We start from the raw sequence: 144,179 nt of genomic DNA on the forward strand, positions 1-144,179 counted from the left end.
CCCCAGCATGCTGCCATGCCTGGCATTTTTATGTGGGTGCTGGAGATGAACGTAGATTTCTCCCACTTAAAAGTCTCTGTTCATCTCTATGGATCTAACCACTGCCGTCACTTTAAGAGTTGTGGAAGAGCCAGAAAGAAAACAAACATATATTCAGTTCTACCTGGTGCTTCTTGCTTTGACTATCCCTATTCCTAAACAGTGCCAAGCTTCCCCTACCCCTCCTACCAAAAACAAAAGGCAGACAGGGGAAGTGTTCAACAACTTACCTACATCCTGTAATGAATCTGTATTAAAACGTCTGCCTTGCCAGGCAAGATAGAGTACAAAGAGCCACATACACTGAGTAGCAAAAGTATAGAGCTGAATTCAACACGAAGACTGCCCACTCTGCAAAGATACATCATGGTTGTTCTTCCCATGGAGGCCATTTTATATTGAGAGCCTAGAGTCTGGTGACGCAGGAGGCAAAGGAGAGTTAAAATGCATAGTCACACCAGATAGTGATGTCTCTTTCACAAACGTGGGGTGAAATGACCAGGTAACCAAAACACTAGCCAATCAGGTGAGGAAAGTCAGATGTCTGGCCCCTGGGACACCCAAGCAGTCAGCTAATTGGCTCCATTTTTCACTTTCAATTGATTGATTCTGTATCATACAGACCTGGCCAGCTTCGATCTGGGCTTACACAGTGACAACTAATAAGGTGACCTAGGTCTACAACGCAAGCAGGTGATGGCCACGGCAGAGGACGGAGCAGGCAAGCTTAACCAACTCCAGGGGAGAGAGAAGCCCAGGCTGAAAGGCACAACATAAAAAGAGAAAGCTGGGAGTGTTGGGAGCTGGCTCTACTGCCATCCCTAGGCGTGAAACTGTAAATTAAAGAACGGGCTGCCGTCTGCTGCTCTGAGCCAGAGCAGATACATCTCACAGATACACTTTAATTGGGGGTTTCACTCTCACTGAAGCAGACTCCACCTCAGCAGATGCTCCCCACCCCCACACTCCACTCCTGCCCACACACACTTGTGGTTTGTTTTGCACATTGGAAAGCCCGTGCAAAAATACCTGCAGCCTGGTCTCCCAGAAACAGGATGGAATCTCCCAGTTTTCAAATGGTAACAGATGTAGTTTCAGCTCTAATACACATTAGACTCTTGCTCTCTCTCAAAAAAAAAAGAAAGAAAGAAAAAGAAAAAAAATCACCACCACCCCAGCTACAATAAATGTCACAGAATAACTAAAACCCTTCCCTTCAACAATGATCCGGAGCTGGAGTATTTTTAATGTCTGTTTATTTGGTTGTTTCTGTTTGCCTGGTTTGAGAAGTGAATAAATGACTCTCTCGTTCCCAGCTTTCCAGCTCTATATATCGACAGCTTCCATCTTCATCCTATTTTTCACTCTCTTGTTTATAATGAACGGTGTCATAATCGTGTTTCTCGTGAAAACGAAAGAAATCAGAACATCTCGTGATTCCAGGAAAGGAGGTTCTTAGTAGACATGCCTGCCTGCTATTGATGTTGTAAAAAGGTTCCTTTTACATGGTATTAGATGTTGAGAGCACATCATATTGATCTAGAAATAAAAAGCTTGATTTTTTTTTAGTACAGCCAACCCTTACCTTCATAAGCACTTTATAACACTAAGAAGAGGGTTTTGTTTTTAATTGAGGTAAACAAATTATACCTGAAGAACGTTGCTATTTTTAGGGAATGAAGGATTTGTGAGCTTTTTGGCAGCAATTCAGGTAAACTCATGAATAAGTCTCACTCTTTCAAATTTGGCCCAGGCCTCTCTCCGTGTCAGCTCTGCCTGAAACTGGGATAGGATGGTAAACTATTGCCTTTCTTTTCCTCTTGTTCTTCCTAGGAGCAGTTGGGAGCAGTTTTCATTTGCCCATGCTCAAACGCTGAAAGGACAAAGTGGAGATCCGCGAGGCCTAATGCACAGGCTGTATAGTCTCCTTCCCCAAAAATGGGGTGGCTGAGCTGGAAAAGGCAAGGCTTTGGTAACTCACTGCTTTCCAGGATCTCCCACTGGACAAGCACAGCTTGGGTGGTGACTGCCCCTTCCCCTAATGATACATGCCTTTCTTTGTTTCTGTAATTTATCTTAAAGTTCATACCATTGGAGGAGGAAATCAATACTTCAAATCATCCACGTTCCCCGCCATCCAGTTCCTCTGCGTTCAGGGTAGCTTGTTCCCCAGTCCCATCCCGTGAGCTAATCAGCCTCCACAACAGCCCCAGCTGCTTTATCAGAAATTCTTTACATTTTCTTAGCAACTTGAGTGGTCCTTTCTAGAAGAAAGATGTCTTCTGGGAAGATGCTTTTCTTAATCGAGTTAAACTAACTTTACCCAGAAAGACGCCAATAGTTTGCCTCTATAACGACCCCTCTACAAGGTTCTCCTCTTTCCGTCACCTGTCCCCTAGGAACCTGCGCCGCACCCCCTCCCTGCCTGCCGCCCACCTCCTCGGGTTTCCAAGGAGTTCGCAGGTGATTGCCTATCTTGCGAAATAGGGGCCCGGGCCTCTGCTTTGCTACGCTCTCCGACTCATTTCCTATCTCCTTAAAGATGCTGCGAAGCCTCCCGTAGCTCTAGAGCGGTGTAGCTGCGTGCCTGGCGACACCCACCGGGTCTCCCTTCTCTCTTCCTCCCGAGGAATTAGCAAGCAGCTGAGTTTCTGCTCCCTGCGGTGCTGGTCTGAGCCACTGGCCCGGAAACTTAGCCTAAAGCATTCAGGTCCAGGAATGGGAGGCGCGGCGCTGCCGAGGAATCCCCCACAGTCCCCAGAGCTGGTGGCAGGTGTGTGCTTCATGCCTTAGGTCCGCGCCTCGGTCCTTAAAGGCGAGCTGGGGTTGGTTTGTTTCTGACTCATCGACAGGCACACGCGCGTCACACACACACACCACCACCACCACCACCACCGCCACCACCACCACACCACACCACACACCAGGCGCACGCACTGAGGCTCCTGGAGACTGGAGTTTGCCAAACCCGAGGGGTCCGTGGCTCTCGGCAACCCCGAGCTGTCTCGGGCAGGCGTAGAGAGAGCACCCGGAGCATGCCTTGCGGGGCGGGGTAGCTAAGAGAAAAGCCTCTGGGAGCTCGCAACCTGCAGCCAGGGCGCCCCCTTGATCCTATCCGTGTCTCTCCAGGGTCCCCAACTCCATCGCCAGCGCGACCACCTCGGCAGCTTCTCCAAGTTTCGGCTCACAGTCGGGCCTGCCTTCTCCCGCCGCCCTGCGCTCTGCGACCGGCCGGCTGATCTGGGGGCGGCCCGGCGCCCCATCGCGGCGACGGCCGGCGGGCTGGCGGGAGCTCCGGGCCCGCTCCGGAGCGATGAGGCGGCGGGAGCCTTTTGGATCTCCCGAGCGGTTTATGTATTATTCACTCGCGCGGCTGCGGTGGGATCCGGAGAGCCCACTCCGAGAAGGCGAGGTCGTCCCCTGGCCACTACTACTTTGGCTATTTGTGTCTGGGAGACATGGGGGGCGGGGGGAGGTGGCGGTGATGAAGGGGAGCAGTGGAGCACATTTTTCGGTTGTTTGGCTCCAGGGCTTTGGGTTTGGGTTTTATTTATTTATTTGTTTGTTTGTTTATTTATTTATTTTAATTTTTTTTTTTCCTATCCGCGAGCTCGCCGGAGCGCGCTGAGATCTGGAACCCGGAGGGAGCGCGCCAGCGCGGGCAAGCGCGGCGAGCAGCCCCGAAAGCGGCCAGAGACGCCGCAGCAGCCTGGAGAGCCGTGCCGGACCGAGCAGTCCCCTTTGGCACCCTCAGGCTCGCGGGCCCGCGCCCTCGGGTGCGCGCTTCACAGGGCCCAGGAACTCCCGGAGCCCTGGCCGGCCCACCGAGTTGGTGCCGCCTTCATCGCTGCTCTTCCACCTAGCTTCTGGCCCCAACTTTCCCAAGCAGTACACACGCGCGCGTGCGCGCGCACACATGCACACACATACACACACACACACACACACACACACACACACACACACACACACTCCTCCTCCTCCTCTCCCTGGACCCCAGCTCTACTTCCCCGTGTAGTTTGAAGATGACAGATGCCTGTAGACTTTCACCAAACAAGCAGTGGGGGCAGCAGACTACAACAGTTATTTAATTAAAAGGCATTTTTTTTTCTTCCTCTAATTCTCGCTCTGGCTCCCGGAATAGCTTTGGCACTCCCTCCCAGACCCTAAACACATGCCTGTCTCTCTCCAGGTAATCAGTGGCCGGCGGACACCAGTCTCCTTCCACGCCCCCACGTCCCTCATCCACCTCCAGCTTCCAGGGGCCCCCCAGTCACACCGATCCACACACCTACAGGCCGGCAGCAGGGAGCGTGCAGGACACGATGCAGCCGGACTGCATTGCACAGTCATCAAAGTTAAGTGTGTGTTTGTGGGGTGCTCGTGCGCGCCCGGGGTGGTGCGGGGTCGGAAGGAGTAGAGCCTCCACTCTGCTTACCACCACCACCCCCCATCCCCGCGGGTCAGGGGACGCATCTACTTGGGATTGCAGCCATTTTAGGGAAAGAGGTGGCTCCGGGCCCGGAGGGAGTGGAGGGAGAGACAACACGTCGCGGGGGGTCTTACAGCTAGGCAGCCCCAGGGCTCAACTGAGGGCGGGCGGGCGGCGGGCGCACAGGGGCGCGGCGCCCGCGGCGACTTGGTGAAGGTTGCGCTCGAGTTCCCTGCTTTTGCCTGGAGTTGTTCGGGGTAACGCGCCAGCTCCTGCCTCTTTCTCGGGTTCCCGCTGGGCTGGGAGGTTTGGGGGCAGATAGGTGTCCATGGCAGAATGGGCACCGGAGGGACGCGACAGCCCCTGGAGCTGGCGCTATGTGTGGGGGGTATAGAGAAGGAAGAACACCTCTGTCGCCGGTTGGCGCTGACCCAGACAGTGCGACCCACTTGGCCCCCCATCCTCCCCACCCCCTCCCGAGCCTCTGTCTACCCGCCTGGTGCCAAGTGAGCGAGCAGCGGGGGGTACGGGGAGATGCCGCCCGGCACTGAGCCACCCCTTACCTGGTTGGAAGGGGTTTCCCAGGAGGAGCCGTAGTTGTAAAAGAAGGAGGAGAGGAAGGTGTCTTCCGACAGCCCGCAGCCCGCCATGCTCTGGATGCAAATAAAACGAGGAAAGAAAAAAAAAGGGACACACACACACAAAAGCAACCAAAAATGTTTCCAAATCAAATGAAATCAATAAGGCAGCTGAAATTCTCTCACAAATAAAGAAAAGGAGGGGGGAAGGGAATGGCCGAGGGGACGGGAACTCTCGGCGTTGCTCCCTCTCCGGCTGAGCAGGGATGCTCGGGCTGCCACCGTCGCCGCCGCTGCTGCCGCCTTCTCAAGACGGTACCTAGAGAGGTTCGTCCTGACTCCGGCAGCCGCCGCCGCCGCCGCCGCCGCTACCGCCGCCGCCGCCTGTGCCGGCTGCGTGTATGCGCGCGTGTGTGTGCGTGTGCGTGTGTGCGGTGTGTGCGCGCAGAGCGAGAGACCGCAGGGGAGGCGAGAGGGCGAGAGAATGAGCGAGCCGAGATGCAGGGCGCAGAGGCAGAGCGGGCGGGCGGGCGTGTGCGCGCGCGAGGCTGGGTGCGTGCGTGCGTGTGTGAGTGTGTGAGTGTGTGTGTGTGTGTGTGTGTGTGTGTGTGTGTGTGTGTGTGTGTGTGTGTGTGTGTGTATGTGTGTGCGCGCGCTCGCGTGTGCGCGCGCGCCTGGGTGTGCGTCTGTTTGGGGAGCTCACCGGAGAGCCGGGGCCATCACGTGGGCTCCCCGACTCCGCCGGCTGCCGGGGACAGCCTGTACTACAGCCCAGGCCACTAAATCAGCCCGCGCCACCAGACCTTTGCAGCCCCTGCCACCCGCAGGACCTCCAGGTCCTCTCCTCCCGGCTGGGTGCGTCCCGGGACGGCAGGGGGCGCAGGTGCTGCCGCGGGCAGGTGGGTGGATGAGGAGGGGGCCGCCCCAAGCCAGGCCAGGGGAGAGGATGCCTGGGAGATACACAGCACCCGCTTACAACTCGAGCCTTCTTCCCACTCCGCTGAAAGATCTTTTGCATTTTAATTCCTAAAATTGCCTTTCCATGCAGGGACCCTTCTTCTAGCCACAAAAATATTGTGTTCACACAGTTGCTACGTCTCGATTTTCTTCCTGTCCGGTGCCACTAGACCTCCTCAACCCCGGCACACAGACAGACAGACAGACAGACACACACACACACACACACACACACACACACACACACACACACACACGCACGCACGCTGGTGGCTGCCTTCTCAACCATTCCAAATGCAAACCCACTTATTTCGCCGGTTGCTGTAGTAGGCGAAGTCAATGCTACATCAAACTAGGCTAGGCTGAGAGGGCTGCAAAGTGGATTTAGGAGACGATACTGCCCCAGCAGGAAGAAAGGCTCTGGTCTGGTGTTGTGTTTATTTAACAGTTCAGAACAAAAAAAAGGTTGTGTAGCTTCTGCACTAAGAGTTAGGCCCCTCGAGCCACAATTCTTTAAAGAAAGATATCCTCTTCAGTCCATTCTATGGAATAAAAATGTAAATAGATATCATTTCCTCCCCTCCCCTAGCCAAGGTATTTCAAGACCAAACCTTTGTGTCTCAATAATTGAGCAGCTGAACGTTTTTTTCCCACTGCAAGATATCCTTTCCTTACTTCTCCTGTCTTTTTATAGAGATATTTATAGAAAGTAAAATTCCAATAAAAAACAGGCATATCTGTGTTTTTCCGAGGACTTGATTCCTCCCAGGGAAACTTGCAAACCACCTCTTAGCAGTTTATATTGTTTTCTTTCTGAATCTCCTCTTTCTGAAGCCAATTTTGTTTTTCCCAGAGTTCGCACTTCCGCTTCTAAATTCCCCACGTGAGGTCCAACTCCTCTGTGGAATAAACATTTCCACAGCAACCCAGTGATGTCACAAACCTTGGGCTCATGATTGCAGAAGGGAAATAAAGCAAGAAGAGAGGATCTCTCCAGAAAGACAACTCCCTTTTTTCTTACAACAGAATGGCTCTCTAGTTTCTGGGTTTATATACTACATTTCTGGCTTAATGTCTGTTTTCTTTCCTTCTCTTCCTCCTCTTTCTTCTTCTTTTGAGATTGACTTATTATGAGATTGACTTTCTATGTCTAATGACCTTTTTTTTAAAAAAAAATAGGTCAACATTCTGTCTTCTATGAAGAAATGACATTTCAAATCACTGGTCCCTAGATATACTGACCATTTAGATTTTTTAATAAGGAGGAAAAGGATTCTTTTTAAAAAAACAAACAAATTAAAAGGATGCTGGAAAGAACATTAAGGTATGAAATTTAATGTAGTAACTTCAGAACCAAGTAATGCTAACTGACTGAGCTTCAAAAACGCAATCATATTTTTTTTTAATTACTAGACCCACAGGAATTCTATTCAGTTATCCATGATTGAGTTCAACCATGTTGACTAGAGGGCTTTCTCCTCTGCTGGTCTTTCTCTTGTTTCCTGGGTATCCTGGCTGAGATAAAGAAGAGACTCTTCATCCTGCTCCCATTTCAATCTCTATGATGAGGTACCACCCTACACACATTAAATCAAAGAGACTAGAGAATACAGTCGGGCACAAAGCCTGGAGTTAATATTGGGCCCTACTTCTTGTTCCCCTTCCAGGCCAGCAGGAGCTAGCTACTTCAGTCTCTGTTACCAGATCTCCTACTTCTTGTTGAATGGATGGATGTATTCATTGAAAAAAAAAACTTTGGAAGGATTTATCTCCATTCACAGATGGAGAAATGAGCTCAGAGATGTCTTGGGTCATGCAACTAGGACATGAGAAGAATTAGATGAAGACTTGTCATTTACCTGTCTCCCCAACTCAGGTACAGCTGAGTGCATCACTGCACTGGCTATTCCACACTCACAAATGGAGACTGTAATCCCAACCTTCCCATTGCCCCCAGTTAATGACAAGTGGACATTTGTCCTGGGCCCTGTTAGACAGCTATTGGGGGGGGGTGCTTGGTTTTGGCTTTATGATGCAGGATCTTACTCTGTATCCCCAAGAGGACCTGGAACTCCCTATATAGACCAGGCAACTCGCGGCAATCCTCCTGCCTCAGGCCCAGGTGCTGGAATTACACATGTGTGCACCATACCTGGATTTAATTTTGTTTTATAAATGAATAAAATGAATCTCAGTGGGAAACTTTTGCCTCCTGCTCCTACCTATACAACTGAGTCTTGAAAAAAGACTTCAGCTCCATACTTCTCTTTCTCTGAAAGCTGGTCTCTCCCATTGCTAAACACATAGGGAAACACATGCATGGACCCACCAAACAGGCCCAGGGCCTGCAGAGGCATCCAGAGAGGAGCAGGGAGGCACAAGTGACAAGAACTTCCTTGGTACACACAGGAGAACATCTGAACACATGAAGTCTGGTCTTTAGCCACCAACCTTTGGCTCCCCTCAAATCTCTAGCACTGGACTTTTTAATAGGGACACCTGAAAGAAGGCCACCAGAGTCAGTTTCTGCTAAACTGTCTCCATTCTCCATCCCACTTGGCCCTCTCCTGGGGCAGCCCTACCACCCCGAAAGAATTCCTCCTTCATCAGTAGGTTTGCTCGACTGGCATGAGCACAGTAATGTGGAGGTTTGGTTGCTAGTTCTCAGCAACATAAAAACAAACCATCTCCCCCCACCTCCAGCCCCCAGGGGCCAGAACAGATGGAGCCAGGCCCCTTGGGAAGCCCTGGGAGCAGCAAGCTCATTGAGAAACGATAGCTCCAGTCACCTTGCCAGCTCCTCACTGTGCAGGAGAGAGATGTCTGAAGATGGAAATCCACTACAGCAAGCTTCTGATTTCCAGACCCGTGGTGGCTAGTTCTCCCAAGCCAAACCACAGTCTTCTTCAACGTGCATTCCCTTATCATACTGCCAAGTCATGACTTGTCACACTGAAAAAAAAAAAATGCATGATGCGTTGACTTTCTGTGGTCCTGCTAATGAGCCATCCACCTTTATTCACAAACGCTTTCTCCCTATGACGTAAGTTTAGCGATAATCTCACGTTGGAAATTGGTTTTAGTCCAGATGATGTCTGGGTGGTTTCCTTGTTTATGAGTTGCATTAGTACTCGCATACCACTAGGGTGTCATTTAGTGACTGGCTGCTGTACTCTGCAGATGTAAGAGGCCAAATTCTTATGGATATAGATATATAAAAAAAAGATAATTTTTGGCTAAAACTGCAGGTGGGAAGCAGATGCAGTACACAGAGGAAGTGGGTTCCACTCAGTCTCCCCCTCTTTATCTCTTTATTAAAATCAACTCTGCTGGCTTTTCTTCTTCTTCTTCTTCTTCTTCTTCTTCTTCTTCTTCTTCTTCTTCTTCTTCCTCTTCTTCCTCCTCCTCCTCCTCCTCCTCCTCCTCCTCCTCCTTCTCCTCCTCCTCCTCCTCCTCCTCCTCTTCCTTCTCCTCCTCCTCCCCCTCCTCCCTCCTTCTCCTTCTTCTTTAAAGCAACCAGAATTATGGCTATAAGTGGCACAGCTGGGTCTGAACCGAAGAGTTCTAGCTTGCCATGGCAACTCCTGAAAAAATGAAAGCCAATATTTTATCCCTGTCTCCAAGAAGTTTAGAGTGTCAACCAAAGTCTGGACTACTGTTTGCTTTTTTTGGGGGGGGGGGGGGCGTTATATTGCCAATTTTTGTTTTCTAATGGTTTTGGGTACTGCAATCTTCTCATCAAAATTGCAATTACCCTGGGGAAAGATTCAAACTAAGACATAGTAAGGTATGGAAAGGTGACAGGACAGAAGAATGGGTGTAACAAAGGAGAACGATAATCTTTGTGGGGACACAGGACAAAGGAAGCAGCACTTAACACAGAGAGAAAGCAAGGCAGAAATAAACCCAAATCACCTTGACAGTAATCATAGCATTTATTAATCATAGCATTTATTAAATGCTTGTAGTATGTGCTATGGCAAATAGATACCAAATAAACTACCCAGCTTGCCCAGTTACAAAGTTGGTAGGAATTGAAGCCAGATTTTTTTACTCACTTTGGAGTACAGTCCCCACAGCAAGGCTGTGGTGTTTGGGGTAGAAAGGTTGGAGGATCAGGATTAGTCAAAACCATCACCATTGAGGACTGTACAGGAAGAGGAAGAGAGGCTAGAAGAAATACAATGTCACAGGTTCCCTGTCTCTCATCACCACAGGTAGCCTGTCCACCTTGGACCTCCAGAATCACAAACCAAAATAAGTCTTTTCTTTAAAACATACCCATTGTGTTGTTAGCCACAGAAAACCACACTGGTATAGTATACCAGGCATCCTGGGCTTCCTAAGAGAAAAACGGAGCTGCCGCTGATTGTTTGGGGAAGTGATCCAGGGAAATTGGTGGAGAAATAGAGAAACTACATTATACCTTCAGGCCAGGAGGCTTCAGTCCCATTTGGACCCACTAGGGGCAGTGTGCTACACGTTTCAATGGTATCCTACTCCAAGGGTGAGGTGGCTGGGGTACTGATGCCCAGTTCCCTGGTGGAAAGCTACTGCCAGGTGTTGTTGCCTCACTGGCACATCCTCCCTGTGGCCAGGCGGGTGGTGGGGTGTGGCAGCAGAGAGAAGGTCCTCTGTCCATCAACTGCAGGTGGTAGTTTTGGGGGCAGTGTACCTGGCATGTTAAGGGCTGTGAGGATGTGGCTAGGGTAGCAACAACATCTGGCCCAAGCATTGAGTTATGTTCTTCTATAAGCCTGATGAAGTGGGAATAGTCACATCTCCAGTTTTCCCAGGAGGATACAATAGAACAGTGTGGAATGGATCTGCTGGTTCTACTCAGCTGGCACTGGGTCCCTGCTTTTCTGGAATCACTTCACTTCAGTTTCCATCATCAGCCCTAGTTACCACCCTTCATGGTATGCTAGGAACCCAATCCAACTCCACAAACCTCTGCCTTAGATTTTTGCAGAGGCCATTGGGAAAGGATGCTCTTTCTGCCAAGAGAGCAGAGGGAGCCTGTAGCTCCTCTAGGCTTTATCACTTCCTTTCATGAGAACAAATATCTGCCAGAGTTTAGGGCAACTGGATCTAGCCCAACCCAAGTCTGGACACTCCTCTGGATTTTCCAGGTGCATAAGTCAAAAAACAAAAAACAAAACAAAAAAAAACTTTTCTAAGCCACTTTAAGCCCAATTCAAAGAATTAAGCAACACAGCCAATATTACATATGTAGAGAGTGTGGTGCAGTATTCAAACTCACATAATCTAACTGTTGACCAGAATCGATGTTCTTAGCCACCAAGTCTATGGTGGCAATTTGCATACAAGACAGCTCAGAGTCACCCCACACTTCTCATGGCCTGTCCCTCACTTAGAGCCTCTTCCCTTTCAAAAATAATTACTTCTTAGCTTTATCTGAACTGTTTCAAATCAGATCATCAGACTTGTAGTTGAGTCTTAATCCTCCAGAGGAGGGCTAGTGTATGGGTTAACACAGAGAACCAAGTAAGACCTTTGGTTCTTGTCAAGGGATATTTATGGACAGTTTGTGTATTAGTCAGAACCCTTGGCTGCAAGTAACAAAAAAAACCACCAATGCTAGAGTAATAAATATGTAAGTAAATAAATAAACAAATAGTCTCAGGGGACCTTTATTGGCTCACCTAACTGAAGAAGTTAAGGACAGTGCTGTTCCCAGATGAGACTGGTCTATACAAATTTCAACTCAGGTTGACAAAACAATTTCTTGAGTTTTTTTTTTCTTTCCTTTGACAGACAAGTACCAACAATGCCTGGTTCATCTCCTCTTCCCTGTTAGTTCTTCCCGGGAGAACCTCTCTCCTCCCTCCCTCCCTCCCTACTCATTCAGGCATAAATCCTGACGTTTCAAGTGTCTTTCACTGGTATACACCTATACAGTCTCAGATTGTGGCTCTATAAATGGGCTCACAAAATCAAGTGACTGGGCCTGGAGAAGAAGTGGGATTCCCCAGAGGAAAACTAAGACAACATGTTCATCTCACTCCATAAGAAAGATGAGTAGATACTAAACAGGCAAAAATGGCAGCAACCAGAGCTACAGAGAGAACTTATGGGGGCCAGCAAGATGGCTCAGCCGATAGATGTTTGTGACCAAGCTCAATGATGTCAGTTGAATCCTGAGAACACACATTAAAAACCCAGGCATGGTGACATTCCCCTGTAATCTAAGCACTAGGGAGATAAAGATAAGAGGACCCCTGGGGCTTATTGGTCAACCAGCCTAGACAAATTAGTGAATTTCAGGCCAATGAGAGACCTTGTCTCAAAAACAAGATAGACAGCTCATAAGGAATGACACTAGAGGCTGCCTATACACACACACACACACACACACACACACACACACACACACACACTTGAATGCATGCATGCACATCTACACACATGTGTGCCCTTACACACAAATGGCAGCTAGCCACAGGACATCCATTATTCATCTACACAGTGGTTGAGATTACCACAAACACATGACCCCTTTCCTGTCTTTAAGAAGCTCAGCCTGCGTTTAGAGAAGAGTATCACTGCATGTGCAAACAAAAGAATTGTGTAATAATAAAGAATGAAGTTACAACTTGGGTATAAATTGCAGGTTCTTATTATCAGGCAACAGATTCACTTTGAATACATTAAACAGAAAATCTTTGAAGAAGCTGTGCAGTTTCTGAAAGGACCAGAGAAATGGATGATGCAAACGGAAACAAGGCTGTGAGAGATGAAAACTGTGTGACAGAATCGGACATTGGCACCGCTGTCATCCTCGGCCCTGGAAGGGAGGGAAGGCTGACCATTTTGTCTGCCAAAGAGATCTTTCTGAACTTAGCAGCCTATGTCTTATGCCTGTGCATCTAAAGATAGTAGATTTTCTTGGGAGTACCTTGATGCTGTAGTTGGCTTTGACTCTCCACTGGGAAAGGAGTCTCAGTTGAAGGACTGCCTAGATCTGGCTAACCTGTGTCTGTGTCTGTGTCTGTGTCTGTGTGTGTGTGTGTGTGTGTGTGTGTGTGTGTGTGTGTCTGTGTCTGTCTGTGTGTGTCTGTGTCTCCCTGTGTCTGTGTCTGTGTGTGTGTGTGTGTGTGTGTGTGTGTGTGTGTGTATGTGTGTAGGTGTGTGTATGACTGTGTCTGTCTGTGTCTCCCTGTGTCTGTGTCTGTGTGTGTGTCTGTGTCTGTCTGTGTGTGTCTGTGTCTCCCTGTGTCTGTGTCTGTCTGTGCGTGTGTGTGTGTGTGTGTGTATGTGTGTAGGTGTGTGTATGACTGTGTCTGTCTGTGTCTCCCTGTGTCTGTGTCTGTGTGTGTGTGTCTGTGTGTGTGTCTGTGTGTGTGTCTGTCTGTGTGTGTGTGTGTGTGTGTGTGTGTGTGTGTGTGTGTGTCTGTGGGGAGTTGTCTTGATGTAGGAAGGTCTTGCTGCCTGGGCAGCTAGTCTTGAGCTATTTAAGCATGAGCCTATGAGCCAGCCAGCTAGCAACCAGCATCCTACATGGCTCCTGCTGTACCTTAGCTGTGAGTGAATTCCCTCAGTGGTGGTCATGCTGGTTGGACTGATGGGCTGTCCCACCTTCAGGTGCTTGCCTTGCCTTCCTTCAGAGATGAGCTGTGATTTGAAAGTGTAAGATGAACTAAACCCTTTCCTCCTCTAAGTTGCTTTTGATAGTGGTTATTTGTCACAGCAACAGAATGTAACTAAAACACTTGGTCACATGACCTAATCTGCAAAGGCATCTGGGAAGTAGAAATTTAGCTTTCTGGCCTCTGTGTGCCTTGGAGTTAATTGGGAGAGCACTGAAGTGGAGAGGAATAAGTTAATTCGCAGTATTTATTGTAGAGCCAACTGCTGGCATCCACTGATGAGAAGATGGTGACTGGGTCTAACATCCAATCCTCTGTCACACTCATAGCCTGACTTCATGCCAACATTTGCTGTGTGAGAGGTCCTAGATGACAGAAGCAAGGAATGGCCATAGAAGCCACCATGAGCCAAACCCAGAAGTCCTGGAGGCCACATGAAGAGAGCTGACAGCAGAAGAGGGGGGATATGGGAAGTCAACATCTATATCCAATATCTATATCCTAACTAACCAGCCCATAGAGCAGGCCCCCTTTCCCTCCCACCCTGGACCAACAGTAGAAGCCTAGCAAGTCTTCTCCATGCATGCTTGTCCTCTACCACACATTCCTCGTCTTGCAAAGAGACCGTCTTTCCTGGGCAGACATGGAGTCACAGCTTCCCTTTCAAAACGTCCATTGATCTTTGGACCAAAATTTTTATCTTGAAAAATGACACCAGTTCCCTCAGTTTAGCTGCCCGTCCCCTACCTCAGGCCTGATGTGTTTTCCCATAATCCTACACAGCTCCCTAAAGAAATGCAAGGCTCCTAGGGTAAGATTCCTACCACTTGCCCATCCAATCTCAAGGACTTTTTCCCGTGTCTCCCAAGCCCCAGGTGGCCTGAGGACGGCCAGCACATTGAAATTCTCAGTGACGATGTTCTCCCTCGGGTATGACTCCATGCTTGTATTTGCTCTGTCTGAACACCCTTCCGACACTATCCTGACAGCCTGGCGAACCCCTTCGCACGCTCTAGCTCTGAAGCCATCTTCACGGGGACAGGCCCTTTACTGGCCCCAGAGGCTATCCCTTGTGTGTCGCTTCTCCCCATTTATACCATCTCCTGGAAGCTGAGCTCCACACCTTGGGTTTCTACATTTAGCTCAGGACCTGCTCAATACGAGTTGACTGGAAAAGACTGTATAAACCTTTAAAAGAACAAGGAGGAAAAAAGCAATCCCCTACACAGAGAGCAGCAATAAAGAAAATGTGTTCTACTACCACCTTGGGACCTCAATTAATGTGCTTTTCTCCTCGTGAGTCCTTGCTTCAAACAAACAGAATCTGACAGGCTGAATTAAATCATTTATCTTTCTAGTTCTCCGCGTTGGCTCTAACATTCGTGTAAAAGCCCTGATATTTCATAAGAAAGTGGCAAAAACAAGAGCTCAGGCCTGGGACCTTGACTTTTTATCTGGTTGTGTGGTCTATAAATACAGATAATATGGGAGGCAGCACTTGTTTCCAGTGCCAGTTACCCAGGCAGAATTAAACACCAGGTTACCATGGATGATGATGGGGCTGTGTGCGTGTGCGTGTGTGTGTGTGTGCAAACGCAGGCAGGAAGAGGCCAGAGGTCAACCTGCAGTGTCGGCCCTCAGGTCAGGGCCACCTTTTTGAAGACAGAGTCGCTCAGTGTTCTGGAATTCACCAAGTAGGCCAGGCTGGCTGTCCGGCGAGCTCAGGAGCCTCCTGTCTCTGCTTCGACACTAGAATTACAAGTGTGTGCCACCATGCCCAGATTTTCTTTACATAGGATCTGGGAATTGAATTCAGGTCCTTGTGCTTACAAGGCAAGCACTTGACCAACTATCCAGTCCCCGTATATGAGCTTTTGGTCTCTCATAAATATGCAAATGGAGTGAGTAAGTGAGTGAGTGTGTGTGGGTGTGTGTGTGTGTGTGTGTGTCTATGTACATCTGTGTATGTTCATCTGTGTGTGTATATGTATGTGTCTATATATGGGCATCACTCTGTGTGTGTGTGTGTGTGTGTGTGTGTGTGTGTGTGTGTATATACATGTGTACACTAAACATGCTATCCAAGTCTACTTTTCGTCTGTGTATTACAACTCCAACAAGCCCTAGCAACAAAGAAAACAACGAGAAACATGGCAAACTTCTGCCAACTGTTCTGTACCACTTCCTTCTTGCACATTTTAATGCTTCTCATGCGCAGTGACCTATGCGTTTCCAGGCGGGAGCCACCAAGGAAACAGACCATTTGCACTCAGCCCTGTATAGTTTAATACTAGATGAAGCTTTCTCCAATTTTGCTTTCTGAGGCAAACAAGGTTTGTTTGCATTCCATCACTGTGTATGAATAACCACAGCAGGAGGATTTACCTTTGCTCTCTGACACTAGACCCTTAAATCAGGGCCCCCTGAACTGCCCTGGAACAGATCACAGAGGCTTCTGGTTTAGAAGCCTACAGTATTTACTTTTCCTTAAACAACAAATATCCTATTTACTGCACACTATTTGGAAAGGGATAATGGGGATATAGCCACTCCACAGATAATCCCATTCAGGTCTATGGATTCAAACATCTTTTTTTTTTTTTTTTCAATCAAACCTTTGTCTGGAAGCTGCAGATCAGTTCCTAGAGTGACTGGTCCAGCTGTTGTTACAACTCACCTTTGGTGAGATCTGGAGATTGAGACCTCAGAGAGATGATGTCAGGATCACTCAGGGAGGAGGCGGGCAATGGCGAAATCCTAGGATGAGATAGGGACTTGGCACTGAGGAGACAGTGAGGAAGGTACCACAGGGCCGTGGCAGGGACCAGGGCTTCCCAAGCTCCACTGGGCGCACAAGCCACCAGGGATCTCTGGGAGACAGATAGTGGCATGGCTGGGGCAGTACAAGGCTGCATTTTCCAAAAAGCTCCTGGTGTTGCTTAGCCTGCCTCAGCCTGAAGCTCACAATCCCAGAGAAAAAGTTAGAGCCTTCGGGCTCTGAATCACACAGGAGAGGCTGGGAGTCACTGTCACGGAAGCTGTTACCTAATGCTCCTCCTGATCTGGAGACTTCATTGTGTGGTGGTGGCGGTACCTGTGATACAGGTCTTGTCCGGAGGATTAAATTGAGTTGTGTCTGTGGGGGGTTTAGTGTTGCATCTGACACATCACAAAAGCACTTGGTGAGTGTGACTTCATGGAACATGGTTCTGATGTCTCTCATACTAATGAACATCCATCGTGACAGGATGGGGACCAGAGCATCCTCCCAACTCCGTGGAAATGGTAGCTTGCTCAGTTCACTATTTTAATGTTTCCAATATTTAGACTATGCTTGGTATTTTTTTCTCATGACACAAAGTAATCCACATTTATGAAAAATAAAGGCAGCGCAGTAGTTAGAGGAGTAGAGACAGAAGAGACAAGGTCTAGCATGGCAGTGCACATTCAGGAAGCAGAAACAGAAGCATCACAAGGTCAAGGCCAGCCTGTGTTATCAGGTAAGACCTTGTCTCAAAAGGAAAAGAAAGAGAAAAAGAGAACAGAAAAGAAAAAGCAAGCAAAACAGAATTGTTTTTGTTTTTATTTCTGTTACATTTATATTTATTTTCTGTGAGTGTGTATGTGTAGGCAAATGCATGCCACAGCTCATTTGTGGAGGTCAGAGGATAACTTGCAAAAGTGGATTCTTTCTACCATGTGGGCTCTGGGGTTGGTGGCAATCACGTTTACCAGCTGAGCCATCTTGCCGAACCAGATAAAACCACTTCTACATGGAGGAGAAGCACCATTTTGGTATATATATTTCCAATCCATACATATACGTCTACTGTATGCAGTATTTTGTAATCTTTTATTGTCTCTGGATACATCCCAACAATAGTAGCAATAGCAATCACCACAATAGGAGCTCATCTTACCAGGCTTTCACAAAGTGCCAATACCCCTTAACAGTCAACAGAATGCCTCTTGGACATAAATTCATCCTTACCTTACAAATGAGAAAAGTGATACATAGAAACTAACACATGGAGGTGTCTCAGGCTGGAGAGCACACAGCTTGGCAGTGCCACTTTCCTTTAACTCCGTGTTCTATGTCCTTTCTTTTTTGGTTTTTAGTTTTGTCACATTTATATTTGTGAGTGTGTACGTGTGGGCACACACATGCCACAGCTCACATCCATCCTCATACACTGCCTTATAGACTGACCTTCGTGCCACTTGCAGTAGTGTAAACATCATTCATACTATTCCATACACTTGTGCATTCTGCAGGGTACACAGTATTCTTGCCTGTTATTTTGTAAGTGAGAAAAGCATAGCTTAACTGTGCAAGTCACTGGCAGACATTAAGAGGGGAATGATCACCGCCTGTCTAGAAGCTCAGGTGCTGTCACTCAAGAATGCTTGCTTTCAAAGAGACACCATGCACCTACTATGCACAGGATACCTGTTGGTCTCAGTGGAGCCTGGAAGACAAATACAGTTCTCCTGTTGTGGAACTTGGGGCTCAATGGATTGAGAGACACATAAAGTAAGTAAGGACAGCCACAAACAAGGTGTTTGAGACACGGATACAAGCTAGAGAAGTCCTTGGGGCATGATGGATGTTAACAGTGACATCTCAAAAGACTATTGGGGTGGGGGATTAGATTCCAAGGGCTATGCAAATGTCAGGAAGAAAGTGAGCACACAGTGATCTAGAGTCACGTTTATTGAAATCTCCACATAAAGCAAGCACTTCACATAGCAGCTCAGGGATTGGTGATCAGAAATGCTTGCCTAACACAGTCTTAGAAAGACAAGGCAGAGAGCAAGCAGCCAGGATGTGGAGTCAGGGGCTGGTGAGGTGATCCCGACTCCATGCTGGCAGCCTTTATCAGGATCAGCTACCTCCTCTGCGCGATGGGCTGTGACACCTGCCAGCAGGACATGAAATAAGCACACAAGGCACCCAGCCCACAGAGGACCATGAATGTGTCTGCTCCTGTTGCCATGACCACCATGTGCTAGGGTTGACACATGTTTAAGTGTGTCCCCCAGTGGTTCCTGTAACGGAGGTTTGGCCTTGAGGTGGCAGCATAAGAAGTGATGGGGTGTTCGGGAAAGATCAATGAAAAGTGGTTAGGTGATTGCAGGCATGCCCTCTGAAGGGACTGATGGAGCTCTCGTGAGACCTGGGTTAGTTGAACGAGTGAACGTGAGCCTGAATGTAACTCAGCGGTAGAGCCTTTGTCTAGCCTCCGTGCACACGCCCACAGGCCTTCAAATATTTTTTTTTTAAATAAAATAGGTTGACTTTTGACTCTCTCTGGCACCTTGTCACGTGATCATTTACTCCCACTCATGTTCCCACCATTGAGGACATCACCACAAAGTTCTAACCCAAGCAGAGCAGAAGCCAGCAAAAACCCTTCACAACTGTGAGTTCCACATCCCTCTTTTCTTCATGAAATTTCCAGCCTTGGATATTTTATTACAGAAATAGAAAACTGTCCACTATGCTTGTGTGCAATTGTGCTGTCATTTGGGGGGGGGGTCAAATCTTGGACACTAAGACATCAGACATAATCAGTAATAGAATAAAATGATTACTGAGACCTCACAAAATACACAATGGTATCTTATCATATTTAAGATCCATTATTTGCTAAGCTTCCTCCACTGAGGCAGGTTGGAAAAATTCAAGTTAAGTTCCTTCGGTTTGCCATTTACTCGGTTTCCTGTGATGAACTGGACCTAGAACCTATGCAGGCCTACCTTTGACCATCTCAGTTCTCTGGCGGTGCCACAGTTGAGGAGGGGGCCTTTGGGGAAATTTTCCAGCTCTTTCACCCTTGTTTGTGGCAATCAATAACATGGACAATGGCTCAGAGCCCATGGCAGGCACTGAGCTAAGCTCTTGTTTCCACAGTGGATGGTGGACCCTTCACCTCCACCATTCCTTCTCGTTTTCCAGACATGGAAGTCCTCTGGGAGGTCACACTGCATGTAAGCAGCTGGCTCTGGGCTGGGTCCTTTCTGTCACTCAGGCACTATCATCACACTGGCACATCAGCCTTTGTGCTACAGTAAGTAGCTACCCTCTCCACTTCCCCCTGGTGAACTCTGACCTTGTCTTCAGATCTGCTTGGGTCACTTCCTCAGTGAAATGCCCAAGCGATGGATCAGCCTCAGACTCTGCCTCTTCCTCCTTCACCTTGCTGGTCATAATTACACTTGTAGAGTTGTTCCACTGGATCCACATGGCCAGTAGGGTTCACAGCATGGGCCCACATGCCAGATGCTGGGTTTGGGAGCAAACCCCACCCCACTTCAGGCGCATGGGTTTGGGAGCAAATGGCACCTCTCTTCACCTGAGTGACTTGGAACTAAGTATTTAGCGCCTTCCCATCTCAGTTTCCTGGTCTAGAAAATGGTAATTATTGTCATGAATGTATCACAGGATGGCTGTAATGATGAAATACTCACGTGACTGAAGGGCTGGGGCAAGTGTCCCACTGATGGCACTTGATATGTGTGCGTGAGAACCAGGCTTTCTCCCCAAACTGTGTGAAAGCCTGCATGTGGGCAGGCCTATACTCACTCAGCAAAGGAGGCAATACACAAACATGTGAATATTGGTGAAGTAACAGCATGGTCATTCTTATTCAGTAAGCAAGACTGAGTCACTGGTCCAAGGTTACCAGCTAGTTCAGAGGCTGAGACTGAGGCCCCTAAGCATGCTCACTCAGTTCTGCATGAAAGGCCTTGGGATCATTCTCACATGCAAAGTGGGAGAAGCTAGCTAGAAGCTACAGCAGTGTAGAGGTGCTGTCCTGGAGACCGTGAGTGCCTGCTTGCCATGTTGAAGCCTTGGTCCTAGCCTAATCCCCATTTTTATGTCCATGGAACCTTTGGGGGAGGATGGGATCATAGAAGGTGTTCCAGTTATTGGGACATGCACTTTCAATAGATTGTAGGAGTCTCATACGATGTCAATTTTGTCAGGTTGGTGGAATTCAGAATTGCCATGGAAACGTACCTCTGAGTGTGTCTATGAGGGTATTTCCAGGAAAGTTTTGAGCTGGTGCCCAGTTACTTTCCTTTTGCTGTGAAGAGACAATACGACCAAAGGGTTCATGGTTCCAGAGGATTAGAATCCCTGATTATCATGGATGGGAGCATGGCAGCAGGCAGGCAGGGTTGGTGCTGGAGCAGTGACTGAGAGCTTATATCTGATCCACAAGAACCAGGCAGAAAGAAAGCTAATGGAATGCTGTGGACTTTTTAAAGTTCAAAGCCCATCCCCAGTGACACACCCCCTCCAACAAGGCCAAACCTCCTAATCCCTTCCAAACAGTCCTACCCACTGGGGACCAAGCATTTAAATATATGAGCCTACAGGGACCATTCTCACTCACACTACTACAGTTGGAAAGACCCATTCTGAACTCCGAATGTAGGTAGCTAAGGTTCCAGACTGAACAAAAGAGAGAAAGGAAGTCAAGCACAGCATTCAGTCCTGCTTCCTGACTGTGGGTCCAATGTGACCAGCCACCTCTCATCCCTACCCCATGCCTTTCCTACTGTGATAGATACATCTCCTCTAACTAACTGTAAGCTACAGTGAGCCTTTCTTTCCTACACTGCTTGTTGTCAGATATTTGAACATAACTAGAAAAGTAATGAATACCCTGGGTCTCTCATTTCTTTCTCTTCCTAGCCATAATGTGAGCAGTTTCACTCCACATACATGAAATGCTGTCATTAGTCCAAAGCAAAACCAAGAGCCAAAATAACCCTATCCTCTTCATAAGTTGGTCATCTCAGGTATTAGCAACATCAATGGACGTCTCAGTGGGGAAAAGTGATGGCTGCCAAGCCCAAAGACCTCAGTCTGAGTTCGAGCCCCACATGGTCAGATACCAAAGACAGAATCAATTCCTGCAGATTGGAGGGACCTGCTCCAAAGTGGGTGGTACACACATGCACACTACACACACCACTGCCTCCTGTATTTTTAGATGTCCCTTCCAGTTTGGCTGCTCTGAGCAACTGCCAACAGCTAGGAACAGAGGTAGCCATCAAGGGGCTGTAGGAAAGTTCAAAGAAGAGTGTTGGTAGGCCAAGTCTCCTTGCCTGGTCTGCCCTCGTGGGCAACAATGAGGACTGGGACCTCCCATGGACCAAATGTCACCGTGTTTGGAACTTGCTCCAGCCCTTCCCGAGGGGCATCCCATCCTACCCTGGGCCCATGACTTCCTGTGAATGTTCTACTGGGGTGTTCCGTGTGTCTTCAGAGGAGAATTCATCTAGCCAGACCGTCTCCAGTCCGCTCCCTCTACCACGTCGGGCCAAACCGACCTGATATATTTTTTTCCTCTTGAATTTAAGAGCCTTGCAGACACAAGGATCCTTTTAGCTTTTAACATATTTAATAATTTATTATTTATCTGATATTTTTGTAAATGTATTCCTCAGATCATGCCTTTGCTTCTGCAGTTTCCAATTTGCACCTATCTGACATCGTTTATCTTACGGTCCCTTGATGCTCTGAAGGGTGGGCTTCCTCTTAACACTTCCTTAGAGTCCTAATGAACTTCTGTGCTTCAGTTACTCGGGGAGATGGCGCGCACACACACACACCCTTTTGCATTTTTCTGCTCACAGGCATACAAATCATACGTGCCACTAATACAGTGTTGATTTCTCCCTAGGTTGCTTTTTTAAAAGATGTTTGCCCTTCAGCCTGCTATTAACCAGTTTCTTCCTACTTTGAAAAACTCACTTTTTTAAATTTCATCATACAGTATTTCCTGCGGGATTTTCCCGTTTATTAAGAAGTCAAAACCAATTTTGGAGCAATCATATATACCAAATAGTCTCATGAATCTTTTGTATTCTCCACAGCTCCGGCACCTAGGTGGGCACCCTGCAGGAACATCAGAAATACTCATTGGCTAATCCGTGTGGCCAACAGGTAGCTTCCTGCGAGGCAGACTGGACTGCTGCCTAAGCACGGGAGTGTAAAATCAGGCTGTTCGGGTTTCAGCACCGGCATCCTCTCGTGTTAGCTGTCCGACCTTAAGCAACTGATTCAAATGCTCTGGGCTTTCACTTGTGGTGTAAAATGAGAATCCTTTCTACCATCTTGGGGTGAGGAGTATCTGAAGCACATAAACCTGCTAAGCAAGCTCATCATCAAAAGTAACCTTTGTTCTGGTGATGTAGCTCGGTTGTAGAGCACTTTGGCGTGTGCAAGGCTCTGGGTTCAAAACCCAGCATGATAAATAATAAGTAACCTGCATTCTTTGAGTAGTCTTTGGGAGGAATGTAGATATTAGATATGTCCCTGACATACAAAAGCAAAATGATTCTTAAAATACTCGTGTTCCCTCACAACTAAGAACTGCACATGGTGAAGGTAATACAATCTTGGTTCTGGTTGTCCACACAGGCATTCGGGTGTACGGAAATGATCCACCCATCCATCCCAATGCCATCATGTCACTTTTGTGTGACCTTAAGGTCACTATCTGTAAAATGGGGGTGGAGCCCATAATCCCTGTCCTCAAATCTGTCACCTTCGTTGAAATAATTTCTTGCCTTCTTAGTCTAAGACAACAGTCTACACACCTGTTGGGAACAGCATCAAGTCACATGTTGTCTCGGGGGACGCCTGAGCTCAGGTGGCAGCAGAAGTGCCCACTAGGGGGCGCATGCGCTCTCTCGTCAGGCCCCGTGCTGGGGAGAAAGGGCGATCTGGGAACCTTTGGGGCTCATCTGTGTGTACCACTACAGGCAGTCCCTCCACTGCCCAGCTCAAGGCTGAATTTTCTACATATTAAACCTAAGAAATCTGAGGCTAGCAGGATTAGTTAACTCACCCAAGATCTCAGACCTAAGAGGAGCCTTGGTGATGGAAAGTGGGCTTCTCTTGCTCTCCCAGGTGGTCTCTAGGACCCAGGGAAGGACAGCCAGGGCTTTTGCCTGCAAGAAGGGAAGAGGTGCAGGCACCCCAAACAGGCACGGGTGTGGGGCTGTTACTCAGGTACCTCTGAGAACATGGGTGTTAGTAGGTGCTCTGTGTGTGAGAAGGGTCTCGGGTCTTAGACGTTAGTGAGGTGTGGCAGTGGTAACCTCTCTAAAACACCAAGCGTACAGTCCTAAGAAGGCCCTGCAAAAAGTGGGTGTGCACGACTGTGCTGAAGCTGCCCAAGCATAGGCCCGGTCTGCTGGGTACCCTGATAAGACACACTATGTAGCCCAAGGTGGCCTCAAAGTCGAAGTGATCCTCCTGCCTCTACCACCCAAGTGCTTGCTAAGATTACACGTGTGACACCACACCAGATTAAAATGGTTGTTTTATGCTGCCGTATTTGAGGTGATTTATTAAACAGCGAAGAAAGCTCACATAACTGTGCTGTTACTATGTGGAAAACACCAAAGTGATGTAAATGGTCAGTCAGTTTGAGAACCTATGGCTTGGCAAAGTAAGAAATACGCTGCACATAAGGCTGTGGGGGGCACTGTGCATTTGAATGAAAGCTTGGCGTCACTGTCTACAGGACAGAAGAAGGACCCAACCAAGGTGCTTCTGGGAAGCCGGGTTTGTAAAACAAAATCGGACCCAGAATCATCAAAGTGTTTAAGGCAAGAAGACTCATGTCAGTCCTCAGGGGGCTGCTGAAGTGACCCTAGAAAACAAACATATCACGGCAAGGTGTACCCTATCACAGGCACACAAGCTAAGTTGTATGAGTTTTTGATCCTGGATATGTGCTCAGAGCCATATCTCAGCATGGTCGGCAAGGTTTTATTACGCATGCATGGAACAGTGTAGAATGTGCAGTGCACACTCCACAGCTGCTCCAGAAGTCTCATCTTCTGGATGGCAGAGGCCTTCAGACAAGCAGGAGTCATAGCTGCAGCAGCTGCAGGGCATGACCTTCAGGAGACCCTCCGGCAGCACAGGAGCCTCCATCAGCATAGAAGCCTGCAGATGACACAGCTCACCTCAGCATGACAGGAGAGGCAACCTACATCCTGGGTTCAAGAAGGCTTAGCTCCCTCAATCCCCTTCTCTCAGGAGGTGGGGTCTGACTCCCCGTTGGAATCCCTGCTGGCCGCAGTGGCTAGCATGACTTAGAAAAGGCAATAGTGGTGTCTGTCTCCAGGGGCTCTCCGAGGCTGGCTCATGAGAAGCGCTGTAGTGATTTCTTTCCATCTCCGGGAACCCAGCCTGTGAGAAAGGCCACGACAGCAGGGGCTGAGCTGTAGTGGGGACCATCATGCTAACCATCTCCCTCAGTCTTCTTGGAAGTAGCCTGCCAACACAGCAAGCCACCCAGCCACGCCTCACCTCTCTAACCCAGCCCCAGTGCTACATTCCACTCATCTTTTCTGGTTTTTGTTTTACTTAGTTTGGGGGTTTAAGACAGTGTCTCTATGTAGCCTGGAACTCACTACGTAGCCCAAGGTGGCCTCAAACTCGAAGTGATCCTCCTACCTCTACCACCCAAGTGCTAAGGTTGTAGGTGTGTGACACCCCACCAGGTTAAGGCGGTTGTTGTGTTACACTGCCATATTTGAGGTGATTTTATTAAACAGCGGAGAGCTCAGCATTTAACTGTGTTGTCACTATGTGGAAGACACCAAAGTACATCCTTTGTGTCTGTCCTCTTCCCCCAATCCCAGTTTTGAGGTACGGTCTCTCATATCGTAGGCTGGTTTCAAACTTACTGAAAAGTCAAGGGTGTTCTTGAAATCCTGATTCTCTTGTTTTGTCCACATCCTGAGTGCAGCACCATGCCTGGTTTTCAAACTCTGACGTCTCCATAATCTCTAGTGGCACATTCATTGAGAACGAGGACTCAGATCACCAGTGGCCACACTGGAAACGTAATCAAGGGGGCCTAGAGAGATGGCTCAGCGGTTTAGAGGGCTTGCTACCCTTAGAGAGGACCCCAGTTCAGTTCCCAGCACCCACATAGACAATCACTGCTTCTAACTCTAGCTCCAGGGGATCTGACTCCCTCTTCGGGCCTCTGTGGGCACTGCATGTACATGGTGCACAGACATAATACATGCAAAAAACACTCATATATATGAAATTAAAATAACTCATAAAACATGTTTAAAGCCACACAAGAAAGTGGTTAAGAAAGTCTAAGTCCTGTGGAATAACCAGGTTCTTGTTTGTGAATTATCAATTTTTTGAGTGAGGATCATGTTTGCTATTTTCATAAAAATTATGGTGATTAAATGAGATAATGTATGTACCTAACAGTGGCTAACACACCTTTAGCCCTGAAAAGTGGTAGCCACAGAGAGGAAGAGAAGGATGTTGAAAGAAGAAAGTTGGAAGGGAAGAGGAAGAGGGCACAGGAGAAATCAGATGGGTAGGAATGCAGGTAAAGGATGCATTGAAATGTCTGGTCCTCAGAGTTCCAGAGGCTTATTTGAGGAGGAACTGAAGACATCCAAGTCTACTCAGCCTTCTAGCATTGAATGCCATGTGTTGGCAGAGGCTAAGGTAACGAGGTTTCCAGATGGAGGTGGATAGTAGGCTTGGACCTGCTGGGCAGCATGAAGTAGGGTGTCAGTGCCTGAGGGAAGCCAGTAACAAATGAGCATGTGAGGACATTCAGGGAGGGATGCTTCAGAATCCAGCATCCTGGCCCAGAGAATGCTCACAAGAGGGCTGAAGGAGAGCAGGAAGGACTGACATCAGGCCTCACATACAGGCCAAGGAGGCCTCCTAGCTGGCACAGATGTTCTCTTGAGGAAGAAAACTCCGGGGACAGAAGGCCATGGGAGCATGTCTATAGTGCTGTGGCGGGTTTCAATGTCTTCAGTGTGAAGGGTTCATGCTCATCGTTACTGCTAATGTGCCCAGTACTCTGTGAGGCATTCCATGTCCTTCACTGTTTACCGTAGCCTCACCTGGTGCATCCTATTATCCCATTTCATGGGTGGGAAAGCAGAACTGAGCCAAGAGAGTGGACAAAATCATACAGCTCCAAGATGGAGCAGTGACCTGAATCCCACTTCGCTCAACACACTACAATGCCAAACCCATTTCCTGGACTGTTTGAAGTGAGTGGAGGGCAAAGGGTTCCAGAACTCAGATCTGAGCTCAGCAAGAACACTTCCCTTGCTGGGGGCTGGGGGGAATTCAAGCAGGGGTGGTTGCCAGGGAAGCTATCCAGCAGGCACGTCAGGACATTTCAATGATCCCCTAGTGTCTGATACTAAAGAACACCATTCCCACACCCATGAGCTCAGTTCCTATTTATGTGATTCTCCTCTCCAGGTGAAAGGCACCTTCCTAGCCTCTCTTGCAGCTAGACACAGGCATGTGACCAAGGCTACAACAATTAGGAAACAGCAGACACTGATCCTGGAGAAACGGAGTTTGTTTTGTCAGAATCTGGGGGTATCTGAGGGTGGCAGTGCCACACAGACAACTTCCTGGCAGAGTTCTGTCAAATCAGTGCTGGGGACTATATCTCTGGTGAAATCAAAATTTGAACAAAAAAGCAAACTCACAGCTCAGAGGCTGTATGGCACTGGTGGCATTTTCACACTTTCAAATGTGCTTCCTGGACATGGAGTCCCATTTCCCCAGAGTCTTAGGCACAGAAGTTTCCAGCACACATTTGATAAATTCCTCCTCCCCACACCCACTAGATTGGAGTCCATTTCCACTATGCACCTCCCAAAATGCTGATCCAAACAAAGGCTCCCAGAGGAAACTTCAATATCACATGGAGTCAAACACTGTATACCCATGCAATGCTGGGTCCTAAGCTTAGAGAATGTCAATTAGTTATAAAGGGGGTGTCCAAAATGACCTGGATACACTGGAAAGCAAGAAGGCAATCAGCCTCTGTATGTGAGTGTGTGTGCATGGAAGGGTTAGAAAGCCCAGTTACTGAAATCTACGGTGTGGACCAAGGGGCTGGAAAGCCAGGGAGAAGCTGGACTTGAACACATTCTTCCAGCAGAATGAATTCTCTTTTTTAGGAAAGCCTTCAGCTGAGAATCAGCTTTCATCAGTCCTCTGAAGTGAACATCAAATCTAGATACCCAGTACATGCCTCCACATGTTGGAATACCTATCCAGATCCTGTGGTCTAGCCAAATTCAAACATAAAACTAACCCTTGTAAGAGTCTACCCTGCCATGCAACCTGGGAAAAGAGAGCCTAGCAACAAATGCAGAGGTGAAAATCCCTGGGGAAACAGATACACCCAACTTCTCTCAAGAGAATTCGAGAGTGACACTAGAGTTTCAGGAAAACCATGCACAAGGGCCAAGGTCTCTTTCTGCTGTGCAATATCTATTTTAAGAGGCTTTTGGGCAATTTGAAGCTGTTTGAGAGAAATGTGAGAAGTCCTTCACGGACCCAGAATGGAGCCAAGGCAACTAAAGGGCAACACAGTAAAGCTGGCCACTTAGCCATCGTCCCACCACCCATATCTGAAAACGATGCAGATGCCTTCTTCATAGACCTTGTAGAAAGCTGCGATACCTGGGCTAGGAGCCTGGAATTTTCTAAACCACAATTCTCAATCCAGTTTGAGATGAGAAGTAAGTTTGCAATGAGTCAGGCCCAACCATTGGGTACCTCATGCCACACAAAGCACTCAGTAGTCCTTGAAACTTGGGTTCTGTTTCCTAGGTCTACTTGGACATGACCCTGCACCGTGGGTAGCCTGAGGAAAAATGTACTTCTGTTGTGGACTGCTGTCATAAAGCTTGGGAGCCACTGGAATGGGCATAACCCTTCTCACTCAGACTCTACCATTTACTGAAGTCATTGTATCCCTGATGAGTGAGGTCACAGCAATTCTCAACATGTGGGTCATGATCTCTTTGGGGATTGAACAACACAGAATTAGGAAGGTTGGGGACCACTGAGCTGGGAGCTAGTAAAAGCTAGCCAAGTGGTATGGAATTACATAGCAGTTTCCTCTGCCCAATGCGATGGGGAGTAGGGAATGTCTCTCTTTCTGGGATAGTTTGAAGCATGAGTATGAGTTGGGATATGAGCATCAGGAGTTGACGATTTGAAAGCTCACACTCAGCTGAGGGAACAGCACATGCAAAGGACAAACACAAGAGCACACAACCCCATCTCGGAGACACAGCTAGCTGGGGCAGTGCTGTTTTCATCGTTCTTACTTATTTTACTAACTCGGAGGAAGAAGTCAAGGAAATGGAACTTACCCTAGACGTGGAAAAACTGAGCTCAACAGGTTCATGTAAGGAATTAGCTCAGTATCCTCAGGATACCAATCCAGAAAAAAAAAGAGGTGGAAGAGAAGGACTGATGGGAAGTGATGAACTTGGAGCTTCTACCAGAAAAGGCAGCCATTGGGGCTGTGTGTGGTGTGCTCAGTACCAAGCAGGCAGCAGTTAAGGAAACCTCAGTGGTGACCTCCTGAGGGGGCCAAGGCCAGTGGCTCACACAATTTTGTGTAAAATGTTGGTGCAATGAATGAATTTTATCGGTCCCCTCTTCTGGAAATTACCACCTTTCCTCCTACCTACAAACACAATGAGCTAGTTTGATGCTTCAGTGTCTGTGAATTCTACCACATGCAACTGGTTCTATGAGTATCTATTACTCAAGTTCAAGGCCACCTCATCCCCAGAGTGGCCAGCCTCAGAACTGGTTTCACACATTGGGTGAATGAGTTAATGTTTCTCCCATTGTTTTCGAGACAGGGTCCAAAGTAGCCCAGGCTTCAAGTCCCAACTCACACCCCTGCAGTGCCTAGGTGCCTCCAGCTCCTCACTTCGGGAGGTGACAGGAATCTAGTCCAGGGCTCTCGACTAGGCTGGCACTCTAGCAACTAGGCTATACCCCAGCATCTTAGCTAGTGGCTCCCAGGGGGAAAATATTTTGAGACCCAGCCCCACTGTACAGTGCTGACCTGGAACTCACTATACAATAGACCAGGCTGGCCCCAAACTCGGAGATGCATCTGCTGGTATTAAAGATGTGCACCACCATGCTCAGCTATTACTGAACATTCAGGCATTGTTTCCCAACACCTTAAAAGCTATCTTCTACCATGAAGAAAGAAGCTACATTCCCCATCTCTATACCTCGGTGAATGAATTACTCGTAAGGGGGTGCACTTCATGCTTAAAAATGACCTTCTTCCATAGTCTTTGTGGGGCGAGAACAACTTGCCAGGCACTGGACATGATAAACAATCAACTGGGCCTACCTTCATGGAACCTATGTCTAGAACTGTATCTCCCACATGTTGCTTTCTCTAACACTATGAGAGGCACAGGCACATCCATCCACAGTAACCATGGTAAGGAGATCTCTTCCCAACTCTGTATGCTCATCTCCTGCTGGAACAGATATGCCACCTCTTACATTGTCATTTCCTGTCCTCTAGTGAAGTAAGCCATGTCCCTGGCTTACAAGAGAAACACGCCAGTTGATTCAGGGTCCTTCCCCTACCTCTTCACACATAATGTGGTAGTTTTCTCAACTAAGCAGCTTCTTTATTACCCATGAACCATTTGATGATGCCCACAGCTGGTGACATGCTGGAAGCTTCACTTGAGTATGCCCCCAAATGGCCACCTAGGGAGTTAATGTCTGCTCAGGAAAGCCGTCAAAGCTGGTTTACTTCGTCCTACAACAGACACCTGAACCCTATGAGGTGGATGCGAATTCCAGTTCTGGAAACACATAGAACAAGACAGAAGACGCCCATCGCCAGGAAGCATTATTCCATTTCTTTGCTTTCACACTCGCATTACATATTATGAAACCTATTTAAAAATAAACGTGAAAAGAAGTTCACATTCCTATAAAAACTGAGTGGAACGTTCTGCATGACTGGAGAGATGTAAGTTGCTTAAAAGCACATGCTGTAGGCTTTGGCATGGGCCAGAAAAACATAAAGTGTTGGAGGTTAGAGTAAGATTCTCAGATGAGTTCTGCAAATGTTTGCATTCCTCTTACAGACCTCAGTTGCTGTAGGGTGCAGCTTCTACAAGACAGAGCACTTCAATCAGCACACCTGGTTGACAAAGAGGAACTTAGACCAGCACAGAGTCTGGGCTGCGCATTTTCAGGAGGCCCTTACTTTCAGGATCAGGTAGACACAAGGGCAGCCACCGAGCCAGCGCATCCTTCCAGTCTGTTGTAACGAGTACCTGCTTGTTTCCCCCAGCCCCAGCCCTGCCCACCACCTTCAGATATGCATACGCTTTAAGGTAAAGTATGGATGGAACAGAACACTATGAATGATTCGTCACTTCATTAACCAACTAGCCACTTCCAGTCTTGTTGCAAAGAGCTTCTACAACATGCAAAGTATTTCTCGGGTTGACTATAGTAAAAGCAAATGTTTACTGAGTGGGTCCAGTGGGCGACAATGTTGTGAGTGCACTACTAACTGTAGGCGCTGTGGCCTGAATGTAGCCTCCCACAAAATTCTCCTGTTGATGGTATCAGAAGGCAGGAAGCCTGGAGATGAACTAAGTCATGAGCTAGGTGGAGCTCTCACATACTTAAGAGATCAGAGTACTGGTTATCCCGTCTATCACTTAAGTCACATGTCTCCACAAGATGCCATCTGTGAACTAGAGAAGAGCCCCTACCAGAGTCTACCAGTGCCTTGATCTTGGGCATCCTTCCTACCTCTGGAACCATGGGAAATATGCTGCTGTTTATAGACTATCCAATCTATGGTATGTTATTAGATCTGGTGGATACTGTAGCTTCTCTTCCCAGTGTACAAGTGAGCAAATAGGCATTTTAAGACACCTGGAAGCCAGTCAGAGGGCTTTACTAATTGGGGCTCCAGCCTGTTGGGGATACTGGGTAACTCAGCTGAAGGAGCCCTTGTCCCAAATCCCCCCCAACTGGCACAAGGCTGTTCTAGGGGCCATTAACTTCAGGCAACTCTGATTGTCTAGGAAAAGCCTAGGGCAGAGATTGCATTACCAGGTCTAAAAGGTCATAAGGTCACCTGTCAGCCTTTGCACTGAGCCCAGAGCGCCAGGACTCTAAAGAGAAAGGAAGAGATGTTCAGGAGTTACCGAGTTAGCCTTGAGACTGGTTTTGGTGCACACTGGCAAGGCTCCCACTGAGCTCTAGCTTCTCTGCTAAGCTTAGGTGCTGAATTAGGACCCAACCTTTCCAGGCACCGTGGCTTCGGAAGCCCAGGTGGGCCTAAAGGGAACCACTGCTCCCCTTTGGTCTTGGCCTAGCACAGCAGCTTAAATCCCTGTAATTGTGGTTTTAAAAACCCGATGACGCTGGTCTAGGCACTCATATTTGTCATATACTGTGTCAAATGAACTTGGATGTCTTGCTGGCAATCTGCAGTGTTGGAAGAATTCTACAACTGAAGCAGTGTCCTCGTTTAAGTGGAAGATTTTAGGAAAAAATATCCAAACTATACTGTGAAAACACAGGTGAAGTGGAAACATCACTTAGGAAGCCCTTCAGTGAGAGGATACTTACAAACAAGCATCTTCCTTCCTTTTCTATTTCAACAATGACTTAATGGGGCCCCACTCTGTGCGAGGGAAAGGTGAGTTGTGCTAAGCCCCTGCTCTCACATGGAAATAAAAATATAAGCTTTGCAGGCTGGCAAGATGGCTCAGCAGGTAAAGGCACTTGCCGCCTAGCCTGGTGACCTGAATTCAATCCCTACACCCCACATGATGGAAGGAAAGAAACCACTACCATAGGTTATCCTCTGACTGCAACATGCACACTTAGGTGCATGCACACACACAAAATAAACATTAAGAAGTCAAATATAAAGAAGGATACTCTTGTAGTAACATCAGGTTATCGTGAGTGATAACACAAAATATATAGATAATCCTGTGGTGGGGCATGATTTGAAGCGAACCTCTGAGCAGGTGCATTCCATGCTTGAGGAAGTGAGCAAGGCTAGGAAGGAAGCCACCTGGGCGTGTGAAGGAGGCACTTCAGGAAGAGGAACTAGAAGGGACTGCCACAGTGACCAACAGCTTCTAGGAAAGTGTGGTCTCCTATTGCTGTTTGGACAAACCGCCACAAGCTTACTGATGTAAAAAGCACAACTTAGCCGGGCGGTGGTGGCGCACGCCTTTAATCCCAGCACTCGGGAGGCAGAGCCAGGCGGATCTCTGTGAGTTCGAGGCCAGCCTGGACTACCAAGTGAGTTCCAGGAAAGGCGCAAAGCTACACAGAGAAACCCTGTCTCGAAAAACAAAACAAAACAAAACAAAACAAAAAAAACAAAAGCACAACTTATTACGGGAGGTCCTTACGGGCTGTTGGCGGATCTGCATTCCTTCATGAAGGAAGCTTCAGGAGATGAAGTTTCCTGGTCCTCTCTGGCTTTTAGGCTACAGGCATCCCTCCCTTCCTCATCACTCTAACCTCTGCGAATGTATCATATCCATCACTGTGACTCTTCTACTCCCTCTACCAAGAACCCTTGTGGTTACTTTGGGTCCAGGTAAGCATTTTGGATAATTCATCACATTTTAAGATCCTTAACCACACCTGCAAAGTCCCTTTTGGAATGGATGGTAACAGACTCAAACATTCAGGGATTAGGGTGTTGACAGCTTAGGCTATCCATTATTCAGCCAACCATGTGCGTACACTGCCAACCTCCAACCAGTCAAAATGCTAGGACCTGTCTTCACATCCTGTTCTGGGATATTTGTACACTGTGTGAAAATGTATTGCTGTGATTGGTGTAACAAATGGCTGAATGGCCAATAGCTAGGCAACAGGTATAGGTGGGACTTCTGGGCAGATAGAGGACATAGAAAGAGATAATGTAGATGCCCAGGAGATGCCAACGAGACATAGAGGGAATCAGACATACAAAATGAAAGAAAGGCAAAAAGCTGTGAAGCAAAAAAATAGATTAATAGATTAATATAAACAGGTTAATTTAAGTTATTAGAGCTAGTGGGATAAGCCTCAAGAAGGCCTAGTTTTCATAATTAATAAAAGTCTCCATGTTGTTGAGAGCTGGCTGGCAGGATAGAAAAAGACTTGTTACAACACCCTGCTGGTCTGGTTAGGGAGACCAGAGAAGGGCTTGTTTAGTAGATGACTAGCAGGTGAAACAGTGGGGAGGGTAGTCAGGAAAGCAGAGAGAGAGAGACAGAGAGCAAAGGGAGAAGGAGAGGAGGGAGAGAGTGAGCGTGTACAAGGCGGCCACACAGGTGACACTCTCACAGGTGGGAAAAACTATAGGTTTACTCAGAGAGAAGCCCAGAGGAAAGGGACAAATGGACACCATAAGCAAACCATTCCTCCTATCTGGATGTGGAACTACTGATGGTGTTTTGGGTTAACGGCCTACCTGCTGCTTTAAAAAGCATCACCATAAAGCAAAGCTGCAAAGGGAATCTTCATGTCAGGACATGTGGTCTCAAAGTGGCTTTTAAAACATTCCTGTGTCAACTAAAAAGCTACAAGGCAAGAGGTGCAACAAAGGGGGCAGAATGTTAACAGTTGGTACAGGGGGATGGAAGCATGGGACTTCACTACATAATACCTGTCCTTCCGTTCGGGTATGAAATGAAAATCTGAACCTTCTGGAGACAAGTCAGCTGAGGCTTATGGGAGGAGCGTGGCTTTTCCACTAGAAAAGTAGAGTCCTCTGTTCACATGAGGACCTGTGCACACTCACTAGCAGAGGGATGGAAATGCAAAGAGCAAGCTGTCAACTTGGGGACAGGGAGAAAAGATCGACTGCAGGCAACAACAGAGGTGGCAATGTGCACGGAGGACCACAGGGAAGGCTAGCACTGCGGTTGCTTGAGCAAGCCACTCTGCTCTCACGGGGCCAGGTGCCCACAGCAGCATCATGTCGAACAGGAGGCAGCTGAAGATGATGATTTGTGTGTGCCTGGGAGAGGCCGTGGAGGTGGAAGCTGTAGCTTCGACCAGCATGGGGTGGTGTGAAGCAACAGATGAGACATACCCACTGCAATAATTGGAGCATGGAGTTGAGAGGGGAGAAGTAAAATCTGAACTCAAACTACAGCTCCACAAAACAAAATATCCACTGGGAATGGCACAGAGAGACAAGAAGGTTCCTGTAAAGCACAGGATAGTTATCTGCGAGCAGAGATCAACAAACTACCCCTCTCACTCAGGTCAAATCCAGCCTTAGCCTGATTCAGTCTCACTGTACACAGCCATGCTCGTTCCTTCCGTACTGTCAGGAGAACTTCATTTGGGAAGATGATGTCATTTACTAAAGAGTGTATGTCTGATTCCCACACGCTTCGGTACCTGGGTTTCAAAGGAACTAAAGGAGCTAGGGGACGGCTCAGCAGCTAAGAGCACTTATCGCCAAGCCCGACTACCCAGTTTCTATGCTGGGTACCCACACGGTGGAGAGAACTGACTCCTACAACTCCAGTTGCTGATTTCCACATGCACCCATCCACCCCCACAGAAACAGCAGAAACTTTAAGCTGAGTCTTCAATACTGACGAGCCTGAACATTCCTGTCTTCCCTGCTGGGAAACAAGGTAAGACCCACATCAGAGGTAACACACCTCCAAGTGTCGTGGGAAGTGGACACTGTTCCCATGGCCAGAGGCTACTCTTGGGGTAACACAGTAGGAAGGTACCCTCCCACAACCCAGATGTGCTCAGTCCATACTTGCCAGGCTAAGACAGACACCAGAAGGCAAGCTGCAGACCAAACATGCTGCGGCAAACCTGGAAAGGCCACAGAACACCAGTAGATATGGAACTGGGTTTCTCATGAAGGGATCTGTGGTACAGACCTAGCTTTGTAGCTACTGTCTGTTAGCTCTCAGGACAGGGAGCAGGCTGAGTGTAGTGTCACCTCAGATGGGTGGGAAGCTAATAATGTCCTATAAGGCTTGACAGTAGCTACCGTCATTGAGGTGCCAACTTTCACCAAACACATGCTTGATATTTCAGATATAAATGCTTCTAAGTCAGAACACAAGCCTTGCACATGAACACTATTATTACTACCCCATCTATGACTAATATTAAGGTATCCCTTGGGTCATACAACTGGGCAACAACCAATCAGTATATTCATCCTTACCATAAAGGGTGGGTGACATCATCATAGACCAGATATGCAAAAGGACCTTGGAAGGAATGTGCAAACAGACTCTCAGATGTGAACTGACTTCAGCTGGGCATGCAGAGTCATGGCCTGTGGTCAATGCTGCTGTCTGATGCCCATCTTCCCAAGACTGGAGACTGGCACTCTGACTCCAGTAGAGTGGAGAAACCCGCTTAGCAGGGAAATGAGGACTGGAAGCAGCTGGAGCCTGGGCTGTGCAGGCTCTCGGGCAACTCCATGCTAGTTCACACTCCCGCCAAGGAGGCCCAGATCTTTCCTATTAGCTAATGAGAAGCCCTGATGTCACTTGGAAGGTGAAATTTAAAGAGGGGCTATTTTGGAAAGACTAGGAAATCTGGATTAGAGAAAAAGAAAGATCCCAGTGTGGACATGAGAACCCAGGCAAGCCATCCAGATCAAACCTCCTCATTGCTGGGCCTGCGTCACTCAGAGACATCGGCCCAGGATATAGATAAGGGGCAGACTGCTTTCCTAGCATGTTCAAAGCCCCACGTTTGATCCCCAAGCACTGCACTAAAAACAAAGAAAAGGAGAGAGAACAAGAGCAAGCCAGCAAAATTAGAGGCATTCTTTGCTGCTCTATAGTATGAGTGTCTCACTCATTTAGAACAAGCCACAGAAATTCACCAACACTTGATGGGGCTAGGAGCTATGCTGCTCAGTATTTTCTTGCTTAATACAAGCATGAGGGAGCTACATACGCACTCAACAAAGTACAAATCTAAAAGATGTCCAGTGATCTCCCCAGTGAAGCCATAATTTGAATCCAAACCCAAAACTTCACACCACGGTTCTCAACTGTGTGTTCTTTTTGGCACACCAAGCTTTGGCCACAAACTTCTGAGAGTGAGAACCAGTTTGAACCACACTGTGAAGTAGTTCCCAAAACACTAGCAAATCTTTAACTTCCCACTCATACACAGAAATTCATCAAGGTAAATAGAGCTAAATAATAAATGGAGGGTTCATAATACATAATAAATGATATTCCATAACAGTTTGGAATGCTGCTCTCGGCATTGGAGGCATCACGATACCTGACCTGATAGTAACAAAAACAGCCTCGTACTGACATGAAAACAGGTCTATGGGATAGGCCCAGAAGCAGAACCAACAAAGCTATGTATGGCCATCTGACTCCTGACAAAGACAACAAAAGTACAAGCAGAAAAATATCAGCCTCGTCAACAATGGAGCTGGCAAAATCAGCTATCCACCTGCCAAAGAACGAAATTAGAAAGTTATCTTTCACCCTGTATGAAAACCACAGCACTTCAGAAGCAGAGACAGGTGGATCTCTTGAGTTCAAGGCCAGCCTGGTCTACATACTAAGTTCCAGAATAGTTCCTGGGCTATGGAGAGATCCGGTCTCAAAAAATGAAACAAAAAACTCACAATGGACAGCTCTGCCCTCACCATACACCTCTTCGACTGTCTATCTGGTAAGACCTGTGTGAACAATGCAGCCCTCAGGGCCTGCCAAATTACAAGATAATAACAAACAGCTCTCAGGTCTCCATGGTTCCCACCAGCTCAGTCCATGTGATGCTCACCTCCATCTTGGGTCGGCTCTCCAGTGCCTTGTTCTGCAACACTGCCATAGTGGCGGGAGGGGTGAGGGGGCGGGGCAACATTAATAAACAGCACGTGGATTGTCATTTTAAGCTTCCCTCTAGGTAAGTCTCAGGTCAGTCTGCTGCTTAGTCGGAACTAGTTTTTTAAACCAGAAATACCTGGAGAAGAGCAAAGCCTACCACGAGGAAAACTTACACATTTGTCACAAATAATCTTCACAGAAATTAATTCATAACTGAATTAGGTGTCAGTAAACATGGGTGGATTCAACCAGAAAACCCAATGGAATAGTTCTGAGCAACTCTGCCCACTATTTGAATACCCCAGCCCAAGGCAGGAGACTGCCGAAGCAGGCTCTTTTTAAGCCTGGCCCTCCTAGGTTCCTCCATGGACCTGTTATTTTTGATGGGTTTCTTTTATATGCACACACCTGAACAAAAGCCAAGCACGTCATTTCTCGGCTCAAAAATTGTTTTTTGAGGGTTGGGGATTTAGCTCAGTGGTAGAGCGCTTGCCTAGCAAGCGCAAGAAAGACCCTGGGTTTGGTCCTCAGCTCCGGAAAAAAAAAGAAAAAAAAATTGTTCTTTGAATAGCTGGAGGAAAATGGGGTCATTCTTCGACGGGCAGTGGTGGTGCATGCCTTTAATCCCAGCACTCGGGAAGCAGAGCCAGGCGGAACTCTGTGAGTTCGAGGCCAGTCTGGTCTACAAAGCGAGATCTAGGACAGGCACCAAAACTACACAGAGAAACCCTGTCTCAGGAAAAAAAAATCGAGTGTGCATCTCTACCACCTCTCTCAGGGAGCCAAGTCTGGATGAGATGTGTCTTCTGTAACAAATGGGAGAGAACGTGCCTGGCAGCTATCTGTGCCCTGGGCTGCCGAGGCCAGCTCAGCTGCAGCCGAGCACACCACACCACTCCCAAGCAGGCCCCTGGCCCCGTGCTTCAGCCACTTCTTCAACGGAGACTGAAACAGGAGGCTGAGAATTTGTTTTCAGTTTTCTGATCTGAAAGCCTGACCACTGAGTGTCAGTCACCAGAGGAAAGAAAATAAAGAGGAGGTTATCACCCCACTTAATTATGCCCACAGAACTCATGTGAGATTTGCCAAAGGACTGAAAATCAATCTGCCCAAGTACGTCAGTTATGTCAGGAAAAGCTTACAAAACTTTCACTCATCTGAACACATCATATTTATCTGTCCTAATCTGTACAAATAATTCATTAGACAGCAGAGTGCTGGGACCTCAATCCTGTCTCTTGATTTAAAGATGAAGTGGGAATGGCCAGTGACTGTCACCAACTTAGAAGACAACCTGAAAGGCTGCTGACACCAGAACACCTAGAGCTGCACAGTGGACCTTACTGGTGACTGAAATTTCCAGGTAAGGCCGTGACCTGGTGTGCTCTGACATCTGCCAACAGACTGACAGACAGGAGGAAGGGGAGAAGGCATGTAAGTGTGGTGCAAGGGGAACAGGCTTAAAACACTGACATCCATCTGTGCTGGTGAGGATCAACCATGGGACATAGCATGATGTAGAGATTAAGTTGACTGCACTGTGAACCCTCCAGTGCTCCTAAGACCTGTGAGTACTTACATCACAGGCTGGTAACGTACCTTCAGCGTTTCTTGTCTTAGCCGGGCTAGAGTGAACAGCAAGTGGTAAGTACTTAAATATAGCACCCATAGCACATTAAGTGTTCATATAGAAGGGGTACCACCAAACTAGAAACTTATTTCCCAGGGATCAAACTCTCCCTTAAAATAATCACTATATGGTTATGTTATTGACTACAAATTAAAGACAAATAAGCAAAATTTCGTCTCTAGTTGTAAAGAACCAAGATGTTACAGCTTATCAGAAGCTAATCACATACTTAGAAAGTAACAATCTACACTTACCAACTGTCACCACAATTAAATCATTAAAATGGAGGAAAGAATATTCTTTTTAAAGCACCATGCTTTACATCTCTTTTACCTTCATGCCACTTGTACAGTTCAAAAGTAACTTTCTTTTGAGACTGGGTCTCTCTGAAGGTCAGGCTCATCTAACTCACAGAGACACTCAGGCCTCTGCTGAGATTAGACTTGCACAACCACACCTAGCTCAAAACTAATTTTGGGGGCTGAAGAGATGGCTCATCAGCAACAAGCACTTGTTGGTCTTGTAGAGGATCTATGTTCGATTCTCAGCACCCACATAGTGGTTCCCTGTATCTACAGTTCCAGGGGATACAATGCCCTATTCCGGCCTTTGCAGGTACCAAGCATGCACATGATGCACGTGAGAGCAAAATACACAAAGATAAAGAATCTAAAATTTAAAAAAAAAAACAAACTTGGATAACCTGGGGAGTCAAGTAGGATTGAAAACTAAAAGGCACCAGGAATGTGCTCTGTACAGATGTACAGAGAGCCTGCCTCCTTTGGAATGAAGAGGTAAATACTTTGAATGACCTTGAACACAACGTTTATCTCTAGGACTTGTCTTTTAAGAAGTCAACAACTCTTGAGCTCTACAATTCTAAGACAGTTATTCTAATCGCAGGAGTTCCCCATTCACGTGACCCTCCCAGTCCACGAAAAGAAAACACAGTCTCATTTTCAAAGTCAGGGAGCCCGGTCTTGTGCCCCATGACTGCAGAAGTTAAAACCTCCTTTGTGCCCCATGACTGCAGAAGTTAAAACCTTTTTCAAACAGCAGAAAGGTTGACTCAGAGGTTAAAACTCAACATCGATGAAACCAAAATTGATTTTTAACCTAGTAGAAAATCTGAGTTGACAAACCATGCAAAAATTAGCCCAAATGGCTGCAGCCTTTCTCTGAGTACCTCAGAAAATGCTTAGCAAGTTGAGTGTTTATTGTTTATGCCACAAGAAGCAATGAGGCTGGAAGCATGAATATCATATGCTTAGAAGATGAACCCTCAGTCACTAGGGCAAGTCTTTAAGAAGCAACAAAGAACCGCCAAACTCATGATATGAATTGCCTGACTGTTGTAATAGGGTTAGAGGAGTCACATCAGAGGAAACTACCAACTGTACTTTCATGTCTCCAACTTGTATAGTCACTGGATTGCCCGACGATTCTAAGTTTAAATTCCCCAGAAATGGATACAGTGAGACATTTTCCAAGCAACTTTTGATGTAAAGTGGAACTTATGGGGAAAATCACTTAAGGAACCAAATCTTAAATAAAAATACTCGAACTGTAGCATTCACCCATCTGACTGTGGCTCCCAAGGGCTTGCTTATCTGAAGAGAACCCAGGCAATTAAACTGCCTTCACTCAAATGATGTCAGAAAGCAACTACCCTACTTACCACCCACTGCTAAGTTATGACACCATTTCACAGCCTGTCATCCGATTTCCTTTAACCCCCACCAAAATGCCTAGACTTTCCTTAATACTTAGGGCTTATCACAAATGCTTTGGTCTATCAACTGTAAAAAATCAGGGTGGCAATGCTGTAAGCCAGAAACTAGATAATTACTTGGACGAAAAAAGAACAGGGGTGGTGAAATGACATTTTACTTTTACTTTTCAATTTTTCTAATGAACAGCTTAAAAGTTAACCACAAAAAAGCAATCGAACAGACCTAAGAGCTCTACAGGAAATCCAATGGCTAGGAGCAGCTTTCAGAGCACTACGAGTGGTCAGAAATACGTCAGTAACATGAGCATAAGGCTGACACTACTCACAACTACTAAGTACATAAATCTGGCCCAAACCAAAACACACTGTACCCCCTCCCTACAGAAAAGCTGGTTTGCTGTGGGATAATGCTTTTGTACACTGGTTTAATAAAACACTGATTGGCCAGTAGCCAGGCAGGAAGTATAAGCAGGGCGAGAAGATGAGAATTCTGGGAAGAGGAAGGGCTGAGTCAGGAGTCGCCAGCCAGACACAGAGGAGGCAGGATGACAAGGCAGAACTGAGAAAAGGTACCAAGCCACATGGCTAAACATAGATAAGAATTATGAGTTAATTTAAATGTAAGAGCTAGTCAGTAATAAGCTTGAGCTAATGGCCGAACAGTTATAAATAATATTAAGCCTCTGAATGATTATTTTATAAGTGGCTGCAGGTCCACACAGGCCAGGCAGGACCTGAGAAATATTCTGACTACAAATGGCACCCAACGTGGCTGGACAGAAAAGGGAAGTGCTATGGGATGTCTTTCTGTATGTTGTGAATATGTGTTGCTTTGAATGATTGCTAAATAAAGCTGTTTGGCCAATGCTGAAGCAGAATAAGGCAAGGTAGTACATTCCAACTGGACAGAAAGGAAGAGAAAAGGAGAGGCAGAGGAGCTGCCAGCTGCCGCCAGGAGATGTTACAGAACCCGTAAAGCATGCCCATGTGGCAACTTACAGATTAATAGAAGTGGGTAAGTTACAGGAGTTAGCTAGCAAGACACCTGAGCCATTAAGCCATATTGTTTGTAAGTAATATAAGACTCTGCGTGTTTACTTGTCCCAGTGGCAGTGGGACTAAGCAGGACACAGGAAACCTCCAACTACATTTGGTGCTCACCTCACTGTTGGGCATTGATCCATATAAACCTAAGAAAGCTTTTTTTTTTTTTAAAAAAAAAAAAAAAAGGGATTCTAAAACGGAGCTAAAAACAGTTTCCTAAAAGTGTCACTCAGGCAAGCTGTGAGCTACACTATGGCAGGTTCGCAACATGCAGCCTTGAGCTACAGCATGGCAGATTCCCACCAAGTTACACAGAGGCATCTCCAAGCCGTGCAGTACACTGAGTGGAAGATTTTGCTTCTGCTAGTATAGGGAAGTATATTCTGCTTCCCTAGGGAAGGGAAAAAAAAAAAAAAAGGTTTCTGGGCTACATGCTGCTTTGATGGAGGCACAGCCCACTGCTTACAAGAGTTGGTGGTACACATGGCTCCCAGAGCTGCTGAAGTGGGCGGAGTCAGCAGTCAAGGCTTCCGCTTCAGTACTAGCCACTGCAGTTTGAAGCAACAGATTAACAATAAGGCAGACTCAGATGGAATAAGACTTTAAATAGTTTACAATGTGCGTAAAAATGTATGTAGGCTTGGAAGAGAGAAGTAAATGAATATAGTCAGTTATATGGTTTTTAAAAAGTCTTTAAAGAGAAAGTAAAAGTAATATAAAAATTAAGCCACGTAAAGATGAATATTACACAGAGAATCTGGATTGTGTGGTCTTTGTGATTTTTAACTGCAGAAAAACAAATGTTTTAAAGGCTACTCAGTTAAACCAATATGTATATTTTAAAGGTATCTGGACTTTAAAATCTATGTCTAAGGACACATTGCTTTGGAAGAGGTTCTGCTTTTGTTTCCACAGAAGATGAGAACCTATGGATTACTTCCAAGCTAAGATGGTTTGATCAAGGAAGACTGTCTGAGAGGTCTCCAGATGTTCCAACATCCAGATCAGCTTCAAGGCAACTGGCTCAGACAATGCAGCCGCACAAGACTACTCTAGTCAGGATTTGACCATAATTCTTAATTTTCGCAGGATCCCCATAGGATTGCCAGTGGCCCCATCTAGCAGTAAGCAGTATGAGAAGCTACACTCAGATTCCCAACATATTGTTTATAAATGTTTATTTTAATTTAAAGGAGGTTGATTACAAATGCAATCTCTTCCTAAAGAAGAAAAGGGGATATTATAGATATGATAGGATAAAGAGCAACAACTTGCTTAAAATGTTTTTACATTGCTATGGATTTTAGTTTATTGATACAAATTTAATTTTGTTATACTGTATATTTATTTCTACTCTTGTTTAAGGTAGTATGTTTATGTCACTCATTTAAATTGTAATGTATAATTAAGAAATAGATTAATAATTAGTCATCTATGATAATCAAACTTATAGTCATTTTAGTTAAGTTTTCTAGGTGTATATATAGGTATATTTCAATTAGGTAGGTAATCTTCAAACACTTCAAAGACCTACAGAATATGGCATTTAAAATGGTATAAAAAGACTTTTCTGGACAATGAGACATGTCTGCTCCTGGCAGCAACAATTACTTCAAGGAGAATGATGGGCACTGAATAAACTCAGTTTGCTTTCTTTGTGGCAAAAGTTAGCCACTGGGCAAAAGTGCCCTTGTGTCAACTGACAATATGTTGTATAAACTGGACATGCAGGACCCATAGGGAGGTGACCACTGAACTTTGCAAGGCAAGATGGTCCTTCAGGCTCCTGCTTCACAGAAGAAACTGTCAGATATTCTACAGGACACAGAGAGAAGCGACTGAGAGACTCTAGGCCTATAGGCTGAAGATGGATGCCCCCCAACGTTACAGAGGAACTTTGGGTGACTGTCTAGGCAGCCAGCTATCTCTGTCATTCTAGATTTTTGGAAGTTGCTTACAATGTTCTTCCTGTTTACTTAGGTAATCTATCCTTCTGGGGTCTTTGATGGAGTTGAAGACTAGATATAATTTTCCTTGGTTATGATAAAAGATAAATTAGATATGAAACTTTAGACTCAAATATAGGATAGAATATTTTCTTTAATTTTGCCAAATATGAATGGACTATTGTAATTGTAACTCCTGCTTGATAACTGTTCTATTATATATAACTTTACTACGTTAAAAGTGAAAACCTTTCTTTCTGATTAGACAGAAAAGGGAAATGCTGAGTTTTTTTTCTAACAGGAAGTGCAGTAGGCTAAATACCTCACTTCTGTCACATGGGTTATGTATTTAATCCTTTTGCCTTTTGGAACTAGGGACTGGAATGGGGGTAGGGAATACTACAAAATAAAAGTGCTGTATCTCAGGCCAGGCAGTGGTGGCACACACCTTTAATCCCAGCACTCAGGAGGCAGAGCCAGGCAAATCTCGAGTTCAAGGCCAGCCTGCTCTACAGAGCAAGCTCTAGGACAGGCAGGCACCAAAACAACACAGAGAAACCGTCTTGATAAAAACAAAAAATAAAACAAGCAAACAAACAAAAAAACAAACAAAAAATTGCTGTATCTCAGAAGGCTCATATCTTCTGTATGTGCAGGGAACTAAACTAAACACTGACAAGGAAGGTTAGAACAGTAGTTATAGTCCCTTACCCTGCAAACCTAACAGTGCACCCTGAATTTCCTTTTGTAGACAAACACTTGGGCCATTTACTTGTAGACAGTCAGACTCAGTGGAACAAAATCTATGGCAAGCATTATCATAAACACTATACAGGAGTCAATAAAAATAATGTGGCTTCTCCATGTGGCTGATGGTTCTCACATCCATTGAAAGCCTCCAGTCACAAGGTGATGATACACCTACATGTGAATGCTCTTCAGAAGATTCAACTAAGAATCCTAAGAGTTGGAGATTACTGTAACCTCTGACATACCACAGAAAATGTTTCCAAGTCTAAGCAGCTTCACTCACACTCCACAACTACTACTTATTTAGTTTTATCTGCAATGAAGGATGGGAAACTGTCAGGGTGCCTCCCTTCCCCGCCTATTGGTCAGTCAGATACTCCCAGTAACCAATCCTTCCCCTCTGTAAATGTGGAAATGGATGAGAAAGTCACAAGCCCATCATCATCTCGCTGCCAAAAGAGCATAGGGCTAATTTAAATCTAGCTCAGTCTATTTGGGATACTCTAGCTCTTCAGATTACCTCATTCTACCTCAGTGCTCGGACAGTCCAATTTCTAGCTTAGTGGATGTAGAAGACTGAGTTCCATCCCTACAAAAGGAAAAGAGAACCAGCCATAAAAAGAAGTCATTTTAATAGATCTATGGGGGGGCCATGGGGAAAAGCAGTAAATCAGAACAAATAACACATGTATAAAAAAATGGTGCAATGAGGATCTGTCAGATGGCTATGGGTACAAGCTCTTACAGCAGAGTTAACAACCTAAACCTGATCTCTAAGACCCATACAGTAGAGCTGTGACATGGAAATGGATGCACACACACAATAATTTTTTAAAAGCCAAAATGAAGCCAGGCAGTGGTGGCGCACGCCTTTGATCCCAGCACTCCAGAGGCAGAGGCAGGAATCTCTGAGTTGGAGGCCAGCCAGGGCTGTTAAACACACAAAGAAACCCTGTCTTGGGAGGGGGGAAAAGCCAAAATGAAACTTATTTCTGTATGTGTTCATCTAAAACATTAATTTAAAAGTTAAAAAAAAAAGTAAAACCATTTGCTGGAAAAATTACAGCATGCTGGGTTTGGTGTTATACCAGGGACATACTTAAAATATGGCTCTCACAGGCTAGCTGAGGAAAACTGCTCTGAATTTCAAATCGCCATGTCCAGAGATGGAAAAGATAATGAATGTATCACCAGAATGGCTCCAGTCTCAACACAAGGCAGTTTGGTGTGAACAAGCAGAAGGTAAGTTTACCATGCAAGGTTTCTAACCAACAAAAACTTGGGATTAAGCATGCTCAGATGTACACAGCACGGCTCCACTAGCACCATCAAGAGAGAGGCTTCACTCAAACTACTAGAATAAGGAAGGCAACCACCGGCTTTACACAACCCACCTTGGGACTGGAGATGACTTACCAGTTAGAGCACTGGCTGCTCTTCCAGAGGACCTGGGTTCAGTTCCCAGCACAAAAGTGGTAGCTCACAACCATCCCTACCTAATTCTTCAGAGCACCAGGCCCACACATAGTGCACATGTCCAAACACTCATACCCATAAAAATTTTTAAAACTCACAACAAAAACCCTACTTCATTCAACCTTTGCAGTGAAGGACCCAGACCTGCTCTTTCATGCTCACTTCTTGTGACTAGTATGCCAAGGTGGAAAACAAGCAGACTGGGGAGATGGGCAAGGGGGGGAAGACCTATTATCCCAGTAGCAGAAAGAACTGCCATGTTGGGGACCAACTGAGGGCGGTTACAAAGCCAAGCCTATAAAACTGCCCCAACACTAGATCCACCTGGTCCATCGGGGCTAGGGCAAAGCTTGGGCATCTTTCAGAACTATAGTGAGTACCACAACCGAGAAGCCAGCAGCCTGGTACTCTACCCGGGTCAACAGCACCAAGCTGTGCAGAGCAGGCATGGCTGAGCACTGATGGTCTTAGTTCCACTTCTTCCAAAATCAGGAAAAAAGTCATCTGCCCTGGGGCTACGTGAGACACTCAGTTCTGACCTGAAATCTGAGTCCTGGAAGCACTCATTACTACTTGGTTGCTTTCTTTACTCCCCTGTGCTATTTTCTCTACAATCCGCAATCTGATCTGCTAGGTAAAACCTGCTGCTCAAGTACAAACTGTCCTGAACTCTTTACCAAAACACACCTATGGGGCATCACAGCTGTGGGAAGACAGCTGTGGGAAGTTTGGGTTTCAAAGACTTCCCCATTCTCCATCAAACTTTGACCCCTGCACTGGAGACACTGCTCAAGCAGCCAGCTCTTTGTACACTAAGAACATACAATTCCTCTAGAAAGGCCCTGCAAGGAACAAGTGACCCACTTAAGTCTTCGTGCACACCTTCAAAGTCAGCTCCTTGTGAGTGTAAAAAAGTAAAGGAGAAAACGAATTGTCAACTGATCTCAAATAGTTTCACTAGGATATAATTAAGCCTAGGAACTAAGTTACATAAAACACCAAAATATACTTTTAAGAATTTTATTTTGTCTAAATAATCTTCAGTGGTTTTTTTTTTTTACAGATTATACATTGAAAAAAAATACTAAAAGTAACCGCATTCTCACTATTCTCACTATTAAGAATCAGAGGTTATGAATCAGAGGTTTAAAAAAAACAAAACAAAAAACTAACTCATTCTCTAAAAGTAATTGCACAAAAATGAATGTGTCTCTCTCTTTGAGAATGTGTTTTGTTTTGTTTTTAAGGCCCTGGTCAACTGTCACCTGGATGAAATATCAGGTTCCGTGTTAAGGCCCCAACAGTGATATCCAAAGACCTAAGGTATTTTCTGGTTCCTTGCCTTGTCAAGAGTTGTGCAATTTAAACTGATATGCAGCTAATATTAAACATTAAACTACCATTCACTGGGGGTCTGTCATCCCCTAATGTAGCAATATCTTAATTCACAATGCTCTTCTTTTCAGATTTGGGTAAATCAAAATTTTTCCTTTAAAATATCCAATTATTTCTACAGGTAGCAAATCCATGAGCCAGTATCATCAATACTAACCTGAATGGCCCCAATCAAGCATCACAGGACCACAAGGGATATGGAAAATAAATGTACTATACAAGCCACATAAATCTGAGCACAATGAATGTATTATTAAACTCGCCAAATTCATCTAACCCGAGGTGGCCTTCCAATTCTTTTCAGGTCCCAGGCTACACAGCTCATTCACATTGATACACACCATCTTCCCTGACAAGACAAAAGAGGCCACTATAGTCAGAGTTCTCAACTTCCCTTCTATAGTCGCCATGGCCTAAGAAAGGTGTGTGGCTATTCAAGCCTATCAGGTTGGGCCTCAGTTCTACTACTCTCAAGTCTGACTTCAAGAGTGCTTTCCAAAGAATCAGTAAAGGTTTTTCCCCAGAAATAAGTGCTCACATTCTTGGTCTCAAGCTCATGTAGCTCTTTTAAAGCCTACTAGGAGCCAGAGATCAATCAATAGTTAAGAACCCATACTGTTCTTACAGAGGACATGAGTTTGGTTCCCAGCACCCTCTTTGGATAGTTCAAAACTGACTATAAAGCCAGCCCAAGAGGATCTTGATCTCTTTCTCTCTCTCTCTCTCTCTCTCTCTCACACACACACACACACACACACACACACACAATTAGAGCTTGTAGGTTTTAAGAAACCTCTAACCTTACAAACCCAACAGGTCAGATAATTGATGACAGTATGTAAGGAATGCTAACAAACTGAAAAATGAGAAATCCTGTTACTGTACAGGGTCAGGCACAAGTCCCAACTTACATGCTGGACTTCACAGAGATCAGATCATGAACCTGTACATGTTTAGAAAAATATGAGCTCGCTCTCGGATATTAAAGTGACTATTTGGCTAAAAATACCTCATGAGGGCCATACATACACACTAGCAGTCTACATCTGACCCCACTGGTTACATTCCTATTGCCTCTCCCTCAAACCTAAATTAGCTGGCTAGCTACAAATCAAATATTCAAGTCCAAAGCCCTTCTAATTCACAGCCTTTACCATAGTCGTCTGCTCTGCGATGGGCACTTGCTGAAATGTTTTACTTTTGTTTTCACCTACACAAATTTAAGAAAAATGGATAATTATCAAATTTGACAAACCTGTAGCAAAACAGTGTAACATTTGAAAATAGCAGTTTTCTAAGTTACATTTGACTTACTGTATAATGGTACAAGCACAAGTTTAACTCAAGAGAACTGAAAACTATGTCCATATAAAGACCCATAAATACATAATATTATTAGAAAGTCAAATATAGACTCAACTCTAACTAGCAAATATATAAATATGGTATGTAACAAAGTAATGAACAGTAACATTGACATATACATTTGAGTCTTAAAAAGAAAGATATAAAACAGTATATAATTCCATTTATGATCCCATTAAAAGGCAAAACTAAAAACAGAAAAATACAATAGTTGATGAGAACAATGGGAACTCAGACAGTAATTTGGAGGGGCCATGAAAAATTGTGTATTATACTTACTACTGTGTATTTGCCTAACTTTATCAAACTACATAAGGCACAGTTTCCTACATGTAAATTATACTTCAATAAAGCAAAACTTTAAAAACTCTGTTAGCCAGAAAGCTACTAATCACCTAGGAATGTAAAACATTAAAAATTCAAGAAGGGAGACCTTCTGAAGAGGCAGCTGACCCCAATGGTTCATACTTAATATTTAACTTACTCCACTGCTTACTGGCTTCACTCTCCTGTGACTTTAATACTTAAAATTATGCATACAGTGTTCTGACTGCATATATATATGTATGTATGTGTGTGTGTGTGTGTGTGTGTATATATATATATATATATATATATCTGCATGCCAGAAGAGGGCACCAGATTTCATTATAGATAGTTGTGAGCCATCATGTGGTTGCTGGGAATTGAACTGAGGTCTGAGTCAGGACCTCTAGAAGTGCTCTTAACCTCTGAGCCATCTCTCCAGCCCAGCTGTCTGATCTTAACTGATCCTGTCTTGGGTATCCGTTTCTTACCACGTTCCTTGCACCTGAGATGGTCCTGGACAATACCAGTTTACTTTTAGAGTCAGCTTCCCACAACGCCTCCTGGAGCTAGCAATGGTTTAGAGCACTTACAAAAGGAATTACACTAGTCAGTAAAGTACCTGCCAATCAAGCATAAAGACCCGAGTTTAGATTCTCAAAATCACTTCAAAACAGAGCACTGTGGCACTCATCTGGAACCCTAGCCACGTAAGGTAGACAAAGAAGATGGACCAACAACGCACGCACCAAGAATTACATAAATGTGTTCTTCCTAAAGTTCTAAGTTCTTAATCGAGTTCAATCTACTCTATTCTAGGTCTGGTATATAACTTAGTGGTGGAGCAGGCCCTAAATTCAGTCCACAATATTCCACCCCCACCCCACAACTACAATCTGTTAATTATGAATGAGTCTACAACAATTTTAAGGAGAGAAAAAAACAAACATAGTAATTTAAAAACAAAAGTGTAGGACACCTACCTAACACCCAGCACACCATAAGCACCTAAGCACACCATATCAAGTAACAATGAGAAGACTGGCAAGGAATACTTTTGTTAGGCTGAGTTCAACTGCCCTGAGACAAAACTCAAGTTTCCATAACCTACAATTATGTTTGTCTTACTGGGGATAAGGCTAAATACTTACTCTTGTGTAATTGCTTCCTATGGAGCATTTTACTCATGGGTCTTAAAAGCCAAGTTTTATGGGGACCAGCAACAAAAAATATCTGAGAAAGTAATTTCCTTTCCAATTCCTCTAATACGTGTTACATGCAAAACATAACCAACAACTACCTACCAGGCTTGCTTATTTTTACATTTATAATTCATATGGATCAAATTTCATTGCATACTGGTGGGATGGCTTATCAGGCAGACACTTACCAACAAACCTAACAATCTGAGATCAGTCCCTAAACCCACATGGCAGGAGGACCAGGATAAGAGAAAAAAAATATATATATAAACAACGAGCTCATAAGCCAGAATCAAAGAGGAGTCTAATCAGCTTCTCTAAGAAGAGTATGAGTCAGTCTGAGAATCCTAGGGTTGTTAGGTACATCTGAGTACTTTTCATAGCCTCCTAGTAGGTTCTGCTAAAAATGCTGGAGGTTAAGAGTGTCTAACACTCTGGTTCTGTTTTTCTTAAGACACAGTAAAAGAAGAAAGAAATGACTGTCGAGTAGTTCTTTGCAGATAACTCAATTTCTCTTACTGTTGAGGCCAATGAGTCAGCTTTGTCTTCCCCTCATCAATCTGATGTGGTTTCCTAAATATCCTGAACTGCTGGGCACTATTTAATAAGAGGCACACTAAAAAGTATCAAATCACCTGAAACTGACACACATTCTTTCATATTTAAAAAACTGAGGAGGCAAAGGCAAGAGAATCACTGTGATTTCTGAGGCCAACCTGGTCTACACAATGAGTTCGAGGCCAGCCAAGACTTCATTTCATGGTGAGACCCTGTCTCAAAACAACACAAAAAGAGAAAGGCATCCAATTTTAATAATAATAGCAATAATAATAGTCTGCAAGTAGAAAAATTTATTGGAGTACCTTTGACTGGCCACATCAAGCATCTCATTTTGGTTTCAAAAGGATTTTAGTTTGTCTACCGCCTGTTAATAGGAAGGTTAAAATTTTTATTTTAACACACTATACAAATTACACTATAAAAAGCTTCCAACATTCAATATTTAGTGAACTAATGGTGATCCACAATACTGTTCCCTCCTATACAATACAAATAAACATGTGCTATGGGCTGGAATGCTTAAACTGTTCATCTGAGTACAATAAGATCTGACAAAAATGCATTTAACAAGGTAATAAATTATCAGCCTTATGAAATGAACTTTAAGAAGAATGAGGAGAAAGCCATTCTTCCATTATTCTGTCTCTGGGGATCCAATTTCAAAAACTATTACACACTTTATCCCATTAGATCCCATACTGATTATCCTAACAAAGCGCTACATTATGCTCTTTAAAACCTGGCTTTAATGACTACTGTACCTAAGGAGCACTCCTTTCGAAAAATGCTAAATACGTAATAACTGTATGATTACAATGAGAAAAGAAAAATCGCAACCCTTGGGGAAAGCAGCTGCTATACTTAGAGACTAGAATAAAAGATACCAAAGGACTTGGGCCAAGATTAGTATAAATAGACTTTATTGAAGTCAGTGCCTCTGTACGGAGACAGAAGATTGTGTCTACATAAGCACAAGTTGTAACATTTCACAACTTCTAAAAGGAATGTCAACAATTACAACGATCATGCATACCATGGTCGATAATCACATTTTAGAAGCATTTTCAACCATTTCTAAAGAAATGCTTGTAACATTGTTATATATATAGAACTACTTTCAATAAACTGCAAAACATTGATCGACTTTTCCAGTATGAGCTACAGTGTCAACACAAAAGGGAGGCATAAATGTTTAATTTATGAAATCAGAATGGAATATTTACTGTAAAGAAAAAAATTAAAAAGCTTTCAAATAAAGGCCATTATTGAACCAACATGAAGAGCACAACTTGAACTTGACTTCATTCATCTTTTAAAGCTGTCCTCTGAATAACTTCAGTTCTAAGCAGTGAATTCAGTACTGTGAATATTCCTTGGATTGAAGTTTGGCAATAATGCGGTCCAACTGTCTCTTTGCTTCACACTGTGGGAAATTGCTCATGTCATAATATTGAGGGGCAATTTTCACCAACCTGTCCAGAAGGGGGGGGGGGGGAGTTATGAAATCAAGATTTTAAGTAAGTACCAGTTACTAAAAAGCTAGGAATTAATCGTATCACTGCTGAATAAAGGCAACTGTTCAAATACAAATCAAAGATAAGAAATATAAACCTACATTTTTATGAACATCACTTTTAGAAATGTCAGCTTAGTAAAAATACTAATTTTCTGTTAACTTATCAACTTTGAAAAAGTATCAGAATTAATTTTCAAAAATTTACTTGCATATAACACAATATGAAAATAATACAAAGCTATGAAATGCTTCATTTGACCACACTACTTTAACCCGTATTTTGAAGGTTATGTAAATGTGACATGTTCCATAAACTATTTGAGAGTCAAATAACTTCATCTTCTCATTCTCATTTAAAAACTACAAATGTATTGCTTATGAAGGCTAACTATACATTTGTCCCCCCCTCAGCAAAACATATGATAAAACGGTAATTTTCTACACATTTGAAGTGTCAAAAGTTAAAATCAGTGATGCATGGGAACTGTAAAATACTAAGTGACACCACCTAACATAAATGCCTTCTAGTCCACTCTGGCCTGACATTTCCTTCCCTTATAAAATGGTGAGATGGGTGGGCAGGGAGGAATAACAAGGGTAGCTAGCATCTTGCTAAAAGTTGAGCAGTCAGTCGTAATAAGAACTTGTAGAAACTAATATGCTAACTGAGATACAACTTGATGCAATTTTTATCTTTGCATAGGTCCAAAAAACCTCCAACATTTAATAAGGACAAATAAAATACTTATAATAAAATCAAGTGAATTATTAAAGACAAACATCTGTAACCAGAGACTACACAAAATGGCACCAAAGAAAGTCCTGATACTATTCATGTCCCTGCCCACACCAAAATTCCCACTGTCCTCTCACCAAAAAACTGACTAATAATTCATCATACTCTGTAAATCCTAGATCTATGCATAAGAATATACACATCTAAGTGAGAAGACCAAGCTATACAATGAGCAGAGAAGGCTTTATCTACTGCAGCAGAGCCAAATTCTATCCGCAGCAAACTACTAAAACTGAAATTAAAATCAAAGAGTATGCTTACCATTCTGGCTTGATATCTGTACATGTCCGGATATAATTCTTCGTTGTCAGCACAAACTCATTATAAAGCACCCATTCAGGCTTGTGATCAAGCACAGTAGAGGGATGCAACTGGACCACCTGGTTATCTTTCACAGTTAAGTAATGCCCTGTTCGTTCTAAATGTGCCACCTGAAACCAAAACAGTAACAAGTGAAATAATTCCAAAATAATATGAAATATTTACAAGAAAACAAGCAGACTCAGGCTTTAAAAAAAAGAAAAAAAAAATTTTAAGATTTTGCACACACCTGTGCCTGCATATCTGTGTACCACATGTATGGCTGCCTGAGACCAGACAGAAGAGGGTGCTGGATCCCCTTGAAACTGGAGCTACAGACTTTTAGTTACAGACCTTGGTTGTGAGGATTGAACCCAGGTCCTCTGGATGAGTAGTCAATACTCTTAACCACTGAGCCATCTCCCAGGCTTCATGCTTATTTTTATTCAAAGGTTATTACAAAAGTTATTTTGCAAAATAATTTTACTGAACATAGATAGGCACACCAATTTATACCATACTACCACGGCAAGCAGAACTAAGAGGTTGTGACACAGATTTGATGAATACACACAGCCTATTATCTATTATCTGGTCCTTCCTATCTCAGACATGTCTGGACAGGGCTCTACAGAGTAGATAAGTAGCACCACACTCATAACTGAAGTAAAGAAAAGAAACCTAAGCAAACAGAAAACAGCAGCCTACAAAGAAAAGAAAATGGTAAGAAAAAAGCATGGGAACAGAGGTCACATAATTCTTTCCTGTATTTCTTTGGCTAATAATACACTTAGACTGGTGGTTGTGAGATGGTCTTTCTGTACACTGTGAATATGTGTTGCTAGTATTGGTTAATGAAGAAGCTGTTTCGGCCTATGACAACAGAGGACATAGTCAGGCAAGAAATCCAAGAGAGATGCAGGGAGAAGGCAGAGTTGGGGAGATGCTGTGCGCCTCTAGGGGGGCAAGATGTAATAGAACACAGGTAAATCCACGAGACAAGTGGAGATACATAGATTAATAGAAATGGGTTAATTTAAGATGTAATAGCTAGCTAACAATAAGCCTGAGCCACAGACCAAACATTTTGTAATTAATATTAAGCCTCTGAGTGATTATTTTATAAAAATGGTTGCTGCCCAAGTGGGACTGGGCGGGATTGAGAAACTTCAATCTACCAACTGGTGATATGTAACATCTACCAAACACATGACAAAAAGTTTGCCCTTTCCAATTCTAGAATTCTGCATAATATGATCAATGTCATTCAATAAATATTTATACTAAGTACATACTACTAGATGCCAGGTAACATTTGTTGATGCTTCTAAGAATAGGAGCTGAGATACTACAGTTTTTTAAAGGCACACACACACACACACACACACACACTACAGTTTTTTAAAAGATACACACATACACACACACACCGAGTGCTCTTTGTACATGTATGCCTTTTATGACAGAAGAGGACATCAGATCCCACTACAGATGGTTATAAGTCATTATGAGATTGCTGGGAACTGAACTCAGGACCTCTGAAAGAGCAGCCAGTGCATTTAACTTGAGCCATCTCTCTAGTCTGATAGTACAGTTCTTAATCACAGCTTTATCAGAGTGTGAGAGAGAGAGTGTGAGAGAGAGAGCAAGAGCAAGCGAGCCAGAGAGAGAGAGAGAGAGAGAGAGAGAGAGAGAGAGAGAGAACGAAAACAAATTTAAGAAATACCAAGAAAAAGCTGGTATATATTAAATACTAAGAATATAATTAAGTCTGGAGAAAAAAATATTCACTCCTAACTGCATTATTCACCTTATACTACAATGAGCATTCTTCCAAGCTAGAGAGACACACATCTGTATCCCAGCACCTGGGAGGTAGAGGTAAAAGGTCCACTGGAGCTCCAGGCCACCCTTTTTGGAAACCTTTTCTCACAGAACCACCAACCCACTTTTCCTGTTACTTTGATTCAAAGACAGCTACTTCACAGAATCTCCTTTGGTTTTACATAATGGAATCAAATGCATCCAGACTCCTAGCTACTGAACAGAGAGAGAAGCTTTGAGGCTGGTGTACTTAGTTTAAGAAATATTCAATGATAGAATAAACAAGCATGAGCTAGAGGGGATGATTTATTGTACTACCAGAAGAATTTTTCAGGTATCATTTTGATTTACCTGACCCTTAAAATAATTTTTCAGTAGCTGGAGAGGTGGCCTAACAATTGAGAGCACTGGCTTCTCATCCAAAGGTCTTGGGTTCAATTCCCAGCGCCCACTCTAACTCAATTTCAGATGATCTGACACCGCCAGCTTCACCAGGCATGCAAGTGGTCTGGACATACACACAGGCAAAACACCCATATATAAAATAAAATGTTAAAAGATGCTCAGAGTATTCATCTGGGTTTTTTTTTTAATTCCACTTCCAATAACCTTTAATACAGTACATTTAAATTAAATAACTTATAAGGAGGAAAAATTAAGAATGGCTTAAATCAAAAGACACTTGGATTTTGCAGTGTCCCAAGTTAGTCATAAATACCAATGTGCACTATGTAGAAATACAAAATAAATGTAGTTATTTAGATGTGGAGACACAGGGGTTGGAGAGATGGCTCAAGAACCAGCTTCCAGAGGATCCAGGCTTGATTCCCAGCACTTACATGGTATGCACATGTATAAATATATGTGTATATATTTGTATATAATACATGTATACATATACATTCATATTTACAAATATGTGTATGTATACATGTTAACACATTTCCAATTAAGACCAAGATTTTGAGAAACCTTAAAACATTTATCCAAAGTCAAGGGCTGAAATAAGAATGCTTATTTAAAGAATATTCTTATAAATATCTCATAATTGTACCAGAAAATGGCCAAAGTATCCATTTGTTACATAACAAAGACTCCAGTAACAAAAAACAAGTGTTTCTAAAATTATATCCAAACAAACAAGACTTCTAGCTTTGCTAATCAATGTACTAACTTATTACTCATTAGACAGGATTCTACCCATACTAATTCATTCAAAGAAACTAGACATGATTTAGAACCAATTTTTATACATACTCCCCAACTCAAACCAAACCAAAAAAGGTAACTAAGAAGCAACTACACGAACAATTATAGACTCTTCATCTAACTACTTACCTGTTGTTTTTTCTCTTTTGGGGGGCACACCACCCAGCTCCCAAATAAATTATACAAGGAGGCTTAGTCTGAATTATGAATGTCCAGCCTTAGCTTGGCTTAGTTTCTTGCCATCTTTTCTTAAATTATCCTTTTACCCTCTGGGCTTTTCCCATTCTCTTACTTCTGTAAATCTTACTCTTACTCTGTGGCTTGCTGTGTAGCTGAGTGGATGGCCTGTGGAGTCCTCCTCCTTCCCTGGCTAGTTCTCTCTTCTCTCCCCCCCCCCCATTTCTCCTTCCATTTATCCTGTCTGCCAGCCCCGCCTATCCTTTCTCCTACCTTGCTATTGGTCATTCAGCTTTTCATTATACCATCATATGTTTTAGACCGGCACAGCTTCATAGACTTAAACAAATGCAACATAAACAAAAGTAACACCTTAAAGGAATATTCCCCAACACTTACCTGCATAAAATAACCAGTAACCAATGCTTTTCTTATATTAATATAATAGTCCCTGCTTGTGAAATCTGTACTTCGACGAGGCAAATTAAATCTGTCCATAATTCTTGATAGCTGCTGGCGTACATTGTCTGCAGACATCAGGGACCGGTAGTTAATGAAGTTGTCATAACACCACTGAACAGATTCATGATCTAAAAAGTTGAAGGGAAGGAAAAAGAGGGGACCATGAATCATCCACACAGTAGAAAATTCTGAAAGGTAACTTTTTATAAAAAATAGGGCTGGAGAGATAGCTAAGTCGTCAAGCATGTGTACTGCCTTAGCAGAGGACAAGTGGGTGGTTCCTAGCACCCATGCTGGGCAGCTCACACTGGGACACCTGTAGCTCCAGCTCCAGGGGGATCTGAAGCCTCTGGTCTCCTAGGGCACTTGCATTCCCCCACAGACAAGACAGACAGAAACAAAGACACACATACATGAATAAAATCTTTAATAAGAAAAAAGTATAAACTAAACAACTTAGAGAAAAACATTTACATACATAATTTTCTCTAAATAAATTTTATATTACCAACTTTTCTTAAAAATAAACAATAACCCTCATTCAAATGAATTAAAAGAAACAGTACTAAGGTTTCTGACTAATAGATGGCAAAACAATGATTTTGAATCAATGGTTCTTAGCAAATTGAATTATTTACCTATTAACAGCCACCTGGCTGTTTCCAACAAAGGATTATTAGACACTGGTAGATTCAGAGAACTTGGTAAAATGCCAGATTTTGCTCATTTTCAAAGAAATCACAGCCTTAACTGAAGAAAATCAAATACAACATTAAGTAATGAAGTGAACTTCAAATAACTAGCATGATGCTCTCTAATAGTGCCTGAACTGAGATGCTAGACTGTGACTGTGGCACACCTGCCTCAGCAATTTACAAGCAAGCTTTTATTGTCATCTGTGTCCTCCAAGACCTATGAATAAGCACGTCAAGTACTAATAATTTTACTACATGTATTATGAAAAAGTAATGATATCTTGAAAAATTTCCAATCAACCCAGTATTATTCAGCTCAAATCTTAAAACGTACGAACTATATCAAAAGAAAGAATTCTTTCTGGAGTGACCTGTTTTTAATTACAGCCATGGAAGAAAACTACACCATCTGCTTCACAGATCTTTTGATATTAATAAATAAAACTGAGGGTTGTCAAAATGGAAAAAGTGTGAAGGAAGAAAAGCATTAAAAACTAGACCATATTGATCTTCCTCAGCTAGTATATCTGTGGTATATCGTTTTGTCCTCAGTGCTGAGATTCAAGCAACTTAAACAGACTAAATAAGTACATAGGTTCATCATTAAAAAATACATTGTCATTTCAGAATAAAGAGTAAGCAGGAGTACGAAATACATCTTCAAACTTAAGAATAGGACTAAAAGTTGGGCAATGAAAATCTCTAAACTAAGGTGTTGCTGATTTGCACACCCTGATTAAGAAAAAAGTTTCTCAAAGTTTCTCATTTAGAAATCAAACATCAAAGACTAACAAGAGCTGGGTGTGGTTAAACACACCTGCTGTCTAGCTACTCAGAAAGGGAGTGTCACCTAACTCAATAATGGCTTGGGTAAATCTATCAACTAGCCAACTGACTAATCAAATGACAATTATAGTTAAGATAAACAAGTGTCACCTGATGCCTCTACCATAGTTCTAAATTGGTAAGAAATAACTAACTCAATGAGACAAAATCTAAAACTAGTGCTACCTCCTCACTCCTTACAATGCTAAGAGCTACTCTTAATATTCAAAGGCAAGCCAATTGCAGATTAGAATGAAACCTCCCACACACAAAGGTGTTAAAACACTTAATTGTCTATACTGTACAGATATTAAAATGTCATCTTATTAACATAACATCTTAAGCTGTCCCATATTTTCTATCCATAGCCCCCAGTGAAAAATAACTTCACCAGTATTTAAAGCATACCTACAAGTTCAATGTACTCAATATTTTAATTAACAAGATTAAAAAAAAAACTTAAAAATAGGACATGAAATAATCAAGTAATGGTAAGGTATCTGGAAAAGTTTGTTTTTAAAAAGTTCGTACTGTAAAAGGTGACAGTTAGTGAACAAAGGCTAACTGTTCCGCTTTGAAAGAGTCTGTTCTATCAAACACATCTGCTGCCTCTGGTATAATACAAGGACAGAGTATCATAACAGGCCTAAAAAACAAAAAACAACCAAGGCTTGCCACGCTTTCCTAGTAGCTACAAGCATTCAGTATAAAACAATCATGTCTCTAAAGAAATAGTTATTTTCTAATTTTTTCTCCCCTCTAGCTTCTGCCCCTACTACAACAGGCAGAGTAAGACTGCTATGGATAACCGCTGTTCAATGTTTTCACCAAATTCACCCACCCAAAAGTCAAAACACCTACATATAAATAGTTTTAATTCCATAATTGATTTTAAATGAAATTGAGGATATTTTGATAGCTATTTTAATTGTAACAACTACAGTATTAGAAATTTGAGAAATTTAACATTGAAGTAGACAGTTACTGTTTTCCAGTTTTTCGGTTTATTGAGACAGGGTTTCTCTGTGTGGCCCTGGCTGTCCCCAAACTCTTAAAGATCTGCCTGCCTCTCCCTTCCAAGTGCTGGGATTAAAGGTATGTACCACCAGCACCTGGCTAATGTTTTCCAGTTTTAGAGTGAGAAATAATACAGGTGACCTTTTCCCTTCATGTTTACAGACCACTTGCAGTTAATGACTGAGAACAGTAACTCAAACCTATTCTTTCTGTTTGTTGGTTTTATTATTATTGAAAAATATACAATAAATAGAAATAAAACATGAAACACATCACAATTTTTCTGTTAGTAGTAAATTTATACAGGGCCCATTTTTATTACTGTATTTCTTAAGTTTTCTGTGATTGTTCCTTTTTCCCTTATTATAAACCTAAACAATTTTGGAAAAGATTGGCAATTCTATTTTAAATGCTAGTCAGGAGATTTTCAAATGAACCTCTGGATTTGTAATGTAAAGTTGTCACAGATAATAAATGAAAGTGAGATGAAGAAACATCTTCTATGTTGCAAGTGACATTTAGACAAAAGAGTTCCTTCAATCTAATTTTACTTACTTTGTTTAAAAGCGTGGTAGACATTCAGCAGTGTCAGATGATCTCCATCTATGTGGGCAAATCTCATCTTGGCCTCATCTGCAGCTTTCTTGGCCTCCGTGGGGCGAACAAAACACTGTGGGACTAAACAAGGTTGGTATGGGCCCAACACAAACGCCCATATCGATGAGTCACGCATTCACAGATAGAGGAACAAGGCCTAGCTAGGTCAGTTCACAGAGCATAGGGCAGGGCAGGATGGCCTCCAACTGCATCTTGGACTGTTTACTACCTTGATTTGGTACATCACCTAACCACATCTGTAAGACAAGAGGGTTTCAAAGCTACAGAGTACCTGATTATTTTAACTAGATCTAAAAGTAGGCATCAAAACTGCTATTCTGAAGGCCATCAATTACTAGAAAGCTCAACTTATTTCAAAAACCAGTGCTGATAGCTCTACCAATAACCAGAAATATGGTGTCAATAGCCTTTTAATAAACTAATTTTTCAAAAGGCCATCCATTCACCCCACTGAATGGCTGTAGTTAGGAAGCTGTACTTGCCCACTGAATAACTAAAACAACTTTGCAACCATTCTACTGCCACATTTCTATCAAAATTGTTTCCCTAAATCTGTGGCTATTACCAACTGGTGGGTATCACTATTAGCACCGGTAAGCACAGCATATGTAAACAAAACAAAACAAAAAAAAAAAGAAAGAAAGAAAAATTCAAGAAATCTCAGGTTTGAAGATAGCAGTAGTGGTGGAAGGTTAAACCGCCTTAGAATTAAGAAAATTTAAGGCTGGGATATTCAATCTAATGTTGCAGCATTTTAATTTAAAAAAAATAATCAGTAAATAAAGCCCCAAGTTTAAAAAATTTGAATCAAACCCTCAATATAAAAGTAAATCCAATAGTAAAGAGTTGACAGTCTAAAACAATCAATATTTCAAGGGTCATCAAAATATTGAACTACAGTAGTTTTTTAGAGCCTCAACGTTAATTCACAAACTTTTAAGTTGTTACAAAGTATGCACTACATTTTTTTTTTAAATACAACCTTCCTTAATTCACTTTAGCAATTTCATAGTTATCAAAATAAATACTTAACAAGCTTGGGACTTTTCGATGTATTCTGAAGCTTTTATAACCTTACCAATAAAAATCATGAATTATCAGTTCAGATAGAAGAAAATGGGAATAATCGACAATGAGATCAAATACAGTATCAAATTATTCTTTCCCATACAGTTTTCCCCTTTAAAGATGAAAGTAGCCAAACAAGACATCAATGCAATCATAGTAAACATTAAAGGTCTTGCTTAATGTAACTGAAGCAAGGTAACTCGTAAGTACAGAAACATCTCACAGCTCTAAACACTAACATGAAATAGCCACCAGAGTTGAACAGGAATAGACTCCATAGGCCTCTGGTTTCTAACTCAGAACCTCAAACTAACTAGCAAACAAAGCTTTACAAAGCTCTAACTGCTTTTTGGCATGACTTTTCCCTCACTGCACATTTTAACATTATCCAGAAAATGGCCTGTTTAAAAAAAAAAAAAAATCACTTAATATTTAATCTCTTGATATCTAAAGACAACCACCAGTAAACTGTTTTCCCTAATTCCTCATCTAACTGGATGAGTTCACTCTCACCACAAGGACCAACTGTAAAGAACTAATACTCTAAACACAACAGTACTGTTTACTATGTCTGATATGAGAACCTTACAGGAAAAAAATCCTGGCAGGTAACAGACAAGCACACTAATAATTCTTGCCCTAACTTGCCTCTAAAAACTAAAATCTTGGGAGAAATACAACTGGGAGAATATAACAAAACATATAAGCAAGGCAGACACCAACCTACCACCACCTCTGCAAATTTCTTTAAACATTGATACTGCCCTGCCCATCTGCTCTGAGTCTGATCAGTCATAACTCTGCAAGAAAACATTTAGCTACTTCTTAAATAAAAGTCACACCGTTAGAATATACCATACATCTGAACTATGCCATAATTTTATATTTAGAAAGCTTAATTATTCTTTAATTCCATAGTATTTGAATTTACGGCATTAAGTAATCAGGACCAATAAACCACTCTGCAATTAGAAGTCAGTTCTCTCTAGTACTGAAACTAGTAGTATACAGTAGTTTGATTTTCAGTATTCTTATTTTCTACTTTTAGCTTTAAAAGAAAAATCATTTGTTTGCATCATTTCCTCTCCTTTCTGGAAATCTAATTTCCAAGTTAGATTAAGTTTCATTGCCACTAAGAAACAGCACTATTTTCTCAATGTGAGGTCTAAGTTTGTAAAATTGTCATGCTTATCAAGAAGTTATATTTTTTAACCAAGTGTTTTTCTGCCATTTTAAGAGTATCAAAATCAGATTCTGATTAAGTCCCAAATGATACATGACTACTTCTCTGTGACACTAAATCAGAAACTCATGTTTGTCACTGAATACACATACATGTAAAAAAGGCTCAATTTAAATGTAACACAGGCTCACTGAATAGTGTCAAACACTAACCAAGTTTTTGTACTTTCAATAGACCTTTAAAATAGCACTAATGGATCTAAAGAAAAAATGCAGTTACGCTTGCATTCAAACTATTCCTACTGCAATTTCTGTTTGTACTCAATAGAGCCAATGTTTTCCTTTATTTTGTAAACAGAAACTTTAGTTTTGTAAGGGTTTTATAAAGCTATTTAGAAGGTATTTAGGAAACAAACTAAGTTCCTTCAAACCACCTATTAAATCTACTGTCATGCTGAATAATAACAATAAAAACCAGCAAAGGAAGTTCACCCCGACTCTGAAGAGCTGGGCTTTTGGCCCCTCCCCTCTATTACCTGACAACATAGCAGTAATAGATAGGACCTCATTAGAACAGTTGTAGTCACAACTTGCAATAACCATTTTAGCGAGCTGTGGATCTAGAGGAAACTCTGCCATCATGGATCCCAACTCAGTCAGATCTCCATCATCATTTAAAGCAGCCAAGTAATTCAAAAGTTCTAGGGCTCTCATCAGAGTTTCAGGAGCTAAGGGAAAAATTAGACAAGTTGTCTTAAGTAAGCAAAAAAATGACAAAGTGCAAACTATTATAAGCAATCTCATTTTTCACTCTATATTGGACCCAGTTCAGAACTCAAATTGTCATCGAATTCAACAATACAGATATAGCAAACAACACTACACTAAAATGACTTTCAAGCCAGGAATGGTGGCAAATACCTGTAACTCCTGCATTTAGAAGCCAGGAGAATCAGTTCAAGGATGTCTTTAGTAAGACGGAAGCCAAGACAAAATTACTTTTTCATAAAAAATTAGAAATATTACAATTTTTACATTTCTATGCCCTGGCAATAATTCAGTTAACCTAGATTCCCAGACTAACATCTAGAGGGGCTTATTCGGTCACATAACTGCCACCTTTCTTAAAGTTGTAATACTACTTCATAAGACCAATCTTAATGCATAATGGAGGCAAAAGGTAAAATGTACTTAATATACATACATACATCACACACATACACACACAATACACATATACACACATGCTCTACAGGATACACAGAAAAATGTCTTTGGTTAACAGAGGTGATAAAGGTCCTGATTTAAGTCATACCTGGTGGGTCCATAAAATCAAAATGTACCAAATCATCAATACCAAGCTTCTTCAATTGTAATACAACTGATCCTAAATTAGAGCGCAAAATCTCAGGATAGGTGTTATCCTAATAAAAGAAAAAACACATGTTATGGTAATAATACCCTTAGTCCCTGTCTCCTTGCTTTAGTATTACATACCTTGTACATAACTATCTCGTGGGGAAAAAAATACTTGAGAATTATACTAAAAGAAAAATCAGGCCACTCCTTCCAACTACCTCTATAATGTATGTGTTTTAGAGCTAGCCACTTCAACTGGACATGGTAAAAATAAAACAGATACATCAATAGGTTATCCCATGACTCATTCTGGGTAAAGGTAAAGAGCTTAGGCTCTAAAAATGTTAGCTGAAATAAAGGAAGCTCCTTTCCTTCAATTAGAACATCACATTTAGTCTTCTAATATACAAGGTACAGCAATACTCCTTACCTGCATTTCTGTTTTATAAGCTTTCTCTGTGTAAAGCCGGAAGCACTTTCCAGGTCTGGTTCGCCCAGCTCGACCAGCCCTTTGCTGAGCTGAAGCTTTACTAATTGCTGTCACCAAAAGAGACTCAACTCTGATTCTAGGATTATATACCTATTGGAATGGAAACAATTAATGATTCTTTCTTCAGCAAAACACAAAATTGAGCCCAATACAATCACTCACAGGCCACGATTAATGCCGAAATAAAAGGTAGTTTTGCTGACCATGAAAATCAGCTCCCATGATTAGAACTGCTCACTCATGTCATGATCCACCTTTCTTTCAGGCATTCTAGCTACCATTCCAAAAGGCTGAAGCTAAAACATACATCTGTCTCTTTTAACTTAAACTTAGCTATATTCTTTAGAGAAGAAAGAATTTTGCCTGGCCCCTGCCAAGAAAGGACAGACAGCAATTTAACATGTTGGGTTTTTTGTTTTTTTTTTTTTTTTTTTTTTTTTTTTTTTTTGTGGTTTCTTGAGACAGGGTTTCTCTGTGTAGCTTTGGAAGTTTTCCTGGAACTCACTCTATAGCCCAGGCCAGCCTCAAACTCAAGAGATCCACCTGCCTCTGCCTCCCGAGTGCTGGGATTAAAGGCGTGCACCACCACTGCCAGGCTTAACATCTGTTGTTAAGAATGGGCAGTAAGCCGGGCGGTGGTGGCGCACGCCTTTAATCCCAGCACTCGGGAGGCAGAGCCAGGCGGATCTCTGTGAGTTCGAGGCCAGCCTGGACTACCAAGTGAGTTCCAGGAAAGGCGCAAAGCTACACAGAGAAACCCTGTCTCGAAAAACCAAAAAAAAAAAAAAAAAAAAAAAAAAAAAAAAAAAAAAAAAAAAAAAAAAAAAAAAAAAAAGAATGGGCAGTAAGTAACTTAGTTAAGTTAGTTACATGCATTCACTTTAATTTCTGAAAGCCAAAATTAGGAAAGTAACCCCAAAAATGACTTTAACCACAAGATGAGCAAGCATTAAGCACCCTCAAGCTCACACTGTATGAAGTAAGCTCCAGAATAGTTACCTTTTGCTTTGCAAATCCAGGGTCAATCACAAACACCACACCATCTATTGTCAAAGAGGTCTCCGCTATGTTAGTTGACACAACCACCTGTTCAGGAAGCAAGCAACATTACCATGACTTAAAGCTAAGACACTGTCACTGACAGAGGACTTTTAAATCGTAGATAAAAGATCTAAGACTTTCTCTTCAATGACTAAGGTCTTAAAAGACAAACGAAAAGTGCAATATTAACCATTTCAACTTACCTCAACAGCAATTTTTCAATACAACTTGATTATCAACTACACTGATTATCCAAACAAATAGAAATGTAGCATCAAAAGGAAAGTAATGAAAAATAAGCATAGTTTATAAAATCTCTTAACTGAATGAATGTCTTTTCAAAGTTCAAACAGCATGTATTTCTTTCAGTATTTTCAGGTACTATTTACAAGTAAAAGTTTACATGTATAACACAAACTCACACACCTCAATAGTTTGAAGGAAAAAAAAAAATGACAGGAAAAAAAGTTAGAATCCAGTAAGAATTGCACGATTCTTACAATAAAATGTGAAAGTTTTACAAAATAGAATGCAGTGTCTACTGTACACACAAAGCATTGTTTGGGAAAAACAAAAACATTTTACTAACAGGGAATAATACTTAATGTATTCACATACTATTATGATAGTCTTTTCCCAAATTTGCATGTTTTCTGATTTTAGAATGTCTTCAGAAATTTAGTTTGAGAGGGTTCATTCATCTGAGAGAGTGCTTAATTATCAAGCCCAAAGAACTACATTTGGTTGAAGACAGAAAAGGAAAAAAAAAAAAACAAAAAAAAAAACGAAACTGGTCTGACTTGGAAAATGGTGTTATAATTTTTTTCTACAAAGACAAAAGTGGATATTTCTTTCTGGTAATGCTGATATTTGGAGACATGGATGCAAGTAGTTGACAATGATGTATCAAAGTATGCTCCTACACAGCCTTTATAATTTGGAAGGTGAGATTATAGACATAGAAGGTGCAAATGGCAAAGAAATGCTTTGAGATTTAAAAGGGAGTTATCTTCAACGTGAAGATAAAATAGCTTTTAGCACAGGACTTGAATGTTAACACAAAATTTCTCAAAAGAGAAGAGCCACAAGAGGGTCAGCTTTGCCATGGATCTTTATGTAAGTACAACTACAGAAACACAGAAGAACTGATAGGACATGTATTTATCCCTGTTCTTTCACTTCAAGAAATAAAAGTTTTTGTAATTCAAGAGCCTTAAATTCAGTGTCTAATGTTTACTACTAAAATAATATATATAGACAGTTGCTATTTTCTGATGTCATTATCTAATGGGGAAGATTACCCAAAATACCAGCATAAAACCTTGGATCTACCAACAAGTATTTCAGAACCACTTAATGTCAAAAGGTTTCTTTTACACTGGTCAATTAAAAAATTGACAAATGGCAGAAGTTATTTTCCTATCTATAGACTACATATTTATACACTCAATAATTAGAAATGAAATAAACATAAAATATATAGTACTAACAGAAAGAAAAGTACAACCCACTGCACTATTCTTGTAAAAAGCCAAGTTTTTGTTGTGACTAGAACAAAGACACACAAATTGTCGAAGCTAGAAATCAAACCAGAATAGTATCAATTTTTTTTTTTTTTTTTTTTTTTTTTTTTTTTGGTTTTTCGAGACAGGGTTTCTCTGTGTAGCTTTGCGCCTCTCCTGGAACTCACTTGGTAGCCCAGGCTGGCCTCGAACTCACAGAGATCCGCCTGGCTCTGCCTCCCGAGTGCTGGGATTAAAGGCGTGCGCCACCACCGCCCGGCCAGAATAGTATCAAATTATTAATATCCCTAAGTGTCAATTTGCTTTTAGAATTCTACATTTTAGACTAGTTAACAGAGTTGTGAGGAACAAAATTAGAAATCTGATATTTTAAATGCAATATAAACTACCAAAAACATACTCCTGACTTCTACATTCAAAAGCTCATGGTTCTGAATACATTTGGGACAGTCAAGGAAGACGGTTATTTTGTGTTATGTTAAAAGTATATTTCATGGGGTTCTTGTAATATACAATGTGATAAAATTTCTTGATGTCATCAATTCTGAGGAATTAAAAATAAGCATCTATGTTAGAACAGAAGCACTGTTCATCACTTGATAGACAATCTTCAATATACCCTCTGGATATGATGAATAAAACAGATGAAGATTCACATCATATGCAAAAGGTGGTGGGAAATGTTATCATGCTGCTTAGAATATAAGTTACAAGCTCTGGTGGTTTGAAAGAAAATTGCCTTCATAGGCTCTCAGGAGAGGGGAACTATTAGGAGGTATAGCCTTGTTGGAGGAGGTGTTTGAGCTCTGGGGTCTCAGAAGCTCAAGCCTGGCCAGTCTATCACTGTCACTTCCTGCTGCCTGGGGATCAAGATGTAGAACTTAGCTACCTCCCCAACACCATGACTGCCTGCATGCTACCATGCTAATGGCCACAATGTTAATGGACTAACCTCTGAACTGTAAGCCAGCCCCACAATTAAATGTTTTCCTTTTTAAGAGTTGCTGTAGTCATTAAGACCCTAATTAAGACACGGGCACTATATTTTTTACTAAAATTTCAATATTTAAAGAATATGATGTCCACAAGTAACAAACATCAAGGAAAGCAAGACTATGGAGACAGGTTATTTCACTTAAAAAATGAACCAGGCGGTGGTGGCACACATCTTTAATCCCATCACTCAAGAGGCAGATCTCTGAGTTCAAGGCCAGCCTGGTCTACAGAGTGAGTTCCAGGACAGCAGGGGCTACACAAAGAAATCCTGTCTCAAAAAACAAACAAACAAATAAATAAAAAGATTTCTTTTATAGCCTTGACCACTAAATCTTAAAATAGCAGCTGCATCGAAATAACACCACACATACACACAAACTTAATAAATGAGTAAGTAAATAAATGCATGAAATAAAAGCAAGATATGGTTTATAGAGCTGCTTTGCAACCTCAGGTAAAGCAAGTAGTAAACCTCATCTAGATGTAACAGTTAACCATCCAATTAGGAACTAGTCAGCAGACAAAGTGATCTTGAATTAGTCAAGGGATTTGCATAGGACCAGTGGGAAGGTTACAAGCCTTTTCTAGACTGTAACTTTGTAATAAGTGTTCAAAAATAGCCTTGCAAAGTGTTAAAATCTCAGGACTAAGAAAATATCTTAAGGTAAATTGCCCACAATTCAGAGTAAGTTCTCAGTTGGCACCAGAACTAAAATTTCTAAGAATTCTAAGTTATCCTCAATAACTAGCCGCTATATGGAACCAATATTTAGTTCACTAACTGCTCTTCAAACACAACTCAGGTGCCTGGATTGCCCTTAAATTAAGATAATTTGCATCTTTAAGCCACCAGAACATCAGGAGGAGTGTTCCCTGCCATTTCAAAGACATCTTTTTTTTCGAGACAGGGTTTCTCTGCGTAGCTTTGGCTGTCCTGTAACTCTCTCTGTAGACCAGGCTGGCCCTGAACTCAGAGATCCACCTGCCTCTGCCTCCTGAGTGCTGGGATTAAAGGTGTGCACCACTACTGCCCAGCTCAAAAACATTAGCTAGTACAGTTAACTATCATCAAAACTTCTCCCTTCAAAACCATGGAATCAAGTCCACAAGGGCCAGATCCCTTTTTACTGAGCAATCTATATTTTGAGGCTTAGTAAGCTATAGGTTAAGCAACAGAAAAGAGCCCAGCTAACTATTTTAGCCGGGAATGGTGTTTCATGCTGGTTATTCCAACATTCAGGAGACTCAAGTAGAAAGTCTGTTGAGATCAGATGGATTAAAAAGACTCTGTCTCTCTCCCTCCTTCCCTCCCTCCCTCCTATTAAATCCTGCTTCATCTTTTGAGTTTAGTGACATACTTCAAATAAATCAGTATTTTAAAACTAGATATACAAACTACAAATATTTTTACCACAAATGTAGTACTTCAGGTTCTTCCTGGATGGCAATATTAATCTACCACAGATATACTCTAACATGTCCTAGGGAAAGCATGACCGTCTTCTAATAAGGGAACTTCAACCCAATGAAGTGTATTAGATCAGAAATTAGTAGGAACGTTTTCAAGTTAACTCACTGCTCTAGTATTTTTCAAAAATGCAGTCTTATTTTCAAGACTATTAAAACCTGAAATCTTAACATCTTAGATTATTTTGAAACTGGTACTGAGCATAGTGCCTTAGTTGGGGTACCCTTGTTCCCTTACCTAGGCCAATTGCACATCCCTCTACCAAAAGAATGTTAATATAGTTCCTGTCCTCAAGGAATCCACGTATTTATGCAATGTGGTAATGCTTCCAAGTCTATATAGAGTCAACATTTAACACTTACTAACTTAAAATTCTATTTTCTTACAAAAAACTCTAGGAAAGGGCCAAAGCATTGAGTTAAAAAAAAAAAACAAACAAACAAAAAAAAAAAAACCCCAACAAACCAATTAGCTGTGGAGTGTCGTACATCTAATAGGACAAAGACGATGTGTGGCCATCTTCCCTCCCTTTCTTATAAGTACCCTTCCATCTGCTAAGAACAAACTGCCTCTGTCGGAGAGAGCACTTGTTTTCTTTGTTTTGCCTTTTTCCCCCCCATGACAGGATTTCCTCTGTGTAGCCTTGGCTGTCCTAGAATTCACTTTGTAGACTATGTTGGCCTTGAACACACAGAAATCCACCTGCCTCTGCTTCCTGAGTGCTGGGATTAAAGGTGTCCACCACCACCGCCCACAGTTCGCTTTCTTATACAAGGACTTAAAAAAAAAAATGCAGTTCACCTGAATACACTTTTCCATTTACTTCTAAAATTCAGATTATTTTGTTGTGTCCAATCACACATCCATAACTTTGGGTGCGGTGGGCTTTTTTTTGTTGTTGTTGTTGTTTTCTTTTGGAGACAGGGTCTCACTATGTACACCAAGCAAGACTGGCCTTGAATTTGTGCTCTTTTTTTCCTGGAAGTTTCTATGCATAACCCAGGCTAATTTTAAATTCTTTATCATCCTGATAAAGATTTTAGAATCTTTATCATTTCTCTGCAAGAGTGTTAGAATTACAGACACGTACCATGACACCTAGCTTACAATTTATAGTTGTTCATATTTGGTATCTCATAACTTTTCTATTATCGATAACTATAAGGAATATTTAATGTTACCTTTCTTCCAATTGCTCCATTCTGCTTTTTTGGAGGTGGCGGCTCAAAAATGCGTTGCTGCTGCTGGGGTGGAAGTGTAGAATACAATGGAATGATTTTAATATCTCCAACTTCAGGGCCCAAATCATCAACCTCACGCTTTATTCTCTTACAAGCCTCATCAATTTCCTACAAAACACAAACACTGAATGAAAACAAAAACCGTAGAATATAAATATTCGTCATAATCATCATTGTATATTTCATTTGACATATCAATAATGACTTCATTTTCTTATTGATAATCCATGCCTATCATTTCATTGATAATCTATTTTAAATTTGGTAAACAAAATTAAAGAAATTTCAGTGTGATTTTGAAACAACTAATGAAATTTTTGATTTCTGTATTGAGCCAAATACGCAACTACTGTGTTTGCATTGCCTACCCCTTTTCTTCAAGACTCAGATGTCCTAATTAATTCTCAACAAATTGTATTAAAATTGAAATTTCTCACCCAGGAATATTGAACTGCACTCATAACCTTTTCAATTTCCACAATCTAAAAGAAACTGATGTGTTAGATATTTAAAATAAGCCAATTAGGCTTTAATGTCACATATCACTAATGCAATTATATGGAAGAATTGTTTCACTGTACCTAATGAGAACAAGCACCTTTACATTATCAACATAGATATTTCAAAAGTAGGCTGATGAGCAATTGCCTTAGAGCTGCTTCATAATTTTCCTCACCAGGGCAAGCTATTCCAATGCATTTGTATTCAAATACAAATTTAAAGAAAGACATAATAAATGCATTTGGGAATGGAGCAGTAACTCTGGAGTGGCAAATGGCTTAAAAAGTGAAGGATGATGGACAAATGTTTTGCTGAAACAAACTTGGAAGTACATTAATTTATTAAACATCTGTCATGTATTTAACAAGGCAGTCAGCTATTCTAACGAATAAACTAGTTACTCAAAGAGTATCATTAAGAGAAAAAAAGGAATTTCAGGTAAACTGGATTTGTATCAAACTAGGTTTCCTGAAATGATTTTAAACCAACTTGCAATTGTTTCTGTGTTAAAGAATATAAAATTTGGGGCTGGTTCACAGGCTAAGCATACTGGCTGTTATTCCAGGACCTGAGTTTGGTTCCGAGCACCGATATGGTAGTTTACAACCATCTGTAACTCTGTACTTGGTGCTCTGTTCTAGCTTTCTGTGTACAAGGTATACAACACATACAAGCAAACATGCATACACACAAAGTTAAAATAAATCTTTAAAAATATACAATCCCTGTATAAAAGAAAACCTTTTTGCCTACTTCAAAATACCAATTTTTTTAAGTATCTTAAGGCTGTTTAACACAAGAAAATTACTAGAAAAAATCCAGTGTTTCGAGTCAGGCAGTGATGGCACACACCTTAAACCCAACACTTGGGAGGCAGAAGCATGTGGATCTCTGTGGGTTCAAGGTCGGCCTGGTCTACAAAGTGAGTTCTAGGACAGCCAGGGCTACACAGAGAAACCCTGACTTGAAAAAACAAAAACAAGAATCCAATGTTTCTTTTGAGACTACCTCAAATTTCTAGAAAATGAAAATAGAATGCCATATATTTAAAAAAAAAAACGTTAAAGTCTTTCTAGGGAAAAAAAATGTACTTTTAAATAGTCTATCTAGACCAGAATGCCCCCTGCTGGCATGTAAATACAGAATTAAGACCCCTATCAAAATGAAAAACAACTTTAAATAAAGAAAATTAAGACTCCCAATATTTGATTTAATGTCAGCAACACATTAAAAAGTGATCAACCTAACATCTACACTTCATCTATTAAAAGACTTTGCTAATAAACACAATGAATGAAATAAATAAATGCAAAACAAACCAGCCAAAAGTCTTCAAATTCAAAACATATCAAGAATTCACAGCTACAATTTCACTTCATTTCATAACATGCCAGCACACACCCGAAAACATGGCTTACTGCCTTCCTTTCCCCAATGAATGAAATGAATTGCATTAAGCTGGCTTAGGAAAAGATCCTTCTGGTTCTCCCCATGAGATCACCTGAAACTTCCAATACTATTCAAATATACCTAGCTGTTGGAGCAGATTTAAGCCAAGAGGAAGTGAGAAATTGTAGAGAGCAAACATAAGACAAAATGAGCACACGATCAACATCAACAGTTACAGGATGAATGCTGTTTACTGCCATTTGAAAAGCAGTAAGTCTTGCAGAAGACTTTATTGAAATTTTCCACTTTAACTGCATAAAAAGGATGAGTAGTAACAAAAGAGGAAAACCTTACCCAGAAAACTGCATTTTCAACACATCTTAGGCTCACAAAAGAACTAAGGGTGAATCTCTACAGGAAAAGAATTACAAACACCTTTCCCCAAGACATTTGGCAATGTCTACATACGTCTTTGCTGGCTACCCCTGACTCATGAAGCATTGCCGTATCTAATATGGATAGGCTGGGAATACTGATAAATGTCCTACCATGCACAGGCATCTGACAACACAAATTTTCCAACTCACAACATAAACAGTATTTAGGCTGAAAAGCCATACTCTGCAAGGAAACCATGTCTAAAGGCACAAATCATGCAGACAATTCCAGGATTAAAAAAATTACTGAAAATTTACAACTCTCAACTGCATGGCATTGCTAAAATATCATCTAGCTAACAGTTCTATGGGAGCTGGACATGATAAAAAGGTTTTGGTGCAACGGAAGACTACAGCAGTTTTCCACAACATTGTTTTGGTGTCATTATGTATCATAGGAGGGATCTTTTGGAACTATAAACACGTCTCTGGATAGGCGACCCAGCGTCTTAAATGAACTAAGGAGCTTGTAGGCAATGTAGACTCTTGTGTTTCCTCCTCAAACTTCTCTATTTCAAAAAACACTGAACAGAAACAAGAACTTGTTTAACAAATTCTCTCCCTTCAGACCAGAAATCTATTGACCATACTTAAGACATTCTAGAACAGGACTCAGACCTCCAATTGTAAAAGGTACCCAATATTTAAAGGACTACAACCATCTACATTTCAACTGAATACTTTTCTTCAATATGTACCCCTTTAAATAGAAATATATAGGAAAAGGTGGTTAAACATTTTATACACTCAACAATTAAGCTGAAGGAAGAACTTGAATGATTAATGTGAGAAAACTATGACCAGCCTTTGCCATGGAAGTTTAGAGTTGCTGGCTAATAGAAACTACATAAAGCAAATGATGATACCTCTTGGCCAGTCAAGAAAAGGAGAAGGTCTCCTTCCTCCTCTTCACACATATGTATCTGGATCACTGTTCGAATCGCTGCTTCAAGATAGTCTCTTTCTGGTTCTGGAGTATAAAAAATCTCAACAGGATGTGTTCGGCCAGGAATAGTTAAGAGAGGACAGTTATCAAAGTAAATCTGGAATTTCCCAGCATCAAGGGTAGCACTCATAACTATAACCTGTAGGAGAAAAACAGTAAATTACTTTTGCAGTATTATCGTTCAAGATTCTTAAATAATCTCAAAAGGAAAAAAAGTAGTTACTGTCCTAAGTAAGCATATATTATCAGCAATAAAGACAGCCCTTAAGGCTGGATGTAGTGGTGTATGTCTTCTTTAATCCCAGCACTAGGGAGACATGGGCAGGCATATCTGTAAGGTCGAGGCCAACCTTGTCTACATAGTGAGTTCAGGACAGCATACACAGTGAGACCCTCCTCACCCCCTCCACCCCCAAAAGTCAGTCTTTAAAGATAAAGAAATATTAAAAAATAAAAGTAGAGGACAGTGTAGTAGCATACCCAGGTAGATCACTACGTGCGTTCAAAGACAGCCAGAGTTATATAGTAAAACCCTGTTTTTAAAAAACAAAAATAAGCCAGGTGGTGGTGACACATGCCTTTAATCCCAGCACTCAGGAGGCAGAGGCAGGTGGATCTCCGTGAGTTCAAGGCCAGCATGGTCTACATACACAGCGAGTTGCAGGACAAGCCAGGGAAAGAGAAACCCTGTCTTTCCGAAATAAAATAAAATAAATAAAATACAGAAAGGAATAAACTATAGCTAGCTGTATTTTAAAATACTAGACTATCAGATAAGTAAACAGTATCTTCTCATAAGCCCCATGTAAGGGATACACTCATTATGCATTATGAAAATAAAGAGTGGTTAATATGCAATAATATAATTACTGACAGATTTAACTATCTCCAAATAGGAAGGGAGAAGGGGGACAACAAAACCCAACAGACCAGATAAAAATGTATTTATTTCTTCCAAATTATCTTTAATGAGCACAGCACATTTTGAAAACCTAAAGTACATTAGGGTCTTCAGGCTGGCTGGCCACCAAGGCCCAGGGGTCTTCCCATATCCACCTCCCTGGCCCAGGGTTTACAAGGTGCTACCACACTTATAATCATAAGACATTTTCTTTGGGGTTGATGTCCCTGTGTATAGTTACTCCCACCCTGTTATACTAGGAAATCCAATACCTCTGGCCTCTGCTGGCATGCACTCATGTGCACATTCCTAGGAGAGAAAAGAGCGCACACGTGCGCGCACGCACACACACACATACTTAAAAACAAAAAATAAATCACTTCTTCACCTTTAAATCTGATCTCTGTCTTACAACTTCCTTCAAAACACCCATGAGAATATCTGTAGCCAATGTTCTTTCATGAGCCTCATCAAGAATTATCACACCATAACGCTCCAGGAGGGGATCATTCATAGCTTCACGAAGCAGCATCCCATCAGTCATATACCTATAATCAATCACAAAGAACACTAGTCAAGACTCAGCTATGTGGTTTTAAAACTAACCATACTGACATAAGTAACAACTACAAAAATTAAGAATAGTTTTAAGAGTGCATGAAAGCTAATTATCATAAAATCTTACCAAATACTGAAGTATACTGAGAAACAGAACGTAACTCCTGATTGTGCCACACAATGATATATCCTAAGAAACATAACTCCTAATTGTGCCTAAAATCCTAAAAATGCTAAAACCAAATTTGTCACTTAAATTAAAAAAAAACCCTAAAAATTTTCAAAACAAGCCAATAAACCATTTTAAGCTATTTCATGCCATCACACTACTAAAATGTTACTACATGCAAAATGTGCATTTTGGGGAAAAAAATGAAACCCTAACTTTTAAGGTAATAATGTTAACAACAGCTGACACCACAGAAGTCTACTATCCCCTCTCCTCAACACCACCAATGAAATGACCTAAAGGACAAAATGGGTTCATTCATAAAAGCTCTGAGAATGACAGCATCAACACAAGAAAGCTGGTACTTAAACTAAATGATAAATCAAAAAAGAAAAGAAACCAGGCTTAGAAATGGCTTCAGGAATGCAGTTAATATGGACTTCAACCAGTACAGAAGGAACCAAGTAGAGTCAGTATCAGAGCAAGGGTAGAACATTGTATGGGTCAGCCATGTCCTGTCCATTCCACTCTGGCCAGTGCTGTAACTAATACAGAACAACTATCCTTAAAGTTTGGCACCTGGACAAAAACACAGTATGCCTTTTAATGCTAAAGTCACAGTTCATGGTCAATTAAATAAAAGCTCATTATTTTATTTAGAAATTTAAATGGTATACAAAATCTGAAGCCATCATTTGACTTCATTTTGGCTCATTGTCCTATGTCTAATCATACCTAATCTTTCAGGAGCCAACTTGACTTCAGTTTATACCATCTACTGAAGCAGTTCAGCAATCTGACAGCATACAAAATAGTGAACCCCTCTCTTTATTTCATCTAAAGTAATTCTAAATTTATTACAAATATTCGGCAAAGAAGTACACCTTCACTACACACGAGTCAAATTTCAGACAAGGACATGTTATATAGCACTGACTGGCCTGGGCCTCATGAGTGCTGATGAGAGTCAACCTACCTGGTCCCTATTTATACAGTCTGTGTTTGTTTAGTGTTCTTTTAAAAATAAACCACTGCGGTTTCTGCACAAGATTTTATTTTAAGCACATGAAAGAAAAAAATCACTGTCAATTAAACAATGACCACATGTCCTAACACTGGCTTCTAGATGTCTTGAAATGTTTTATCTATTTGAGGGTCTTTGGCAATTGCTGTTTTCAGATGAGCTAGGCAATTCAGTGACAAAGTAACTGTGGATAAGTGCCTTAGCTACAACAAAATTCTTGTCTAAACTTTAAGGGGACATGAAAGAATTACTTCTTATTTCAACAACATTTGTTCAAATGCCTAATATAGCATACCTCAGTGCTGCTTCTACACCTTTGTGAACTATTAGTTGCTAGTCTTTCAATAGGAAACCCTACATTTCTGAAAGCACTTTAATTAGCAGATTAATTCAGTCTGTTATTTCTAAAAATTCACAATGTATACTTGAAATTTACAATACACAAAACTAGATAAGTATCAAATATTCACAGGAAATGACAACCTCCAAATTCCTACCAATTACAAGATTTCATCTGATTCTAAGATGTACTTCAATTGATAAGAAAGTTAGAAAACTGGCATATTATTAAGTCTCTAACTTGTATAGATAGGCTTCCAATCATAATTATTTAACAAATTAAATCCAAGTAAAATAAACAAAAAGCTGGTGCTGAATAACAGTAACCTAACTTAAGTAATTTTCAACTAATATACACAAATAGCATAGAGTTACCAATAAACTCTATGTAACTTACTCTGAACTAATTAATGAGTGCTAATGAAAATAAACTTCTGGATGTTTCTATAAAGGTGTTTCCAAAAACTTTAAAGTGAAAGGTAAGATCCACTCTAGATGTGGGTGCCATCATGCCAGAGGCTAAGGTCCTGGATTAGAAACCACCACCTGAGCTTTCCTTCTACTTCTTCACCGCAGAAAGAGTTATGAACAGCTGCCTCGCACTTCTGACCACCATGTACTCTTCATGATGTTCCCCATCCCTTCTTAAAAGATAAGCCAAAATAAGCTTTCTCCTTTATGTTGCTTGTCTGATGTGTGGTCATGGCAAAGAGAAAAATAAATAACACCCAAATTAATACGCCTACTTTATAGAAAGCAATTTCTTTAAAGTTATAAAGAATCAACATTTCTGAAGGACATTATCATCTTTTGAATATGGTATCTTTGGAGGATTGGTTTCAGTACATCAAGCAGATAACAAAATCTGTGGCTTTTGAAGTCATATATATTAGCCTGGTATTTTCATATAACCTAAATATTTTCCTATATATATTTTATTTTCTAGATGTACAACACATAATAGGATGCAAATGTTACATAAAGTTTTATTCTTTATGGAATGACAAGCAAGTGTCCAAGATTAATAGTAATATTTTTTCTGGATTATTTTCAATTTTCATTTTCACAAATGCCAAAGTATCAACTACATTTACTTTTATATGCCTTACCATCCCACCTTTAGCTACAGAATTTCTGGATGACAATAGTAACAGAGAGAACAAAGCAAAAATGGCTTCATTAAGAGAAGATAGTTCTATAATAGAGACTGTCCCCATCCCAAGGTAGTTCAACTTTACCCTAGGATTAATTGTGTATTAAAAACATAGGACTTCTGATGGGCTAATTCAAACACTTATATAATATTAAATAAAAACTTCAAGCAAACCTACCCAATATAAATGAAGTTTTACAAAAAGATAGTTCTGTTGTCTAATATTAAGATCTCTTCACAAACAGCCTATTTATAATACCTGGCTATATTATAGACATTCCAACAAGCTGAGTTTGGATAGTTAATAATCTCAGTGTCTGCATATATATTCACAGCCAATAAATTAAACAAATACTTCTGTTATGAACAGGTCACCCAAAATGATTTTAAATTTATGAAAGTCTCCTAAATAACTTAGGTCTATGGAAGCATGTTTTCATGTTAACAATGTAAAAAGTAACATTACTATTAACTCAAGATAACTGAGGATGTCAACAACCATTTCTTGATAATTTTCACAGGATCAAGTTTAATCTGACAAGACTGACCAATAAGTACAAGAGTACATCATGTTACTGGCTACAGCGGTTCTCAACCTTCCTTATGCTGCAATCCTTTAATACAGTTCTTCACATTGTGCTGACTCCCAACCATAAAGTTGCTACTTCATAACTTTAATTTTGCTGTGATGAATCATAATGTAAGTATCTGATATGGAAGACATCTGATATGGAACCCCCAAAGGGGTCACAACTCATAGGTTGAGAATCACTGGGCTATAGTGAGAACTAGATGTAGATACTCATCTAAAGAAATATACAGTATTTTAGATACCTTAATGTTCTAATAAAGCAAGCAAAGCAAAAACTAGGAAATATCAAACCCCCTTTGTGATACATACATATTCAATCTCAGCTGAAATACTTAGCCCAGACACCTAAACACACTAAACACACAGCTTTGTTATGGTATGTAGATTTAATGTATTTAGTCTGTTTCAGAGTTAAGACGCCTAAAAGAAAAACCCTAAAAAAATCTAATAACTGAGAAAGAAAAAAAAAGTAAATCATCTTTAAATACTTTCACAACTTGTACAACTCTAAATTGTGAAGGATATACTCTCTTCCCCCCGGAACAACATGGCAAAAGCTGAGGTTGTCATTTCTATGCAGAATTTTCTAAAACATTGGCACTGTGTAAACAAGTGAGCCTTTCTACAATCAATCCTTCTTAAGCACATAAATATTAGAACTATAAGTAGAAAATCAAATTAGTTTGCACTGAGAGAGGTCAACAGTATTCTATTTTCAGGGGGCAAAAAGCATTTCCCTTGTAAACCAAGGATCTGAGTTCAGTCTAATGTTTAGAAAAACCAACTTCAAACCTCCACAAAGTTGTGGAGCACAAGTTTCCTACACACATTTAAAAAATAAAGAATTCTACTTGAATAGTAACAATTATTTTAGTCTTTTTTAGAGTTGCTTAAAGGGTCAACTAACCATTTGTTCTCCAAGGTCAAACTAAACCATTTAGCTTAAGTGCTATTGAGCCTACTACTATAAATTACTTTTAAATTGTACAATTGTGGCCGTAAAGTAGTAGCAGACCTTTTTACCTCTTACCTCAAGGCCCAAAGTTATTTGCCTACTTCTACAATGACAAACATCAAATTCTAATTCATGCTAACCTCCCTCAACTGTAATTCAATTTTTGTGCTATATAGAACTTTATTAGATTGCTTTCTTAAGCCCCTTTTTAATTAGTTTAGCTGATGTCTTCATTACTTTTCTATTATTGTGAAGAGACACTAAGACCAAGGCAACTTATAAAGTTTTGTGGAGGCGGCCCGCTTTCAGTCTCAGAGGCTGAATCCATGACCATCATGGCAGGAAGGATGGGAGCAAAAAGGCATGGCACTGCAGCAGTAGCTCAGAGCTTACGTATTACCAGAAAGTTGGAGGGAGAGAGACGAAACTGTGACCCATCCCTAGTGACACACTTCTCAAACAAGGCCACATCTTCTCCAAGACCACACTTCCTTAGAGGAGTCCTTCCCCAACAGTCCAACTGGTAACCAAAGATTCAAATATTTGAGCCTATGAGGGCTACTCTCACTCAAATAATCACAGTTGGTTAGTAAGATTCAACTTATCAAGACAGAAATGTACCACCACTACCACCAGCAGCAACTGTTAGCCATGTTGACTACACACTACTAATCTGAGTGTCAGTAATTACTTAGGTGTACACAGATCAAGATACTCAGAATAATCCTTGAGATAGTTATGAGCTCCATCTTCTGAAACTTCCAACTAATTATCAAACTTGAAGTAGCAGGGCTAGTACCAACTCAAGACCCTAGGATAGAGGAAACATCATCTTGGTTCTCAAATTCCCCATCTGCTAGAGCACTGTGTCCTGCTGGCCAGTACTCCAGAGTCTAAATTCTTACAGTTAGCACTTCAGTAATAAATTTGCCATGTGAAAGCTCATAATTCACTGGGTGCCAACCTTAAATGTTCTGTACCACCAAGATCCTTACTGAGTAGGGTTTGTATTTTGCTTGGTAGGATCTTTGGTTTCTTTCATCTTCTTGCCTACCTTTGAAATTAAAACAAGTCTACAAATTTTATGATCTAAATTGTATAAAACTATTTTGTTAAAAATGTATTTCCTTCAAGCTTTACATAGGGCAGTTTATCATAATAAAACCCAAGACTGCCATTCATTTTTCCCTCCCACATATTTCAACCACATCCTCCTGAATTTACCTTTTCTTAGCTTCCTAGCAGCTTACTCTCAAATTATACACCAGATAAAATTCTCAGTAGAGTATCAGAACAATAGTCAACAGAAAAAAACTCATGTCCCCAAAAAATTATACTTTATTTTTTTATAAACTAACCCCAGACTGGGTCTCCTTTAAAATTCCAAAACCAAAGTTACTAAGATAACCAAAACATATTCAGAATGAACAGGAAATTACATAAACCACTCAATCACCATGTCCCACTTCACCAACAGAACCTTTAAGGAAGTCAGGGTAAGATTTTAGTGAATCTGCCTCCTTTCTTAATTTTGCTAAAAATTCATCAAGATTTTTGTAGTTACAAGTTTCCCATTCCTCTATTGCCTATTTGACTTCCTCAGATAAGTGGAGAAGGGAAGGAGAATCCACAAAAGTTCTATATAAGGGAAGTACAGGAAACAGACATAAATCCTGTCCCAAAGATTATTATGGCTCAACTAGGCAAGACAGATTAAAATTGCTTCCTTTATCTTACACTGTATCCATAATAATCTAGTTCTTTAATATCTTAAAAGCAATCTGGCATAAAAGTGCTCATACAAGTTTGTTCAATGTACGATTTTTTTTTATTAGAAATGAAAGACCTGCAGTATTTTCTAAAGCAAAAAAAAGTTAGCTACTCCACATGGTAGCACATGCCTCTAAACCAACCCTTAGGAGGCAGTCAGGCAGAACTCAGTTCTAGGCCATCCTGATCTATATAGCAAAGACCAGGACAGCTAGGGTTCCACAGACCCTGTCTCAAACACACACCCAGAGTTGTAATTAGCACAGAAAGATGGCTCAGAAGTTAAAGGCATTTCTATTACATCTGATACCTGCGTTTGATCTGCTGAGATCTAAACGGTGGAGAGAACCACAAGTTGTTCTGCTATATACTCACAGGCCATGGCGGGCCAAACTCAAACCCACACCCAAATTTTATATATTTAAAGGCTTAAAAACTAACCTTCCCCTTAAGAGAACAAAGAGGAAGAAAAAGATTCTATCCCAGACACCTGAAATTCTTTCACCCTATACCTATATCCTTCTATTAGCTTTAACTGGGTCTTAGACTTTCAACAGTACAGATCACTGGTAAAGTACTTGCCTAGTGAGCACAAGATCCTGGGTTAGACTCCACGCCAACACCAAAACAAACCCATTTCTCATCTAAAGTGAATCCTGAGTTATTCATCCATATAAACACCATGTTCTGCTTCCAATATCTGAAACTTTGTATTTGATGGACATCGAGCAGATTAATTTCTTATTACTACACTGTCGAACATATAAAGCACTGTTAAATAGCTAAATTGTTGAGTATTTCTTGGTAAATACTGGATTTCCTCAATATCAAGCTTCTTCTAATTGTGCAGCTGGAAAAAAATTACCTTAACTACCACTAATATTAGCAAAAGACAACTCCAAAATATTTTTCTATCCTATGTAGAACTTAATGAATATCAAACATTGAAAATAATATTTTATCGATACTATAATAGGACCGATTTTAAGGACACACAAATATAGCCTCAAACTGCCTAAATTGTGAGACATTCAAGAAAAATCTTTTTTTCCCCTTTTCTTCTCTAAGACAGGGTTTCTCTGTGTAGTCCTAGCTGTCCTGGAACTTGCTTTGTTGACCTGGCTGGCCTTGAATCCAGAGATTCGCCTGCCTCTGCCTCCCAAATGCTGGCATTAAAAGTGTATACCACCACTGCCCTAGTAAGAAAAATCTTTAAAAATCAGTTTTCTTTACTATTCTTTTGTATTAAAAATTCATTTGACTATTTGATAAAAATATGAGGACTTTAAATTCTAGACAGGAAAACAGCTAATCCAGTATAAGAAGCTGTCCTATGCATGAACTCTTCCTACTCAATTAACTATACAACTAGCATTCAGTTTATTAAAGCTTTAGCTATTGTTAACATATGAGTCTTCAGTGAGTTAATACAGTACTATAGCAAACATATCCAGGTACTTTTTTACAGCACTGCTTAGTGAAGCAGTCCTGTCAATCAAAACTACCACTAGAACTCTTCCCATTAAATAATATCGAGTTACAATTTTTCTTTCCTTGAAGGTAATGAAAAAATATATACCCATTTCCAAGACTATTAACAATGCCAGGTTAGTTTTAACTACTGAAGCGATTGCAAAATACCAATAAGCTTACCTTATCAGGAATAATTTTTTTTAAAGCTTAATTACAATTTCTCGGAATTGCTTAGTAAGATAAAATGACAATACCAAAAATGCTTTCACTTTGAAATACTGCACCTGTTTGTTTCGCTCTTTTAAAGTGTACCAATCTTTCACAAAGATGCATCTTTTGAAAATCTACCCTTCCTCACTTTTTATCACACACACTATTAACACGGCTTGTACCTTTCTCAAATTCCAAATTGTTTTCTCCCCTAAACTGTACATAATCAAATGTCAAAAAAATGATTCCTTTTAGAAACAAGGAAAAAATCTGTTAAGAAATTATGAAGTTCTGCCAGGCGGCGGTGGTGCATGCCTTTAATCCCAGCACTTGGGAGGCAGAGCCAGGTGGATCCCTGTGAGTTCGAGGCCAGTCTGGTCTACAGAGCGAGATCCAGGACAGCACCAAAGCTACACAGAGAAACCCTGTCTGGGGGGAAAAAAAAAAAAAAAGAAAAAAAAAAAAAAAAGAAATCATGAAGTTCTAATGAAATGACCAAGAATTAGAAAAAAGTGAAATATTAGATTAAAAAGTAACTGAATATTCTGATTAAAGAATTGTTTTTAAGTTATACATTTTAAGGAACATAACTAAATACTAAATATTTAAAAACAAGAATATGTAATATTTAAGATCTGATTACTTTGAGAGTGAAAATTCTCAAATATGGATGAAACAAAAAAGGTTGAAGATGGTGAATACAGAATCTCATACTGTTCTATGTCTGCAAACATTTGAAGTTTTATACACTACGATTTTTCCTAATCCAATCAAGGAAGTCTCATTGATCTCACTACAAGGTATAGCTACACCACAGGTTCATGTCACTGACGACTTAACATGTGCTCCAGTTATCTTTTTACAATGCAACTGATAACCATAACATAACCAATTTATTTCTAAAACTGACTAAATGACCTATAACTGCAGATTTAAAAAAAAACAACAGAGTTAAGATTTGTTGGACAATATATACCGCTACTTATGCAAAACGTAACTAAAAGATATAGAAAACAACTAGGCAAGTAAAAGTTATGAGGCTCAATATGGTCATGAGTATACCACTATAAAGAAGCAGGATCTTGAGGAGGTATCATAAATAAATACATTATTACAGAAGATTCCTCCATGAGCTCATGCACAACAAGAACTGTATTATCAATTTCCCTTACCCACAAATAAATCATATCCCACTCACACCATTTGTTTTAAAAGTAACTTTTTTTTTTTTTTTTTTTTGGTTTTTCGAGACAGGGTTTCTCTGTGTAGCTTTGCGCCTTTCCTGGAACTCACTTGGTAGCCCAGGCTGGCCTAGAACTCACAGAGATCCGCCTGGCCCTGCCTCCTGAGTGCTGGGATTAAAGGCGTGCGCCACCATGCCCGGCCAAAAGTAACTTTTTTTAACGGACATTTTTACTCTTTATTATATTTAACTGAACAATCTACTAAAACCTCACATTTTATGGTATCAGTAATATTTCACAGAAGAAGCATCACGTAAGTAAAATCTGACCTTTGAAACAGAATTTCTACTGAAGGGATAAATAGATTATCACCAAGGGAAAAAACTGATTAAAAAAATTAAGAAGTCACCTGGCATGTCTAAGTCTACTTCATTCAATTCCAAACCTGGTAACTCCATTAGTAAAGCTCCGTAACTAATGGTAGATTTAGAGAAGCTACATTTTAGAGAAGCATCCACCCATTTTAAAGATAGAGTACTTACTTAAGAATGGTTTTTGCACTACTGCAGTCTTCAAATCGAATGGAGTAGCCAACTTCCTGGCCTAACATTACATCCATCTCATCAGCAACTCTCTGAGCCACACTCATTGCAGCCACTCTTCTGGGCTGGGTACACGCAACTCCTCTTTTGGGTCCTGGCAATGATCGCATATACTCCACACACCACTGTGGTATCTATGAAATAATTTCACATTCAAAATGTTATGCTTTGCCTGAATACAAACTATATGCATCATCAAGTACTTTATTTCGTTCTAATAATTTAAAGCAAACTTCAATTATGCAAACAAGCTATTTATGACTCACATTGCAATAGCTAGAAGGGTTCACAGATAACATTGATGTGATATAATTATACTCCTGGGTGGGCAAAGTCCACTCAGACTGCTCAATATGCTCAACAGTACAGCTGTACCATCACTATTTTTTAAACAATGGAAGAAAAAACAACAATTTAAATTCTAGGTTCTATCCTTTACAAAAACTTTAAGTCTCAAAAGTAAAATATAACATAGTTCTGAAAGTCACACATTTTTAATTATAAAAACTGTAGGCACAAGTATCATATCCTCTTGTGGCTATAAATTGCAATCTATCAAAAGGTCATCATAACACTGTTACTCTTCCTCCAAGAGTGGTATACACAGTGATAGTACCTTAGATACCATCTTAAAAGTTCTTGAAATTGCCACCTTCAAGTTCAATAGGACTGAGAGCAGCAGCCAAGGAAAAAAGGGAAAAGAAAATTCCAAGCTCAAGAGGGTCATTATGGTGACCTGATACACTATGTAGACACGAAGGGACTCTCTCATTGTTTGGTTCCCTAGTTATTTAACTGGAAAGAGTAGGAAGGAAGATGCAGATGTTCACCACCTTCAGCAAGAATCCTCTGCTACATGATTTCCTAAGTACAGAGTTTCTGTTTTGTGTGATGGAAAAGCCCCACAGACAGTAGTATCAGGACATAATATCATGAATATAATAAATACAATTAATGTAATTAATGAATATCATAAATATAGTTATTGAATGAATACTGCGAATATAATCAAGGAATACCACAAATGTAGTATCATGAGTGTAATTAATGAGTATCATGAATGTAATTAATATCTTGAATGTAATTCATGTCACTGGATTGTGAACTTAAAAATGGTTACAATTGCAAATATTATGTTCATTTAAAAAAATAAGGTGGAATGTAATCACCATACATTATGTGTATGAAATTGAAGACAGCGATGTTCTAATAGAAAGTGGTGATGGTGTCATGGGCCTATGAGGATGCTAGACTAAAGTCTATCAAATGGTACAAACAGGCAAATTATATACTATGTGAATTATTTGTCAATAAAGATTTTATAAAACATTTAAAAAAAATCCTCTGCTACAAGTACCTGGATCTGTCTCCATCATCAAAGCTTCTGAGAGGCTAACAGCTTCTAATGCTACAGAATACAGAGGGTTTGGATCTAAGTGTTTGTTTATATGATGCTATCTAATGAAAAATGTTAGTTGGTATACTGTTATGTAATTTAATTACTCTAGCCATTAGTATAACTTCTGCATAAAAATAAATAACTCGCCGGGCAGTGGTGGCGCACGCCTTTAATCCCAGCACTTGGGAGGCAGAGCCAGGCGGATCTCTGTGAGTTCGAGGCCAGCCTGGTCTCCAAAGCGAGTCCCAGGAGAGGCGCAAAGCTACACAGAGAAACCCTGTCTCGAAAAACCAAATAAATAAATAAATAAATAAATAAATAAATAAATAACTCAAAGGCAAGGCAATTACGTTGTTTCTCCAAAGAAAACAGTATGTTATGCTTTAAGGGCTTAAATAAAGAAAACGATAAACTAAAATAACAGTACCTCCCTAGTTCTGTGAACCAATAGACCAACAGCGCTTTTCTAGGAAAGCTTTATTTATCTACTTTCATTTCACCATCCCTCCTCCAAGAGAAGAAAGGAAAATGTGGTGACCAATCAAGGTGAAATTCAAAGCACTGACTAGCAGATCAAAGGACCAATTAATCCTTAATTCTTTAAAAAAAAAAAAAAAAAAAAAAAAAACCTTCAGATTTTGGGGGGAAAAATCCATTCCAATAAAATGAATGACTTAACCTCATTTTAGAAACAAGATAGTTCGGTTAATTTCACAGATTTCAATCTTTTAGAAGTTCTTTGTACTCTTAACTGATGACAAAATAATAAACTTACTGATTAATTCCTAATAAAAACCCACCTCCTGCAAAAATTTTTCTACAAAAAATAATTTTTCTACAAAAAATAATTTTTCTACAAAAAATAATTTTTCAAACAAAACTTTTCTAGTAGGGTACGTATTTTACATAGTCCCAATCCTAATGTCTGCCCTGATAGAAAGCACTTGGTTCTCCTTATATGCTCATCTGCATAATGCAAACTATCTTCAAGGCAGAGCTATAAAAAAACTTAAAATGGGATAAAGTATGAAAAAATACAGTGCTTTACTCTCCAAAAGTGCTAATTAAACAAAGATTGGTAATACTATGTAAACCTACTGGTAAAATATCCGAAATTTAAAATTCTATGACATTAATAATTTAGAGCTATTGGTTCAACAATCGTTTTTAAAGATTTCAACACATTAAAGTTTGAGGGTTTTTTTGAAACAGGGTCTCTTTCTGTAGACCAGGCTACCCCTAAACTTTGTCCTACCACACACAGCTAAGTTTGAGTTCTAAACATCAAGTTGTCCCTCAATTAAGTCTTCTTAATATTTTTGGTTGCTATAGAATCAAAATGTCTCCATGAACTATTTAAATTGATTTGTAGCACGTAATTTTAAAAAAATGAAAAAAGAAATCCTAAGCCAGGCATGATGTTCCATGTCTGTAACCACAGGTTCAGAATGGCAAACTAGATGCAAGCCTAGCCTACATAGCAAGATCTTCTCAAAAAAAAAGCACATACATCAATGACAGAGCCCTTGCCTAGCAGCATGCTCAATTACAAATGTTTACCTATATTCTTAAAAATGAAAAAATAACCAGTAAAAGCATATTATTTTGCATATTAAGATGGGCAATTATTAAGTTCATTCCAATGGTTCCCTGAATTTTATAAATTTTCTACCAAGTCCAGTGACTCTTTAACTGATGGTTTTCAGGTTAGAACACATGAAAAGCAGTTAACTTCACTCAAGTCTGCAAGGAAATGCATATTAATCTCCAAAAGTACTACTACTTTTCACCTATCAGATTAATAGAATTTAAATTCAGGGATATAACTTTTCACCTACCAGATTAATTGAAGTTCGGGGATATAACCAAACAGTTTATGGATGCTTATTAGTTCATATGTTCCCGCCAGGTGGTGGTGGCGCATGCTTTTACTCCCAGCACTCGGGAGGCAGAGGCAGGAGGATCTCTGTGAGTTCGAGGCCAGCCTGGGCTACAGAGTGAGTTCCAGGAAAGGCACAAAGCTACAGAGAAACCCTGTCTCGAAAAACCAAAAAAAAAAAAAAAAAAAAAGTTCTTATGTTCCCTAAGGAAAGAAGGGCTATTTGGCTACATGTAGTACAACTACAATAAATCTAGCCAGTTCAGAATCTATAAACACATTTGCCCCCAACAAAGCCTATGGCCAGCAAGAAATCTCAATGACTTAAAGGCACTTGCCATTAAGGCTGACAACTTGAGTTCAATCCTCTGTACCTATATGGTGAGAGAGGATTTTCCCAAGTCATCCTGATTACTACCCGTGTGCTGGAGCGTGGGTACACCCATACATAAACATAAATAGATGCAATAAAATACAAAATATAAAAACAGGCTACCTGTCTATCACAGGGTCTAGTAAGTACTGGCTTGTTCATGTTTAAAGACCACAGGCACCTACTGAGACACCTGTAACTGTGTTTAGTACTACACAGGGGAGGCAGATGGATGCAGGTCACAAGAGACTTTAGACCTTGTAGCATTTCTTTTTCTTTCTGTGAGATGGGAACTGGAACTCATGTAGACCAATCAAGGGTGGCCTTGATTGAATTCAAAGACCTGTCTACCTCTGATTCCTAAATACTGGAATTTAAAAGCTATGTGTTATCATGACTGGAAACTTCAATTTTTGACACTATTCACATAATTCAAATATTTTAACAAAGAAATAACTACCCTAATGGTTCAGATCTTTCTACTCAAGCACCAGAAAACAAACTTTGTACTCCCAACTCTACTGTCCCAGGGTTAAAATGTGTTGGAAATTATTCCTGTTGTACTCAAAGTATCAAGATGAGAAAATATTAGCTATTTTCCTGTGTAGTCTAAGAAAAAACAACTCTCTATTGGAATAACACCCTGGAAGTCACTAAATAGTGCTCACCGAAGTACTCTTCTTTAAGGCACTCTACACAGCAGAAAATTGGAAATGAATAGACAAACACTAGAAAATGACTACCATGACCAAATCAGCACATTTAGTTAAGTTTAAACATGAACATAACGTATTTGCCATAGTATTTAACAACTCACCTGTGTTGTTTTACCAGACCCAGTCTCACCAACCAGTACAAATGACTGATGTCTAACAAGAATATCTGTAAACCTATCCTTGTATTCCCAAACAGGGAGCTGCAGCCGTTTCTTTAGAATATCATAATATCGAGGAGTATGGGGCAGGTTGGTAAATGGATTAATGCACTGTGGAAGTGATGTGTGTCCTGCGTGTCCGGTGTGTGTTGAATGGGCAGAATGTGTAGAATGTGTTGAATGAGCCGAGTGGGTCGAGTGAGCTGAATGAGAAGCTTTTAAAGGCGGCAATCCAGCACTGATAAGCATAGCATTGGTGGAAGCTCTCAATTCCTTTTCCTTTTCTTTCTCCCTCTCCCGTTCTCTATCTCCTCTATCGCGTTCTCGGTCACGATCTTTAGATCGGTCTTCTCTATCCCGGTCTCTATCCCGGTCTTTCCTGGAAATATAAAAATTTAGAAATCAGAGGGATTATTTATAAAACCATGTCTCAATGAATTATTAGAAATGATCAGATTCTTCATGCACCACCATAACATCCTTTACTAGATGAGGTCTCTAGCTCCACCCTTCTAAAACTTTAAGCATGAAAACATTAAAAACTGATCCACAGGCCATCCAAATGGCTCAGCAGATAAAGGTGGGATCCCAAGCCTGACAGTCTGAATTCAATACCCAGAACCCACATGGTAGGAGAGGACCAACTCTTCCAATCTCTCCTTAACACAAAATGCAATATAACTTAAAAAACAAATCACAACAAAAAAACCTGAAGCTGGACATGGTGACACAAACCTTTAATCCCAGCACTTGGGAGGCAGAGGCAGGTGGATCTTTGAGTTTGTATCTACAACAAGTAATCCTAATGGAGTAAATCCAACTTATAAACCATAAGCTGGCAAGGTTTTGGGACCCGGACGAAAATAATGAGGCAATGTGGAGATGACAGAAACAAACTCCTAAACCTGTCATACAGTCCAACACATAAAGTTCATTTCCTGCAACTCAAGTATCTATAGAGCATAGCAGGAAAGAGCATTCCCTCTCCATAGTCTAGTAGGGGAGCAACAGTCAAGACCTTAAGCTGAATACAATTAAATGCTTACTAAACACAGCACTGTATGAGAATAGTTCAGCCACAGCACTAGTAAACTTTATCAGGGATTTGATTCCATACAAACTTACAGTAAAGAAAAGCCTTATTAGCATGTGACTTCTCCCAACCTAATGTCCACCCACTACAGAATTATAAAACATATGACATAAAACTGAAACAAAGCCACACATGCCATCCAAAACCCAAAGAAATCAAAAGTATATAGGTAAAAGATTACTTAAGAAAAAAAAAAAGACCATGCCATAGTGGCGCACGCCTTTAATCCCAGCACTCGGGAGGCAGAGCCAGGCGGATCTCTGTGAGTTCGAGGCCAGCCTGGGCTACCAAGTGAGTCCCAGGAAAGGCGCAAAGCTACACAGAGAAACCCTGTCTCGAAAAACCAAAAAAAAAAAAAAAAAATCCCAGCACTTGGCAGGTAGAGGAAGGCGGATCTCTGAGTTCGAGACCACCCTGGTCAACAAAGCAAGTTTCAGGACAACTAGGACTGTTACACAAATAAACCTGCCCCCCCCCAAAAAAAAACAAAAAAAGAGGAAAAAAAGAAAGAAAAGAAATACAAGTCTCAAAATTTCAATCTTGAACCTCTCTTTGAAATATCTCCCCAGCCATCACCTTTGTTGCTAATTTTGCTTCTCATTTAGGTGTTGCTTAACTGGGCATTTATATCACCTCAAAAATGTGAGTTCAAAGTTTATAAAGCAAAAAAGAAAGTGTATAGACTCAAATAGCTCAAAGACTAGCTAGATACCTTTACAGGCCTAGTAGTTCAGTGGGTAAAAGCACTTGCTGTGAAAGCAAGAAAACCTCAGTTCAAATCTGCAGCTTCCTTTGTAAATCTGTAACCCCGGCATTGGTGAGGGGGAGAGGGGGACAGGTGGATCTTGAGTTTGCAGGCCAGCCTAGTTGAAACAGTCAGCTTCAGATTCAGTGAGGCCCTGTCTCAAATGAGTGGGCAATGTATCTGAACGGGGTGTACGGGGATGTGCACAAGTGTGCCATAAAAAGGGTTTATGTTTGTGGTTATCACTTCATTCTAAAGGACAAAAAAAGAAGCTGAACAAGCATCTTCTATATTTAAGAGTATGGAATCAGACAGTTAAGATACAGACCTAACCTTTCCAAAGCAACAAAACCTAGGGAAGAGATACCAATCAAATCAATCCATGTAATGCTTTGTGATAAATTAATACCTATACTAACACACTTTTCCAGGACACATTTCACCTACAGCTTCATTACTATAGCAGACAAAGAAATACAGTGCAAAACACAAGGATCTGCTGATCAATAGTGAGAATTCAACACACACACCCCCAAAAAAACCAGAGGGTTATGGCAACCACAGCTGCAAAACCACAGGAAAGGCCAAGACTGGCTTATCTATTCTGCAAAGTGAAAACTATTGACAAACCATCAAGACAACATTTGGGATGCAGAAAACTAATTCAATGGCCTAGAAATGCTGTTGCAGTTCACAAGGGCTACTCTGGATGACAAAGGTAAAAGAGCTGTTATGTCCTCTCCACACACAGGGAGACTTGTCCATGTGCACGTTTTCTTATTGAAGTGGGCATTTATAAAAGCTTTGTTAATAAAAATTTGTTAGTTAAGCATAATACTTTTAATTTTAAAGAAAATAAAAGTGTAGCAGTATACATCTTTAATCCCAGAACTTGGGAGACAGAGGCAGGCTGATCTCTGGTCTACATAGTGAGTTTCTAGGATAGCCAGAGATATGTAGAGAAACACTGTCTCCAAAGGAGGGAGGAAGGGAGGGAGGGATGGAGGGAGGGAGGGGAGGGGAGGGGAGGGGAGGGGAGGGGAGGGGAAGAGAAAGAGAGCTCTAAATAGTTCAGTCAACACTATGACATGTATCAAGAACTGTCAGTGTTTCCTTGCTCATATGCAATTGTGTCTATTGATATGGAACTAAAAACATTAAGTAAGCTAATACTATGATAATGTTCTCTGGCATATCTGAAATGTGCCAACAAACACTGGTTACTACTGATGGTTCAGTTTAAATTGTACCTGGAATAATAACAGGCACGAACATATTGCTAATAAGGATGGAAACTAGGCATCTACATCCGAGTATTTTATATAAACACTGCTTTTTCTGACAATCTCTCTTTCAGAACTTCTAAGCATGTGTGTTAATATATATACAAGAATACTAATACTTTTCATCTACAAAAACCTGGGAAATTACTTAACATTGAGCAGCAAGACAGGAGATGCACCTTACAACGGGAGTACTATGCAACCAACAGGAAGGCTATCGCTGTTGTTAATGATACGAGAGAAAAAATAAATCAAAGCATACATCCACACAAATCCTGTGAGCTCACTGTTTTTACAGTTCACATATATGAATAAATACGCTCTCCAAAGACGAAAATAAAGATTTGGAGGAATTTACTACTTTTTTTTCCCTTTATACCTTGACATAAGAACATTTCTTGTCCATTGCATCTGATTATTTAATCTCAGCTACTACACAGGATTGCATTGAAACACTTTTCTACATACAAAGCACCTACAACAGTATCAGGTACTCCCCGTAATTAAAAGTTCTGATCAGGAATACTAAAAACCATTAGAATGAAAATTTCCTTATCTTCAGATTCTTCCAGAGCTGATGACATGCTCAGCCAGTAAAGGCACATGCCACCATAACCCCTGAGGTCCACCTGGTAGGAGCTAACTCACTACCATGTTTTCTTCCAAAGGTCACACACACAAAAAAGGTATTGGAAAGATAAGACAGTAGGGTCTGGTGACAGCTGGGTTCACAAAATGAACACACCTATGATGCCAAATAGACTAAACAAGGAGGGAGGGAAGGAAGGAGGAGGGAGGGAAGGAAGGGCAAAGGATCCCTGGCTGTCAAAAGTGCATTCAAAATAAAGGGGAGGGGGGGGAATGATACCAAGCACAAATGTTGTATAAACTCATTACTAAAGAAAACCAGTTCTATAAGAAAAGGTACTCAACCGGGCAATGGTGGCACACACCTTTAATCCCAGCATTCGGGAGGCAGAGCCAGGTGGATCTCTGTGAGTTCGAGGCCAGTCTGGGCTACAGAGCCAGTTCCAGGAAAGGCACAAAGCTACACAGAGAAACTGTCTCAAAAAAACAAACAAAAAAAAAAAAAAAAAAAAAGAAAAAGAAAGAAAAGGTACTCAGAAAACCTAGGAAACGGTGAAAAATTGCCCTCCAGAATCTCTAGAAATTAAGGAAATACTGTACAAATGACCTAACTCTCCTACACTCACTGACAAATATGTAATATTCAGAGGAAATATGCAGCCACCATGATACATCCAGAAGTCTGTTTTACCAAGGTTATGTTGTGCAAGAAAAAGGAAATCACCATACACACTTGTAGCATGGAACCCCCAATCCTAATAAAAAGCTTTTTCGAATGAACGTAACAAAAAAGCACTGTTTCCCAGTTTATTCCAATGTGACCTCTGAGGACGGAAATTAGTTGCTTCTTAGCCAAATGTGACATTCATTTTAGCTTCACAGAAGTTCAGAACCAAATATCGCCCCTGCCTTTACCAACATAATATAAATGCCATATGACAGGTGGTAATGTCTAACTACATTACTAAGATTCATGTTGAGAAAAGCAGAGTTCTAGATGTCACTACATAAAGTATGGAAAAGCTCACTGTAACCCTTGGAGAATACTCATATACAGTGTTTCTACCTCTAAGTACTATGACCAAGCTCACATACTAACATTTGGGAATTTTTGCTTGAAGGAACAGTCTAAGAAACGGTCTTGTGATCCTGTGTTATTACAATGCCTGGTATTACAAGATTTTTTTTTAAAATCTACAGGGTCAAACTGTGACAAACCTGCTTTCCATATCAATATTTCAATCTAATGGGAGTATCAGAACACATCCTATCCTGACCTATACTTTACACTGATAGTTAGAAATCAAATCCCAAAGTACTGTCCATGAATAAAAACTCAGAGGCCACACAGGTGAGTCGGTGTCACAAGGCACAAGAAAATGATAAAATCATGCAACAAATTTGGATATTCGGACTAATGTGGATTTTGTTTTTTAATTAACCAAACACATCTCTGTACTGCCACAGTAAAAACATACAGCCTAAAGTGGGGGTTAGGAATATAAACCAAAGTACATTTTAAGTATGAACTGTGAAAGAAAACTGGAAAATGATCACTATAATACAACTTCTTACATGCTAAATGCCTCTTCCCTTTGCGAAAGTCTAAGAAAATGACCCAAACTGCCAGATCAAGAATCGGTGTAAGCATTTCTCAATCTGCACGTGGGTTATGTTTGCTCATACATGCTTAACAACACTTTTTGCAAAGTGAGTCCAAAGTGGGGAAGGGAGAGAAAAAAACTTATGGAGCCGAGAGTGCAAATACATCTTTTCACAGTCCTACCCCACTGATGCTCAGCAAGATCGATTTTTAAGCAAAGCAGGAAATAAAGGAGATGGCGGGAGGGCAGGCGAAGGGCGGAAGTTGGCAACGGCCTCCTCTCAAGTGCCTCAATGGAAGGAGGCCCGTCGTCTCCCGCCAAACAGTGCGCCCCGCGGTCTGATCGCTTCTATCACCAAGCAGACTGCTCCTACCGCCGCCCAGGGCCGCCCGCGGCCCGGTGCCCTTGGCCACCGGGTTCCGGCCGCTCTTCCCGGCTGCGGGCCTCACGCGAGCACCGAGGCCTCGCGGCCCGCTCCTCACGCCCGCCGCCCGCGGCCTCGTGGCCACCACAGGCCTCTGGTCCTCGCCGCACACACGCAGGCCCGCGCCCCTAGCCGGCCGGCGCTAGACAAAGACGCGGCTGCCGGGCCTGCTCCCCGCCACAAGCCAACAAAGCCTGGGCCGCGACCGCGCGCCCCGGCCTGCCTTACCCATCGGTCCCCGCACGCTTCTTGCCGGAGGGGTAATCCTCCCCAAGGTCCAACCGATGCCGCTTGGACATCCTCGAACTCCTAGAGCGGACGCTTAAGAAGGAAGGAAGAAGAGAGACTCCAGCAGCCGGATCCACACAGAAGAGGCCCGCTGCTCAACTCGCGGGGACCCCCACCCCTCCCGCCACCACAGCCCGCTCCGTGCGGCCCGAACCAGGAGCTAAAATGGCGGCCGCGACGAGGGCTGGGCCTGCGCGCGCGCGCGCCTCCGCGGCGGGCGTGCCGGCGTGTTGCGCGCGCACGCCGGCCGGAGGCGGGAACTCCAGCCGCTCCCGCTCTGCGATTGGCCGAAACGTCCTGCGCCCCCCGGGCTCCTCCCTCTCCCTCCGATAGGTGCGCCCGTCTAGACGAGCGGCGGCTTGGGGGGGGGAACCGAGATGCGCCTCAAGCTGTTACTTGCAGTCTGGAGTTCAGTGGCCAAGTTGAAAAAGCCTAACCCTAGACAGGAAATCTATCCGTCTGTGTCTTTACTTTTGCTTTTTAGGGTCTGTAGCTCAGCAAGGTTAGCAAAATCATGGAGATCACACACAACTGGTAAGGGGCAGAGCAGGACACAACTATTTTATAACTCCAGAACCAGAATTTGCAGTTGTTGCACCCTCTGCACAACAGGGTGAGAAAAATGTTAATTTACTGCGACTCATTTTGCCCATTTACCCCAGAACAGATAACATCTATTTATTCAAACTATAGGTGTTTTGGATAGGGTGCAGAAAATTGGCGGTAATCATACTGTGCACCTTATTTTGCCTCCAATCGTCTCTACCCTAGTTTTCCTCCGTTTGTATGTATATGAGCATATATTAGGCACCCGGGTGTGTTAGCTCTACCTCTGTTTTCGTTTGGTTTGAGTTGGGTTGGGTTTCTCTGTGTAGCCCTGGCTGTCCGGAAACTCGCTCTGTAGACGAGGCTAGCCTCGAATTCAGAGATTTAGGCGCTGTCTGTCGGTCTCCTAGTGCTGGGATTAAAGGCGTGCACCAGCGCACCTGGCTTCTGTCCTCATTAGTACAGGGAACCCTGAAAGGCGTTTTATAGACGTGATTGAAGGAGGTTAACTAATAGCTCAGCCATTTAGATTCACTGTAGCTGGGCTATGATGGGGCATGCTTTTAATCCTAGCACTCGGAAGGCAGAGGAAGACGGATTTCCCTGAGTTCAAGGCCATCCTGGTCTACAGAACAAGTTCCAAGACAGCCAGAGCTACCCAGAGAGACCTCGTCTCGAAAAAACACAGCAAAACAAAAGGACTCTACTGTAGTGGCAAGTTAGGGAGGCAAGGTCACCCTTAAGAGTTTTGTGGATCTTTGTCCTTATAGCCTATGTGCTTGGTCAGTTCCAATCATTCCCAGAAGAGCGGGAGAAAGGTCTGACGACCAGCCCAAACACAGGGTATCACTTCATTTCAAGGCTCCCCTTGGATGCCCCTTGGCTCTAGTTCCTTGCAAATTCTCAAAACTACAATCTCTAAAATTAAATACAACAGAATCATCACAGATGGCAGCTTCTATTTTTGTAACGAATCTACAACACAAAGAAAATGAGTATCTTTTTATCACTTTCACAATATCCAATACAACTTTCTATCCTAAATGTGCACTTCTATTAGGTCGGTGCGATAGCACTCCAGAGTACAAAGGCAATAGGGTGTCGGTGAATTGGAAGTCAGTCTGGTCTACATAGTAGTGGACAACCAGAGTTACAAGGTGAGTCTCTCTCTCTCTCTCTCTCTCTCTCTCTCTCTCTCTCTCTCTCTCTCTCTCTCTCTCTCTCTCTCCCTCTCTCTCACACACACACACACACACACACACAACTGTAAACAGAGTTTCTCTGTCCCACCCCATCCCCACGGCCTATTCCAAATAATCACTCAGGGGCTTATATTAATTCTGTCCTCTGGCATCTTGCTCCTTGGGTAGCTGGCTCCCATTTGTCCTGACTCCACCCCTCTTCCTCTGGGTCCTCAGTTTGATTCTTCCCCCTAACCTTATCCTGTCTTGCCATAGGCCAAAACAGCTTTATTATCAACCAGTGAGAGCAACACATATTCACAGGTACAGAAGGACCAGTTCACAGCACACAACTACTGGCGCTCCACGAAAGGCATGAGGGACTCAAAAAAAAAAAAAAAACACCAAAACAGTATCACTGAAGAGTCCCGTGGGCAACTTGCAAGCAACTAAGCTACTGAAGAGTCCCACTCTTGTTAGTTGTTTCCCTCCATATCTCCTGGACAGGAGGGGCCTCTTGGACAGATTCTTGAGCCTTGTAAGCACCATGAGCATCCTCTTCTCTCCAAGATGTATGTTAATGGACCAGATCCTAGAAGGATCTCATGTGAGTTATTGTCACAGCTTCTCTGTTATAAGATAATGATCATGTCCAAACTGGGGCAGACAACTGCTCTATAAAATTATTACCCAATTGCATTAGTCAGGGTTCTCTAGAGGAACAAAACTAATAGAACACACACACACATATGTATATTTATATACATATATATATGAATTTATTAGAGTGACTTACACACTACCAGACTATGCTCTGGTTGGTCGCTGTCCCCCAACAGAAAGGCCAAGAATCCTGTTGTTGTTTAGTCCATGAGGCTGGATGTCTCAGATGCACTTTGCTGTATGTTGGAGTCCCAAAGAAATATATTCTAATACCAGGGAAGGAATATCTCAGCAGCAGGACTGATGAACTTGTCAGCAAATGTGAGGGCAAACAGGAAAAGCACAAAAGCTTCATCCTGCCACATCTTTTTATATGGGCTAATACCAAGGAGGTGGCAGAACACCTTTAATTCCAGCACTCAGAAAGCAGGGGCAGGTAGATATCTGTGAGTTCAAGTCCAGCTTGCTCTACTTAGTGAATTCCAGGACAGCCAGAACTACATCATGAGACCTGTCTCAAGAAGGAGAAAGAATAAAAAAAGAGAGAAAAGAAAAAGTTTCTCACAGGTATGCCCAGCTGCTTGGGTTTTAGTTGATTTCAGAAGTATCAAGTTGACATTGGTGGCATTGGTGGCCCACACCTTTGATCCCAGCACTCGGGAGGCAGAGCCAGGCGAATCTCTGTGAGTTCAAGGCCAGCCTGGTCTACAGAGCGAGATCCAGGACAGACACCAAAACTACACAGAGAAACCCTGTCTCAAAACACAAAACAAGGGCTGGAGAGATGGCTCAGAGGTTAAGAGCACTGGCTGCTCTTCCAGAGGTCCTGAGTTCAATTCCCAGCAACCGCATGGTGGCTCACAACCATCTGTAACGAGATCTGGTGCCCTCTTCTAGCCTGCAGGGACACATGCAAACAGAACACTGTATACATAATAAATTAAAAAAAAAAACAAAACAAAACAAAAGAAGATTATCCATCACACCCATCTTTAACTTATTAATTCAATGAATATTTTTAGGCCAGTGTCAGTCATTGAGTTAAGCACTAGAGAAAAGGGAAAAAATAGGATAGCCATGATTTCTGCTTTCTGGGAACTCACTGGAAAGAGAGAAACAGCATAGGCAGCTGCTTGCATGGAAAATTACTTTGGTGGGACTGTGACAAGCACTAAAAATGCCTTCTATAGAGGACTGCAGTTGTGAGAACATGTTATAAATGGTCCTGATCTAGACTGAGGTTGAAACAAGACGCTCTGAGGAAGAAAGATCCAAAGGGGTAATAGAGAGTAGCCAGGGAGAGCAGGGCACAGTGGCACACGTCTTTAACCTCAGCACTGGGGAGGCAGGCAGATCTCTAAGCTGGAGGACAGCCAGAGCTACACAAGGAAACCTTGTCTCCAAAAAACAAAATAGAACAAAACCAAAAAGGAGCCAGGAAACAAAGGAGGAATGCATTTCAAACAGAAGTCCTAAAACTTTAGAGACTCATGTGAAGGCCCCAGAGAGAACAATAAATACTAGATAAGGAGGTACGTACAGCCTAGGGAGCCCTGCAGAGGATATTCCACTTAAAACAGCAGCAGAACACCCAAGTCGGAGAATGATCAGTATTTGGGATTTGCCACAATCAGCCTACCAATCTCCCTTTTTTAATTATCTGGGGTTTTTTGTTTGCTTGTTTGGTTGGTTGGTTGGTTGGTTGGTTTGGTTTATTATCTGTATCTATAAAAAAATGCACATTTTTAATAGTTTTCAGTACTTCTTTTATTTTATATGGATGTTTTGCCTGCATATATGTCTGTGTACCATATTCATGCCTGGTCCCTATGGAGTTCAGAAGGAATTGGATCCCTGGAACTAGAGTTAGAGGAAGTTGTGGGCCTCCTTGTGAGTTGTGTACATCAAGCCTGGGTCTTCTGGAAGAGTAGCCAGTGCTCTTAATCACTGAGTCATCTCTCCAGCCCTTCAGTACTATTTTTAATCAATTTATCCTCTCTGATATTTAAGAGCTATAAAGAGTATGGAGTGGGTGCTGTGACCTGCCACCAAAACCCCACTTCCAGAGTGAGACATTCCTCAGCCATCGGAGTGCTGCTGACAGACAACCCTTCAGCCTCCAGCTCTCTCAGGAACTTGCTTGCCTAAAGAGGGCTACAGTGATCAAGGACAGCCTGAATATACTCCAGAGGGAGAAAGACTGGGGCTGTCACCCCAGCCCAGGAGAGCTGGGAGCTACAAAACATCTGAACTCCTTGGGGAACCCACTGAGTTCTTTGTTCTGATGGTGGTGTTGACTACGCAATGTCTCCCATCAACCTGTGCTTTCAATGCTTGGTTCCCAGATGGTATCACCAATTTGGAAGGTTCTAGAAATTTAGAAGGATGGGGTCAGATTGAAAGTATTCTGTCTTTTGGCACTCAAGTGCACCCCCCAGGTGTGTGTGTGTGTGTGTGTGTGTGTGTATGTGTGTGTGTGTGTGTGTGTGTGTGTGTGTGTGTGTGTGTGTTATTTTCCTATGACTAGGGTAGAACACCATAACAAAGACAACATACAGAAGAAAGGGTTTATTTTGACTTACAGCTCCAGAGGGCGAGTCCATAATAGGACATAATAGGGAGAGCCTAGCAGCAAACAGCAAGCATGAGGGAAAGAGCAGAAAGCTGGAAGTTCACACCTTGAACTGCAAGCACAAAGCAGAGAGGCGAACTGGGGGTAGGTGAGGCTTTTTAATCTCAAAACTGCTCCTTGAGTAATATTCTTCCACCAGCAAGGTTGCACCGCCTAGACCTCCCCAAATAGCACTACCAACCGGAGACCAAGTATTTAGATGCCCAACGCTATGGAGGATGTTTCTCATTCAAATCACCACACTTTCTCCCTCCTGACATATGCTCTAAGGTGAGCTGCTCCACCACGTCCCTCCCCTGCCGCAATGGAGTAAACACTCTGAAAATATGAACCCAAACAGAACTTTCCTTCCTGAAGCTGCCTGCTCTGGGTAATTCAATCACAGCGAAGGAGAAGCAACCAGTGGAGATGGCATCTCTGGACCATAATGTAATTTGGTCATCAACTATGATGTTACATCAGACCTCCAAAGTTAAGGTCAACATCCCTAATAAACTGAAGCTGCAGGGCTGGAGAGACGATGACTCAGTGGTTAAAAGCACCCATTGTTCTTGCAGAGGAGCTGAGCTCAGTTCCTAGCATCCACATGGCAGCTCCCAACAATCTGCTACACCAGTCCCTAGCGATCCAACACCTTCTTCTGACCTCCACATGCATGGCCCACACAAGGCAAAATATACATAAAATAAAATATATAAATCTAACAAACACACAAAAAATCCCGAAGATGTCCTCTCCCTAGGTGCCATCCATAAACTCAGCTGCCCATAGGCTGCCTGGGCCTCTGTCCAACCAGCTGCAAGTTCCGGTTTAATAGTTTATTAGAATGACTTACAGAACTCAAGGATGCAATATGCTCATGGTTGTGATTTCATTAAAAGGAATACAATCAGAACCTCTGACCCTTTTTTCTCACAGGTCCAGGACATATGACCCTGCTGTACACCACCATCTTCATAAACCATGAAGCTCTAGTGAGCTTCAGTATATGAATGCTTTTCCCACAGTACTGGGACTTTGCTCATGCTAAATAAGGACTGTACTATCTATCATTGGCTATATTACGTGTGTGTGTGTGTGTGTGTGTGTGTGTGTGTGTGTGTGTTTGAGATGGGACCTTTCTACATAGCCCTGGTTGTCCTAGAACTCACTATGTAGACCAGGCTGGCTTTGAACTCTCAGTAATTCACCTGCCTCTGCCACTTTAGTGTTGGGATTAATGGCAAGTGCCACCATACCCAGCTTCTTTCATTCCACCCTTCATTGATGACCCTAACTATGCACTTTTATAAACTTCTTGATCATTCATCTTTGGTTTAGAGTGTACCTTTCATGGAACCCAACCTCAAATATTTGAGCCCAGAAACGATCCAAGAAAGCATACATTGTGATAGGACTTAGAGTTAGTAATCTATTACCGTCATCAATGGTATCCAGTAAAACCTATCTACCACAAGGAATCAGATAAAGAACTGAATCTTTCACCTGCACTGTACTGAAGAACAAAACATGGGAATGATCTCATGGGAAAGATTCTGTGGTGTCCAGCAAAAGAAAACGCACAGCTCTCAAATACAGGAGAAACAGTGACAACAAGAATTTAGGAAAAATAATTACTCTGATATTTATTTATTTATTTATTTATTTATTTATTTATACTTTAATTTTTGAGGCAAAGACTCACTTACCTTAGGCTGGCCCCCAACCTGCTAGTCAAGGAAGACCTTGAACTCTTGATTTTCTGGTCCCCACATCTGGACTACTGAGATTACAGGCATATGCATGGACAGACACTGATTCTTTCATGTCCAATCACACTTCCCTATGCCTATGTCATCTGATTCCTTACCTGCTAAGTATCCCTAAGGTTCATTCCTGACACAGTAGTACAAGGAATCTCATAGTAGTGATGGACCTGGCTGATGTGAATTGGCTTGTATATGGCTTTTTAGTGTCTTCTGTATAATGGATGCATTCTAATAGGTACGAACATGTGAAACAAAGATCTTTACACTGTCCCCACTTCCATATGTACCCTTATGAACTTGTTGTGGGCCTGTGGATGCCATATTGGTATTGAAACCAACCATAATGGAAAGTAAACTTTTGCTTTCCAACGTTTCCACTTCTCTGTTTCTATTTGGGTATCTCATTGTTCCAAAAGCTATGTTTTGAAAGGTACATAATTGTAGCTAGAGTTTTCCTGCCTGGCCCACAGTCAGGACAAATCTCTCTCACCTGCCAGTCCCACAGCCGCTCAGACCCAACCAAGTAAACACAGAGACTTATATTGCTTACAAACTGTATGGCCGTGGCAGGCTTCTTGCTAACTGTTCTTGTATCTTAAACTAATCCATTTCTATAAATCTATACCTTGCTACGTGGCTCATGGCTTACCAGCATCTTCACATGCTGCTTGTCATGGCGGCGGCTGGCAGTGTCTCCTTCCGCCTTCCTGTTCTCTCAATTCTCCTCTCTGTTAGTCCTGCCTATACTTCCTGCCTGGCCACTGGACAATCAGTGTTTTATTTATTGACCAATCAGAGCAACAGATTTGACATACAGACCATCCCACAGAGCATAATTCTCTTTTGAAGTTCGTCTGGCTTTGGTCCAGAATCTACACTATGATTCTCCCATTGGAGTTGGCCATAAAATCTACATATCATTTTTACCCATGCAAGACACCCCTCATAGTTAGCTAGCTGCTTGCCATGAAGCCCTGGATCCACTTCTGTGGCGTGTGTGTGTGTGTGTGTGTGTGTGTGTGTGTGTGTGTGTAAGAGAGAGAGAGAGAGAGAGGCAGAGAGAGAGAGAGAGAGAGAGAGAGAGAGAGAGAGTTTGAATAGTATTCTATGACTGTACTGTCTCCAGGGCCTGAAGAAGCTGTCTTGCCAATCACTTCATTTCTGAGCTGAGAGCTCCAAGGCAGGTAGGTAACTTCTCTACTTTGCAGATCTCCCAATCTGCCTCAGGTCACCAGAGTCTAACAAATTATTTGTGTGATGAGCTCCTGGTTCTCTTACATGTGGTGGTATTGTGTTCCCTAAAATATTGTGCACCCTAATAAACTTATCTGGGGTCAGAGAACAGAACAGCCACTAGATACCGAGGCTAGAAAATGGTGGCACTCACACCTTTAATCCTAGCATTCCAGAGGCAGAAATCGTCTGGATCTCTGTGAGTTCAAGGCCACACTGGGAACAGCCAAGCATGGTGACTCACCCTTTAATCCCAGGAAGTGATGGCAGAAAGCAGAAAGGTATATAAGGCGTGAGGACCAGAAACTAGAAGCATTTGGCTGGTTAAGCTTTTAGGTTTTTGAGCAGCAGTTCAGCTGAGATCCATTTGGATGAGGACACAGAGGCTTCCAGTCTGAAGAAACAGGATCAGCTGAGGAACTGGCGAGGTGAGATAGATGTGGCTTGTTCTGCTTCTCTGATCTTCCAGCATTCACACCAATAACTGGCTCCAGGTTTGATTTTATTAATAAGTACCTTTAAGATTCATGCTACACTTATGGTCTTTTTCCCTCAATGGTACATGTGAGGACTTTCCAACTTCCTAGGCACACATTCTGCCTAGAACTTCAGGTATACAGTATATTTAGACACAGCTTCTCTTTCCATCTCTGCCTTTTCAGACATTTTGCAGATACAGCTTCCTCTTGGGGAGGTCCAAGGAAGAATCATCATTTCAGCATCCCAGGAGCAGCCTGACATCATCGGTCCATGTTTTCCCCTTGAGTGGGATTAATGAGGCACTGTGTGGGCTTGCCTGTTGGTTCTTGTTCTCATGAGTCAGCACGTTCACAGATGGCTGCCATTTTCTCTCTCCCCTCTAGATTCCCAGGATATGCTTGGAAAGTAACAGTGTCTGCGCTCTGCATGCCTGGCAATTCTACTTAACGGTTTTACAGACTTCAGTACATATGTGTGCGATTTTGATCAATTAGATACATACACATTGTGTAATCATTAATAAATAAAGCTACTTAGTATATGAATCAATTCACATAGTTCTTTCATTTTTCTTTTTAAAAAGTTGTTTTTGTTGCTGTTTCTTTTTGTTTGTTGACTTTCATTTATTGTGTATGATGGGCACAGGCTTCATGGAACATGTGCAGAGGTCCGAGGACAGCTTTCAAGACTCAGTTCTCTAATTTCACTATTTATGTTCCAGGGACAGCATGCAGGTCTTCAGGCTTGGTAGCCATCACCTTTATTGGCTGAACCGTCTTGGTACTAACTTGGGGTCATAGTCTGTCTCCCAAGATGTCAAGTCCTGCCACCCACCCAAGTCAATAAAACAGCAAAAATAATAGTAAAAATCAGAAAGAAGTGATTTATTCTGTGGCCACATTGGGAAGAAGGGCAAAGAGATCCCATAATAACCAACCAACTCCCACCACTCTCTCTTTGGGGTCCCAAATTGAAATTAAAGTTTAACTAGAGAGCCAGAGATACACACAACTAAGTAATCAGTTCATGGGGTGGTCCTACCCACCTCTGACCCTTCATTGTATGACCTTTTGCTGGAGACAAGTTACCACCTGTGGCTGAAGCCTTTTTCATCTCCTAGCAGGGGATTTCCTATTGGTGAAATTATTAAGGCCACTCCACGTAGTTAAAAGGAGATTTATCTAATGGCGTAACTTACAAGTTAAGGGATAGGTAGGTCGCGGGGTCTGGGGAAGGTGTATCGCAGTCCAGTGGTGTTCTCTGGAGCTCTGCTTGACCCACCTTCACTGTCCAAGGTCCCGGAACCGAGTGAGTGCGCCGCCCATCCAGATCTCAGGTCTCCAGGCACCTCCCTTGGCCCCGCCTTGTAGGCATGACAGTTGCCGAAGTCTCAATGGGGGTTGGAACTTCCAGATCAAAGCTGGAATGGCTACCCACTACATCTCCCCCTTTTTGTCTAAATAAGAAGGTTCTAACCTAATACAAGACTATATACAAAGGAATGGTTATCAAATATTGTCCAGGAATAATGAGGGATAATGACCTAGATAAGATGGAACTACAACCAATGCAAACAATATCAAGCAAGAAACACATACTAAAATCCAGAGAAGTATAGAGCATAGGTAAATGGCATGTTACAAAGATCATTCCAAAAGGTGTCCTATCCTAAAGAACCTGAATCTAATACTTAATATGTTCTATCTACTAAGTTGTAACTATAACTGCTAGTCTTCAATCCCATCAAAGACCTGAGAAGGAATATAATGGTACCTGAGAAATGGTAGATGGATGCAAGCAACTTTCGGGAATCTTGCAAGAGTAGAACGAGACAGTTAGCAGCCTGGACAGTCACATAATATTTCTCAGCATTGTTGGTGCATTCAAATTGGCTACATGCCTAAAGTATCTGACAGACCATTTTCCGAAGCAGGAATTCTGAAAGATCATCTTACCCTGTCTTGGCAGAGTACAGTGGTCGCTTCCCTTGTGTCCCGCTTGTCCAGAAAGGACAGCATTGCATTTGTACTGTCAGCCATAGAGGCGAGGGCAGTTCTTTGCCCAGTAGGCCATTTTGTGCCAAGAAGACAAACTTCCAAATGGAAATGTCTTAGAAGCCCAACATTCTCTCGGGATCAAATTGGTGCAGCCAGGAGCAATTGTGTCTCACATCAACAGAATTCTAAGTTATTTAAATGCCATATTCTCTAGGTCTATGAAGTGTTTGAAGATTACCTGTCCATCTGACCTATGTATCTGTAAATCTGGATAACCTAACTAACGTAACTATAGAGATGACAAGCATAGGTGACTATAAATCTATAAGTCTTATCTACCGAAATTACCTAAGGACTAAGGCTTCACGTAAACAAGTTAAACAGTCTATAAGCAAGTATATGGTAAAGAACAATGACTTCAAAATTGTGACAATACACAAGATGCTATAACAGAGGTAGGAGTATATAGTGCAATATGCAATATGACAATAATCTTAAATATATATCAATATTTATAACAGAGGTAGGAGTATGTAGTGTGATATGCAATATGACAATAATCTTAAATATATATCAATATACCGAATATCCTAAACAGAAGTAGAACATACATAAAGTATGACAGATATAAATTTACATTTGTATCAATATACAAATATTTCAAATAAGAGTAGAAATATATGTACATTATAACAAATATAGTTCTGTATTTGTATCAATATACAAATTATCTTAAACAGGAATATAAAAATAGTTTACATTTGTATCAACATATAAGAATCCATAACAGTGCAAATTATTTAAGGCTGCTATTTTACTAAATTTGTTTACTAGTATACACAATAATCTACCATAATATCTTATACCTATCCATTCCATTTCTTCTTTTCCCTTTTTTCTCTTTTTTTTTTTTTTAGAATACTGAGTTTAATATTTTCTTCCACCCCCAACCCTATAACCATCATCCATAACCCTGAGAATTATGAAACCTAAGGGAGAAGGGATGTCATTTTCTTAGAATTGCTTCCTGCTGTTTAGGGGGTGATGTTATCTCTGTTGGGTACTGTGAGAAAGCTCAGATAGTTAAATATCAGTTAGACTAACTGTAGGTTTTGCAGCAAGTCTTAGAGTAATGGGTAAGATGGTCAGAAATTCTGGTAAGAAGTATAGTATGATGATGATTACCATGGCATCATTCTGGATTGGGTAGAGTTGTTGTTGGGGCCCCATCTTCCTTCTGGAGACTTGTGAGATTGCTATTAGAAAAACTTATTTGTTATCAAAATGGAAGATTTGGATTTAAAGAGGACATAGCATGTAAGAAAGGATTCTGAGAAATCAAGAGTAAGCATGGAGAGAATTAGAATCTAGAAGACAATGATTCCTTTTTATTGGTTTCCTTCTGTCCCACACCAGAGGGCTCTTCTGATATGGGACTGAAGAATCTCTCAAACTTTTCTTTTAGCAATGTGCTTGGGTTTAGAGAAGGAGTGAGCCAATTCCATCTCCAAAGCCAGCTTGGCTTATAATTGAATTGGAACCACAACTTTTCTAGATTGATAGAGAGATAGATGTTAGACAGTGAGATTTTACCATGTGTAGATTGGTACCAATAGATTCTTTCTTTCTGCTGTAAACATCCGGATATCCAAGGCCTTATGACTTCTGTAAGATGGGTATTTCCATTATCCTGGAAAGACAAAAACAGAACCCTACCCCAACCTTTGATTGTTAAATTTTTCTTACAACTTGTAGAGATGTCACATTGGTGGATGATCTTTTACTTCTCCTCATCAAGGGGTTTTTCCTGTTTGAATCGAATTTTTATTAATTTTGTTGGTATCCATAGCTTTTCTTCTCCTGCAGAAACAAAGGCAAAACCCCTTCCCCAACGTAGAACATATCCAGGTTTCCATTCTGAGGTCAGCACATCCTTGAAATAAACCGGTTGGTTTAGCTCAGGAGTTTTGTCTGTCGTCCAATGTCTCTCTGCAGCTGTTGTTCCTTTCTCATCAGCATTGAGAAAATTCAAGGTTAATAAAGTACTATGCAATCTATTTCTAGGAGTCATTGTTACCTGTTGCTGTTTATTTAGCATATCCTTTAAAGTTCGATTGGATCTTTCTATGACTCCTTGGCCTGTGGGATTGTGTGGTATACCTGTAACATGCTTTATATTGTAATAAGCAAAGAATTGTCTCATTTTATTGGAGACATCCTGGGGCATTGTCTGTCTTAATTTGTACAGGTATTCCCATGATGGCCATAACTTCTAATAGGTGTGTAATCACAGAATCAGCCTTTTCAGAACTCATAGGAGTTGCCCATTGAAATCCTGAATAGGTGTCAATGGTATGATGTACATACTTTAATCTTCCAAATTCTGCAAAATGAAACACATCCATCTGCCAAATTTCATTTCTTTGTATACCTTTTGGATTGCTCCCTGCAGGTAATGGAAGTTGGTTATAGATGGAACAAGTAGGACATTTTTTCACAATATCCTTAGCCTGTTGCCAAGTGATGGAGAAATCCTTCTTCAAACCTTTGCTATTTACATGGTATTTCTTATGAAATTCTGAAGCTTCTAGCACATTGCCTATCAGTAAGTGATCAATCTCATCATTACCTTTTGCTAGCGGTCCTGGCAGACCTGTATGGGATCTGATATGTGTTTTATATATATAGGATGTTCCCTTTTTCTGATGATTTCCTGCAATTGTATGAATAATGAAGTTAATTCTGTATTATCAGGAATAAATTCAGCAGTTTCAATATGTAAAGCAACTCCCTCTCTGCATATTGAGAGTCAGTGACTATATTGAGGGGTTCTGTGATGTCCATCAGTACCATAAGAATGGCATACAGTTCTGCCTTTTGTACAGAGCTGTATGGACTTTGTACCACTTTACTTAAGTCTCCTGATTTATATCCTGCTTTCCCTGATTTATTTGCATCAGTATAGAATGTGAGGACTCCAGAAATTGGCTTTTGTCATACAATGTGAGGAAGGACCCATTCGGTCTTCTTTATGAATTCTATTCTCTTGCTTTTGGGATAGTGGTTGTTAATCTCTCCCAAAAAGTTACTGCAGGCTCTCTGCCAGTATTCATTATCTTTCCATAGGGATGAAATTTTTTCATTAGTTAAAGGTACTACAATTTCTGCTGGGTCCATTCCTGTCAACTGGCAAAGTCTTAGTTTACCTTTTTGAATCAAATCAGAGATCTTTTCTATATAAGTCTTTAATTTCTTATTTGGTTTACATGGTAGGAATATCCATTCCAATATAATATCTTCCCTCTGCATCAAAATACCTGTTGGGAAATGTCTGGAGGGGAATATGACAAGAATGCATTTAAGTTCTGGATCCACACGATCCACATGTGCTTCTCGAATTGTCTTTTCTTTCTTTTTTTTTTTTTTTTTTTTTCCGAGACAGGGTTTCTCTGTGTAGCTTTGCGCCTTTCCTGGAACTCGCTTTGGAGACCAGGCTGGCCTCGAACTCACAGAGATCCGCCTGGCTCTGCCTCCCGAGTGCTGGGATTAAAGGCGTGCGCCACCACCGCCCGGCTCGAATTGTCTTTTCTACTAGAGCCAATTCCTTCTCAGCTTCGGCTGATAATTCTCTTGGACTATTTAATTCTTTGTCCCCTTCTAGAGTATTAGCCAAATTTTGTAGTCCCTCTTTGGGTATTCCCATGATACCCAGTAAGTTGGAAATGCTTCCTAATAACTTTTGAAAATCATTAAGAGTCTTCAATCGATCTCTCCTTAGTTGTACCTTTTGGGGTCTAATTTTTTGTAGCTCTATCTTATATCCTAAGTAATTAATAGAATCCCCTCTTTGTATTTTTTCAGGAGCAATTTGCAGTCCCCAGCGAGACAAAACTTTTTTTACTTCTTCAAACATGCTTTCTAATGTATCTAATTTTGGATCAGCTAATAGGATATCATCCATATAGTGATAAATTATAGATTGTGGAAACTTTACACGAATTATCTCCAATGGTTTCTGCACAAAGTATTGGCACAAAGTAGGACTGTTTAACATTCCCTGTGGGAGGACCTTCCATTGATATCTCTTGACTGGCTGAGAATTGTTATAATTAGGTACTGTGAAGGCAAATTTTTATCTATCATTTTCTTGTAAGGGTATGGCAAAGAAACAGTCTTTTAAGTCAATAACTATTACAGGCCATTCTTTAGGTAGCAGAGAGGGCAAGGGCATCCCAGTCTGTAGGGAGCCCATTGGCTGAATTACTTTATTAATAGCTCTCAGATCTGTCAGCATTCTCCAATTACCAGACTTTTTTTTTAATAACAAATACAGGAGAATTCCAAGGGCTGGTAGATTCTTCAATGTGTTGAACACTTAACTGCTCTTGAACCAGCTGTTCTAAAGCTTGTAGCTTCTCTTTTGTCAAAGGCCATTGTCCAACCCAGACAGGTTTATTAGTTAGCCATTTTAAAGGTAAGGCAGTTGGTACTTCTGAGAGTTCAACAGCAGTCGTGCTCTGTTTGTGAACAACCTGAATGGTTGGTGACTGATTTTTATAGCATGTCATGATATTGTTCCTAGAAACATGCATTGGTCTGTATTCCTTTTCTGAAAGTGTAGGAATTTTAATCTGGGTATTCCACTGTTGTAACAGATCTCGGCCCCAAAGATTTACTGCTACATTTGCTACTTATGGCTTCAGCCTTCCTCTCTGTCCTTCTGGCCCTATGCATTCAACCCATCTCGAACTCTGTTTTATCTGAGATAGGGTGCCAATCCCTAAAAGTTGGACATCTACCTCTTGAAGAGGCCAATTCGGATGCCATGATTTTGGTGTAATTATAGTCACATCTGCACCTGTGTCTACCAGGCCCTCCAGAACCAGGCCATTAATTCGAATTCTAAGCTTTGGTCTTTGTTCATTTACGGAAGTCTGCCAAAATATTTGTTTTATAGTGTTCTTTGTAAACTGTGATCCACCTATCAGAGCTGTTTTATCATCCATTGCAGTATCGGTTTTTACATTAGGCATAGGTTTATTCAGTTGTTCTGGAGAGGAATTTCTTCCACAGTGGCTGGGAATGTTCGTACTACATTTGATTTGGGGGCCTGCAAGAGGCCCCCTGAGGCATTTCCCGCCAGTAAAGGGTTGCCTCGTTTATCTATTTTTGATCTGCACTCACTGGTCCAATGTCGGCCTTTGCCACACCTTCTACATAATCCGGGAGGTGGTTGGGGTCTCCTGTTTAGGCTATTCCTAAAAGGGATATTACTTCTAGGAGTACCCCACGTACAGTTTTTACTTATATGACCTGGTGTACCACATTTAAAACATTTGGTAACACGGGGCCTTCTTTCACCTCTGGGATTTGTCTCTCCTATCCAAGCCTCATTACTGTAGTTACGAGACTCAACACCATTAGTATACTGAATCCATTCTTCCAGAGGAGCTGATCTGATCTTTAATGGTGTAAGTATTCTTCTGCATTCTGCATTAGCATTGTTGAATGCCAAGGACTCAGTTAATACTTTTCTTAATTCTTTATCTGATACAGCTTTTGTTATAGCTGTGTTCAGCCTTTGTAAAAAATCGGTGAAGGGTTCGTGAGGTCCCTGAAATATCTTTGTATATACCTCAGTTAGTTTTCCAGGTTCTGGAATTTTTTCCCAAGCATTTAGAGCTGCTGTACGGCATAGGGATATTGTATGCTCATCATAAGTGGCTTGTACATTCCTGTCAGCGAAACATCCCTCAACAAGTATTTGATCTTGGGAGTTCACAAAACCTCTGATTTTACATTGTTGTTCTAAATTTTTTGCCTCTTCTCTCAACCAGCTTTTCCACTGTAGCTGCTGCCTATATTCTAGAACAGCTGAAATTAACTGATGCCAGTCATCTGGGATGATTCTATGTGAGGTAGACCACGAGTTTAACATCTGTCTTATGTATGTGAAGTGTATCCCATAGGTAACTACTGCTTCCTTTATATTTTTAAAGTCCCTTTTTGAAATTGGTTTGTAATGTATATGTATTATATGGTTCGGGGTGTGTGTCATCTGCTGGCTTCTCATGGATGATAACAGGATAAGCCATTGTATGAGAGCCATTTGGAGATGTTACAACCTCTATGGTCTTGCCCTTCTGCTTATTAGGTCCCTTGTCATGTTTACTGAGAGTTTCTTCTAAGGCTTGCAAATGAGCACCTAGGGTCTGTTCTACGGAGTGAACCTCCTCTCTGGCAAGGGACTCCAGATTTCTCATGGAATCATAGAAGTTTTTATGTTCCTCAGAAACACATGATTCCATGGACCTTATCTTATCAATTAATGATAATCTTTCTTCCTTATATAGTGTCTGGAGAGTTAGTGTTCTGTCCATTAAATATTCACATTTATCATCAATAAGATCAATTTTTGGTACAAGCCTGTTTTGTAAATCCTGATCAGCAGATTCCAGTGAAAGAATCTTTTTCTGTATGCTTTCATTGCTATCTCTTAAAGCAGATTCCAGAGAAAGAATCTTTTTCTGTAAGCCTTCATTGCTCTCTTTTAAAGCAGATTCCAGAGAGAGAATCTTTTTCTGTAAGTTTTCATTGCTATCTTTGAAAGCCTGTAAATCCTGGCTAGCAGATTCCAGAGAGAGAATCTTTTTGTGTCAGCTTTCATTGCCATCTTTTAAAGCCTGTAAATCCTGGTTAGCAGATTCCAGAGAAAGAATCATTTTCTGTAAGCCTTCATTGCTATTTTTTAAATCCTGTATCAGTCCCAATAATGACTCGTCTTTGTTCTTGTTATTAAACCAGTGTTTGAACACTGTGTGAATTATTACGATGAATGCCAAAATGGTACAGGCCAGATATGACTTAGGAAGGTCGTATATTTCCAGGAAGATGTCATTCATCATACAGGCAAAAAGGTTTTCAAATTCTTGTGAGGTAATGTTGTCAGCCATATTACAAGAATTACTCAAAATTTGTTAGTCAATTTTAAGGTGTGAAAATATCAAGTACTTTTACTTGAAACAATATGCTTACCTTTCGTGGTTTTCGAGGGTGTAGTAGCACTTTTCAGCCAGCAGGTGGCGTTGGTACAGCTCCAAAGCAGGGCCTGCTGGTGATCTTGGCTGACTGCAGCTGGCTGGAGTCAAGATGGCGGGAACTGGCGCCGGCACTCAGAAAGCCGGAGAGTGCCTCTTTCGCTGGTCTCAGGGCTAAGCTAGGGAACTGAGACCAGACTAGCTGCTCCCTTTTTTGGGAATGGAACCGTGTAGGCGTTCCCTGGTTATATGGAACTTTGCAGGCGGGTTTAGGTACCCGCTAGCCGGGGAGGAGGCTGAGGGTGGGAGCCACCCAGGCCTTTGGAATTTGCCCCACGTGAGCGCCAGATATTGGTGAAATTATTAAGGCTACTCCACGTAGTTAAAAGGAGATTTATTTAATGGCGTAACTTACAAGTTAAGGGATAGGCAGGTCGCGGGGTCTGGGGAAGCTGTATCGCAGTCCAGCGGTGTTCTCTGGAGCTCTGCTTGGCCCACCTTCACCGTCCAGGGTCCCGGAACCGAGTGAGAGCTCCCGCCCATCCAGATCTCAGGTCTCCAGGCACCTCCCTTGGCCCCGCCTTGTAGGCGTGACAGTTGCCGAAGCCTCAATGGGGGTTGGAACTTCCAGATCAAAGCTGGAATGGCTACCCACTACAATTCCCCAGGAGATTTCCATTTCTTTAGAATGGGAGAGGGTCTCTTCAGAATACCTTAATTTCTGTCAGGCCTGTTACAAGTTTCTCAAATTTTGTAGTGAGGAGGATTGCATCTAGGACCCCTGCATCCTAGGCAAGCACTCTACCACTATGCTACATCCCTTGACCTCACATATTTTTGACATTGTTTGTTTTGGGGGTTTGTTTGGTTGGTTGGTTGGTTTGAAGACACAGCTTCTCTATGTAGCCCTGGCTGTGCTGGAACTCACTCTGTAGACCAGGCTCACCTTGAACTCACAGAGATCTGCCTGCCTCTGTGGTATGTGCCACCACTGCCTCAAGGTTTTGCTTGTTTTTGTTTTTTATTTTGTTTTTATTTTTGGTTTGGTGTTGGGGGAGCTTAAGAGCTCTAGAGATCTACTGTCTTAGAAAAGAATCCTTCTTTTGTTTTGTTTTATTGTTTGTTTAGGGGTTTTTGAGACAAGATCTCATTATGTAACTCAGGCTGGCACTGAACTTGTGATCCTCCTGCATGAGCTCCTCATGTACTAGAATAGTAGGCATGCAGCACCTTGCCCAGTATATTAAAGAATTTAATTTGTCAACATACTTTGCAAGTGAATTTTATCCTTTCATAGACTCTCACGCTGCTAATTATCATCTTTTCATCTCAACCTGAAGATCCCTCTCAGTTCTCGTAGGACAGGTTTGGTGCTAAGACACTCCCTTGGCTTTTATTTGAGAACATCTTATCGGTTCTGCAATTCTCGGGAGTAGCCTTGTGGGCTAAGTATTCTTGGCTGGCAGTTTCTTTCAGCACTTTGAACATGCCTGACTTAACAAACATTCTGTTGAGAAACCCACAGCCAATCCAAGGGGAGAGGAGGGCTGCACTTGTGTGTGACTAGTCTGTTCTCTTGTGTTGCTTTCAAAATTCTGTCTTCAATTTTTGTGTGCTTGTATTTTGGATTTTTGAGACAGGATTTCTCTGTGTAGTCCTGGCTGTCCTAGCACTCACTCTGTAGACCAGGCTGGCCTTGAACTCAGATCTACCTGTCTTTGCCTCTGAGTGCTAATGTTAAAGGTGTGCACCAACACACCCAGGCAAATAATTTTTAGATTATGTATTCATTTTACTTTATGTATATGAATGTTTTATATATATACTTTATATATATGAATGTTATATATATACATACATACATAAATATATACATATATATATATACTTTATGTATATGCATGTATGTGCACTACATGCATGCCTACTGGATCCTCTGGGACCAGAGTTATGTATGGCACTATGTGGGTGCTGGGAATTGAACCCAGGCCCTCTGAAAGAACAATAAGTGCTCTCAACCACCAAGCCATCTCTCCAGTCACTTTGATTATAATATGTCTTTAGGTTGGATATATTTGGGGGATATTTGAACTTCATTTACCAGAAAGATGATGTCCTTATTTTGAAAGGTTTTAGTTATTATTTCTCTCTCTCTCTCTCTCTCTCTCTCTCTCTCTCTCTCTCTCTCTCTCTCTCTGTTTTTTTTAAAGATTTCACTCTTTTAGGCATATGAATACTTTGCCTACATGTCTGTATGTGCACCACATGCATACCTAGTACCCAAGGAGGTCAGACGAGACCATCAGATTCCCTGGAAATGGAGTTGCAGATGGCTGTGAACAGCCATGTGGATACTAGGAACAAACCCAGGTCCCCAGTAAGAGCAGCAAGTACTCTTAACCACTGACCAAACTCTTTGGCCACAGTTATTACTTCCTTAAATGAGTTATGCCTTCTGCACCTTCCTTACTAGACTCCCTATAATCTGTAACAGCAGTTTCCTGATGATGTCCTGTAAATTCCGAGGACTTTCTTTTATTTCTTTTCACTTATTAATCAGTTTTTCTTTTTTCTTTTCTTCTCTTCTCTCTCTTCTCTCTCTCTCTCTCTTCTCTCTCTCTCTCTCTCTCTCTCTCTCTCTCTCTCTCTCTCTCTCTCTCTCTCTCTTTCTTTTTCCAGGAGACAGGGTTTCTTTGTAGCTCTGGCTGTTCTGGAATTCTGTAAACCAGGCTGGCCTCGAATTCACAGAGATCTGCCTACCTCTGCCTCCCTGAGTGCTGGGATTGAAGGCGTGAACCACCACACACAGACAGTTTTCCTTCTTAACTGGAGAATTTCAAAGACACTTACTTCCATCCGATGCACAGGTTCCTCCTCCCCACCCTTTTTTTTCTCCTTGATTGGTTCTCCCAACATCACTTACTGAGTTTTCCTTTCATTTGTTGTGTGCTTTGACTCCAGAATTCCCATCGGTTGGTTTAGATTCCTACCCCCTTGCTTGTTTGAGTCACATGTTGTTTCCTTATGTGGTTGAGCTACAGATCTATCTTTTATCCTTGCTTTTCTGGTGCTACAGGATTGATTCCAGAATCTCATGCAAATACCTGTTGACACCACATAACTATGGCCCAAGAACACAGATTTAGGCAACCCCAAAGTCCATGTTCCAATTTGGGATCAGTTTCATGACCCTTGATAGCTCTACAGAACAGAGACTATCATAAATTGTTGTCGAATATTATTTTAAGGTGTGTTATTTTTGTTTATGTTGCATTTGTTTAACTCTGTGAAGTTGTGTTACTGTGCCTGTCTAAAACACCTGGTGGTCTAATAAAGAGCTGAACAGTCAATAGCAAGGCAGGAGAGAGAGATAGGTGGGGCTGGCAGGCAGAGAGAATAAATAGAAGGAGAAATCTGGGAGGAAAAAAGAAGGAGCCAGAGAAAGAGGAGTGTAGCTGAAGTTTTTCTGTGTCCCACCTGGCCCATGGCCAGGACAAATCTCTCTCACCTGCCAGTCCTGCAGCCGCTTAGCCCCAAGTAAACACACAGCTGCTTATATTAATTAAAACTGCTCAGCCATTAGCTTAGGCTAACTATTGACTAACTCTTACACTTAAATTAACCCATAATTCTTTTTATGTTTAGCCACATGGCTTGGTACCTTTTCTCAATTCTGCCTTCACATCTTGCTTCCTCTGTGTCGGGCTGGTGACTCCTGACTCTTCCCAGAATTCTCTTCTCTGCTTGTCCCGCCTATACTTCCTACCTGGCTACTGGCCAATCAGCATTTTATTTATTAACCAATCAGAGCAACACATTCACAGCATACAGAGCAATATCCACAGCAGAGGAGAACATCAGGGACCAGCTACACAGCAAGCCACAGAGTAAGAGTGAGGTTTACAGAAGTAAGAGAACGGGAAAAACCCAGAGGCAAAAGGTAAATGGGATAATTTAAGTTCAGGAAAGCTGGCAAGAAACAAGCCAAGATAAGGCCAGGCATTCATAATTAAGAATAAGCCTCCATGTGTGTGATTTATCCAGGAGCTGAGTGGCGGGCCCCCCAAAAGAGTAAAAACAAACAATAAATCAAGGCAATTTAAAATACATTTGTGGGTACTTTAGAGAGGCAGTTACAGTGAGATGGGACCCAAGATGCCATCTGATGACATTTTTAGCTTTTGGTAGCTAGTGGTTTGCTAAATTAATAGATTCTAAAAGTCTTTTGTTTTTTGTTTGTCTGTTTTGTTTTGTGAGGCCAGGTCTCTCTGTGTAGCCCTGGCTATCCTGGAACTCACTATGTAGAACAGAGTTCTGCTTGACATGCCTGCTGAGTACTGGAATTAAAGGCATGCACCATCACCCTTGGCTTGTTTGTTTGTTTGTTTGTTTTTACGTGTGTCAGTGTTTTGTCTGCATGTATGTCTATGCACCACATGCATGTCTGGTGCCTGTACAGGCCAGGAGAGGGTGGATTCCCTGAGACTGGAGTTACAGATGGTGGTGAGCTGCCAAGGGGGCTCTGGGAACTGATCTGGGATTCTCAGCAAGAGCAGTATGTGGCTGGGCAGTGGTGGTTGGTACACACCTTTAATCCCAGCACTAGGGAGGCAGAGGCAGGTGGATGTCTGTGAGTTCGAGGCCAGCCTGGGCTACAGAGTAAGATCCAGAAAAGGTGCAAAAAGCTACACAGAGAAACCCTGTCTCAAAAAAAAAAAAAAAAAAAAAAGAGCAGCATATGCTTTCAACCACTGAACCATATCTCCAGATCATCCTGGCCCCATTCTTAACGTGTGCCATGCAGGGAAATTCAGTACATTTGCACACCTATTTCCAGAACCTTTTTCATCTTGTAAACCAAAACTCTATACCCATTAATCACCATGCTAACATTAACCAAACCCTCACCCCACCTCAGCTCTTGGCAACCATCATATGTTGTTCAAATTTTAGATTGTCTTTTAATAAAAATAAATAAATAAATAAATAAAAAACAGGTTTTTTTCAGGGTGAAAGCTGAAAGATCAGAGAAGCAGAACAGCCTCTAGAATTGACTATATCTCAGTGTCTCTGTTAGTCACAAGATGTTAGTTCAAACACAGAGCTGGGCAAGGATTGGCTGTTCTTAGGGCTAGAACTAGCCTAGGAAAGGTAAGATAAGAAAAGAAGATAAGGTGAGATGAGATAAGATAAGATGGGATAAATAGCCCCTGAACTTGCAACAGTCCAACCTCTCCACAAAACTGCAGTCAACCTGTAACCAACCCACCAGTCTCTGCAGACAGAGCTTCCTCCTAGAAATTCTCATTCACATACCCAATCAGAGACCTAGATCCCAGTCACCATGTTATTTTGTAGCTTACTGGACTCCCTTCAAATACAACTATTTTGCACTCCTTATCAGACAATCCATAGGTGTTCATTTCTCTGAATCTGTTTCTAGAAAAGCCCAGTTCCTTTAATAGTGTCTTTCTTTAAAATGCTCCTCAAAGTCCTGTATTGTTCCCTTTTCATTTGAAGAAGTAGTCAACTATTGTAGTTTTTTGAGACAAGGTTTCTCTGTGTAACAGCCCTGGCTGTCCTGGAATTCGCTCTGTAGACCAGGCTGGCCTTGAACTCAGAGATCCACCTGCCTCTGCTGCTCCCTGAGTGCTGGGATTAAAGGCATGTGCCGCCACGGCCCAACTTTGTAGTCTTTTTATGGAACTTGGAAGTAACAACTTGTCCCCAAGACTAGTCTGGCCATCTGTCCTCAATAAGCCAATTTTAAAAAGCAAATTAAGCCTGGCCTACAAAATGAGTTCTAGGACAGCCAGAGCTGTAACAAGAAAAATCCTATCTCAAAAAAAAAAAAAAAAAAAAAGGCCAACTTAGAAAAGGAAACCAGAAAAAGGAAATGTATTCAATATAGCTACACTGGAAAGAGAGACAAAGACAAAGTGATCCTATCTGTCTCTGCAGTCTGGAAGTGAGATTTAATTTAATAGAAGGCCAAAGATGTGCACATCTAATAACCCTCATTCCAGGTGTGGTTCCAACCAGCAGTTAGCCTCCATTCTCATGCTGTAAGGTGAGGTGTCTGATGAGTTGTTAGAACTGTGTGAAATCTCTTTGAAAGGGACAAGTTCCCGTCTCTGGCTGTTGCCTTTCCTTTCTCCAAGCATGAGATTCCTGGAGAAACTGCTTTTTCTTTGAGGTCCATTGTTTGACTACCCTGATAGATTGAGAGACACAAGGCTCTCTTGAGAATACCTTCATTCTGCTAGGCCTTTTACACAGTTAACCTTAGAAAGAAAATCTTCACCATTCAAGCTTGCCTAGAGATCCTGAGACTCTTTCATGCCTTTTATTTTCTTTCCTTCCATCTTTCTTTCTTTTGCTCATTCTCTCTTTCTCTCTCTCTCTTTCTTTCTTTCTTTCTTTCTTTCTTTCTTTCTTTCTTTCTTTCTTTCTTTCTTTCTTTCTTTCTTGAGTCTCTATGTAGTCCTGGCTGTCCTGGTTGTTGCTATATAGACCAGGAGGGCCTTAGATTCACAGAGATCCTCCTGCCTCTGCTTCCTGAGTACTGGGATTAAAAGTTTGCATCACTGTGCCTGCCCGTATCTTTTCTGTGGATACAATGGTTCTACATATCTTGTTACCTCCCAGGGGGTTCGTGTTCTGAAATTTTATTTCCTTTCTTGATTCTGCAAAGTGAGGTCATGGGCTAAAATCTTCCCTTTTGTTTTCCCTAAAGTGGTTTCCTGAAATCATCTAGTAAGGGATTTCTTTTACCATTTATTAATTATAAAACTTGGGGACAAATATAAGAACCTGATACAGTCACCACTGCCACAACACATCCACCACTGTTTAATGCCTTCAGGTTCCAAAAAGACTGAGTAACCTTGTGGTCTGCTTATTCTTCCTGGGGCGACTTTCTCTCATCTTGGGTCTGCCAAGGACTCCTTAATCCATTCTGGCCAGCTAAATGTGATCTCAGACCAAATGCTCTATTCAATTGGATAATGGGTCACAACATAAACAGAATTCCTGTAACAATCTAGCTTCTTAAGCTTTTACAATTCCTTTTTGTCCAAGAATTTTTTTTTGCAACACTGGGTATATAGGTGTATAAAGTAGGCATATACATCAAACATTTACTGATAGCAAATAATAAAGAAATGTATTTTAAAATAATTCCTTGACATACATGCAATTTTATCATATATTAAAGATGAAAGCAAATTTACATATAATGAGGTAGATGTACTTATTTTTTTTTACATAGAGAATTCAACATCCAGGCATATTGGTGCATGTCTTTAATCCCAGCAATTGGGAGGCAGAGGAAGGTAGATCTCTGTGAGTTTGAGGCCAATCTGATCTACATAATGAGTTCCAGGACAGCCAAAGGTACATAGTGAGACCCTATCTTGAGAAGAAAAAAAAAAGAATTAAATATTCCTGGTAGGCAAGATTGTATCCACTGATACAATAGTGGCATGAATGTTAAAGGGGTAACCAACAACTTCCTGATTAGATTTGAAGCCTGCTCCACAGTAGGAAATTCATGCTTGTCAAAGTCTGTTGCTCCAGGAGGTCATAGGACCTAGAGGGGAAATCCACTACTGTGATTTTACTAAATGGACATCTTGTCAAACTATCTTCTAAATATTTACATCTGTAGATCTGTACCTTTTTTTTTTTTTTTCCTGAGACAGGGTTTCTCCATGTAGTTTTGGTGCCTGTCCTGGATCTCGCTCTGTAGAACTTGCTCTGTAGAACTTGCTCTGTAGAACTTGCTCTGTAGGACAGGCTGGCCTCGAACTCACAGAGATCCACCTGGCTCTGCCTCCTGAGTGCTGGGATTAAAGGTGTGTGCCACCACCGCCCAGCAGATTTATGCTCTTAATCTTAGTCAGAAAAACATCTTTTTGCAGTGGGTAGTGATTAATGTAGACTCATAACTGATGAAACTGCTAAGAATACATGGAGTATTGAATGCTCAACCCTAATAGAGACGTCTATATCAATCTTCCCTAAGACTCAAGGAACATCCCAAAGAGTGCTGTGGAATCCGTCTTCTGGATTTGGAATCCTGATGTACTTATGAGTTCCAGTTTCCTGCACAAGATCTATACAAGAGCAAGCCAATCAACACTCTAGCATGGATGAGCAAGAAGCCCAAGAGGCCTTACTCCTATCTGGGGAGCTATTGGCGCTTTATGGATACTGGAGAGAGGAAAGTAAGTTTTCTTTGGGATTGTAGCCACTGGAACACTGCTCATGCCCCATTGAATGGTCCTACACTCACTTACACCCCCCAAAAGCTCCTGTATTTGACCCACATTCTCCAGGAATACTACCCCACCCAAAACCTTCTGAAATAGCACCACCATCAAGGGACAAGTGTTCAAACACATGAGCCTGTTGGAGACATTTCACATCCAAACCACAACACACATCCATCTAATTAATATGCAAATTTGGTTTATTCTCTAATGAATGTTAAAATTATATTCATACCAGGTGTCTTAGAGTTACTATTGCTGAGATGAAACACCATGACCAAAGCAACTAGGGGAGGAAAGGGTTATTTGTCTTATGCTTCCATACCACAGTTCATCATCAAAGGAAGTTAGGACAGGAGCTCAAACAGGGCAGGAACCTGGAGGCAGGAGCTGATGCAGAGGCCATAGAGGGTTGTTGCTTTCTGGCCTGCTCCCCAGGGCTTGTTCAACCTGCTTTCTTATAAAACCGAGAACCACCAGCCCAAGAATGACCCCACCCGCCTCAATCACTAATTAAGAAAATGCTCTACAGGCTTGCCTACAGCCTAATCTTAAGGAAGCATTTTCTCAGTTGGGGTTCTATCCTCCCAAATGATTCTAGCCTGTGTCAAATTGATGTAAAATTAGCCAGCACACTAGGTCCATGAGATGGCTCAATAGGAGGAGGTGCTTGCTGCTAAGGCTGATGACCTAAGTTTGGCCCTTAGGATCAACATGGTAGAAAGAGAGAACTGACTCGTGCAAGTTGTCCTTTGACCTCCACACACTCTCTGTGGCATGTGTATGCATATATACACATATACACACAAAAATAACTGTATTAAAAATTGTTAGCCCAGTGTTCGTGGCGCATGCCTTTGATCCCAGCACCCTGGAGGCAGAGGCAGGTGGATCTTTGCATTTGAGGACAGCCTGGTCTACAGAGTGAGTGCTAAGACAGCCAGGGCTACATAGAGAAACCCTGTCTTAAAAAAAAGTCTTAAAATATATCCATACCAAATAATTGTTTTAAAGTTTTAAAGTACAGTTCTTTATGATTTATTACCAGCAAAGGTTTTGTGTATGTGTCTTATAAACATATATAGACACATATATGGAAACACACATATATACATATACATATATATATGTAAAATTTCTGAGGCAGGGGTTGAGGTTGTAGCTCAGTGATAGAGTACTTGCATGCATAAGGAGGTTTGATCATCAGCACTGGAAAAATCTCAAGTGAAAATGGGTTGCAAGTGGAAAATATTTAAGAAACTGTGGCCTAAATTCAGCAGGAGTTCTGTTGGGATTATCAACTGCAGTTCTTTGGCATTGGAGAAAGCACATAAGCAAGTCATGGGAAAATCCTACAATTGAATCTGAACCATCACTATAAACTCATGACATGCAAATATTTAAACAAACTCTATTTTCTACTCTGTCCCCCAATAAAGCCCTAATGTAATGACTTAGCAAATATCAGCAAGTCCAGAGACAGGACTTCTAGACACAGTTCCCCTATTGGACAGCAGGACCCCTTGAATGGCAGCCTTGAGGGGTCCAAGCAGGAAATGCACCTGACCTGAACATCTGATTTTTTTTATTAAAGGAATTTTTTATTCTAAAATGAATAAAAAATACCAATCACAGATATCCCTCTCCTCCCTCCTCTCAACTCTGCCACCTCCCCCACCCCAACCCCCCCCCATTTCCTCCTCCAACAATGCAAGGTCTTCCATGGGAGTCCGCAGAGCCTGGTACATTCAGTAGAGGCAGGTCCAAGTTCCTCCCCCTGCATCAAGGCTGTGCAAGGTGTCCCACCATAGGTAGTGAGCTCCAAAAAGCCAGCTCAGAGCATGTGACTTTCTTTTTCTTTTTCTTTCTTTCTTTCTTTCTTTCTTTCTTTCTTTCTTTCTTTTCTTTCTTTCTTCCTTCCTTCCTTCCTTTCCTTCCTTCCTTCCTTCCTTCCTTTCTTTCTTTCTTTCTTTCTTTCCTTCTTTCTGTCCTTCCTTCCTTCTGTCCTTTCTGTCCTTTCTTTTTTTGGTATCCAAGGACTCAAGAGCCACCTGAAAAAAGCTCCCACTGAGTAGAGAAATGAAATAACAGTAACAATTATGCTACATTGAAACAATATCAATACACTATACTTATATTTGGCAGTTTGGAAGGAAATAAAACCAAAACATAGTTGCTGTCTTTAGTGGTTTGAGGAGAACAACTCTGCTAAAAGAGTCCTGTTCTCTTCTACATTCCCAGGCACTAGGTGGTTGGAGGAGATGCCAGCTTTTGTAGAGGGACTTCTACAGTTAACAGTGATGAAATGGATGGACCGATTTCAGCATAGTGGAAGTCCTAACAGATCAATGGATGGAGCTCTGACTCTAATGAGAAGTAGGCCTTCTGTCCTATCTTCCAGATGAATGTTTGCCAGAAATGTGTCCTGGATCTGATCAACCTCTAGATCTAACCACTAATGCATGGGAACTACAGGGGACGGAGGACTATATTAGATGCCATTAGGTGCCATTTAAACATTTTAAATTTTTCATACGTTTCACATTTCCCAAGTTTCTGGTTTTAGTTTTTAAAATGTGCTCTGAAAACCACAGAGGTACAGGTACCAAAATTCAGGCTAGGGAAATGTTCTTGGAAACCAACCTCTTTCTTCAGGAAAGGATGGGAAAAGGGAAGAATTCTGTAGATTAAAACTGCCTAAACACTTACCTCCATCAACCCCAATGATAACCTTAATTGCCTTAGTAACATCAGTCATGAGAATAACTGGGGGATTAGGACAGTGACTAGAATATCCTCGTATCAGGAATCACTTAATTTTAAATATGTGAGAAAGGGCTGGAGAGGTGGCTCAATGGTTAAGAGTACTTGCTACTCTTGTAGAGGATCAGGGTTCAGTTCCCCAAACCTACATGGTGGATTACAACTGTCTGTCCCTCCAGTCCCCAGGATCCAAAGCCATGAACACTATATGCATGTGGTGCACATACATATCACACAGGCACACCACTCATACCCATAAAATAAAATATACATCAATTAAAGAAAAAGGTACTAAACTTTTCACGATTTTGATGCATAGCAACACTCTTCTTAAGTAAGCAGTGTTGGGGAATATTATTTTAAGGTTTGTTACTTTTGTTTATGTTGCATTTGTTTAACTCTGTGAAGCTGTGTCACTGTGCCTGTCTAAAACACAGATGGTCTAATAAAGAGCTGAACGGCCAATAGCAAGGCAGGAAAAAGATAGGTGGGGCTGGCAGGCAGAGAGAAGATATAGAAGGAGAAATCTGGGAGAGGAGAGATCTAGGAGTGAGAGAGAAGGAGGAGGACTCCAGGGGCCGGCCACCCAGCTACACAACCAGCAACGGAGTAAGAAAGGAAGGTACACAGAAATAGAGAAAGGCCAATGGCCAGAGGCAAAAGACAGATGGGTTAAGTTAAGAAAAGCTGAAGAAACAAGCCAAGCTAAGGCCAGGCATTCATAATGAAGAATAAGCCTCCATGTGTAATTTATTTGGGAGCTGAGTGGCGAGCCCCCAAAGAGACAAAACAACCAACAATAAAGCAGTAGAGTCCAAGTTGCTACCCTAGAAGTTCTCCCTTTTACAAGGGGCAGTGAGTTGGACAGGATCATTCAAGTATCCACACACAAATATATGATGTCTGAATTGCAAAGAAAAGTTATGTAGAAGATAAATAATGAGAGGCCTGTCTTCAGCTGAAAGCTGCAGTGATAAAAAACCGAGGTAACACAATCAACATGGTGTCGGCATCAGGGCAGACAAATCAGGGGAACCGAAGAGTGAATCCAAAAATAGATCTCAGCATATATCATAATTTAATATGTGACAAAGGCAGTATTTCAACTCTGTGGGAAAGGATGGTTTATTTAATAAATAGTGCCGGTGTAACTGGTTATTCATCTAGAACAAAATGAACTTGGGTCTCCATTTCACAAGTCTAAAACCAAATTCTGAATGGATTAAAAACTTAAGTCTAAGCAGGAAGCTTTAGAAAAACATTTACGTAGCTACACTGGGATGTAGGGGACAGAGAACACATTCTACAAACTAAAACCAGGAACTTAGGAAATGTGAAATGTGTGATAACGAAACTTAAAATGTTTAAATGGTAAAAGATACCAAAACAAGTCATTTCCAAACTTGTTTAGGAAAGCATGTGCAACACAGATAACACACCAAGGGTAAATATTTCTCTCACACAGCAAATACATAGACCTTGATAAGGAAAAGATAAAACATTCCATTTTTTAAGAGGCAAAATGTACCCACAGGGAATTCATGGAATAACAAGTTCAAGTGACTAATAAACATGTTCAAGGTTTTTAAGCTCACCAGCATCTTGGGTATTGCAAATTAGGATAATAATGAGATATGCCTGGGACGGTGGCACAGTCCTATAATCCTACACTCAGAAGGTAGAGGCAGGAAGAACAAGGCCATCCTCAACTAGATAGTGAGTTTGAGGTCATCCCGGGCTACATGAGACCCTACCTAAAAACATCAAATAAAAATACCCTTACTCATTATGTGGCATTACTTTACATCCACAAGACTAAAAACATTCAAAAAAACTATTACTATTGCAATCTGAAACATTGTGAAACTGTGAACTGTTATTGCTTTTTGAGAGAAAATAGTCTATTATAATAAAGAATACATATAACCTTTGTGTGATGATATATTGTATACCCTAATAAAATTTTGCCTGAAGATCAGAGAACAGAACAAACCACTAGGTTAAACATAGATGCCAGGCAGTGGTGGCACACACCTTTAATCCCAGTACTTGAGAATCACACACTTTAATCCTAGCACTCGGGAGCCAGAGATCTGTCTGGATCTCTGTGGGTTCAACGCCACCCTGGACTACATGAGATTAATTCAGTCTAGGAGAGAAACAGAGCCAGACAGTGGTGGCACACACCTTAAGTCCCAGTACTCAGAAGTCACAGTCCTTTAATCCCAGTACTTGGGAGTCACGTGCCTTTAATCCCAGCACTAGGAAGGAAGTGAAATAGCTGGGCTGAGAAAGGTATATAAGGTGTGAGAAGACAGGAACTAAGGCTTTTCGGCTGAAGCCTTTTTGGCTGAAGCCTTTTCAGCTGGTCCTCTTTCAGCTGAGGACCCAGAGACACTCAGTCAGAGGATTCGTGGAGTTGGTTAGGTGAGACGGGGCAGTGGCTTGTTCCTTTGTCTCTCTGATCTTTCAGCATTTACCCCAGTATCTGGCTGCAGGTTTTTTATTATATGACCATTTAGCAATTCATGTTACACCTTTGATCTGGTGACTCAACCCCTGGGCATAATTGACAACAAACCAATATGGAAGGCTTTATGCAAAGTTATAGTAGGAAACAATTCAAAGCAAAGTGACTGCATCCACAAGGGAAGGGTTTAATAAATCCCTTTCTTGTTATTTTTTGAAACTGGCTGAATGGTGTCCCTGCTTCACAAAATCCTAGGCTTTGACTTTCAAGGCAGAATTAGAAGTTCTTGTGAATTTGAATTCTCACAAGTGCTGAGGGAGGAGGGCAAGGTATTCTTATGGTTCCTGGAGGCAGACTGGTATACACTGTATGTGTTTGTACGCAGACTCCTATTGGTTTATGATTACATGAGCTCAAGGACAACATAAGGCATGGACTCCTTGGGGTTAAAAGCAGCTCTGCTGTGACGGGATAAGATCTGGATAAATGCTGAAATGAAGACGGGGGAAGAAAACACTGATCAAAAATTTGCTAAGAATTTCAGATGTTTAAAAGCTAGCATGATACGCTATTAATGTATCCATTTCTTAATGTGTTTATTACTCACTTTTCTTGTTTCTGCGAGCAAATCCCTGACAACTTAAGGAAGGGTTTGTTTTGACTCATACTTTGAGGGGAGGGTCCTTGATGGCAGGGAAGTCATAATGGCAGAAGCAGCTTTGAGCTCTGCTGACAGGGGCTCGAAGCTGCTAGTTCGCATCTGGGTGGAGCACAAAGCAGAGAGGAGACAGGAAGTGGGGTGGACTACAATCTTCAAGGCCTCTCTGGGAGGTCCATTTCCTTCTCAAATGGTCCATAATTTCCACAATAGTACCACTAGCTGGAGACCAGCCATTCAAACACCTGTGCCGGTGGGAGAGACTTGGCATCCAGATCGCAATAGTATGTTTAATAATATAATAGTATATTATTCATTGTATTAGCAGAACAAGATGGCATTAACTACACCTAAGTGTTTGGAGGGATGGGATTGGTACACTATTAAAATTTAAAATATGAGATAGGATTTTTTTTTATTGTCAAAGCAAAGCATATGCAAGAAGGTCTAGAGAGCTGACCTATATAAATGCTTATACTACTGAGTCATGGAAAGACAGGAAAGGACAAATGCCAGGTTAACATGGGAGTGGAGACAGGTGAAATAATGCATTTTTCCTTTACACATCACATAGTTCTGCTGCTTTGCTTGACCTCTTAGGATTTTCTGTTGCTGTGAAGGACACCATGACCATGACCAAGTTCTATAAGGAAAACATTTAATTGGAGTGGCTTTCTTACAGTTTCAGAGCGTCAGTCCGTTATCATCATGACAGGGATCATGGTGGCATGCAGGCAGGCAGGCATGGTGCTGGAGCTGAGAGTGCTACATCTTGACCAGAAGGCAGCAGGAAGTTGACTGACTGTCACATTGAGTGAAGCTTGAGAAAAAAAAAGACCTCAAAGCCCACCCCCGCCGTGACACACTTCCTCCAATAAGGCCATGTCTCCTAATAGTGCCACTCCCTTTGGGGGCCATTTTCTTTCAAACCACTGCACTTGTTCAATCAGTCTGAATGCTTTGTAATTTGAAATAATGAAGAAATAAAAATATATTCTTTCACCTAAGGACATAATAGTTTCCATTCTTTATAGGATTCTTCATTTTTTTCTCTCCCTAAATAGTCTCTTGGTCCTTCTAGCCTCCTCTTGATACTGCTCTTTTTAACTCAAGAGTGAGTGTTGGAGGTCCATCACATCTTTTTTTGCATCTCCTGAGGCAGTCATCCAATTGCTCTCCTTTCTTAACTGTTATCCTCTTCCTTACGTGTGCTCTCCTATGTGGTTGTCTTATCCAGTCTCAGGCTTTTAAATGCAATACCTATATTAGCAGCTCCTGCATCTGTATCTCTCCTCTGGGCTCTCCTAGCTCCCAACGCTGGATTCCTGACTACCAACAGCTGTACTTGAACATCTGTTTGGACCAATCTCAGTAGGACCCTAAATGGAATGTTAGACCAACAGCTTCTGATTTCTTCCAAACCTTACATGGCCTCAGAGGGGTTCTATTGCAAGTCAGGACAACTCCATCTAACCAGTTTGTGAAGCCAGACATGGGTTATCCATAATGTTCTTGGGAAATTCTGTTCCTTCTACTTTCAAAAAAAAAATTCTTTCTTTGGTTTTGTTTTTTGAGACAAGGTTTCTCTGTGTAACAGTTTTGGCTGTCCTGGAACTTGCTCTGTAGAACAGGCTGGCCTCTAACTCACAGAAATCCACCTGCCTCTGCCTTCTGAGTGCTGGGATTAAAGGTGTGCGCCACCACCGCCTGGCAAAAAAAAATTATTCTTAACGGGACACTTGTATCACTTGCCTGCTCCCACCCCTACAGTTTGTGTTGCTGAGACAAAACACCATGACCAAAAAGCAAGCTGGAGAGGAAAGGGTTTGTTGGCTTACACTTCCATATTGCTGTTCTTCACTGAAGGAAGTCAGCACAGGGTAGGATCCTGAAGGCAGGAGCTGATGCAGAGACCATGGAGAGGTGCTGCTTACTGGCTAGCTTCCCATTGCTTATGCAGTCTGCTTTCTAATAGAACCCAGGATCACGAGGCCAGAAATGAAACCATTCACCATGGCCTGCCCCACCACCCCCACCCCACTGATCACTAATTGAGAAAATGCCTTACACCTGGATCTCATGGAGGCATTTCCTCAGCTGAGGCTCCTTCTTCTCTGATGACTCTAGCTTGTGTCAAGTTGACACACAAACCAGCCAGTACACACCCTAACCAGCAAAACCCCCCTCCCTCTCTCTGGATCACTGGTTTCCCTATGTTCATTCTCACCCCTCTTATAATCAATTCTCAACAGAGTCAGCCTTGAGTATGTATGTATTAGGTGCCATCCCTCTGTCACTTACAATTCGGAACTCTCTTCTCTCCCATACTCCTCTGCTCTTGCCTTCATTTGTGTGAAGATCATCCCCAAAGTTCGAGTTGGAACATCCACACACTCTCAATCACTGTGACCCTTCCGTTCTCCTAATTTACCCTCCCAGGCCACTGTGGCTTTCCTGCAGTTCTTCCAACCTGCCAGGCATCTTCTCTCCCACCTTGTGTTTCTTAGAATTCTCTTCCCTGAGAATGGTGCTCCAGGGAAGTCTCTTGACTCCTTCCAGAGACCATTCCTGGATGCCTGACTCAGGCCCTACCCTCCTATCCTGACACCAGTCTCTCTGACATTAGGTACTTGTGCATTTTCCATAACTCTCCCCTTTTTCTGATGAACCAAAATGTCTGTTTTGTTTTGGTTCTCTTAGGTAAAGTCTGATGTAAAACAGGATGGCCTCAAACTGGCTATGGAGAATTCTTGATCTTCCTGTTCTCTCCCTGCCCACCTCCCCCGCCCCTCCCCCCCCCCCAAGTGCTGGGATTACAGCTGTGAGACTTGTGACATTAAATTTATCTTTTGTTGTTTATCTCCTCATATAAGAAAGCTCTGAGAGGCCTGGCATGATGTTGCAAGCCTCTAATCCCACACTTGGGAGGCTGAGATAGGCAGATCTGTGTGAGCTCCAGGACAACCTTGTCTACATGGCAAGATCCAGAACAGCCAGGGCTATATAACAAGACCTTGTCTCTTAACAAAGAAAGAAAGAAAGGAAGAGAGAGAGAGAGAGAGAGAGAGAGAGAGAGAGAGCAGGGCACTGGTAGAGGCAAGCACGTCATTCTGAGCATTGATTTTGCTCTGATGCCAAGAACAATGCCTGGAACACAAAAGGTCCTTAAGGGTTGGGAGATGGCTTAGTCATACAAGCATAAGGACCTGAGTTGCATCCCTAGAACACACACACACACACACACACACACACACACACACACACACACAATCCCTGGGCTTGGCAACACATTTTTTGCAATCTCAGTGCTTGGGAGGCAGAGACAGACAGATTCCTGGAGCTCACTGTCCAGCCAGCCTAGTGTACTTGTTAAGTTTTGCATTAGTGAGAGACCCTATCTCTCTCTCTCTCTCTCTCTCTCTCTCTCTCTCTCTCTCTCTCTCTCTCTCACACACACACACACACACACACACACACACACACACACACACACGCACACACACACACAAAGATAGACAGGGACTGGAGAGATGGCTCAGTGGTTAAGAGCATTTGCTGCTCTTCCAAAGGGCAGAGCTGTGATTCCCAGGACCTGCTTGGTGGCTCAGGGTGGTTTAATTCCAGTTTTGGGAGAACTGATGCCCCTCTTCTGGCCTCTGCAGACACCAGGCACCTCACGAAGCACACAGACACATAAAATAAATAATAAATAATTAAAAAAAAAGAGAAGGGGCTCGGAGACCATGGTGCTCCATGGTGAAGAACACTTGCTGCTCTTCCAGAGGACCTTAGTTCAATTCCCAGGACCCACATGGTGGCTCACAACTGTCTGTAATTCTAGTCCTAGGGGATTCTATGTCCACTTCTGTCCTTTTAGAGCACTGTATGTACATAACGCACAGACACACATGTAGACAAAACACCATTGCACATAAAATCTAAGAATATAAACCACAAATCCAAGATAGACAGTACTTAAGGAATGAGTCCTAACTTGCCATCCATCTTCCATGTATAGACACACAACTCCCCCTGCCTCCATGACAATAAATGAATGAGTTAGTCAATTGCATGAGCTCTACACATGGGATTCTGAACTAAACCAGTGCTCCTAAGTGTTTTAATTTTTCATTTACTATTTCATTATATTACACACACACACACACACACACACACACACACACACACACACACACACACACACAGGTAAGGGAGTTGATTCTCACCTTCCACCATGCTTGTCCCTGGGAATGAAATCAGATGTCACCAGATGCCCTTTCCTGCTCAACCATCTCACTGACCCCACTCCCATGCGCTTTAAGCGATGGTTTCTCTGTAAGATGCTTTCTGCTCTTGACTTTAAATCCTGATGCTTTCTCTCCCCTAAGAATAATTTCCTGTTTGCAGCTTGCTGTTGAAGCTTCCTGTTGTTTTTCCATTCCCTGTGACAGACAGATTCTTTCTAAAAGTAACTCTTCGGCGCTTTCCTAGGGTTTGGCAGTTGCAAGCCTCTCTTACCCATCATCACTCAGTCCTCTCCCTTGGCCTCAGAAAGTCAAGTGCTTGTTTGTGTGAGTCAGTTGTCCTCAAATCTGCATGAATCTGATGAATTGAAGTCCTTGGACTTTGGGTCTCGGTGACCACCCTTCCTTTCCCACGCTAGTTTTGTGCAGCCTGGCTGGGCGGCCAGCCCCCCCCCCCCCCTCTATGCACAGCTGCAGTCCATTAAATAGACCCTCGCCCATATTAACCAAGATATTATGAAGTATGCTTCAGATTCAGAGAGGAAGTGAATGGCACAAATGTGAGATAATAAAAATGTGTTTCTAATGCCTGACACTGTGTTTCTTTCATACTAATCGGCTCGATCGCAAAGTCAAAGATAGCCACCCACATCCTTAGGGAACTCATTGAAAATCTCGGGCAGCTGAAAAACTTTCTAATCTCCTTTTACCATGGCTCTACTAGTCAAATTGAAGATGTTTCTGGATTCAAATATGCATTTTATGCCTGTTTTCAAAATCACTAAAAGAGCAGCTTTTGACCATTGACTTCTATGCTGAATATGACTTCTAAAAAAAGAGTATGTTAAATTATTTTTTATCTAACTTACCTTAGCATAGCATTTCCTTTCCATATAGTATTTCTCAGCCACAGAAAAGCATGCTTTAACATTTTCTCTTCTTTTTTTTTTTTTTTTTTGGATTTTTCGAGACAGGGTTTCTCTGTGTAGCTTTGCGCCTTTCCTGGAACTCGCTTTGGAGACCAGGCTGGCCTCGAACTCACAGAGATCTGCCTGGCTCTGCCTCCCGAGTGCTGGGATTAAAGGCGTGCGCCACCACCGCCCGGCCATTTTCTCTTCTTTTAAAAAATGAGATTCTCAATGCTTCTGGCTGTTGAATATAATTCTGTGACATGTTGGATTTGAGGGACAAACTGGCCTCTGCTCACTCACTTGTCCAAGGCAAAATGTGAATTAGTAAAGATCACAAAGTCACACGGTCACCCAAGTTGGGATGATCTATTTCCTTGCTTTATTTAATGTGTATGGGTGTTCTGCCTATACATCTCTGTCTGTGTATTACAGACACACCTGTGCCCTCAGAGAGCAGAAGAGGATGTCTGATCCCCTGGAACCAGAGTTGTAGACTGAAGTGAGCCACCATGTGGGTGCTGGGAATTGAACCCAGATCCTGTGAAGAGCGGCCTGTGCTCTCAGCCAACTGAACCATCTCTAGCCCCTGGTTTTCCTTTCTTCCTTTCCCTCCTTCCTTCTTTCCTTTTCCTTTTCTTTGTGTGTGTGTGGTACTAGGGAAGGAAGCCAAGGCCTTGTGTATACTAGCCAAGTGCTCTGTCATTTAGCTTCATCCTAGTCTATTATTATTATTATTATTATTATTATATGCAGAATCAGCATCTCTCTCAGCTAACTAAGCCACTTTTGAACTTTCCTGTAGCTTAGAAGGCCTAAACCTTTCATCCTTTTTTACCTCAGTCTCAGATACAGAGTATAGACCTATGCCATGAGGCCTAGTTCAGAATTGTTATTCATTTAAAAAAAGTAAATAAATATATACAATTATAAAAAAGTTATATATAGTTGGGTGGTGGCGGCACATGCCTTTGATCCCAGCACTCAGGAGGTAGAACCAAGCGGATCTCTGTGAGTTTGAGGCCAGCCTGGTCTACAGAGCGAGAGCCAGGACAGGCACCAAAACAATGCAGAGAAACCCTGTCTTGAAACCACCCCCCAAAAAAGTTATATATAAATAAATATTTATATATCATATGTTATCTATTTATACTAAATATAGGTCTATATAGTATATATAAGTGCATATGTATATAAAATCTCACTCATGTGTATGTAAATGTGGATGTATACATGCCATGGGGCACATGTAGAAGCCAGAGGACAACTTTCAGAAGCTGGTTGTCCCTTTCCACCTTATTTTTAGGTAGGATCACTTTTATTGTTTATTTTATATTTTAAAACATTTTTATTTCTATTTTTAATTATGAGTATGCATGTGTATGTGTGGGTATGTGCTGTAAGTGCAGGTGCCCTTGGAGGCTGGAAGAGGGCATCACCAGATTCCTTGGAGCTGGAGTTACAGCCAATGATGAACTGCCCAATGTGAGGACTAGGAAGTGAACCCAGGTCCTCTCCATGAGCGGTATGTGCTCTTAACCACTGAGCCATCTCTCCATCCCTCCTCATGGTGTTTTTGCTAGTGAGTGCTCCAGTCAGACCTGCAGACTTTGGGGCAATTCTCTGGTCTGAATTGTAGGAGTACTGTCTCTCTGTAGGAACGCTCTGGGATTACTGACATGGGCCATCACATTTACCTTTCTGTGTGGGGTCTGGGAACTGAATTCAGGGGCCCAGGCCGCCACTCATTAAACCATCTCAAAGTCCCAGAATTGTTTATTGTTACTAATTATTTTAATGTCCCTTGTCCATTATCATTGTGAGGGGTAGGGGCCATGCATGCTGTGGCCCACATGTAGAAGCCACAGGACAGCTTGGTCGAGTCACTTCTCTCTTATGTGTGGGGCCTCGGAATGGACCTCAACTTACCAGACTTGTACGGCTAACACTTCTTTTTGCCCGTCCAGCGTGCCAAGCTACTGAAATTGTAACTTTTAAGAAACTGGCTTGCACTTTGACTACTGACATCAAGCAATGCCGAGGAGAGATTCTGAGTTCTCCCCGGAGTGGGAACTTCACCTGAGAATAGAGGACAGGACTGACCAGTGTCTCCAGGTCTTCATGCTTAACAATAGACCCATGGCCTGAGCTGGTACTGAGTCCCGCCTTCTTCCTTTCCTTATTTCTGCAGGATACTCCAAAGAACTCCTTCTAGGTCTCTGTGGGAGTGCTCAGATTACAGATAGGAGAATCTGCAACATATTCCAAGAAACTCACATATCATCAAGAATAAGATGTGTGAGGTAGGGCCCATCTTGGTTTGGAGTTTATCCCATTAGTCTAATACCACCATTGTAAGTAAGTTCCTCCTTGTGCTCATCGAAACCTTTTTGAAAATTTGCTCTTCACATTTTTGTTTCTTCATTCAAATGAGAGGACGCTGATGGTTATTGCTCAACATCTTCTGTATTATTTTCAGGAACAATATACAAGTTCTCTCTTTAATCCATTCTATTTTCACTCTACTTGTGAAAAATGGAAACCTACTTTTCATTCCTTGTCAGGTTTTGGATGCTGTTCAGAAATCTCACGTGACTGTTAAAATGTGGCCGAAATGAGAGTCTATTGACAAGATCTTTGTAGAGATGGTAGCTTTGGAAAGATAGAAACAATGGGAGAAATTAAACAGGAAGCGACAGATTTAACTCTAAAATTCTTGTGCTTCTGTGCTTTAGAAATTAATAACCCTAGCTGGAAAAGTAGTTGCATTATGTAGCACAGTTAAGACTCATATGTGTGTGTGTACATACATATATACAAATATATTGTGCCTGGTATTGATGAATAGTTACATAAAAAAGGTATTTTTAATTAAAACAATCTTTTTTGGATGCATCAAGTCTCCAGTAGGTCTCATTGGTAATGCTTTCTTTTCCTCAAAATCTAGTTAACACATCATGTTTGGGAAGCCCCCCTGGTTAGTCCTTAGCAAAGTAAGCCCTTCTCCAAACTCCGTGACCCTATGTATATTCATAACATGGTACATCGCCTGTACAGGAGTCACTTCGGTTCTGAACTGTCTTTCAGCTATATCCTCTCCCAGAAATAGTCACCTGATAATAAGAGTGCAAGAACTATGCTTTCATATCATCCTTTCTGCATTGTTTAGATTCTAGGTGCTCCAATGCACATGCCTGTAATCCCAGCACCAGGGAGGCAGAGGCATCCAAATCTCTGTGAGTTAAAGGTCAGCTTGATCTACACAGTGGATTCCAGGCCAGCCAGTCTCAAAATAATAAATAAATAAAAATTTAAAAATGCTCTTCCAGAGGACCCAGAGGTTAGAGTCCCAGAATCCACATGGCAGCTTACAACTGTCTATAATTCCAGTTCTAGGGGATCAGGTTCCCTCTTCTGGCTTCCATAGGCATCAGATACATACACACACACACACACACACACACACACACACACACACACACACACACACACACACACACACATACACACACACACAGCACACACAGCACACAGGAAAAATAACCATACATATACTGTAAGATGAATTGCTAAATGGTTTTATTAATTTAAGAAAACCTCACAGCCAGATACTGGGGTGAAAGCCGAGATATCAGAGGAATAGGACAAGCCACAACAATCTCACCTCACCAACTCCTCAGCCTCCAGAGAGACATACTTCCTATATACCCATGCCTATATGCCTTTCTGTCCCTGCCCTCTAACTTCCTCTCTCCACCCAGCTACATCACTTCCTCTTTCTGCCCAGCTCTATCACTTCCTGTCTGCCTGTACAGCCCTCCAGACCTCCATGGTTAGTGCTGAGATTGAAGGTGTGTGCCACCGTGCCTGGCTCTGTTCCCAGTGTGGCCTTGAACTCACAGAGATCTGGATGGATCACTGTCTCCCGAATGCTAGAATTAAAGGCATGTGCTACCATTGCCTGACTTCCATGTTTACTATAGTGGCTGGCATTTTCCTCTGATCTTCAGATAAGCTTTATTGGGGTACACAAATAAAATATCACCACAATATAATAATTAACTAATTTTAAAAATTTAATGGGGGAATATACCTGTTAAATACTTAAATGTTTGACCATGTTTAGTGGTTAACTCTCTGTGGACTGGTGTGGAGACAGAGAGTCCATTAAAGAGAATCCAAACTCAGAAATGAACAGATGCGTCTACATGAGGGCTATTTAGGATTTAGCTGGTCTCAACAGTGGTAAAGAGATGACTCTTTTCACTCTTTCTCCTGCTTCATCAGTAACTCAGGTTGCAAACAAGGGAAAGCCCTCTGACAAAGGCCACTTGGATCACTTCTTTCAACCAAAGGGGATTCAATGACTCCAACTCCCAAGGAAATGCCATAAAACTTCAACTATCTAGAAGAAAACAGATACATTTTAAGTTTGAACGGACAAGGCTATACTAAATATGACAAGGAGTGGAAACACTACCAATAATATGGCTGATTATTTAAATATTTCCCCAAACTCTGAAACTGATATTCAAAAGACTATCTCTCTCAAACTAATAACTCTTGAAGACAAAAGTAAAAGCTAAACAAGAAACAAAGAAAACTTCTTGCTATTCTTCATACACAAAAGCCTGATTCTTTGAGTATATGAAGAGTTCATATCAATCTGCACAGAAGACCAAAGACCCAAAGAATAAATGGATAACGGATATGAATACATAGACGAGAAGTAAGTGGCTGTCTTAGACAGGGCTTCTATTGCTGTGAAGAGACACCATGACCTCAGCAATTCTTATAAAGGAAAACATTTAATTGGGGCTGGCTTACAGTTTCAGAGATTTAGTCCATTATCATCATGGCAGTGTGCAGGAAGACATGGTGCTGGAGAAGGAGCTGAGAGTTCTACATCTTAATTCATAGGCAGCAGAAGAACCTGTGTACCATGTTATGCATAGCTTGAGCAAAGGAGACCCTCAAGGCCCACCCCCAGAGTGATACATTTCCTCAACAAGGTCACACCTACTCCAACAAAGCCACCCCTCCTAAGAGTGCTACTCCCTATGGGGGCCATTTTCTTTCAAACCACCACAGTGGCTGATACACCCATGAAAAGGTAATCCTTGGGCCACATTCTAAACTTGCCCAGTAATCATTGTGTCCCTGGCCATTTCTTCAACAGAAGCTTCTTTTGTGACAATGGGCTGGTTGAAGAGTACTGGTTGCTTTTCCAGAAGAACTGGGTTGGGTTGAGTTTTCAGCACCCAAATAGCAGCTCACAACTGTCTATTAACTCCAGTTACAGAGATCTAGTGCCCTCTTCTGGTCCCTGTGGGTATTCCATTCAAGTAGTTCCATCAAAATACAAGATTTAATTAAATTAAAACTTTTTTATTTTTCCCCCAAGAAAGGGTTTCTCTGTAGTTCTGGCTGTCTTGGAATAGTTCTGTAGACCTGGGTGGCCTCAAACTCAGAGATCTGTCTGCCTCTGCCTCCCAAGTGCCCAAGTGCTGGTATCAAAGGCTTGTACCACCTGGCTTAAAATTGAAATAAATAAATAAATAAATAGAGAGAGAGAGAGGGGGGGGGAGAAGAATTGTGATGGCTAATATTGATTGTCAACTTGACAACTTTTAAGATCACCTAGGGCGACACTCCTCTATCTACAATGATGTTTCCATATAGGTTTAACTGAGGTGCCAAGACCCACCCTGAATATAGCTGTATCATTCCATGGGCTGGGGACCTAGACTGTATACAAAAGAGAAGGTCAGTCAGATATCTGCATTCGTCTCTCTCTGCTTCCTGTTGCAGTCCCGTGACCAACTGCTGCATGTTCCAGCAACTATTGCTGTGGCTGCTCTCAATGCTTGCCTTTCCCACCATGATGGACTAAGCCCTCCAACTATGAACCCAATAAACCCTTCCTCCCTCCAGTCACTTCTGTCCAGTGTTTTGTCCCAACAAGGAGAAAAGTAACGGATTAAAAAAATTTTAAAAAAAGCAACTATGGCAAGTGTGAGCTCATCAGTGTGACATCACCACTCATCTACACTAGCCAACTCACACCTTAGCATAGATGTCTTCCCATCCTCAAGGCTTCGATATCTCCCGGTCTCTCATGCCAGCAGACCTTCACATCACTTGCTTCTCATTCTCCTACTCACACACTCATACATCCTTCAGAACTGATGGATGACCAGCTTTGCCTTTGTAAATCTGGCTTCCTCTTGAATTACCCCTCCTTCCCGGTCCCCGCCCCTTCCTACTGTCCCAGTTTACATTCTATTGCTGTGACAAGACTCACCAAACCCAACTTAGGGGAGGAAGGGGTTTGTTTCAACTTACCGATCACAGTCCATCATTGAGGGAGGTCAGGGTAGAAGCTCGAGGCAGAAATCTGGAGGCAGGAACTGAAGCAGAGACTACAGAGGAATACTGCTGACTGGCTTGCTCTCCATGGCTTGCTCAATCTGTGTTCTTACACAACCCAAGCAAACCTGTCCATGAGTGGCACCACCCATAGTAGGTTGGGCCCTCCCCATCAATCATTAATCAAGAAAATATTCATAGACAGCTGTAGATGTAACGGTCTTACTAAATAAGAAACACAGAGCCAAATGCAGAGTTAAAAGCCCAAGAGGTCAGAGCAGTAGCTAAGAGCTGAGACTAAAACCAACCGCCTTTTTTTTTTTTTTTTTTTTTTTGGTTTTCCGAGACAGGGTTTCTCTGTGTAGCTTTGTGCCTTTCCTGGATCTCGCTCTGTAGACCAGGCTGGCCTCGAACTCACAGAGATCCGCCTTCCTCTGCCTCCCAAGTGCTGGGATTAAAGGCGTGCGCCACCACCGCCTGGCCCAACCGCCTTCTTTTTTTTTTTTTTCAAAGATTTATTTATTTATTATGTATACAGTATTTTGCCTGCATTATGTCTGCACACCAGAAGAGGGCACAAGATCTCATTACAGATGGTTGTGAGCCACCATGTGGGTGCTGGGAATTGAACTCGGGACCTCTGGAAGAGCAGCCAGTGCTCTTAACCTCTGAACCATCTCTCCAGCCCCTACCCAACTGCCTTCTTACCCTTCACTGCCACTGCTGTCCTTCCCCTCAGAAAGAGACCTACTTCCTGTGTATCTGTCTTTTTATTGACTTTCTGTTCTGCCTTCTCATTGGTTGTAAACCCAACCACATGACCTCCTCGTCACTGCCTGTCTATGCAGACCTCCAGGTCTTCTGTGGTTGGTATTGAGATTAAAGGCATGTGTCTCCATGCTGGTAGTGTCCTGGAACACACAGAGATCTGCCTGTCGTGTAATCGGGATTAAGGGCGTGTGCTAAACCACTGCCAGACTTCTGCTATGGCTTGCTATTAGCTCTGACCCACAGGCAACTTTATTAACCTACAAATAAAATCACATTTTAGCACAAATAAACTATCACCATAGACAGCCCTACATGTCAATCTGGTAGAGGTAGTTCTTCAACTGGTGACTCTAATTTGTGTCAAGTTGACAAAAAATGACCAGTACACCCTATCTCATGGCCATTTTCAAACAAGACAAATTCTTTAATGCTCTTTCATTCTGGATTCCAGAAACATCCACCAGGCATAGCGATACCTTCAGTGTGGAGGTGGTGGCACAGATGCAAGGAGTAGCTAGGATTCTTTCTCCTTTTTTTTTTTTTTTTAAACTGGGGGATGCGAACATAGGGAAATGGGAGGGTCAAGCTGGAACAGGGACAGAGTGGGAGGGCAGGGAGGAAGATACCATGATAGATGAGGACATCATGGGAATAGGAAGAGGCAGGGTAACGGGGAGGCTCTTCAGGAATCCACAAGGTTGACCCCACCTTGGTCTGCTGGCAGTGGTCCAGAGGGTGCCTGGACTGGTCTACTCTAGTGACCAGCCTAGCAAATAACCTAGCTGTCATCATAGAGCCTTTGTCCAGTGACTGATGGAGGCAGATACAGAGATCCCCGGCCAGGCACCAGGCTGAGCTTTGGGAATCCAATCGATGAGAGAGAGGAGAGACACTGCAGGTGAGGGACGTCGAGATCATGATGGGAGGATGTGCAGAGATGACCGGCCACACTAGTGGAAGCCCATACACTGTGGACTGGTGGCTGTGGAGCCCCCATGGGACTGGACTAGACTCTCTGGATATGGAAGACAGTTGTTTGGCTCGAACTGTTTGGGGGGCACCCAGTCAGGGAGATCAGGATCCGTCCCTGGTCTATGGGCAGGATTCTGGAACCCGGTGCCTGTGGTGTGACATCTTGAACAGCCTTGGTGCAGTGGGAAGGGGCTTGGACCCGCCTAGGCTCAGTGTGCTGGGCTCTGCTGACTCCCCATGGGAGATCTCGATTTGGGGGATGTGGGGATGCGGGGTGGCTTGGGAAAGAGGGCTGGGGGGGTGGGAGGAGGGGGGAGGGGGATCTGTGGGTAGTATGTGGAGTGAGTAGAAAATTTCTTAATAAAGAAAAAGAAAAAAAAAACCTTCCAGCCAGGTCTCCATCTAGCATAAAGACCCTGAACCCCCATCCCTGACTTCTGTCTTTTCTATCATTACCTGACACCTTTCAGCTTCTATCCCTCTCTGTCACCCTGCTCCTCTCTCCACCACTGTCTGCTTCACTGAGGAGTTCCTTACACTTTCTTTGAATCAATATTTTCACACACACACACACACACACACACACACACACACACACACACACACACACACACACACGTTCCCCTCGCTACTTGCACCTTTCAGGAGAGCTGGTTGTGAAATTGATGGAAAAACTGCAATCTTCAGAAGGCTCTTTTGAGAGTGATCACCAGTGGGAATATTTACTTATTGTATAAGCCACCCTCCTGTGCCAGCACTGGCTGTTAAATACCTACCCACCCACCACTGCCCACTCCTTTATGACTCTATTTTCTCTCTTGCCTCCTGCAACCTGTCTAAATATAATGCAGAAATCACCATTTCTATTTAGCTCGGGCTCACAGAACATTTGCATTTGAAGATATAAAATGCTTAAGAGCAGATGGTGTCACCTCTCAAAGCCTTCATCTCCTGTCTGTACTGTGGTGATAACATGTTCCTTTTCGGCTAGGGTGGGACTCGATGAGGACACACACACACACCCTCACACACACTTGCACGCGGCATAATTCTCGCTAGCTCATGTTGCTGGTGTCCTCCTTTGCATTCACCTAGCCTTGGACTGCTTAACTGTCAACTGACACTTTGTGGAGCTGTCGTTCTTATTAGCTAGCAGTAACTGCTCATCAGTGAAGTGTGTCTTGAGTGCGGAAATGGTTTGAATCGGAAAGGGGTGTAACCCACAACAGTCCTCACTTGTGCATCTCTGTGTATGTGAAAAGCAGGTTTGTTTTGCATGGCTGGGCCCTGAGAAGTCTGGGAGGATTCTAGATGGGAATTCCTGGATTGTTGTCCATGTTGGCTGGCCTCCTCTTGGACTCTCTCTCCTCGGAGACTTCCCACCTAGAGTCGGGCTCTAGTCAACTTTGCTTTAGTTTTATGGAAACAGTTTGGCAATGTTTCTCCTAGGTCACCATGAATAACCTAGCCAAGGCACAGAGGTGGCCCTATTCCCTCTTCTCCTTAGTCTGAAATGAGGCCTTCCATAACGTTCAACATCTGATTTGGAGAAAGGCTGTGGACCTGTTTTTCTCAGTGGGGTTTGCATTGTATGGCCAGCAGCAGGTCTGGCAGAAGCAACCTGGCTCACAGTTCCAAAGAGCTCTCAGTCTGTGGGGTGAGGAAGGCACAGGACAGAGGTGGCCCTGTCTGTGGCAGTGGGAACAGAAAGTGCCTGTTCATGAAGCATCGGATCAAGGAGTAGAGATAGTAGCACCTGAAGCAGGGTCTGAGATAACTTTCTAAAGCCTGTCCCTAGTGACCTAGCCAGGTCCTACCCCCTTAAAGGTTCCACAGATTCCTCAAAGGGTGCCACCAGCTGGGTAACAAGTACCCCAAACATAGGCTTGTGGAGAACACATCATGTTCGAAGAACAACAGAATTCATATCTGGTTCTTCCTCCAAGGTTGATTTTACTTGAGACTGGAAATACTTTTCAATACCAGTATTGCCATATTTGATAAGATCAATTATTCCCTACTGTTAAAACGACACGTTTCAGTGACTAACCAAGGACTTCAGGAAACTCACGAAGTTGAGCTTCAAGAGATGGCTTGGTAGATAAGAGCACTTGGTGCACAAGCTTGAGGCCCCGAGTCCTAATCCTTAGCACCCATGTAAAAAAGCTGGGTATGATTGTTAAAGCCTCTAACTCCCATTGCTGTTGGGAGCAGAGACTGGTAGATCAGCAGGATTTCCTCACGGCACGTCTACTCCAGCTCAGTGAGAGACTCTGACAGAGTAGGATGCCTGACCTCTGAACTCTTCCTCCACCTGCCCCATGTGTTCATACACACCACACCCGGTAAGCAAGCAAATGAACAGCATAAAGGGTTTTGGGTTTTTTTTTTTTTTTTTCTTTTTCGAGACAGGGTTTCTCTGTGTAGCTTTGCGCCTTTCCTGGGACTCACTTGGTAGCCCATGCTGGCCTCGAACTCACAGAGATCCGCCTGGCTCTGCCTCCCGAGTGCTGGGATTAAAGGCGTGTGCCACCACCGCCCGGCGGGTTTTGGGTTTTTGTTTGTGGCTGTTTGACTTTGGGAGGTGCTAAGGTCTCTTTCTGTTGTGTTTGCTGCTGCAAGGCTCCCATGGAAGAGTTTGTTTTCAAGTTGGGTGTGCTGAGGTATAATGCACATGCAATAACATTTACCTGTTTTGGTACGTTTAGACAAACATGTGTGCCAGCACAGGTCCACATACAGAATTTCTGTAAGCCTTCCTCAAGTTTCCTGGGGCTCCACATAGCCAGCCAGTTTCTCCAGCCCCTGACTCTGACAACCACTGACCTGCTTCCTGTAGACAGATTTTTCTTTGGGCCACCAGCTCATAAAAAATGACATGGAGACGTATTATTAATTATGAAAGCTCAGCCTATAGCTTAGGCTTGTTCCATTAGAGCTTGTATAACTAAAATTAACCCATTTATATTAATCTATGTTTTGCTTCGTGTCTTTTTACCTCTCTTCCATCTAGTACATCCTGTTTCCTCTCTGTGTCCTCTGGTGTCTCTCCTCTTCTTCTCTCTCTCTGCCTGGAAGTCCCCCCCCCCCCCAACCTTTTCCTGCCTTGCTATTGGCCATTCAGCTCTTTATTAAACCAATCACAAGGCGCCTTTACAGTGTACAAAAAGATTATTCTACAACAGCTTCTCATTCCTATTAAGTGCCTTTTCAGGTGGGTTGCATGGTGAGATCATATAACATGTATCCTCAAACTCACTCGTTATTTTCCCAGTGTACAGTGCGGTGCATGAGTTCCAGTTCTTTGGGTCTTTGGACAAATGATGTGCCCTCAACGGACATAGAAGCAAACGGAGAAATGGTGACAGACCAAGGGAGGAGTGAGGCAAGTGCAGGCGACCAGGAAGGGCCAGGGCTTCTGTGTCAGGTGGTGTGATTAAAGGCTTCTTAATGAGCAGCCCAGCTGCCTATAAAAATTGAATGCTTGTGCTTACAAACTGGAATGGTGACTCACTGAGTTCTGATTTGCTTCAATCCACACTCGCCATTTGTGCGTATGAGCTGGTACTCTGCAGCTGATATCTGGACTCAAGGGAGATGATTAGAAGGTCTCTGGTCATCAGAGATTTCTATTAATAATTCGACTTAAATATCAACCCTAGCAGGCTTGCCGTGACAGATGCCAGCTCCTTTGATCCGCACGCTCACCTCAGAGCTAGCAATGGGTTTTTTCCCCATTTTGAAGATTTTGCAGGATCTGAAATGCAGAGGTCAGGTGGCTAGCAGGAGGCAGAGCTGGAACATAGACAGCCCATCTGACTTGCAAGCCTGATCCTCAACCACCAGGCTACCCCACCTTACACTCTCACCACCTTGAACCACATGCCTGGCATCTCGTCTTTGACTTTCTTACTAGTTCATCCTCCTCTT

The 144,179-nt window shown here is 42.0% G+C and overlaps 2 protein-coding genes across 3 annotated transcripts in view; both read right to left on the minus strand.

Moving 5' to 3' along the window:
- Positions 1 to 5,448, minus strand: part of Ppargc1a (PPARG coactivator 1 alpha) — a 682,761-nt gene extending 677,313 nt beyond the window's left edge. Inside the window, exon 1 of the mRNA XM_052734916.1 lies at positions 5,035 to 5,448. The gene's annotated coding sequence lies outside the window, so the exon portion shown is untranslated. The remainder of the gene's footprint in view (positions 1 to 5,034) is intronic.
- A 46,199-nt stretch (positions 5,449 to 51,647) lies between these two features.
- Dhx15 (DEAH-box helicase 15) lies at positions 51,648 to 95,482 on the minus strand. Of its 2 annotated transcripts, XM_052734919.1 has the most exons (14): positions 95,245 to 95,479; positions 89,223 to 89,658; positions 84,695 to 84,888; positions 75,114 to 75,273; positions 73,745 to 73,963; positions 70,492 to 70,659; positions 65,282 to 65,368; positions 64,223 to 64,372; positions 63,749 to 63,857; positions 62,970 to 63,161; positions 60,121 to 60,243; positions 56,966 to 57,156; positions 53,318 to 53,487; positions 51,648 to 52,216 (listed from the first exon to the last, which is right to left on the minus strand). In XM_052734919.1, exons 1-14 carry the CDS (start codon positions 95,313 to 95,315, stop codon positions 52,099 to 52,101), a joined length of 2,388 nt encoding a protein of 795 aa, XP_052590879.1. In that variant the 5' UTR covers positions 95,316 to 95,479; the 3' UTR covers positions 51,648 to 52,098. The 2 variants fall into 2 exon arrangements, with proteins under 2 accessions (XP_052590879.1, XP_052590880.1); XM_052734920.1 differs by lacking the exons at positions 51,648 to 52,216; positions 53,318 to 53,487; positions 56,966 to 57,156 and adding an exon at positions 57,441 to 57,778 and having other exon boundaries at positions 95,245 to 95,482.
- Positions 95,483 to 144,179: the final 48,697 nt, after the last annotated feature.

This window comes from Peromyscus californicus, unplaced genomic scaffold, assembly GCF_007827085.1.
Source record: "Peromyscus californicus insignis strain IS unplaced genomic scaffold, ASM782708v3 Scaffold_13__1_contigs__length_99412109, whole genome shotgun sequence".
NCBI lineage: Eukaryota > Metazoa > Chordata > Mammalia > Rodentia > Cricetidae > Peromyscus > Peromyscus californicus.

Bases quoted from the DNA above. Each gene is read 5' to 3' on its own strand.
- Dhx15 (XM_052734919.1), bottom strand. From the start codon at position 95,315: ATGTCCAAGCGGCATCGGTTGGACCTTGGGGAGGATTACCCCTCCGGC. The intron at 63,858-64,222 runs GTAAGGAGTATT...TTCTTTTATTAG, and splicing joins CTTATAAAACAGAAATGCAG to GATAACACCTATCCTGAGAT. The intron at 57,157-60,120 runs GTAAGTAAAATT...TCAACTTTTTAG, and splicing joins CTACCACGCTTTTAAACAAA to ATCATGAATCTGTTCAGTGG.